This window comes from Phyllobates terribilis, unplaced genomic scaffold (genome assembly GCF_046119375.1).
Source record: "Phyllobates terribilis strain yellow unplaced genomic scaffold, ASM4611937v1 Scaffold_1__5_contigs__length_1240528914, whole genome shotgun sequence".
In the NCBI taxonomy this organism is placed as follows: Eukaryota; Metazoa; Chordata; class Amphibia; order Anura; family Dendrobatidae; genus Phyllobates; species Phyllobates terribilis.
The window spans coordinates 97,281,660-97,425,838 of NW_027362761.1; the positions used below are offsets into that span (position 1 = coordinate 97,281,660).

Below are 144,179 nucleotides of genomic sequence, written 5' to 3' on the forward strand. Positions count from 1 at the left end.
GTGCTGTTTGAGAAAATCCACATACATTATGGAGTTCATCTTTAGCGCCTTCAGGGATCCTAAAGGGGCCGACAATCTCTCTCCCCATGATTCCAGCCCAAAACATTACTCCACCTCCTCCTTGATGGCGCTGTAGCCGTGTTTGCATGGGGTGTCCATCAACCAGCCATCCTCCACTCCATCCATCTGGACCATCGAGCGCTGCACGGCACTCATCCGTGAACAAAACAGTTTTGAAATCAGTCTTCATGTAATGTTTGGCCCACTGGAGCCGTTTCTGCTTGTGTGAAGTGGATAGAGGAGGTCGACAGGATGGCGTATGCACAGCTGCAAACCTCTGAAGGACCCTGCATCTTGTTGTTCGGGGGACGTTGGAGGCACCAGCAGCTTCAAAAACTTGTCTGCTGCTATGACAAGGCTTTTTTGCCACTGCTCTTTCAACCTGACGTAATTGCCTGTAGGAAAGAGTCCTCAATTTGCCCTTATCAGCACGCACACGTGTGTACTGTGAATCAGCTACATACTTCTTGATTGCCAAGACACTTCATCCTGATCATCGCACAATGTTGATTGTAGTCATGCCTTGACCTAAACACTCCACAATTTGTTGCTTCTCAGCAGCCGACACATCCTTTTTCTTTCCCATTTTGGCAGAAAATGTAGGCTGCTTAATAATGTGAGACAGCCTTCTTAAGTAGTCTTGCCTTTCATTGGACACACCTGCCAAACTAATTAGCACAGGTGTCTGCAATTGCTTACAGTGATATAAAGAGCCCTGACACACATCACCATCAATGAGTTTAACTGACAAACAAACAAATTCTTCCCTTATCACTCCTAAACACTTTTTGCATAATAATTTGGAACACAGTGTACATGTGCTTTTCCACAAAACACCAGTGGTTCACGTAGTGAATCTTACAGTTCTAACTTGCCAACCGTGGTCTGTATGGAGTTGTTCAATAAAGGGCCCAAAATTAAGATAACATAGATGGGAGAGGTCTCTATGAATAGGAATTCCTAAGTATTTCATACCCTGTGAGGGCCAGGCAAAGGGAAAGTTGGACTGGATGGAATCCTATATGGATTTGGGGAGGGAGACATCGAGGGCCTCAGACTTCGCTGCATTGATTTTAAAATTTGACCATGTAACAAAGTGATCTATTTCAGCCATAACAGCATGGATGGATATATGTGATTGAGTGATATATACTAGGACATCATCAGCAAATAGAGAGCACTTGTACTCGGTGCCTCCCACCTCAATCCACCTAATATTGGGGTTATGGCGAATTGATGAGAGCAGGTGCTCCGTCACTAGGATGTATAAGAGAGGGGACAGAGAACATCCCTGCCTTGTCCCATTGGTGATTGAGAAAGGTGATGAAAATGTTCTGACGCGCCCCCTGGGCCTTGGGACACCCGGAGCCGGACCCTTTTTGGTGGATGCTGGTGGTTGTAGTCTCCGTGGCGGCAACCCGGTTCCGTGGCTCAGGGCGGTCAAACCAGTGGCGGAACTATTTATGTGGTTTTGATGTTTAAATGTCCGACTACGCCACCCGTGGATTGCGGTCAGAGTGAATCGCCGCTCCAGGGCAGACCGCTGAGGCTGGTGTTGTGGGTGCAGCAGAGCGTAGCATAACTCCCTACGGGAGGAGTATAGCCTCAGGGCAGTGTATGCGGAGGATGGGGGTGATGGTGCAGGGCAGAAGCAGTAACGACACGGAGTCAGTGATGCAGTCCAGGGCCTTTACTCACAGTTCTTATTATCCAGACCACGTCTGCAGGTAACGGCTGCCCACGTCGTACTGTGCTCACCAGGTGAGGGGCTCAGACAACTCCCAGATAACTTTGGAGCGCTTCACAGGACCCCCTTTGTGTGTCCTTTGTCTGGCCTTTCTTACCAACCCTTCTGTCCGGCTGCCTCAGGCCTCCTCTTGGTAAACTTGGCTCCAGTTTCCCTGACCCTATGTGGTGCCTTCCTAGCGGGTGTAGCGAGGGGCTGCGCCACATAAAATGTCACAGCCTCCTGTTTCTAGCTGAGGGTCGTTTCCTGCCTCCACTAGTTTCGGGGACCGGTCTCCCCCTTTGGCCTGACCCCTCCACGCAGGTGGATTCGGGCGTGCGGTGGCGACTCGCCCGTCCGCACCCCTGGGATCCCTTCGTTCCTCGTTCCTGGAGCCTTCTCCGCTCCTCTTCCTTCCTTCTCCCTCTTCCAGGCCTGGGCCTCTGTTACTAGGCCCGCCTCCGGAGCAGAGCTCATGCAGAGCCCCTGCTCCCTGCCACTTCTGCTCAGACTTCTCTGCACTGAACTAAGATGGTGCCCACCTTTTATACTCCCTTCTCAATGCACCCAGGAACTGCTTCCTCCCTGCTCCTGCACTACAGGGTTCCCCTTCCTCAGTGTTCCCTCCCCCCACTCCAGCCAGGGACAGGGACTGTCGTGCCCATCTCAGGGGCATATTGGTCGCCCTGCCCCACGGTAATGTGGTGTAATGCATGCAGGTGTCGGGTCCTGATCCACACTACATCCTTACCTGAGAGTGAGATATCACACCTCTGGGTGAGGTGCAATACCTCTGTAGCAACCGAGCCCTCAGGGTGTTACAGTTCCATTTATCTTCAGCCTAGGTGAAGTATTGCGATACAGGGCCGTGATTTTGGCTATAAAAGGGTCCCCTAGACCCCTACCCCAAGCTTTTTAAGAGAATCATATATGGCGTGCCAGGAGACTCTATGGAATGCTTTCTCAGCATCCAACGAGAGTATCTAATTACAAATTTTTAACTGCATCTAGCCCAGGAAATACTTTGTGCCTAGTAGCAGTGTCTGCTAGTCAGCGGATTATCCCGGCTGTTAAGCAAGCTACACCACCTGTAGTTTGGACACTTAATTTTTTCAAAGGAAATGCTTCGGGACCACGGGATACTCAGTGAAGAGCATCAGGAGGCACCCCAAGGCATAGGGGCTGGGACTGGCAGTAGGATGCCTTGCGGTGGACAGCCGAGCTCGATCCTTATAAAAGCTTTTTAACTGCAGCAGCTTTAGTGGACGCTACTGGAGCTGGAATTACGCGGCTGCTGGCATGAGACTTGCCCTCCAATAGATCCTTGTAAATGGATTTAAAGTGTATTCATTCAAATTAGAGAGACAATTTAAATTAAAAAGCTTAGAGCTGCCTCCACCACAGGGGGGCTCGCTCGACCCACCAGCGGACAGGCACCAGTATTGGGAGAGGGGGGCTGGCCGTCAGGGTTCACCGCGGCTCTGGCACAAACCCGGCGACGCGGAGGTGGCACGGGCAGGAGCGGACTGAACGTGTCGGCTTCTCACTTTTTGGATTTTAGAAGGGCATGACATGCCTATATCTGTGTCTCCCCTTCCTTTTACTCCTCCACCTCTTTTCTTTTCGCATGACTATATGTACTTGTCACTTTTCCATGTGTTAGTTGTGTCTTCTGAGCAGTTTGTCAGCTTTTGGACACCTTTGAAGGTGTTTTCTATGTGTTTCTATGTGTTTTTGTTTGCCTGCCATTGGTTTTAACGGTGTTCGAAGGTGTTCGACGAACAGTTCGACGAACAGTTCGGCGAACACACGGGTGTTCGACGAACCGAACCGAACTCGAACACTACGGGGGTGGCTCAACACTACCAGGCACCCCCTTTAATTTTTATTAAATGTTGAGTTGCTTTCTAAATACATTTCTTTATCTATTTTGTAGTCACAGTTTTTCAAGTCGCTATCATTAGAAGGAGCTGAGACGCCTGTTCATACTCTTAGCTTAGCTTAGAGAGTTATTTTTCCTACATCTGATATTTGCCTAAAAAAAGACAATACTTCCTAGAAACAAACCTATAAAAACGGGTTCTGACATTTAGTCAGTGAGAACTGCTGAGAGATTTCAGCTTTGGTATATACTGAAATACAGTGGACCGCCATTTTAAGTATAAAATGTTACCCATTGTAAGGAAGAGTGGGGTCTTGACAAGCTACCTTTGAGTTATACAGTAAAAGTGCATAAAAAGTCAGTACAGTAACAGTATGTACACTGAAAAGGATCTAACATTTATAAGAGAATTAAAAAAAAGTTTTATTGTCTTGGCCAGTTCTAAAATGAGTGAAAATGTCTAATATAGGGAATTCTATGTAATGGTTGACTGCTCAAGCAATGTTTACTTGCACATTAATGTGTGATAACATGCTGTCTAGCTTCTCTCTCAATACATGAACAAAATGGAATCCTAAAAGCATATATATTAAATAATGTTAGGATTCCCCATATTAGACACCATTGCTAATTTTATAGGTGGCCTGGAGAACCCCTTTATCAATAATTGTCTATCCTAACCCACGCAAATTAGTATCTGTGCCTGGAACTGCAGCATGTTCCAATCAATGAGCCAACAAGCAGATGACACCGAACTTTTAACCCCCAACCACTTTATTCAAAATGGTAGCCCATCCTAGTCACTTGTCAAGACAGGCTACTGTAACATACCTGGCGGCGTCCTTGCATAGTGGTCCATCTCCCACTGTGCAAGAGCGCGCACTTGATCTCCAGTCCAGTCTGCTAGCCTGGCTTCCCTCCATGCTGCCTGCTTGCCTCTGTGTCTGCTGCTTAAGGGCGGCGCCCGATCACTTCCTGTTTCTTGTACCTGCTGCGGGCACACCCCTCAGCCTATTGCTGTCTGTCACCTGGTATTTAACCCAGCTGCTCCAATGAATCCCTGCCTGAGCATTGTGTTTCATTCAGTGTGCTCTTTCACTCTGAATGTGCCAGGTCCCTTTCTGTGTTTGCTTGTCTGCCTTTCCTGGAGGCTGTATTTCCAGGCCTGTTTGAACACGCTCCTTGCCTGTTCGTTCCGCCTTCTAGGGGCCGCATACCTAGACCCGCTCCTGTTTCTTGTCTGTCCTGTCTGAACATGCTCCTAGCCTGTTCCTCCCGCCTTCTAGGGGCTGCATACCTAGACCCGGTCCTGTATCTTGCTACTGCGTCTGTTCTTGTCTGTATACTCTTCTAGCCTGTTTCCTGTGTTTCTCTATGTCCGTACCTTTCCCTTTTCTGCAGAGTCTGAACTCGTACCTAACTCCTGCTCGTTGTCACTGTACTTCCGTTTGTGAGTTTGTGGTCCACTCGCTACTTCACTGCAAGTACCCTGTGGGTATCTGGTTCTGCCTTTCCCTTCCTGCCTTTTCCGTGTGTACCAAGCCCTGTCCCCCCTGCTCTGCCTTGCTCACCACTCCGGCGGTTCTAGCCTGCTCTGCCTTGCTCACCGCTCCGGCGGTTCTAGCCTGCTCTGCCTTGCTCACCGCTCCGGCGGTTCTAGCCTGCTCTGCCTTGCTCACCGCTCCGGCGGTTCTAGCCTGCTCTGCCTTGCTCACCGCTCCGGCGGTTCTAGCCTGCTCTGCCTTGCTCACCGCTCCGGAGGTTCTAGCCTGCTCTGCTTTGCTCACCGCTCCGGCGGTTCTAGCCTGCTCTGCCTTGCTCACAGCTCCGGCGGTTCTAGCCTGCTCTGCCTTGCTCACCGCTCCGGCGGTTCTAGCCTGCTCTGTCTTGCTCACCGCTCCGGCAGTTCTAGCCTGCTCTGCCTTGCTCACCGCTCCGGCGGTTCTAGCCTGCTCTGCCTTTGCTCACCGCTCTGGCGGTTCTGGCCTGTTCTGACCCTTTGCTCACTGCTCCGGCAGTCTTGCTCCACTCTGACCCTTTGCTCACTGCACCGGCAGTCTCGCTCCGCTCTGACCCTTTGCTCACTGCTCCGGCAGTCTCGCTCCGCTCTGACCCTTTGCTCACTGCTCCGGCAGTCTCACTCCGCTCTGAACCTTTGCTCATTGCTCCGGCAGTCTCGCTCCGCTCTGACCCTTTGCTTACTGCTCCGGCAGTCTCGCTCTGCTCTGACCCTTTGCTCACTGCTCCGGCAGTCTCCCTCCGCTCTGACCCTTTGCTCACTGCTCCGGCAGTCTCGCTCCGCTCTGACCCTTTGCTCACTGCTCCGGCAGTCTCGCTCCGCTCTGACCCTTTGCTCACTGCTCCGGCAGTCCCGCTCCGCTCTTACTCCTTTGCTCACTGCTCCGGCAGTCCCGCTCTGCTCTTACTCCTTTGCTCACTACCCCGGCAGTCTCGCTCTGCTCTGACTCCTTGCTCACCGCTCCAGGCGGCCTCGTCCTGCTCTATTCTTGCTCACCGCTCCAGGCGGCCTCGTCCTGCTCTACTCTCGCTCACCGCTCTAGGTGGTCTCGTCTTGCCCTGCTCTCGCTCACCTCTCTGGGCAGTCTCACTCGGCTGTGTTTGTCCGCCACTTCTGTGGTTCTGTTCCTGAGTCCCAGTGTGTACTGGGTCCTATCCCGCCTGTGTTCCAACCTGCTAGTGCCTCCCTGTCTGCACTCTAGCCGTGCTTGCCTATACCCCCCTGCCTGCATACCCGCCTGCCTGCATACCAGTCGTGCCTGCCTATACCCACCAGTCTGTGTGCCAGCCTAACCAGTCTGTTCCTGTATTCCCCTGTGTGGGTCAACAGCCGTGTCTGGGGTCTGTTCTGGAGTAGCACCTGGTCCCTCTGCTCGGTTCCTCCTTAGTGCACTGGCGTCGTATGCCGTCGTTCGACCCTGGTCGGATCGGGTGAATACCTAGTTACGCCCCTCCAGGCATTCACTCCCCGGCACGGTCCAGTGGAATCACACGCACACGCCGCTCTGCTCGGGCGTGTGCATTACAGCTACATTCTGAAGAAACACAGCTCCCGAGACCTGTGTCTCAATTGATAGGTGTAGCTGTATTGTAAGAACACATACCGGAGCTGCTGTGAAAGCATATGACAGGAGAAGAAATACATCTTCTCCTTGGCTGACTGAGCTTTGAGGACTGAGGCTGGAGAAAAAATCCTATATGCTCACTCAGCTGAAGAGAAGACTCATAGATGTAAGTGTGTTTCTGATTCAAGTTTTCTGTCAGACACATGTCACAAGATCTATATTTATTCAGACTGCAGCCCGTCCTAGGCCTGGGTACAATTTTAAATGTACGACGTGAACCATTTGATTACATTCTTGGAGAACCCCTATAAAGTCTGAGGGGAGCACTGCTATTTAATAGATTAATGAACTGCCACAGTTGTTGGTGTTAATGTTATTTATACTGATTTTAAATTCATTAGGACGGTATTATTTAGCCATCATGAAGTTGTAGTATAATTATTTATTTATTATGGTATTTTTACTCTTTTGAGTGGGACACATGCCCTGAGGTTTGCACCCTTGATTTTTTAACACTCTAGCAATGCCCGTTCTATCAAACAAATATGTGCATTTTTCTGTGTTTGCACTTAATGTACAATAATGTTTATGTTTATGAACCCCTTCACTGACTATTTCAGAATAACGAGTGTGTGATGTCTGTATTACTTTTTTTATTGCCCCCGCTAGTTTTCATTTAATGGGATTAATAGGTTAAACCTCAAACATGGAGGAGTGAGATTAACTGTAATGTGATTACTTAAAAAAAAAATACAAATATGCCTAGAATTGTATGTTTCTGTGCTTTATTCGTGAAATGAAAATTTCTGAAATGAATATCCTTTATTATAGACAAAGAATAAAAACAATAAAGTATGTAAAACACTTAATGGAATTGTCCACTACTCGGACAACCACTTCTCAATCCCGATGTTTCCCCCTTGTAAAATAATAACACTTATACTCACCTCCGGCGCTGGCACTGTTTCAGTGGTGTTGGTATTGCCTGTCCTCGGGCTCGCAAGACATAACTTACTCTGGATGTATGTGATTTGTTCGAGGGCAGGGAGAGTAAAGCTAGTGCTGATTGGCTGCAGGGATTGCTTGATATAACAATGTCACGCGATCCCAGGGAGAGCTAGTGCCAACACCGCTGGAACGATGCCAGCACCAGTGTTAAGTATAGGTGTTATTATTTTACAAGGGATTCAGAACGGGTTGTTTGACAAGTGGACAACACCTTTAAAGGACAAAAAGTTAAAAACAACAAGATCATTTTTGATTTTTTTTTAGTGTAATAGAAAAGGGACAACTGTAATCTAACAGGCTTGCTAGGAACATCTGCTTTACTTTTTGTCTAAGCTATTTTTCAAATGCTCAGAATATTAGTAAAACATCATAATTACAGTTGAGCCCTTTTATTTTGACATTCAGTAGAAATCAAGGCATCTTAAATTATTTGGCAGTTATGATGGCTTTTCCAGTGTTGTCCCCTTTAAGCATTCCAATAAAAGCAGAGGGCATGTTGTCAAATCCTCTGGTAATGTGCTCATGGTACTTTAATTTCCCCTGTGGAAAAATGTATAAATTATTGAATATTATTATTGAACAATAGCAATAAGGTTAATAGCAAAAGGAACATATTTATTATATAATGCAAAGCATTAATATATTTAAAAAAAATAGGAAGCAACATATTACAGGTGCTTCTCACAAAATTAGAATATCATCAAAAAGTTTATTTATTTCAGTTCTTCAATACAAAAAGTGAAACTCATATATTATATAGAGTCATTACAAACAGAGTGATCTATTTCAAGTGTTTATTTCTGTTTATGTTGATGATTATAGCTTACAGCCAATGAAAACACAAAAGTCATTATCTCAGTAAATTAGAATAATTAACAAAAACACCTGCAAATAAAGGTCCCACAGTCTGTTTTAGTAGGCTCCACAATCATAGGGAAGACTGCTGACTTGACAGATGTCCAGAAGTCAGTCATTGACACACTCCACAAGGAGGATAAGCCACAAAAGGTCATTGCTAAAGAAGATGGCAGTTCACAGAGTGCTGTATCCAAACATATTAATGGAAAGTTGAGTGGAAGGAAAAAGTGTGGTAGAAAAAGGTGCACAAGCAACCGGGATAACCGCAGTCTTGAAATAATAGTTAAGTAAAGGCCATTCAAAAATTTTGGGGAGATTCACATGTAGTGTACTGCTGCTGGAGTCATTGCTTCAAGAGCCACCACACACAGACATATCAGGACATGGGCTACAAGTGTCGCATTCCTTGTGTTAAGCCACTCATGATCAATAGACAACGCCAGAAGCGTCTTACCTGGGCCAAGGAGAAATAGACCTGGATTGTTGCTCAGTGGTCCAAGGTGTTTTCAGATGAAAGTAAATTTTGCATTTCAATTGGAAATCAAGGTCCCAGAGTCTGGAGGAAGAGTGGAGAGGCACAAAATCCAAGCTGCTTGAGGTCTAGTGTGAAGTTTCCACAATCAGTGATGGTTTGGGGAGCCATGTCATCTGCTGGTGTAGGTCCACTGTGTTTTATCAAGACCAAAGTCAGCGCAGCTGTCTACCGGGAAATTTTAGAGCACTTCATGCTTCCCTCTGCTGACAAGCTTTTTGGAGATGGAAATTTCATACTCCAGCAGGACTTGGCACCTGTCCACACTGCCAAAAGTACCAATACCTGGTTTAAAAACAACAGTGTTACTGTACTTGATTGGCCAGCAAACTCGCCTGACCTTAACCCCACAGAGAATCTATGGTGTATTGTCAAGAAGAAGATGAGAGACACCAGACCCAACAATGTAGATGAGCTGAAGGCTGCTATCAAAGCAACCTGGGCTTCCATAGCACCTCAGCAGTGCCACAGGCTGATCGTCTCCATGCCACGCCGCATTGATGCAGTAATTGATGCAAAAGGAGCCCCGACCAAGTATTGAGTGCATTTACTGAACATACATTTCAGTAGGATTTCAGATTTTAAAATTATTTTTCAAGCTGTTGTTATAAAGTATTCTAATTTATGAGATAATGACTTTTGTGTTTTCACTGGCTGTAAGCCATAATCAACAAACATTAACAGAAATATACACTTGAAATCGATCACTCTGTTTGTGATGATTATATATAATATATCAGTTTCACTTTTTGTATTGAAGAGCTGAAATAAATTAACTTTTTGATGATTTTCTAATTTTGTGAGAAGCACCTGTATATATGGCACATCAACTAGCATTACTGTGTCATTTACATTCTCATATTTTCCCTAGGTTCTTGAGGTCTTGAGATCTGGCACCTAGGGCGGCTGGTTGCAGGAGCCATAGTCTGGATCAAGTTTAAAATAATTATATATATATATATATATATATATATATATATATATTTTAAATCTCCCTCTCTCCTCCAGGCTCTGTAACAAAACTAAAGTCTTTTTGGAGGAGGGGGGAGCTCCACATTCGTTTGTCTTTAAGACATGCATACAAATGAACCTCTTTGCATGCCTGCACTTCTGGGGTCAGTGGAGCTCCAATCAGCTCCCTGACCAAGTGTGCGGTGGCTTGCTCACACTGCTGATGTCAAGGCAGTGCAATGAGGTCACCTCATCACGCTGCCAACATCATTGCAGAGCACCGCAGAGGAGAAGAAGCCACATCCTGGAGCAGGTAAGCACTCATAGACCCAATGATACAGAGGAGCAGCCTGGGGGGGGGGGGGGCCTCAGTGTGGAAAATGTATGGACTTCAGTATGAAGAATGGGAGGGGGTGCTTGGTATGGAAAGGGGTGGCATCTGGGGCTCAGTATGGGGAGCGAGGAAGCGTGGGAGGCTTGCTGTGAAGAAGGGACAGTATGGGGGCCCATTATGGAGAGGGTCAGTTTGGAGGGCTTTGTATGGAGTAGGGGCAGCATTGGGGACAGTGTGAAGAATTCATAATTGAAGAAGGTATGTTGGGTATAATTCATAAGTGAGCACAGTGTAGCGTTTAAGTTTTTAAGGGGACAGAGTGACAGTCATAGTACACAAGGTCGGACAGTGTAGTGGTCATAGTACCTAAAGGGGGGTGGTGTGATTGGAATATTTTATAGAAGAGAATAGTGTAGAGGCCTTGTACCATAAGAAGGACAGTATGGGGGCATTTTTTGTGCAAGGAGCACAGTAAGGAGCAATTATTTATTCTGGGGCACGGCATGGGTGGCCTTTTTTTACTTAGGAACATTATAATGACAATGTTATTTTTAAGTGCACCGTGTCGGGATTTGCTGCAGAAGAGCAGACCCTGCAGAGACGAACTGTGGCCGTAAATAGTCATCATGGAAACAGGTACTTTGATCTTAGGCGCATTTACATTGGTCAGTTGCAGCCTTTAAAGGGAACCTGTCAGGTCCCCCATTCCCCCAGAACCAGAAGCAGTTGTGGCTGCATATGTAAATACCCTGCCTAACAGTTCCTGTATTACATTACACACTTAAATAGATCTTTAGAAAAAGTATTTCTAAAGTCCATTTATGATATGTAATGAGTAGTGTTGATGTTGAGCGAGCACTAAAATGCTCGGTTGCTCGAAGCTCGGGCCGAGCTCACTGTGATACTCGGGTGCTCGACTCGAGCAACGAGCCCAATGTTAGTCTATGGGAGACCCGAGCATTTTTGCGGCGGCACCCCCGGCAGTCTGTAGAAAGCCTAAGAAGTGCCCAAAACGATAGTAACAGTGTTCAAATGACATGGGGACAGCATGGGGATCGCCCCAGGAAGTATTTCTGACCCCCAGGTCACTGCTGTCAACAACGTGGTCAGAGGTATTAAGCCACTTTTACGGGCTAACAATAAAACGTTCAAAAACGAAACTGAAACGGTTTTCCTGTGAAATATGTTAAGGAACTTCCTTTCCAGGGTAAAGACTTGTGTATAAGGTAAAATAAATAAAGAAAAACAAAAATACTCCTCCACACCTTGGGCTATGTTCACAAGTAGCATTTTTTATGCGTTTTTTTGCACTTTTGTATTGCTTTCAACTGTGACAAATGCATTCACCGGGAAATGTCATTTTAACATTTTACAACCTTATCTGGCCATGTGCTGTGTGACACATGCATACAGTGCTGAAAAGACATGGGAACAGCATGGGGAAGACCCCTGGAAGCATTTCTGACACCCAGGTCACTGCCTAAAAGTGTGCCCATCAGAAGTGATCCTTGCCGCATCAGTAGATGCAGACTTGCAACTATCCCCATGCAAGTCCTTGTCCCAGGGCAGTGTTCAATTGTACCTCCCCCATTCCTTGCAATGCAAGCGCAAGTATGCAGCCTGCCACCCACCCACCCCCAGGCTGCAATACCATACTGCTTGCTTGCTTGCACTTGAAATTAGGCCTCTTAGGCATGTGGAGGCGGAATCTGGCCACCACGTCATGGCTGCGTCGGCGGCCTGGTATTCATACTCAGTTCCCAGCCGCCCGGTGGCCGGGTGTCCACGCTTGGTCCCCAGCCACCAGGGGGCGGCCGGGTGTCCATACTCGGTCCCCAGCCGCCCCGCGGCCGGGTGCCCACACACGGTGCCCAGCCGCCTGGGGGAGGCTGGGTGTCCATAAACGGTCCCCAGCCGCCCCTATTTGAAGGACAGCCTAACCACAAACACGTGGACAAGTGAATGTGGCCAGGGATGGTCCATCTGACTGACGCCTTCACACTGGGTTAATATTGTGGAAGCCGGGACACAGTTGGACACTGGGATGCAACACGTCCTCCAGACATAGAGGATTGAGGGTCCTGGGTCAATCAGGCTTCAACACAAAGTTCAGAAGGTAGACAGCAGCAGTGGTCGGCCTCCTACACAACGAGTAAATTATTCATGATCATGAGGCCATCCATCTCCTTAGCTTTCTGTTCCTTGGAATGCAAGAGCATGTATGTAGTAGCAGCTAGGCCTGAGGTGGTCAGCGTTTTGGCGCATATCCTACCTCCTCCGTGGATTGCTGGATGTTTTCCTGCTACTATCCCAGTTCTATGACTCCTGTTAAAACAAAGCTTCAGGTGATAAATGATGGATGAGGTGGTGGCAAAGGAGAAAGAGCAGGAGGAACAGGGACCATTCACATCAATATCAGGCCAGTCAGCAACACATGTCTTGCAGGATATGTTTCTGCACCAAAAGGAGCTGTTTGGCTACACAGTTATAGGGCATACAGTGAGTGCAATGCCTACCAAAAATTTCGAGGCACTCCAATGCCCCTTGAAAGTGACATGGAGGTCAGAGGGCCTTAACTAAACCGTTTTTTCCATTTATAGCAACTGGGTCTCCTGTACACTGTTGGCCTAAACAGTGAATGGAAGGCTTTCCAAAAATTATGAGGAACTGCAACGCCCCTTGAAACAGACGTGGATTACAGCGTACTAAAAACCTTCTACCCATTATTGGGGAGTGGGTCTCCCTTAGTTTTCACCTATGCATTGAAAAGCAAAAGCTGACTAAAATTAGGAGGAAATGCAATGCCCGTTGGAAGAGTCGTGGAGGTTAGAGGTAATTAAAAACAACATTTCAATGCCCCTTGGAAGCGCTGTGGAGTTCAGAGTGGTTTAACAACACGGTTTTAATGCCCCTTGGAAGAGACGTGGAGGTCACAAGTAGCTTAACAAGACGGTTTTAATGCCCCTTGGAAGAGACATGGAGGTCACAGTTGCTTAAGAAGACGGTTTTAATGCCCCTTGGAAGAGCTGTGGAGTTCAGAGTGGTTTAACAAGACTGTTTTAATGCCCCTTGGAAGAGACGTGGAGGTCACAGTAGCTTATTAAGACCGTTTTAATGCCCCTTGGAAGAGTGGTGGAGGTCGCAGTGGAATAAAAAGACAATATCAATGCCCCTTGGAAGAGTGGTGGAGGACACAGTAGCTTAACAAAACAGTTTTAATTCCCCGTGGAAGAGCTGTGGAGTTCAGAGTGGTTTAACAAGACGGTTTTAATGCCCCTTGGAAGAGACGTGGAGGTCACAGTAGCTTAACAAGACGGTTTTAATGCCCCTTTGAAGAGCTGTGGAGTTCAGAGTGGTTTAACAAGACTGTTTTAATGCCCCTTGGAAGAGACGTGGAGGTCACAGTAGCTTAATTAGACAGTTTTAATGCCCCTTGGAAGAGTGGTGGAGGTCGCAGTGGAATAAAAAGACAATATCAATGCCCCTTGGAAGAGTGGTGGAGGACACAGTAGCTTAACAAAACAGTTTTAATTCCCCGTGGAAGAGCTGTGGAGTTCAGAGTGGTTTAACAAGACAGTTTTAATGCCCCTTGGAAGAGACGTGGAGGTCACAGTAGCTTAACAAGACGGTTTTAATGCCCCTTGGAAGAGCTGTGGAGTTCAGAGTGGTTTAACAAGACGGTTTTAATGCCCCTTGGAAGAGACGTGGAGGTCACAGTAGCTTAACAAGATGGTTTTAATGCCCCTTGGAAGAGCTGTGGAGTTCAGAGTGGTTTAACAAGATGGTTTTAATGCTCCTTGCAGGAGTATTGGAGGTCGCAGTTGAATAAAAAGACAATATCAATGCCCCTTGGAAGAGACGTGGAGGTCACAGTAGGTTAACAAGACGGTTTTAATGCCCCTTGAAACATACGTGGATTACAGCGTACTAAAAACCTTCTACCCATTATCGTGGAGTGGGTCTCCCTTAGTTTTCGCCTATGCATTGAAAAGCAAAAGCTGACTAAAATTAGGAGGAAATGCAATGCCCGTTGGAAGAGTCGTGGAGGTTAGAGGTAATTAAAAACAACATTTCAATGCCCCTTGGAAGCGCTGTGGAGTTCAGAGTGGTTTAACAAGACGGTTTTAATGCCCCTTGGAAGAGACGTGGAGGTCACAAGTAGCTTAAGAAGACGATTTTAATGCCCCTTGGAAGAGACATGGAGGTCACAGTAGCTTAACAAGACGGTTTTAATGCCCCTTGGAAGAGCTGTGGAGTTCAGAGTGGTTTAACAAGACTGTTTTAATGCCCCTTGGAAGAGACGTGGAGGTCACAGTAGCTTAATAAGACAGTTTTAATGCCTTTTGGAAGAGTGGTGGAGGTCGCAGTGGAATAAAAAGACAATATCAATGCCCCTTGGAAGAGTGGTGGAGATCACAGTAGCTTAACAAAACAGCTTTAATTCCCCGTGGGAGAGCTGTGGAGTGCAGAGTGGTTTAACAAGACGGTTTTAATGCCCCTTGGAAGAGACGTGGAGGTCACAGTAGCTTAACAAGACGGTTTTAATGCCCCTTGGAAGAGCTGTGGAGTTCAGAGTGGTTTAACAAGATGGTTTTAATGCCCCTTGGAAGAGACGTGGAGGTCACAGTAGCTTAACAAGACGGTTTTAATGCCCCTTGGAAGAGCTGTGGAGTTCAGAGTGGTTTAACAAGATGGTTTTAATGCTCCTTGCAGGAGTATTGGAGGTCGCAGTTGAATAAAAAGACAATATCAATGCCCCTTGGAAGAGACGTGGAGGTCACAGTAGGTTAACAAGACGGTTTTAATGCCCCTTGAAACATACGTGGATTACAGCGTAGTAAAAACCTTCTACCCATTATCGTGGAGTGGGTCTCCCTTAGTTTTCGCCTATGCATTGAAAAGCAAAAGCTGACTAAAATTAGGAGGAAATGCAATGCCCGTTGGAAGAGTCGTGGAGGTTAGAGGTAATTAAAAACAACATTTCAATGCCCCTTGGAAGCGCTGTGGAGTTCAGAGTAGTTTAACAAGACGGTTTTAATGCCCCTTGGAAGAGACGTGGAGGTCACAAGTAGCTTAAGAAGACGATTTTAATGCCCCTTGGAAGAGACATGGAGGTCACAGTAGCTTAACAAGACGGTTTTAATGCCCCTTGGAAGAGCTGTGGAGTTCAGAGTGTTTTAACAAGACTGTTTTAATGCCCCTTGGAAGAGACGTGGAGGTCACAATAGCTTAATAAGACAGTTTTAATGCCCTTTGGAAGAGTGGTGGAGGTCGCAGTGGAATAAAAAGACAATATCAATGCCCCTTGGAAGAGTGGTGGAGATCACAGTAGCTTAACAAAACAGCTTTAATTCCCCGTGGGAGAGCTGTGGAGTTCAGAGTAGTTTAACAAGACGGTTTTAATGCCCCTTGGAAGAGACGTGGAGGTCACAGTAGCTTAACAAGACGGTTTTAATGCCCCTTGGAAGAGCTGTGGAGTTCAGAGTGGTTTAACAAGACACTTTTAATGCCCCTTGGTGGAGTGGAGCAGGTCGCAGTGGAATAAAAAGACAATATCAATGCCCCTTGGAAGAGTGGTGGAGGTCACAGTAGCTTAATAAGACGGTTTTAATGCCCCTTGGAAGAGCTGTGGAGTTCAGAGTGGTTTAACAAGACGGTTTTAATGCTCCTTGCAGGAGTATTGGAGGTAGCAGTGGAATAAATAGACAATATCAATGCCCCTTGGAAGAGACGTGGAGGTCACAGTAGGTTAACAAGACGGTTTTAATGCCCCTTGGAAGAGACGTGGAGGTCACAATAGCTTAACAAGACAGTTTTAATGCCCCTTGGAAGAGTGGTGGAGGTCGCAGTGGAATAAAAAGACAATATCAATGCCCCTTGGAAGAGTGGTGGAGGTCACAGTAGCTTAACAAGACGGTTTTAATGCCCCTTGGAAGAGCTGTTGAGTTCAGAGTGGTTTAACAAGACGGTTTTAATGCCCCTTGGAAGAGACGTGGAGGTCACAGTAGCTTAACAAGAAGGTTTTAATGCCCCTTGGAAGAGTGGTGGAGGTCGCAGTGGAATAAAAATACAATATCAATGCCCCTTGGAAGAGTGGTGGAGGTCACAGTAGCTTAACAAGATGTTTTTAATGCCCCTTGGAAGAGACGTGGAGGTCACAGTAGCTTAACAAGACGGTTTTAATGCCCCTTGGAAGAGCTGTGGAGTTCAGAGTGGTTTAACAAGACAGTTTTAATGCCCCTTGGTAGAGTGGTGGAGGTCGCAGTGGAATAAAAAGACAATATCAATGCCCCTTGGAAGAGACGTGGAGGTCACTGTAGCTTAACAAGACGGTTTTAATGCCCCTTGGAAGAGCTGTGGAGTTCAGAGTGTTTTAACAAGAAGGTTTTAATGCCCCTTGGAAGAGTGGTGGAGGTCGCAGTGGAATAAAAAGTCAATATCAATGCCCCTTGGAAGAGTGGTGGAGGTCACAGTAGCTTAACAAGATGTTTTTAATGCCCCTTGGAAGAGACGTGGAGGTCACAGTAGCTTATCAAGACGGTTTTAATGCCCCTTGGAAGAGACGTTGAGGTCACAGTAGCTTAACAAGACAGTTTAAATGCCCCTTGGAAGAGACGTGGAGGTCACAGTAGCTTAACAAGATGGTTTTAATGCCCCTTGGAAGAGCTGTGGAGTTCAGAGTGGTTTAACAAGACGGTTTTCATGCCCCTTACAAGAGCCATGCACTACAGCATATTAAAAACATTATTCCCATTATTGAGGAGTGGGTCTCCCATAGTCTTTGCCTATGCCTTCCAAGCAAAAGCTGCCAAAAATTAGGATGGAGGAACTTGTAATGCCCCTTACAAGAGCCATGCAGTACAGCATATTAAAAACATCATTCTCATTATCGGGGAGTGGGTCTCCCATAGTCTTTGCCTATGCCTTCCAAGCAAAAGCTGCCAAAAATTAGGACGGAGGAACTTGCAATGCTGGCAAACAAGAGCCATGCAGCACAGCATAGTAAAAACATTATTCCCATTATTTGGGAGTGGGTCTCCCATAGTCTTTGCCTATGCCTTCCAAGCAAAAGCTGCCAAAAATTAGGACGGAGGAACTTGCAATGCTGGCAACACGGACCACGGTGTTAAGGGGACGGTTGCAAACAACTTTATTAAATAATGGAAAGCAACCGAACCCGGGGTCCGCGATGCAGCCTGGTGGACTGCGGCCGAACACCTTCCGGGTGAGAAGATAAAACAACCAACTTAAATAAGAATCCCCTCCGTGTTACAGCACACCGGAGCGGGAATAGGGATTCGCACTATCTCCGTTAACTGCACGAGAGATGTGCGATAAATAATATATCTGTAGTCCTGTTGCAGCACAGGGACTACACAGTTGGTGCTAGGATGCGTGTGTGACTCACGCCGGCGAATACGTGCCCCCAGACTGCGTGCTACTGGACTGAGGAGAATCTCTCCACGTGGCTTACAGGTGGTACCGGGAAGAGGGTGTCTGCAGACTGCTCGGGGTGTAAGGCGACCCCTTTGTCGGAGCCAGACTGTCAGATGAAGCTACCTGCCTATTTCATCTAAGCCTGCCGATTTCCACTAAACCTGCCTGCCAGAAACTAAAGCACACGTGGAGCCCAAGAGACCAAGCGTCCACACAACACCATCACAGCTCAATGATCAGAGCGCGCCGCCATGTTTGTGGGTGGGCTTTTTAAAGACTAAGCCCTGCCCACCGTCGCACCATTGGTGACGTCACCCGCGACCAACCAGGCGGTGCCAGGTAATTGGATCAGCTGACTCCCAAACCACCAATCACGGTCCGCCATGTCACGGGCATGCTCAGTACAGAGAATCCTGGACTTAGGTTTTAACAGCCCTGTCTCCCTCCGCAACCTATCCTTCATGTTGCTAGGAACAAAGACCCAAAAGACAACCTGTATGTCTCGTGGACCAGCTAGGTGTTGGGAATGATGATAATACTGAGTAGCATCAGCCCTGGCTGGACTAGAATGGGAGACCACAGAAGGCTCTGGACACATTTCAAATCCAGGAAGCACCTAACATATGGTCACCCTGGTGGTACAGTGGTGGTGGAGGCTGAGGGTAAGGAGAAGAGCAAAATACAGCCGAAATAAGGAAGCGTATACCCATGTGTGGGTGTGAAGCAGTGCATGGGAATACACCTCCTGAAATAACACAGTGGATTTGACTTTATGTTACTCTGCTGTCATTTGGTGGTGATGAGAAGTCTGGCCCAGTCCAGCCCTTATTCATTTTGATAAGGGTCAGCTTGTCAGCATTGTCAGTTGACAGGCAAGTGCACTTATCAGTTATAATTCCCCCAGCGGCACTAAAAACACGCTCCGATAACACGCTAGCGGCAGGGCAGGCCAGGACCTCCAAGGCGTACAGAGCGAGTTCATTCCAAGTGTTCAGCTTGGATACCCAATAATTAGCATAGAGGAATCACGGAGGACGCTGGTATGGTCGGCAAGGTACTCCCTCGCCATCTTTTACACTCCTTGTGAGAGTACCCCGTGCCTCAGGGCCTGTAAGCTGGGCGGGTCTCAGAAAACTGTCCCAGAACGTTGACAGTATTCCCCTGCCTCTGCTGGATTGGAGTTGCGTCTCTCTCGCCTGTACGCCTTGGTTGAGCAACGAACTGTGACCTCTGCCGCTAGAGTGTTCAGATGGGAATTTTTTTTAACAGTTCCGCAGCAAGGGCCTTCTGGTACTGCCCCATTTTTGTAGCCCTCTCCACCTCAGGAATAAGAGAGTGAAATTTCTCCTTGTAGCGGGGGTCTAAAAGTGTCACCAACCAGTAATGACTGTCACCCAACATTTTGACAACGAGAGGGTCACGGTAAAGGCAGCGTAACATAAAGTCAGCCATGCGTGCCAGACTGGTAATGGGCAAGACTTCCGTGTCCTCACCAAGATGACGACTGACCATGCTCTCTTCCTCCTCCTCCTCCTCATCCCCCCTGTCCTCAGGCCACCCACGCTGAACAGACGGTATGACAGTTGTACAGGTACTACCGTCTACAGCGCATGATAGCAGCTCTTGTTCTTCCTCCTCCTCCTCCTCTCCCTCATTGTCCCCCAATGCATGTTGGGATGAGATGAGGCTGGGCTGTGTATAATCGCCCATTTCGGGTTCTTGATCCATCTCATCATACTCTGGCAGCAATACCTCCTCTTTAATTCTCGGCAGAGAGCGTTGCAAAAGACAGACAAGTGGGATGGTGATGCTAATGATGGCGTCATCACTAGTGTTGAACGAGCATGCTCGACACTGCTTGTTACTCGCCCGAGCATCACACTACTCGGGATGTTCGGCGAGCACTGAGCATTTCCGGGTTACTCGGGCGGGAGCTCGGGTCTCCGCCCTGCACGTTTTCCGCTCTTTACACAGCCAATGAACATGCAGGGATTGCCAGACAGTCACTGTAATGCCGCAGCCATGTTGTTTGTGGGCATTACAGTGATTGGCTGGCCGCACAGCGTCACCTCGAGTATATAAAACCGGGCGCCACCATCTTGGACACAGTCTCTCCGGATCAGCCAGTGTAGGGTCAGTGCTGCTGAGTTAGGGAGAGATATATAGTGCGAAATAGGTAGTGTAGGGTCTCTAAAGCCTGCCAAATCAAACAAACAGTCCTTCTCAGGACTAATATCCATCCCAGATATCAGGCAGGCAGGCTGTATAGGAGACAAAGTGCTTATACCAGCAAACGCTGCATTACAGTCCTGTGAGCTCCTGTTGGTCAAATTGCTAGACTTATCACCCCGGTCTCAGGGGGCCAGGAAAATTTTATTTTTTTTTCATCTAAATACTGTATTTTTTTTTTCCTCAGTCAGACTGTCCAAATACGCGTCTTATTAACCTTTTGGTATCACCCCCCCCCAAAAAAAAAAAATTGAGTGTGTCTGTGACTGTTCAGATACCAATAAATCTGTTTAAAAGAGTCTGGTGTAGGCCAGAAAAATAGAACTGTGGTTTTGCAGTTCCATGGGTCAAATCTCTGTATTATCCTGTTTTTGGCATTTTTTTGCCGTAAAAAAAACTGTAATAGTGTCTCCCTGACTAGTCAGACACCAACATCTCTGTTTAAAAGAGTCTGGTGTACGCCACATAACTATAACTGTGGTTTTGCAGTTCCACGGGTCAAATCTCTGCATTATCCTGCTTCTTGCATTTGTTGCCGTAAAAAAAAACAGTAATAGTGTCTCCATGACTGTTCAGACACCAATATATCTGTTTAAAAAAGTCTGGTGTATGCCAGAAAAATAGAACTGTGGTTTTGCAGTTCCACGGGTCAAATCTCTGTATTATCCTGTTTTTGGCATTTTTTGCCGTAAAAAAAAAGTGTAATAGTGTCTCCCTGACTGGTCAGACACCAATATATCTGTTTAAAAGAGTCTGGTGTAGGCCACATAACTATAACTGTGGTTTTGCAGTTCCACGGGTCAAATCTCTGTATTATCCTGCTTTTTGCATTTTTTGCCATAAAAAAAAACTGTAATAGTGTCTCCCTGACTGGTCAGACACCAATATATCTGTTTAAAAGAGTCTGGTGTACGCCACATAACTATAACTGTGGTTTTGCAGTTCCACGGGTCAAATCTCTGTATTATCCTGCTTTTGGCATTTTTTGTCGTAAATAAAACCTGTGATAGTGTCTCCCTGACTATTCAGACACCAATATATCTGTTTAAAAGAGTCTGGTGTAGGCCAGAAAAATAGAACTGTGGTTTTGCAGTTCCACGGGTCAAATCTCTGCATTATCCTGTTTTTGGCATTTTTTGCCGTAATAAAAAACTGTAATAGTGTCTCCCAGACTGTTCAGAGACCAATATATCTGTTTAAAAGAGTCTGGTGTATGCCACATAACTATAACTGTGGTTTTGCAGTTCCACGGGTCAAATCTCTGTATTATCCTGCTTTTGGCATTTTTTGCCGTAATAAAAAACTGTAATAGTGTCTCCCTGACTGTTCAGACACCAATATATCTGTTTAAAAGAGTCTGGTGTAGGCTAGAAAAATAGAACTGTGGTTTTGCAGTTCCACGGGTCAAATCTCTGTATTATCCACTTTTGGGTATTTTTTACATAAAAAAAACAGTTTGAGCGTGTCGCTGACTGTTCAGCCCCAAATATATCTATTTAAAAAAGTCTGGTATACGCCAGTAAATTAGAACTGTGGTTTTGCAGTTCCAGTACAACCGGTAGGTCTTCCAGAGTCTGGAATTTTTTTAAAGACTCTGTACCACCTGCCATGCCAGCATCAGCAGGGGTGACAAAACTACCAGCCTGACCACCACCAGCATGATCAGGCACATGGCAGCAAAGTACCCGACTTTGTGGGGCGAACCCCAGGGTCCAAGACCAGTGTCAGCGGGTGTCACCACTGCTTCTTCCGCTGTTGTGCGTGTAATAGAACCCCCTGTTGTGCGTGCAAGGCAATCCCCTGTCCATACTGCATGCAAAGATGCCCCCTCCTCTCAGTCTTCACTTGTTATGGCAGTTTCTCAAAAAACAGCATCAACGTCCACGTCCACGTCCCACCGCAGCGTTCAATTGTCCATATCCCAGAGCTTTGAACGAAAGCGCAAATTCGCAGCCAACGCCCCACAGGCCACAGTCCTAAATTCGCACATTTCACGACTGCTTGCGTTGGAAATGCTGCCTTTTAGGCTGGTGGAGACTAAATCCTTCCGCAAACTTATGGCGGTGGCCGTCCCTCAGTACTCGGTCCCCAGCCGACATTATTTTGCCCGGTGTGCCATCCTCGCACTACACAAGCACGTGTCCCAAAACATCTGCCGTGCCCTCAACAACGCAGTTACTGGGAGAGTCCACCTGACAACGGACACGTGGACAAGTGCTTGTGGCCAGGGACGGTACATCTCCCTGACGGCACACTGGGTAAACATAGTGGAAGCCGGAACCCAGTCGGACCTTGGGACGGAACACATCCTCCCCACACCGAGGATTGCGGGCCTATGTCACTCAGAGTTGCCCCCACAGTGTACAGCTCCTGCGCATCATCCTCCTCCTCCTCCTCATGTTCAGCCTCCATCTCAGATATCACCACATCAGTTACAAGCTGGAAGCACTGCAGTACTGCCTCAGCCAAGTGGCAACAGGCTGTGCTGAAACTCATAAGCTTAGGTGATAAACCTCACACTGCTTGTGAGTTGTGGACAGCTGTGAAAGAGCAGGCAGATCTGTGGCTGAGACCACTGAACCTACATCCAGGCATGGTCGTGTGTGACAATGGCCGTAACCTGGTGGCGGCTCTGAGGCGAGATCACACACGTACCATGCCTGGCTCATGTGCTTAACCTCGTGGTTCAGCAGTTTCTTAAATCGTACCCCGAGTTGCCAGATCTACTCATCAAAGTACGCCGCCTGTCAGCTCATTTTCGCAAGTCGGCTACAGCTTCCGCCACCCTTGCTGTGTTGCAGCAGTGTTTGCAGCTTCCGTCACACCGACTGGTGTGTGATGTCCCCACACGTTGGAACTCTACCCTCCACATGTTGCAAAGGATTTGTGAGCAGAAGAGAGCAGTTGTGGAGTACCAGCTACAACAAGGCTGTCGATATTCAGGTCAGACTCCACACATAAGACCTCAGGAGTGGACCTGGATGTCTGACATATGTACCATCCTGACAAACTTTGAGGAGTCCACCAAGATGGTGAGTGACGATGACGCCATCATTAGCATCAGCATCCCACTTGTCTGTCTTTTGCAACGCTCTCTGCAGAGAATTAAAGAGGAGGCAATGCAGCCAGAGTATGATGAGATGGATCAAGAAGCCGTAATAGGCGATTACACACAGCCCAGCCTCAACTCATCCCAACATGCATTGGGGGACAATGAGGGAGAGGAGGAGGAGGAGGAATAACAGGAGCTGGTATCATGCGCTGTAGACGGTAGTACCTGTACAACTGTCATACAGTCGGTTCAGCGTTGGTGGCCTGAGGACAGGGGGGAGGAAGAGGAGGAGGAGAGCATGGTCAGTCGTCATCTTGGTGAGGACACGGAAGTCTTGCCCGTTACCAGTCTGGCACGCATGGCTGACTTTATGCTACGCTGCCTTAACCGTGACCCTCGCGTTGTCAAAATGTTGGGTGACAGTCATTACTGGTTGGTGACACTTTTAGACCCCCGCTACAAGGAGAAATTTCACTCTCTTATTCCTGAGGTGGAGAGGTCTACAAAAATGGGGCAGTACCAGAAGGCCCTAGCTGCAGAACTGTTAAAAAAATTCCCATCTGAACACGCTAGCAGCAGAGGTCACAGTTCGTTGCTCGACCAAGGCGTACAGGCGAGAGAGACGCAACTCCAATCCAGCAGAGGCAGGGGAACACTGTCAACATTCTGGGACAGTTTTCTGAGACCCCCCCCACCTTACAGGCCCTGAGGCGTGGGGTACTCTCACAAGGAGTGGAAAGTTTCAAAAGATGGTGAGGGAGTACCTTGCCGACTGTACCAGCATCCTCTGTGATTCCTCTGTGCCTTTTAATTATTGGGTATCCAAGCTGGACACTTGGAATGAACTCGCTCTGTACGCCTTGGAGGTCCTGGCCTGCCCTGCCGCTAGCGTGTTATCGGAGCGTGTTTTTAGTGCCGCTGGGGGAATTATAACAGATAAGCGCACTCGCCTGTCAACTGACAAAGCTGACAAGCTGACCCTTATCAAAATGAACAAGGGCTGGATTGGGCCAAACTTCTCATCACCACCAAATGACAGCAGAGTAACATAAAATCAAATCCACTGTGTTATTTCGGGAGGTGTATTCCCATGCACCGCTTTACACCCACACATGGGTATACGCTTCCTAATTTCGGCTGTATTTTGCTCTTCTCCTTATCCTCAGCCTCCACCACCACTATACCACCAGGGTGACCTTGGTCCGTGTTGCCAGCATTGCAAGTTCCTCCATCCTAATTTTTGGCAGCTTTTGCTTGGAAGGCATAGGCAAAGACTATGGGAGACCCACTCCCCAATAATGGGAATAATGTTTTTAAGATGCTATACTGCATGGCTCTTCCAAGGGGCATTTAAAACGTCTTGTTAAGCTACTGCAACCTCCACGTCTCTTCCAAGGGGCATTAAAACCGTTTTTTTAAGCTACTGCGACCTCCACCACTTTTCACAGGGGCATTGATACTGTCTTTTTATTCCACTGCGACCTCCACAATTCTTCCAAGGGGCATTAAAACCGTCTTGTTAAGCTACTGCAACCTCCACGTCTCTTCCAAGGGGCATTAAAACCATCTTGCTAAGCTACTGCGACCTCCACCATTCTTCCAAGGGGCATTAAAACCGTCTTGCTAAGCCACTGCGACCTCCACCACTTTTCCAAGGGGCATTGATATTGTCTTTTTATTCAACTGCGACCTCCACCATTCTTCCAATGGGCATTGCATTTCCTCCTAATTTTAGTCAGCTTTTGCTTTTCAATGCATAGGTGAACACTAAGGGAGACCCACTCCCCAATAATGGGTAGAAGGTTTTTATTATGCTGTAATCCACGTCTGTTTCAAGGGGCATTGCAGTTCCTCATAATTTTTGGAAAGCCTTCCATTCACTGCTTAGGCCAACAGTGCACAGGAGACCCAGTTGCTATAAATGGAAAAAACGCTTTCGTTAAGGCCCTCTGACCTCCATGTCACTTTCAAGGGGCATTGGAGTGCCTCGAAATTTTTGTTAGGCATTGCACTCACTGCATGCCCTTTAACTGTGTAGCCGAACCGCTCCTTTTGGTACAGAAACATATCCTACAAGACATGTGTGGTTGACGGGCCTGATATTGATGTGAATGGTCCCTGTTCCTCCTGCTCTTTCTCCTTTACCACCACCTCATCCATCATTCATCACCTGAAGCTTTGTTTTAACGGGAGTCATAGAACTGGGATAGTAGCAGGAAAACATGCGCCAAAACGCTGACCACCTCAGGCCTAGCCGCTACTACATACATGCTCCTCACCTTGGCACTCTCAACTCCCCTGATGGAGAAGCCAGGGCCCACCGAAGGAGTCTGGTTCTCTGGTGAGCTCGTCCAATGCTGCCCTAAAGCAGGCCAGGCTAAGAAAAGTGTGGGGGAAGTTTCAAGGAGATTTAGGGGCGGCTGGGGACCGTTTATGGACACCCGGATGCCCCCAGGTGGCTGGGGACCGTGTGTGGACTCCCGGCTGCGGGGCGGCTGGGGACTGAGCATGGACACCCGGCCGCCCCCTGGCAGCTGGGGACCGTGTATGGTCACCCGGCCGCGGGGCGGCTGGGGACCGAGTATGGACACCCGGCCGCCCCCTGGCAGCTGGGGACCGTGTGTGGACACCCGGCCGCGGGGCGGCTGAGGACCGAGTATGGACACCCGGCCGCCCCCTGGCAGCTGGGGACCGAGCGTGGACACCCGGCCGCCGGGCGGCTGGGGACTGAGTATGGATACCTCGCTGCCGAAGCAGCCATGAGGTAGTGGCCAGCTTCGGCCTCCACCAAACTAAAAGGCCCCATTTCAAGTGAAAGCAAGCTAGCAGTATGGTATTGCAGCCTAGGGGTGGGTGGGTGGCAGGCTGCATACTTGCGCTTGCATTGCAAGGAATGGGGGAAGTACAATTGAACACTGCCCTGGGACAAGGACTTGCACGGGGATAGTTGCAAGTCTGCATCTTCTGATGCGGAAAGGATCACTTCTGATGGGCACACTTTTAGGCAGTGACCTGGGTGTCAGAGATGCTTCCAGGGTTCTTCCCCATGCTGTTCTCATGTCTTTTCAGCACTGTATGCATGTGTCACACAGCACATGGCCAGATAAGATAGTAAAATGTTAAAATGACTTTTCCCGGTGAATGCATTTTTCACAGTTGAAAGCAATACAAAAGTGCAAAAAACGCATAAAAAATGCTACTTGTGAACATAGCCCAAGGTGTGGAGGAGTATTTTTGTTTTTGATTATTTATTTTACCTTATACACAAGTCTTTACCCTGGAAAGGAAGTTCCTTAACATATTTCACAGGAATACCGTTTCAGTTTCATTTTTGATCGTTTTATTGTGAGCCCGTAAAAGTGGCTTAATACCTCTGACCACTTTGTTGACAGCAGTGACCTGGGGGTCAGAAATGCTTCCTGGGGCGATCCCCATGCTGTCCCCATGTCTTTTGAGCACTGTCACTATCGTTTTGGGCACTTTTTAGGCTTTCTACAGACTGCCGGGGGTGCCGCCACAAAAATGCTCGGGTCTCCCATAGACTAACATTGGGCTCGTTGCTCGGGTCGAGCACCCGAGTATCACGGCGAGCTCGGCCCGAGCTTCGAGCACCCGAGCATTTTAGTGCTCGCTCAACACTAACTATTGCTGTTTTTTTTGTACGGAAAAAAGGCCAAACGCTGGATAATACAGAGATTTGAACCGTGGAACTGCAAAACCACAGTTATAGTTATGTGACCTACACCAGAATCTTTTAAACAGATATATTGGTGTCTGAACAGACACAGACATACTCAATTTTTTTTTGGGGGGGGAGGAAATACCAAAAGGTTAATAAGACGCGTATTTGTACAGTCTGACTGAGGGAAAAAAAAAATACAGGATTTAGTTGAAAAAAAAAGGATTTTTCCTGGCCTCTGAGACGGGGTATTTTGATTTTGACCACCGCAACATTGCAATAAAATGCAGTAAGAGGTGATCAAAACATTGTATCTACCGCAAAATAGTATCAGAAAAAATATCAGCTAATTGCGCAAAAAATAAGCACTCACCCAGCCCCAGATCACAAAAATGAAAACTTCATGGGTATTGGAAAATGACGACAAAAGCAAATTTTCATGCCAATTTCTGAATTTTTTTTCACCACTTAAATACAAAAAAAACTATACATCTATCTACGTAGTACATATTGCAAAATCATATTGCAAGGTCAGTTTTACCATATAGTGAACATGGTAAATAGAAAAAAAAAAAAACAATTGTGGAATTGCACTATTTTTAGGCTGTGAGCCCACGATGAGGATTTAATGCGTTTCTGCGGCGGCATTTCCACCGCGAAAACGCATTAAAAATGCTTGTTAAGTTGTCTGCCATGTTTCCCAATGATAATCCGCATGTGCTGTGCACAAGCTGCGGAAATTTCCGCTGTGGATTATCATTGCAGAAAAATCCGCAACACAACCATTTATTGTGCGTAATCGCGGCAAAATCGCCGCCATTGACTTGCATTGAACCGCATAACATCCGCATGTATACATGTATGCATGCAGATGTTATTCGGTTCAATGCACGGATGGTACCCGGGTCTGGAGAAGAGGAGACTCTCATCCGACTCGGGTACCATTAGCAAAAAAATAATTAAAACGTAAAAAATAAAAAATAAATTATACTTACCTCTCCAGTGGCCCCCGGTCTCCTCTCCGGTGGCGTGCTCTGTCCTCGGCGTCCCGCAGTGTTCTCAAAGAACCTGCGGTGACGTCATTTAGTCATGTGATGGTCACCCGACGTCAGCGCAGGTTCTTTCAGAACATTTTTACTATTCATGCTGCATTTAAAACAGCATAAGTTGGTCACACAATATAAATCCATGCTGGTTGCATGGATTTATATTGTGTGACCAACTTGTCAAGCACTTTTCCAAGTGATGCTCAAAATCGTTTGGAAAAGCGCTGAAAAAACGCATGCGGAAATGCATGCAATTCCTTTCAGTATTTAATGGATTTTTTGCTGGATTGTGGTAGATTAAACTTCTGTTTCTAACAACGTGAACGAAATGACTACAAGGGGGTGTCGTAATTCACCCGACAACTTTTGCTACATTTGCGGTGGTTTTGTAGTGAAGAAACAGCAAAGGAAAATTACGGACTTCGTTAGAAAAGTGTATTATGCATACTTTGGTGTAAAACTAGGTGATCAGGAATTCCTTCCATACTTTTATCAAGACGGTGCTCTAGTGTATTGCAGTGATGTTTATGGGCTGATGGAAAAATGTAATATTGAGTACAATGTGGAGACTCTTTATCGATTCATCCAAAAAAAGTCTGAAAGCTGTCCTACTGCACAATGAAAACAAGTATGCTATAGTGCCTGTAGGGCATTCTGTGCACTTGAAGGAAAGCTATGAGAATTTAGACTTTATTCTCAGGAAACTTAACTATGAGGATCAAGGATGGTCAATATCTGGTGATCTGAAAGTTCTCTTTATGCTCCTTGGGCAGCAAGGAGGATACACAAAGTATCCATGTTTTTTGTTGATCCCACTAAAGGTCTCCTGTCACCACTCCATATTGGACTGATGAAGCAGTTTGTGAAAGCTCTAATGAAAGAAGGAGAGACTTTTAAGTACCTGCGTACCAAGTTTCAGAGACTGTCCAAAGCAACACTTAAGGAAGGCATTTTTGTGGGTCCAGATATTCAGAAACTCATGAAGGACAATGTGTTTGAAACAAAAGTGAAAGCTGTTGAGAAAAGGGTTTGAGATTCTTTTAAAGAAGTCGTGAAGAAATTTCTAGGTAACAACGATCTAAAATTTGAGTCCATCGTGGAGAACATGCTGAGAAGTTTGAAAACTTGGGTTGTCTAATAAATTTGAAATTATATTTTTTACATTCCCATTTGGACTACTTTCCTGAAAACCCTGTTGCTGTTAGCGAAGATCAATGAGAAAGATTTCATCAAGATATCAAGGAGATGGAGAGACAATATCAAGGTAGATGGAACGTGAACATGATGGGGGACTATTGCTGGATACTTCAAAGAGAAGATCCACAGGCTCTCCATAAGAGAAAAGGTATCAAGAGAAGCTTTGAAGAGAAAAGGAAAAGACGCAAGAATTAATTTCCAATAAAGTTGCAGAATGAATGTTCAATACATTTTTATTTAAAATATTGTGTACATTTTGGGTTACAGTAAATATTTTTCTTGTTAATCTCGCTTGTACATAATTTCACGTGCATATTGTACAAAATCCATATGTGATGGTTAAAAATAGAAGTGTTTTCTTTTAATCAGGGCATAAGAAAATATAGAAATCACTCATAGGGTTTGAAACAATTTTAATAAACCCAAATTTTGCATACCTGTGTTATCGGCTGCCATAATTTTTTTATGTTTTAAGTTCAATAATTCTGAGTAGATTGGTGGAAAACTTGGTCCTAACACCCCACCAATAGCCCACGAGACCTCCTATAAGAACACAACACAGTAGACAGGAAAGCCCACAGCACACAGCAGATGCAGTAGAAAGTCATAGGCCTGTCTCCTACTCTGTGCACTTCTAATAGGTCTTTTGTGCAATCAGTGGGGGTCTCAGGACAAAGACCATTCCCAATGTGCTCAGAATTAATGGACCTAAAACATACAAGATATCTCCCAAAAATTAAGTTACTCATTAAATATTTAATAGTGCTACTGCCTGCATCTAATTAGTACTGTAGTTCCTGTATGATCCGCAGTTTAATATCTCATAATGCTGTTGTTAAGGACATACTGGGAGTTGCTGTTTAATGCAATACAATTTTATGTGCCGGGGGCCAACCCGACATTGAAATTGATTGCATGTACTAAGGTTGGTGATGTAGTCATGTACTGATGGTGGTTCTAGTGATGTAGTTGTGTACTGACGGCAGTTCTCGTGACGTGGTCATGTACTGACGGTGGTTCTGGTGATGTGGTCGTGTATTGACAGTGGTTCTGGCGATGTGGTCATGTGCTGACGGTGGTTCTGATAATGTGGTCGTATGCCGAAGGTGGTTCTGATAATGTGGTTGTGTGCTGATGTTCTGGTGATGTGGTCATGTGCTGACGGTGGTTCGGGTGATGTGGTTGTGTGCTGTTGGTAGTTCTGGTAATGTGTGCATGTTCTAATGGTGATTCTAGTGATGTGGTCATGTGCTGAAGGTGGTTCTGGTGATGTGGTCATGTGCTAATGGTGGTTCTGGTCATGTGTTTGTATGCTGACGGTGGTTCTGGTGATGTGGTCGCATGCTGACTGTGATCCTGGTGATGTGGGCATATACTGACTGTGGCTCTGGTGATGTTGGCGTGTGCTGACGGTGGTTCTGGTGATGTGGGCATGTGTTGATGGTGGTTCTGGTGATTTATTACTGTAAATGTAGTAATCTTTAATCTATTAGACATGATACAAGATTATAATACGTTTAATGTGCTGGACTAAAAATATAGCCATCTGAGCTGTATAGCTAGACATCTCTAACAGTGGCTAGTCCCTTAAAGGGACTCTGTCAGCACAGAATGACTGTTCAAATCAAGTACAGGTGCTGAGTGCATCATAGAGGGGCCAATCGTTTAAATACACCTTTCCACCAAAAGACTGAACATATGAACAGCCAGTGCAGATGTTCATTCTTTTTAGCTTTTAGCTTCTAATGTTTTTTCAGTTGAGTTACAGAGCAGAGCTGCGTGAAATAGATGTTGCGTGCACATGACCATATTTTCGGTCCGAGTGCAATCTGACAAAACATCAGATTGCACTTGGACCAATGTTATTCTATGGGGCGGGGCACATGTCTGATTTTTTTTTTCCTTGGACAGAGACTGCTCGAGGGAAAAAAAAAATCGCTGCATACCTTGGATTGCACTTGTATGACATCTGAGTGCAGTCCAGTTCTCCATGGCCTGACCGAATGGACAACATTAAGATTTTTTTTCTCCATTTTCTTCTCATCCAAGAAAATCGGATCAAACTATGATCACACTCTGATCAGAGTTTAATTCCAGTGTCATTTGCATAATCAGTCCGATTCTCTCGGATGAGGAGAATATATGGTTACGTGCACCTGCCCTTTGTCTGACTTATCGACAGTGTGGCCACTTAAAGTGCCTAGGACAGCATGAATGCCAAATACGGCCATTGTCAGACTGAAAAACATTGGGCCCACCAGAGGATTTGATCCTGAGGGCCCACCTTTCTCCCCCACTCAAGAGCCCCATAACAGCTGCAAGCTTTGCGCTTTCAACTCTTCTGAAGGATAAGTCAGGGCCCATTGGAGGATTCTCCTGTTCTCTGGTGGGCTAGTCCAACCCTGAATACGGCCCTGGTCATTTACATACTTAGGGCTCGTGCACTCTGTTATAGTACAGCTCTACTTTTTACAAAGCCGTGTTAGGACTTCCATAGAGGTGGATGAGCCCTCTACTAAACTTTTTGTATATTTCAGGTTTCACATTGACGCATAGACAGATTTTATCTATCAGATTCTAAATAAATCCAACAAAAAACAAATATTGTTATGCTTCATTAGACTTGGCTTGTCATATTTTTTATACAAACTGTAGTATGTAATCTGTTTGTATGAACCAGATAGCACATGGACCATGCACGGCTCTGTAAAGCTGCAGAGATGTGTCTCCATACACACAGCATTAGATTTCCACAAAAGTAAAAAACTTACCTCAACAACCCATTGCATCAGTTTCTCCAATCCCTCATTATATCTGTTCAGCCAACGTTGCACTGTGAATCCTTCCATTCGCAATTCATGAAAGATTAAGGGAAGATGGACATATTCTCCTGCAGCAAATCAATGCTATTAGTTCATATCATTCCTAAATTTACATTTTAGGGGTCATTCAGACATCAGTTTTATTGCAAGAGCTCTTCCCAGAGTGGACTTGTACCTATTATATAGTCTATGGAACAAAAGCAGAGTCCTCCAGCGAGGAGTTCAACCATGAGTAAGGCTCTGTAGCCGAAACGCGTAGGTTTTCCATGTGAATGGAGGAACTGCCATATATTTTTTAATGTACTAATAAATTTGAAGTTTTATATGCACCTACCTGTTTCATCGCTGGAGGACTCTCCTTTTTTTCCGTTGATCTTTGCACCTGGAGCTGACTCTCACTCTCCCCTTCCCCCCACGTTGGATTTCTATTATAGTTTATGGGGCTGTTCACATGTCGTGTAATTTTGATGATTGAGTGGTCCGCACAAAATCATGCAGACATATGCAATTTCAATCTTGGATAAAACTCGCCATTGCAAGTCTATGAGTCAGTAAAAAAATCGTACCGCACTAGGATGCCATCCGTGTGCTGTCTGTTTTTCACAGACTATTTGATAGGAGAAGCTTAAGATACCACTTTCTTTTTTTTTAACCCAGGAAAATGTGAGGAAAACTCTGACCAAACAGATGGTAAAAACTGACACACTAACCAAACTCTGATCAAAAATATAAATAAATATATAAATATTTCATTTATTTTTTTGATCAGAGTTTGGTTAGTGTATACAGTATATATATATATATATATATATATATATATAGTATATATATATATTTTTTTTATATATATATATGTTACTGTAAAAGTCAGAAGGCGGGTAAAACCTAGGATTTACCGGTCAATCTGGACATTTACCGAGGCCGTCGGTAAAAGCTCAAAATGAAAAGTAAAATTGGACTTTTACCTGTGAAGTCTTGGTAAATGTTAACATTTACCGTCGAGCGTGGTAAAAGTCAGAAATATCAGGTGTGAAGATGGAACATCTGACTTTAACCAAGCGCAGTTGGTAAATGTGCACATTTACAACGGCTTCTTGGTAAATGTAGCTGAGAAGGCTGTAAGCGCAGTTGGTAAATGTGCACATTAAAATGAGAAGTATTTTCCTACATAAATGTTTTCTATTTGCATTTTCCTATTTGCATTCAGAATTACATAGTTTTGAAGTTGCGTTATTCTTGTATTTGCGGTAATTTGTCATTTTTGAGAAGTATTTTCCTACATAAATGTTTTCTATTTGCATTTTCCTATTTGTATTTGTTCATTTGCATTTTGAAGAATAAAAATATTTCTAACGATTAAGGCCTTCATCAGAGTCGGAAATTGCGTTTAGTTAACTTTTACCACCATCATCTGCTGGTAAGAGTCAGAATTCTGTGACTCAAAGTTACTTTTACCAACACATGCTGGTAAATGTAAAGATTTACCAATTCGCCCAGGTAAAAGCCCAAAATCGTTCGTTTATATGGAATACATCTGACTTTTACCAACGCTGTTGAGAAATGTTAAGATTTACCAAGACTTCACCGGTAAAAGTCCAATTTTACTTTTCATTTTGAGCTTTTACCGATGGTCTCGGTAAATGTCCAGATTGACCGGTAAATCCTAGGTTTTACCAGCCTTCTGACTTTTACAGTAACATATATATATTTTTTTTATATATATATGTATATATATATATATATATATATATTTATATATATTGTGGTAAAGCGACTTGCTCGGCTCTCCGGAGGCAGACACAGGATACACGGTTCAAGTAAAACTTCCTGCGGGTTTATTATGCGGCATAAACTCCAGCAGTGTCCCATAAAAATAAACAGGCCCTCTCGGGGGTTAACGGGAAAACCAAAGAGAAAGTACAACAGAGTCTATTAGCAAGAAAGGCTCAGCCTGCTCCAGGTAGCGCAGCGAAGTCTTCAGCAACACCCGTCCTCCGGTGCTGCTCTCTGGCTTCAGCCCAACGCAACCTGGAGACTTCCCTCTCCAGCCACACACTACTCAGAGAAAAAAACCTGACTGAACATTTAAACCTTGCTCAGCCACACCCTGAGGGGAGGTAGGGGAATGGCCTCCCACCCTCTGCCATTCCCATAAAACCACACCCTTTAAATGAGGTAACCCCCAGCATACAGCATGCTGGCAGAACGTTTATTGGTTTCAGTTCACACAGGCTAGCAACCTGTGTGAGATTTATTTTTTTGCAGGACAATTTGATATTTTCAGTGATTTGTGGATTTTATAACATTTTGTTTTACTTGCTATGGGACTTGAAAATACACACTTCTAGTCTCAGGTTTAAAAGATTGCATTTTAGTCTTATTGCAGTGTCTTATAACAGTCGGTTTTAGGCCACGGCCCCACTAAGATGCCATGGTCAATGGCGACTGCACTCCACCCGCGACTCCACCAGCGACTGTTAACCTGTTAAATCCCGCTGTCAAAAACAAGCCCTTATACAACTTTACTGATGGAAAAATAAAAATTTTATGGCTCTTGGAAAAACGGAAGGAAAAAATGGAAAATGTCCATGGCGTGAAGGGGATAATCATGGACGTTTCTTTATCAGGGAGCTGAAACAGCCCATTTTTCCTTTACTATTTCACACGTCTGGTCAGGACATGAGTCCGTGCACACTGGAATGGTATAATGGCTTCCTTTGTGTTTCCTTGTTGTATTTCCATGTAATCCATAGGTAGCAGCAGGGGGGCTGAGACGGATTACAGGAAACAGGAGCGGCTCTTTGTCTCTCTGCTCCTTCTCTCATGTCTGCCAAACTGCCTACAGGTACAACAGAGAGGGGGGCTCAGTTTGGGGTAGGAAAGTCATTGGACAATAATTGGCACATTGCATACTGGATAATGAGGGAAAGGAACTGAGAATATTGATCAAGAGTAAGCGTCCATTCAAATTAGAGTGGATGGCAAAATGGTGACAGTTCATGGATATTAGAGGATTGCTACGGACACCAGAAGCAGCTATGACATGTGGGGGATGATGGTAGAAAGACCATGCTTTTACTTTAGTATTTGGGTGGAATAACGGACTCTTTAGAGGCGATATGTATATTATCTCTACATTGCTGTATAAAGATATTCCTACTTCCCAGCCTATAGACTGTTAATGTCCCCTAGGCAAAATTTGTTAAAGTAATGAGGTCAGAGGACAAACTTTTGCTTACAAATGTTATAATTACCTTTTTTAGGTGTTGTATCATTGTACAAGGCAATAGCTCCACAAACAGCGATTCTTCCATATTTTCTCATCTGAAGTAAGGCCACATCTGCAAAATGTCCTCCAACCTAAAGCAGATAGAAGGCACACACACACAAGTTCTTCAGTAACATGGCATACGTCAGGAAGGCTCATCTCTTCACACTATATTTCTGAAAATGTTTAATTAGCATGTTATGTAACAGGGTATTGTCAATTATTCTTTAATGTGTAGAAAATATGCTGAAATTTGCCTACACTGATGTAAAGTAAATACAAAGGTACAGTATATTTAATTATACTGCAATACATTCCACAAGAACTAGCTTAACCCCTTCACCCCATTTTCAGTTTTTGTTTTTTCCTCCCCTTCTTCCAAGAGCGATAACTTTTTTACTTTATTACTTATAGCCACATGAGTGCTTGTTTTTTGAGGGATGAGATGCACTTTTGAATAGTACCATTTATTTTACCACATAGTGTACTGGAAAACGAAAAAAAAAATTCCAAGTGCGGGGAAATTGCAAAAATAAGTAACAATTTCATAACAAATAAAATAACAATTTCACAATTTTTTTTTTTTAAATTTATCTTGCTCACTATATGGTAAAACTGACCTGGCATTATGATTTCCCAGGTCAGTATGAGTACGCAGATACCAAACATGTATCGTTTATTTTATATTTAAGTGGTGAAAAAAAATTCAGAAATTTGTATGAAAAAAGGTTATTTGGGTTGTCGCCATTTTCCGGGACCCATTGCATTTTCATTTTTCAGGATCTGGGGTTGGGTGATGGCTTATGTTTTGCACCCTAATCAAACATTTTTAATTATACCATTTTTGGGTAGATACAATATTTTGATCGCCTCTTATTGCAATGTTGCAGAGGCCAAAAAAACGTAATTCTGGCTTTTCAATTTTTTTCTCATTGCCCTGTTTGCCGGTTGGATTAATTTATTTTTTATTTTGATAGATTGGATATTTCGAATAGCAGAAAAATCAAATATGTGTATTTTTTTACTGTTTATTTTTTCCATATTTTTAAAAAATTTTCTTTTTCACTTTTTACTGTCTTCAATAGTCCCCTTAGGAGACTTTAAGCTGCGATCATAAGATCGCCTGTGCTGCACATAGCAGTACTTCCGCCCTGCCATGTATAGCAGAAATCATAATCACCTATGAACGTCGGCCGTTCACAGAAGCATCATAATGACAGGTACGGGGGTCTTCTGGCATGACAATCTCTGACAGTGGGATATAACACATGCCGGCAGGAAGAGCGTCATTAATCCCGCCCATTAGCACCCCTGTCACGCAATCGGGGGTGCCAATAGGCGGGATTAATGATGTGCTTCCTGCCGACGTGTGTTAAATCCCGCTGTCACAGGTTGACAGCGGGATTTAACTGATTATCAGCCGCGAGTGGAGCACCTGTTTAAAGCACATGATAGCTGGGTAAATCAGCTATCATATGAGGTGAAAATGCTGGCCCGCATCAAAGACAGGGACACGACATATGCATGTACGTCATATGTCGTGAAGGGGTTAAAGGGATTGTTCCCTTTCATATATAATTCATTTCTCGCTGAATTTTGGTTTAAATAAAGATATTGTGCTATTGTCCCCTTCCCCAAGCCCACTGGCGAGTCTCTAGCGTTGCTCCCGATGTCTGGCATTAACTGAGCAGCTAACATCACGTTGAAACCACAGCAGCTAATTAGTGAGTTTAGCGGCTTGGAGCTGGGCGTTCACGCTACACTGGAATGCCCCTCTAAGATGCACTGAACTCACTGATTGGCTGCCATGATGTCAAGGTGACGTTAGCGCCAAAGCCAATGCCACATACCAGGAGCAGAGACGGAGACTCACCAGTGAGCCCGGGGAAGGAGAGTACAGCGTGATTAGTTTTTAAAAACAAAACGTAGCGAGGGATGAATTATATTTGAAAGAGAGCAACCTTTTTATAGGAAATATGGTATCAAAAATTATTATTTAAAGGAAGTTTTTAAGTTAAAGAGTACCTACCACCAGTCTATTGATTTTATTAGATATGTTAGTGTCAAAACCACTCATAACTGCTCCTGAGGGCCCCCGAAATAGCTCAGCTTTCTACCAATGTCCTGAACTTACGGATTGTGTTATCTCGGCATGCAGAGCAGCACATGAGGAGCTAGGACCATCCCTACCTCCTGTGGTAACACTGACTTTCCTCTTGTCTATATTCTCCTATATGAGCTAACAGATTGTCAGTATACAGTCAGGATGCTGGACAGTGATCTCCTACATCAGGGGTGGGGAATCTTTTTCTGCCAAGGGCCATTTGGATATTTATACGATCCTTCGGGGGCTGTACAAATTGCACATTATCGCTGCCCACAAAGTACATCCTGACACTGGCGCTGGCGTCAGGACATAATATTTCATTGCATGCGCCTCAGAGTTCACAAGTGAACACTGCTTGTGTGTGCTCACAGAGATAAGAAGAAAGTAATGGGTCGGCGGCTGTCAAAACCCAGCTGCCGGTCTAAGCACTCCGGTCTCTGGGAATCTACCCAGGGGCCAGATAAAATGTCATTGAGGGCCGTAAACTGCCCACGGGCCTGAGGTTCCCTGCTCGTGTCCTACATTATAGCTGTGTGACATTACCTGTGTAATCATCTCCATCAACAGTGATATTTGTATTGATCCCTCCTGGTGGAGAATGTGTGTGATGCAATTCATCATGTAGGAACTATACCTGACTGAGATAGTGACCCCATGAGAACATAAAGCCATGTAATTCTCATGGGGACGACATGTGGTCACATGACCTAATTGAAGAGAAGTACACCATAACTTTTCAGATATTAAGGAATAACTACATAAGGTGATACTAGCAGAATTATATACCGTACAGTATACACTTGGAAAGCAGTAACAGCATGGAGTAAAAAAGAAAACCCTGAGTGCTACCGTAATTGTTTTTTTTACAATAACAGGAGAATGATGGACAGGTCCGGTCACAGGCCTCTCCATCAGCAGCCACTTTGAGAACAGTAGCGCTGTGACATCTGTGAGGGAGACTGCACTAATAATAACCTGTCATTCATTTATTATGAGTGCCATGCAATCATGTCGCCAACACATTTGTTAAAATAAAGATTTGGTAAAGGTTTTACAGGACAGTCTTTGCTCAGTATAGTGATTTTTTCATTCTTACAAATGTTACATGCCAACATGGATGACACTTCATGTAAAGTTTTGCACACAATGGAAGATTTATCAAGACAAATGTACCAGAATTTAAGGTGCCAAAAAAGTGTATGTCATGGCTTTCACCATATTTATTATGTGCTTTCTGAGCTTTGTTCGAAAAAGTGGGACATGATTTCACTTGAAAGGGGCATGGCCTGGCATGCCACATTGTACGCAAGGAAATATGTCAATAAAGGGTGATGAAATGTAGACTAGAAAATCTAAAGATGTATAGAGTCTGGGCGGTATGGATGTGGCGCCCTCCTGCGCATTGGTGCCACAGATCCCAGAGGGGTGCATGGACGGACTTCTCCACAAGAGGCCCTCATAGCATTCATACACCTCCACCTTCCACCTCAGACCAGTAGAGGGAGCCTGTTAGGGATATATAAAGGGAAGGTGGAGCCAGGCAGCTCAGTCTAGCAGTGAAGTGAAGTCTGAGTCTTAGTTTCAGTCAGTCTGTTGAGAGGAGCTCCTGCAGAAGCTAGCCGGCAGTGGAGCTCAGTCAGTTCAGTCCAGACTCAGAGAGCTTGAGTTAGTGAGCTGACGCCAAAAGAGCGGTGAAGAGTAGCGAGGCAGAGGAGCTTAACCAGCTCACCCCAAAACCATTTACCGGACACCGGGTCCGCGTCTGCAGGGATTCCTTACATCCAGCAGAAACAATCGGAACCCCTGGCAAACTATATGTCCCAGGAACACCAAAAGCTGATTACGTACCAGGGTCAGGAGTCACGGAGGCCCAAGAGACAAGGGAGTGTGATCTCCAACAGAAGGCTCTACCACCAGGTCAGCAGATGCAAGACAGAGACCAAGTTAGGCCTAGCTCCAGGCAGGTCAGAAACTTATCAAGGAAAGGCAAGGAACAGGAAGCCGCACTCCTGCTCACTGGGGAGAGTCCTGATATGCACCCTTCACCCTGAAGTACCCTGGACCGTGCCGGAAACACCACCCGTAAAGGTACTGAAGTGAACTGTTGTGTGTGTGCATATTCTTCCTCTGACCCGGCTGGGTCTCCTCTGTCCTGCATCCCTACACTTATGCTGCCCTGAGGCCCCGCTCCACCTGTGGGAAGCCACACCAACTAAGCTGCCTGGACACCGGCCTCAGAGGACTGTCGCAGCGCTGGTGATCCTCACCAGACACAACAGGTGGCGTCACGAACATTCCCTATCCCATATAACTTCCCCCTTCTTTTAAGAGTGACCCCAGGGTACGGGCCCGGGAGCCGGCCACCGCGACATCCCCCAAGATCAGGCAACAACAAGGCCCGGGCGCCGAGTCGTCCCCATCACCTGGGCACGTCATGGACGAGGTACTCATCTCTTATGCCACGGCACGTTACATGAAAGTGGGGGTCCTGGCTGGGTGTGTGGACTTGTGCTGGGAAGGGGCTACACCCGTGCAGGCCGCATGTAACCAATGTTGCGGGTTTGCCAGGACCAGATGTTCCACAGTTCAATGCGGGAGACCACCATCCAAAAATGAACTTTTCACTGAACTTGGTAGAGGATATATACAAGCGATAGTGGTGTACACAGTCTTATGAACATTTCCTTTACAACTCGAAACATTTTCACATAGTCCCTTCCCTTCTTAGTCTCTAGTGTTCCTAGAGTTCCAGGTTACCTGACACTGATTAGGGTTCCGTTCAGACTCAGTAGATACAATCCAGGAGCACTGACATGGAGACTTAGATAGGGGAATGTTCAGATACTGGCCACAACAGGACCAGAAGACTTCGGGAGCAGGACTGGCTGCACCAGGACCATGGGACAGGAACTTCAGGGACAGTGCTGGTCACACCAGGACTAGGGGACAATGTACAGGTACTGGCTGCTCCATGACCAGGGAATGAGGGTTCAGGATCTGACGCTCCAGGCCTAGGGGACGAGGATGCAGGCACTGGCCACTCCAGGACCAGGTGCCTTCAGACACAGGACTGGTAACTCCAGGACCAGGGATTCGGGTACAGGACCAGGGGACTATGGACTCAGGACTCTGGCCACCTCAGGACCAGGAGACTATGGATTCAGGACTCTGACCACTCCAGGACCAGTGATTTGGGTACAGGATTTGGGTACAGGATTCTGGCCACACCGGGACCAGGGGACCAGTGTTTAAGGTTCAGGCACTGGCTGCTCCAGGACCAGGTGACGAGGGTTCAGGCACTGGCCACTCCAGGACCAGGTGCCTTCAGACACAGGACTGGCAACTCCAGGACCAGGGATTCGGGTACAGGACACTGGCCACACCGGGACCAGGGGACTACGGACTCAGGACTCTGGCCACTGCAGGACCAGGGGACTATGAACTCAGGACTCTGACCACCACAAGACCAGGAGACTATGGACTCAGGACTCTGACCACTCCAGGACAAGGGATTCAGGTACAGGATTTGGGTACAGGATTCTGGCCACACCGGGACCAGGGGACCCCACAACTCACCAGCAGTACACCTTACTAACTAATGATTCAAGTCGTTGCTTGGCCTCCCTAGGGGAGAGAGATGCTTTTATACAAGATGCCTCACAGCTATTGGCTGAGAGCCATCTTGCATGCCTACTACTTATGCTAAATGCCTCTCAGCAAATAGTTGAGGGCATTTAGCATAATGAGCGTGCTACCCCTTTAAGAATGAGTAAGCTCACGCACGCGCACATTAGACGCTCTGTCGGGACTGCGGCGCACACACAGGAACAAGGGAGCAGGAGCATGCCGGGGACCCCGCTGAGGGTCAGGACGGTGAGTAAGCCGGCGTCCCTGCATGGGGGAGAAGGGGACAGAAAGCAGGGACGCTGGCAGCAGCGCTACAATAATTATAGAAAGTTCTTCTTTTTGCTATTTTTCCTAATAAGTCAGAAATTTCTTTAACAATATTTTCATGGTGTACACAACACAAAGTGGTAAAAGGTTCATGAAATGGGAAAGGCAAGGTCAGAGAATTGTGCATATCACCATGCAAATATATGACATATTTTGTAATTCCTATCTAAAAATGACTCCTTATTAACATGTTAACCAAATATAAGTGAAGATAAAACTTACAATATGCAATAATAATACATTCCTCCATTATACTATCTGTTTTAAAGGAAATGTGTCACCACATTTATGCTATTTAACCCCTTAAGCCCCGCGGGTGGTTTGCACGTTAATGACAGGGCCAATTTTTACAATTCTGACCACTGTCACTTTATGAGGTAATTACTCTGGAACGCTTCAACGGATCCCCCTGATTCTGAGAATGTTTTTTCGTGACATATTGTACTTCATGATTGTGGAAAAATTTCTTCGATATCACTTGCGTTTATTTGTAAAAAAAATGGAAATTTGGCGAAAATTTTGAAAATTTTGCAATTTTCAAAATTTGAATTTTTAAGCCCTGAAATCAGAGCGATATGTCACACAAAAGAGTTAATAAATAACATTTCCCGCATGTCTACTTTACATCAGCACAATTTTGGAACCAAAATTTTTTTTTGTTAGGGAGCTATAAGGGTTAAACGTTGACCAGCTATTTCTCATTTTTCCAACAAAATTTATAAAACCATTTTTTAGGGACCACATCACATTTGAAGTCACTTGGAGAGGTCTTTATGACAGAAAATACACAAAAGTGACACCATTCTAAAAACTGCACCCCTCAAGGTGCTCAAAACCACATTCAAGAACTTTATTAACCCTTCAGGTGCTTCACAGGAATTTTTTGAATGTAGAAGAAAAAAATGAACATTTAACTTTTTTCACAAAAATGTTACTTTAGACCCAATTTTTTTTATTTTCACTGGGGTAACAAGAAAAAATGGTCCCCAAAATTTTTTGTGCAATTTCCCCTGGGCACGCAGATACCCAATATTTGGGGAAGAAACACTGTTTGGGCGCACGGCAGGGCTCGGAAGGGAAGGAGCGCCATTTGACTTTTTGATTGTAAAATTTGCTTGAATAATTAGCGGACGCCATGCTGTGTTTGGAGAGCCCCTGTGTGCCCAAACTTTGGAGCTCCCCCACAAGTGACCCCATTTTGGAAACTAGACCCCCCAAGGCACCTTTATAGATGCATAGTGAGCACTTGGAACCCCCAGGTGCTTCACAAATTGATTCGTAAAAATGAAAAAGTGAAAAAAAAAACACTTTTTCATTTTTACGAATCAATTTGTGAAGCACCTAGGGGTTCCAAGTGCTCACTATGCATCTAGATAGGTGCCTTGGGGGGTCTAGTTTCCAAAATGGGGTCACTTCTGAGGGAGCTCCAATGTTTGGGCACACAGGGACTCTCTAAATACAACATGGTATCCGCTAACAAATTGAATGGAAAATCGGCTCAAATTGTTAGCGGACACCACATTGCGTTTGGAGAGCCCCTCTGTGCCCAAACTTTGGAGCTCCCCCACAAGTGACCCCATTTTGGAAACTAGACCCCCCAAGGCACCTTTCTAGATGCATAGTGAGCACTTGGAACCCCCAGGTGCTTCACAAATTGATTCGTAAAAATGAAAAAGTGAAAAAAAAACACTTTTTCATTTTTACGAATCAATTTGTGAAGCACCTAGGGGTTACAAGTGCTCACTATGCATATAGATAGGTGCCTTGGGGGGTCTAGTTTCCAAAATGGGGTCACTTCTGGGGGAGCTCCAATGTTTGGGCACACAGGGACTCTCTAAATGCAACATGGTATCCGCTAACAAATTGAATGGAAAATCGGCTCAAATTGTTAGCGGACACCACATTGCGTTTGGAGAGCCCCTCTGTGCCCAAACTTTGGAGCTCCCCCACAAGTGACCCCATTTTGGAAACTAGACCACCCAAGGCACCTTTCTAGATGCATAGTGAGCACTTGGAACCTCCAGGTGCTTCACAAATTGATTCGTAATAATGAAAAAGTGAAAAAAAAAACACTTTTTCATTTTTATGAATCAATTTGTGAAGGACCTGGGGTTCCAAGTGCTCACTATGCATCTAGATAGGTGCCTTGGGGGGTCTAGTTTCCAAAATGGGGTCACTTGTGGGGGAGCTCCAATGTTTGGGCACACAGGGACTCTCCAAATGCAACATGATATCCGCTAACAATTTGAGCCGACAATTTGTTAGCGGATATCATGTTGCATTTGGAGAGTCCCTGTGTGCCCAAACATTGGAGCTCCCCCACAAGTGACCCCATTTTGGAAACTAGACCCCCCAAGGCACCTATCTAGATGCATAGTGAGCACTTGGAACCCCAGGTGCTTCACAAATTGATTCATAAAAATGAAAAAGTGTTTTTTTTTTCACTTTTTCATTATTACGAATCAATTTGTGAAGCACCTGGGGGTTCCAAGTGCTCACTATGCATCTAGAAAGGTGCCTTGGGGGGTCTAGTTTCCAAAATGGGGTCACTTGTGGGGGAGCTCCAAAGTTTGGGCACAGAGGGGCTCTCCAAACTCAATGTGGTGTCCGCTAACAATTTGAGACGATTTTCCATTCAATTTGTTAGCGGATACCATGTCGCGTTTGGAGAGCCCGTGATGTGCCTAAACAGTGGAGCTCCTCCACAAGTGTCCCCATTTTGGAAACTATACCCCTCAAGGATTTTATTAAGGTGTATAGTGAACATTTTGAACCCAGAGGTACGGCACAGAATTTGTTTACATTAGGTCATCATATTGAATAAGTTGTCATTATTCTTGAGGGCAAGTGCTCGCTACTTGAGTTTGCATCGGGTACTCAGGTATGCACCATGTACAGCGTGTGCTCGAGTGACATGCTCGAGTCCCTGCTCCGCATGTTTCACGGTTATTAGACACCCAAAAAAAAACATGCGGGGATCGCTCATGCATGGCAGGCAATCCCCGTAAAGTTTTTTGGCCGCGAAGCATATGGGGCAGAGACTCGAGCATGTCACTCAAATACCCACGATACTCAATGCATACCAGAGCACCCGATGCAAACTCAAGTAGCGAGCACTTGCTCTCAACACTAGTCGCCATATCGTCATCTTTTTTTCTTACTTTTGAAAAAAATCCCAACCCCAGCCCTAACCCTAGCACAACCCTAGCCCCAGCACAACCCTAGCCCCAGCACAACCCTAGCCCCAGCACAACCCTAGCCCCAAACCCAGCCCTAACCCTAGCCCAATCCTAACCCAAGAGTTTATTTTTGACGCCGTTCCTTGTGCGGTATAAGTGATTAGACGACTTTATTCTTCGGGTTGGTGTGATTACAGCAATGCCAGAATCATATGGGGTTTTTATGACTGACAGCTGTCACACACTAAAAGACGCATTTTTTGTAAAATCTAGTTTTTGCATCGCCATATTTTGAGAGCTATAATTTTTCCAGATTTTGGCAGACAGTCATGTGATGGCTCGTTTTTTGCGGGATGACTTGACGTTGTTATTGGTGCCATTTTCAGGCACGTGACATATTTTGATCGCTGTCTATTCCGATTTTTGGGAGGCAGAATAAACAAAAACCAACAATTCAGGAATTGTTTTTTTTTTTTTTTTTTATTCTGTTCCGCGTGTGGTAAAATTGATGAGGTAGCTTTATTCTTCGGGTCAGTAGGTTTACAGCAGTACCACATTTGTATCATTTTTCTATGTTTTGGCGCTTATACACAATAAAAGCTATTTTATAGAAAAAAAATATTTTTTAGTATCGCTTTATTCTGAGAGCTATAACTTTTTTATTTTTCGGCTGATGGAGCTGTATGGCAGCTTGTTTTTTGCGGGACGAGATGACGTTTTCAGCGGTATCATTTTTATTTATATGCGTCTTTTTGATCGCGTGTTATTCCACTTTTTGTTTGGCGGTATGGTGATAAAGCATTGTTTTTTGCTTCGTTTTTTTTTTTTTTTTTTTGGAGCACCATCCCTATGCCATGAAGGCTGTCAGAAGTGCACAGTGTTAAGATTGCTTGGAGATGCACTGCGCATGTCCAAGCAATCTTCCTGCTCTCTGGTGACCCGGATGTTGTCATGACGACATCGGGTCGTCATGGCAACACCCGGGAAGCCTTTGCAGACTGCGCTGGAAGCCGGAAGAGGAGGTGAGTATCGCCGATCACCTCCCCTTGCCCCCGCAATGCCGTGATCGACTTCGATCGCAGCATCGCGGGGGTTAATGTGCTGGGAGCGGTGCAGGACCGCTCCCTGCACATAGTACCGGGTGTCAGCTGTGACAATCAGCTGACACTCGGCGGCGATCGCGCCCGCACAGCCTGTGTGCGCGCGCGATCGCGATGACGTACTAATACGGGTCTGGCTCTTAAGTCCCAGGGCACAGACGCGTATTAGTACGTCAGATGTTATTAAGGGGTTAATCTGAGAGCAGTATAATGTAGGGGCAGTCAGTGTTTTATCAGCAGGAGATTATCACTGCATGACTGTAACGGGTCTGGGAGGCGGAACCTCTGAGCTACTATACAAGGGGGCGGTCCTTGTAAGGGAGCGGGTGGCGACCAGGGTAGACGGGCAGGCAGTCACAGCAGGTGACCGGGACAGTCTCAGAATGAACGGACAGGAGGTCACAGCAAGTGACCGGGGCAGTCTCTGGATGAACGGGCAGGAGGTCACGGCAAGTGACCGGGGCAGTCTCTGGGTAAAGGATTGGTACGACCTGTGGCGGCAGATGATAGACGTGGGCTCCCAGGTGAGCAGGCGAGAGTCTCTGGATAAACGGGTGGTCACAGCATGTGACGGCGGAGCCTCCAGGAAGACCAACAGACAGGTAGCAGATGAGCGCTCCCAGGTGAGCGGGCAGGAGTCTCTGGACAGGCGGGTGGTCACAGCACATGACGGCAGAGCCTCCTGGTAGGCTAGCAGACAGGCAGCAGATGAGCGCTCCCAGGTGAGCAGGCAAGCTGGTCCTTAGACAGACTGACAGGAGTTGGAAGGCAGACCGTCGGACCTCAGACAAGCAGGCAGGTAGAAGATGTGCGCTCCCAGGTGAGCGGGCAAGCTGGTCCTTAGACAGACTGACAGGAGTTGGAAGACAGACCGTCGGACCTCAGGCTAGCAGGCAGGTAGCAGGATATCAGGCAGGAATTAGACAGCAGACTGGCAGGAATCTGGCAGGTATCTGGCAGGTAACTGGCAACGGGACCTGAGGGCTGAAGCAGAGTAGTGAACAGTGCTACAACATTGCTCGGGCACCTCCATTTTGGAGGAGGTGCCTTTTATATGGAAGGTCCTCCGGCAATTGGCCGGGGACTCCTTAGGACGGCGCGCGCGGTCCCTTTAAGAGAGGGGGAGCGCGCGCGCGCCCTAAGCACACTGCCGGGGAAGGAGCGCGTGCCGGAAGCAGCGGGGAGAGAAGCGCTGGAGGATGCCGCGCCAGGAGCGGGGAGGTGAGAGGGACGGCGTCTCTGCCTAGAACGGGGCAGAGACGCCGATGCTACAATGACTAGGTTGCGTGCAAGCCATTCAGACTGATCTATATAACCCCATCCACACCACTGACTGTCAGCTTGCTGACAATGTACAATGTACAGAGGAAGCTGCCAATCAGTGGTGTGGGCGGAGTTATACACAGCTCAGCATTCAGAGAACTGCTACATCTACAGCAGAGAAAACAGGGATTCTATCAAAACTACACCAAGCAGCCCAGTAAGTGATACATCACTGGAATCAGGGTCTCTGCCCCTGTATCATGTGGCTCTCTGATTACATAGAAAAAACCTGCTGACAGATTACCTCTATAACATTTTATTGTTACTTGAATTTTATTAGAAAGTGCATCAGGATGTTATGAAGGCTTTAGTTGGGCTGTCCTACATTGGAAAAATTATGGCAATTAACTAATAATAATAACAAAATTCTTACATTCTCAAAGAAGCAGTCATAGCCCTCAGGGGATGCCTTCTTTAATGCCTCCTCCAGCGGGCCCACTGTCTTGTAGTTGAAGGCTTCATCAAACCCGATATCTTTCAGATATTGAACTTTGTCATCTGAGCCAGCTGAACCGACCACCTTACAACCCTGAGATAAATAGCACATTTCAGCTAGTAACAGTATTAACCAGTTACAGTATTTGATAAAGTGAATGTAGTCATTTACTGAAGAGCCACTGAGAGGGTAGGAACAGAACTCAAATTGCTCTATCCTACCCAAGCCCAGAAGCGTGGTAGAAAATGGCTCACAGTTGTGTTATTTCAATCAATGGGAAAATCCAGAACAAATCTAAAATAAGGAATTAAAACGCAACAACATATTCTCAAGTCTTTCCAGATGATTTACAATACGTAAATGTAGTTTATTAAAGTGTTTTGTAGTTTATTACTTTTGGTGTGAAATTTCCACAAACGTACTCAGTTTTTTATTGATATCTTAAAAATATACACCAAAATCACTATAAATTGCATAAAAAAAACCTTAATTTTTAAATCTATATATAGTACATTATCAAAGATTAGGATATTACGTGATTACCTAATCGTTAGGCTCCTTTCACATAGCATTAGCTGTGAGGAGATCCCTGTTAACTCAGAATAATAGGGTATACAAAAAAGGAGTTTCTAAACGAAATAATAAACAGGACATAAATTATTAAGAAGTGTGATTTGAGGAAATGTACTACCACAAAGACTAAAGATAAATGTGGTACTGGGAGGTGGGGCAAAATAATTAGTCTTTTTAGGGGTTGAAGGAGTGTAAAGGGAGGAGGGTCAGGCCTGAACTGGCACTCTGCCTTGCTGGGCAAATTTCCAGTGGGCTGTACTGCACAATGGGCTGCATTTGGTAAATTTCATAATTATTTGTTTTACATTTCCCTGAAGTTAGTGGGGAGATAATTGCTCAGCACATTCACTGTAAGCCCACCAGTGTACTCAGGTGCTGATGCATATGCAGCAAGCAGCATACAGAGTAAGCATCCTGGGAACATAGGGGCCCTAAGGTGTGGGGGAGCTCACAGTGAATCAGGATGTAAGGGTGTAAATGACCTAAATCATGGCGGAAGTGGACAAAGTCTACTGGGAAAAAGGTGTACTGTGTACTCCTTTAATTCACTGCTTGAATGGAGTGTCAGGCACAAATTGTCCATGGCCTGCCTAAATGATTGATATGTGTGTATCATATATCTAATGTATTAGTGATATCAGTGCTTGGTATATATACAGTGTGTGAGTGCCGTATGTTATATATAATGGGGAAAATAAGTATTTGATACACTGCCGATTTTGCAGGTTTTCCCACGTACAAAGAATGGAGAGGTCTCTAATTTTTACATGCAAAATATATCCAGTGTGTGAGTGTCGTATCCCAAAGGTCAGCAACCTTCAGCACTTAAGTTGTTGTGAAACTATAACTCCCTACATGCCATAACACCAGCCTGATAGCCACTGATTATGGGAGTTGTAGTTTCACAATGGCTGGAGTGCTGTAGATTGCTGACCCCTGCGTCTACCTATATGGCTGTGTGCGCACTATGCGTTTTTAAGCGTTTCCGCAGTGGCAATTCTGCTGCAGAAACGCTTAAAAAACGCTTGGTAGAAGGTCTGCCATGTTCCCCAATGATAATCTGCTTGTGCTGTGTACATACTGAGGATATTTCCGCTGCGGATTATCATTGCGGAAAAAAACGCAGCACTACCAATTATTTTGCGTAATTGCGGCGTTTTCGATGCCATTGACTTGCATTGAATCGCATGATATCCACATCACTACATGTGCACATGCGGATATCATGCGGTTCAATGTGCGGATGGTACCCGGGTCTGGAGAAGTGGAGACTCTCCTCCAGACCCGGGTACCATAGAACCTGTAAAAAAAAGAATAAAATAAGAAGTATACATTATACTTACCTTCTGATGGCCCGCGGTCTTCATAGCGATCCGTCCAGTGTCTCGCGATGGTCTAAAAGGACCTGCCATGACGTCATTTAGTCATGTGACGGGTCACACGACCGCCGACGTCGCGGTCGTGTGACCCATCACATGACTAAATGACATCATGGAAGGTCCTTTTAGACCACCGCGAGACACTGGACGGATCGGATAAGGACACTGGGGGCCATCAGAAGGGAAGTATATTTTTATTTTTTACCATTCTTTCGGTCACACTATATAAATCCATGCTGTTTGCAAGGATTTATATAGTGTGACCAAGTTGTCAAGCACTTTCCAAGTGATGCTAAAATCGATTGGAAAGCGCTTATCAACCTGCATGCGGAAATGCAAGTGATGAACGCTTCACATCCGCATGTCCCTGGCAGGAAAAACGCATGTACAATCCGCGTGTACAATCCACATGTACAATCCGCATGCATTTTTTCTGCCAGTGAGAAGCAGAAACGGTCAGGAAAAATCCGCAGCATTTCTGCATCGTAGGCACATAGCCTACATATTAAGTGTGTGAGTAGTCTGAGCTAGGTATGAGTGGCATGCTATGCACATGTCCAGAGTGTGAGTGGTATATGCAATATAATTCCTGGCTGTGAGAGGCATCTGTGATTTATGTTTAGTATGTGTGTTATGATTCCAGTGTGGGTGATGGCAATGTAAGTGCTGTCATTTTTGCTGTAATGAAAAGTGCAGCATGCTGCAGTCGATCGCTGAGCTCAGCGATTGGCTGCAGCATTGATGTGCGTAGTGGTTGTGACATCACTGCCGCTAAAACACAGAGACCAGGGCAATTGCTTAGATCCTTTGTTGGAGAAGATGAGTACTATCTGTGCTTGTTATTTTACATGCATAAAAGTGTTTGGGGACTTGGTTGTTATCTACTAGATTTATCCATTAGATATCACTGAATAATACCCTTCTTGTGTCTGGTCTCTTCTTCAGTTGTAATAGACAGCTACACTGGGACCTAATGGCTTTTAGCATCAGAAGACAGTGTGTGGTGATTTTTTATAGAATGATTGTTTGTAGGCAACAATTGCCTACAAATAGAGAATTTCTTTGTGTCAGTTTAACACCATTTTTTTCATATTCACTATGATCTATTGTAAATATATACATATTTTGGTTAATGATGGAATGATGGGCTTTACAAAGTAAAATAAAACTTGATAAAGCTGAAGTTGAACACAGCTATAGTTGGGGGAGTAGATATTTTTCATGGGCTGGCCTGGTCTAGTTTGTGTGCCAGAGTGACTTTTTTGTCCCAGTCTGGCCCTTAAGAGTACATAGAGGTTAAATAAATATGTAGCAAAATAGAGAGGATTTCAAGGCCTACAACACTTCTAGTAAGAAACACTAGTCTTTACCTCAAGTGGCTAAAAATAATATAAAATACATAAAATGGAATAATAATAAAAATATGAAGGCAACGATTTTTATCCTCATGGAGATTGTACTCACCATAATTTTTGCGATCTGCCCAACTATTGATCCAACAGCCCCAGCGGCTCCATTAACCAAAACAATTTCACCTTTTTTTGCAAAGCAGATCTCTTTTAAGCCAAAATATGCAGTTAAACTGTAAAGCAGAATAATTCTTCAATTATTTTGTGCCAATATAAGGAGATAGACAAATGAGAAGAGGCACACAGTTAATGCCTAATAGAGTGACTGCAAGTGAACTCGGCCATCTGCTGGTCAAAGACGATAGAGAAAGCGAAAGCCGAAAGAATTGCATTAGTAGGAACTCAAGAGTGAAGTGCATGTTCCCTCAAGGAAAAGATTGGAGGAGACAGCAGGTGAGGTAATGGCTGTGGCGCAATTAGTAACTATAAAAGGCCCAGGAAGGCAGTGAAAGGGAGGAGTTTGCGCCCGAACCTGTAGCAGGATGGACATGCAGTACAGCGAACTGGCTTATATCCAACATTACGAGAGACCAGATTCGAGTAAAGATTTGAGAGAGACCAAAGCCGGAAGAGCTGAGCCAAGCAAGCAAAACCAGGAAAGAGAGAGAGACAACTAGGCCGCAGCGTAGGGACTTTCGTGTGAGCTGTTGCATCCAGTGTAGAGGTATGGTTCAAAGTGGAGACGGGGGCCGTGTTTCAGGGAATGAAGGTGGCCAGTGTGACTAGTGTATGGAGTAATTCACCAATCCGGGACTTGCAGCCTAGTGGGCAGCATCGTCGACTCCAGTTTGGGCTTGTGTTATGTTTCGTGCTGACTCATGAGTGACAACGGTGACGGACCCAGTAGTCACAGTGATGCCCTTTAGGTTGAGGTATTAGAACTAAGACATCATTGGCAATAACAGTTATTTAAAGGTAATAATAGAACGATAGTGTGTAAAAAGCATTGTGTCAATATCCTTTTCATCTGAATTACTGTATTCTTCTTGTAACATAACTTGTTTCATTTTCACTGTTTGTGCTATCCCCTGATATTATGATACAATATGATACAATATAGTTTATTGATCCCAAGGGAAACTACAGTATCACAGCAGCAGAACATAGACATGAATTACAACATAACAGTAGAATTTTCATGAATAATCTCATACATTCCTATTCATGACCGGTCAGTATAATATATAATTAGGACGCCAATAATACACCAGTCACTTGGAGAATTTTACACTTAGGTAGTTGTTGTACATTCCCATAGCAGTTGGCACGAACAGTTTCCTGTATCTTTCCTTCTTACACCTTAGTAGGATTAGACGGTTACTGAAGGTACTCCTCTGCCTCATAAACTGCTCATATAATGGGTGTGCGTTATTGCCCATTATTGCCTAACACTTCTTTTGAATTCTTTCCTCCAGTACCTCCTCAAAAGTGCCAAGATGCGGCGAACAGCGAAGTTTGCCTTGTTGATAAGCTTATTTAGCTTATTAGCATCAGACACCCGCACACTACTTCCCAAGCATATGATTCTGAGAAAGATGGCACTTGCCACTACGGACTGGTAGAACATTTCTAACATTTTGCTGCACACATTGGACGACCATAGCTTCCATAGGAAGTACAATTTACTCATCCCATTCTTGTAAATCTTCACTGTATGGCACCTCCAGTCCAGTTTGCTGTCCAAGTGGACCCCCAAATATTTATAAATCTCGACCTGCTCCACTTCCTGACCAGCAATAGTGACAGGTGAACAGTCCATCTTTCTCCTGCTATAGTTCACCACCAGCTCCTTAGTATTCTTTATGTTTAGTTGTAAATAGTTAGCCTGGCACCAATCCACAAAATCCAACACCACTCTCCTATATTCCTTCTCACCCCGGCCCACTAATGCATCCGACTACCACAGAGTCATCCGAGAATTTTTGGAGGTGGCAAAAATCAGATTTATACTGAAAATCTGCTGCTTGAAAAGAAAGGACGAAAGCACCATTCCCTCAGGGGCACCTACACTGCTCTATAATCTGCCAGACACAACCGATCCCATCTGTACAATCTGTGACCTGTCTGACAGGTAGTCCGTTATCCAATTTCTCATCACCTCCCCCACCTTCATATCAGTCATCTTTTTGCATAGTAAGAGTGGCTGTAAGGTACTGAACGCACTGGAGAAGTCAAAGAACATTGCATGTACAGTGGTTCAATCATTATCTATAAATGAATGTACTGTATGTAACAGTATGTATTGTAATGCAGCAGCTTGCTAGCATTACTGTAAATGGTCCAGGATGTGTTTTACCTGACCATGTACCTTCCCCTTTAACTGACTGGTCACATGACCGGGGCAGCGAGTATCCCCCATTATGATGACTAGCGCTGCCGTACATATGGTTCGAGGATGCGGGCAACGACAGCCCGGTTGCTAGCGTCAATGGCACAGGACGACGAGTGTGGATAAAGCATCTTGCGGGGTTGCGAAGATTGGCGTCGCACTCAAACCTGGTTTGCTGTGGCTCAGCGGGTCTCACGAAGTTTAAAGCATCTTGCGGCAACTCGGCGGGGTTGCGAAGATTATCGTCGCACTCAAACCTGGTTTGCGGTGACTTGGCGGGGCCACGAATATTTTTCCGGGAGAGCGGTGAAGTTCTAGTGTGAACAGCGTACCGCGATGGCTGTGAGAAAAGCAGCAGATCTGTCTGGAGCTATTGAGCGGTTGAAGGGCCGGTTGGGACCGGAGCAGGTATTTGGGAAACTTTTACTGGAAATGGTGCAGGAACTGCAGGAGCTGTGGGCACCATATGTAATGGCGGCAGTGGACCATTCTATGGACTCTCCGGGGGCGCCAGTGTTGTCCCAGAGTGCCCGGGGAGGTGGTAAGAGATGTTGTGAACTGAGTCCTAAGACTACTGCTGATTTTTTGTGTAAAAATTACCCTGCCGGTGTGGTTGTTAAAAAGGGGGCGGAGACAAAAAAAGGGGCGAATTTTCACAAGAGTGTGGACTGCAGAAAACTGGAAATTGTTACTGGTTGTGGGTTGGTACCTCCTAAAAATGACAATGTGACCGTTGATAACGGGGTAACTCCAGTAGAAGGGGGTGACGTCAAAGTGGGAGGTGACCTGTTAGTCCACAACACCATGAGGAGTGACACAGACCCAGTAGCTGACTGTGACGCTATGAAAATAAAAAGTGAGTTCAGTCAGGAGGGGCTAGACGAGGGGAGAGAGTCCCCCTCTCGTCGTCGACGGCGCAAGGGCCACAAAAAGGTTGCTCCGGTAGTACTCCCTGAAAATGAAAATAAAGAGAATATAGTACTGTGTGCCTATGCTTCAAGTGTGGATCCTCCTTTAGAGGTAGAAGAGGAGATGATGTTGCCAGTAGCAACCTCCGGTACGGTACTGAGACTGACGAGTCAGCATCCGACAGCCCTGAAAGGGGAGGCGGCCAGTCATGACCAAGAGCTGGAGCCTATCAGGCCGCAGTGTCAGATTGACGTGCAGCAGTTATGTGAAAACCTGGGGAACGTGTCCTCAGACCAGCTGAACCTGGAGTCTGAGCAGCAGAAAATATACCAGGTTATGAGGAACTGGCAGCGAGACATGGAGGGAAGCAACGCGGAAATTAACCATTGGAAGGAAATGTTCTACGGAATTAAGGAGGACCGCCGCAAAATCAAGGAGGAGGTTTTTCAATTACAGATTGACAAAGCGGTATGTGAAGATGAGTTATGCGAGGTGAAAGATCGCTTCTCCCTGGTACAGTTAGAGCTGTCTGCCCTCAAAGAGGCGCTGCAGCATGAAGTTGCTGGGCGTGAACAAAACCTAGAACGATTGCGTGAACAGTTCAACCAGGAGCTGTGTGACTCCAAGAAGGAGTGTGATGAAAAGTTCGGTATGGAACTGCAACAACTTAAGAGAGATTAAGAGGATCTCCTCAAGGTAAAAGAAAAACTAGAGGAGGATAAGGCGGGTGCAGAGCAAGTGCACCAAGTGGGTGAGACCACTCTGCAAGAGACCCGTGAGGAGAATGATTATCTCCGTGGAAAGACCCTAGGTCTGGAAGCTCAGGTGAAGGAGCTACAGATGTCCTGTGAAACTCTCCAGAGGGCGGAGACGTGCCTTAAAGAAACAGTCAGCAAGATGGAAGCTGAGCGGAAAAAGATGGAGGAGTCCATCGGAGAAGCCACAGACCAGGGCCAGGAGTTGGCCGCTGGTGAGGAGAGGTATGAAGCAGATACCTCCTCGAGTGATGCGAGCTTGGATGATTCAGTGGAAGTAAGAGCCGAGATCAGAGAGCTCAAGGAATTGCTTCAGGCCCATTTGAAGCAAGAGAGGTCTGAGAGAACTCTACTGTTAAAAGAGCAGTTGAAGCAGGAAGAGCTTCAGAGACGGGCCGCTGAGAGGCGAGTGACGGAACTAGAGGAAGAGGTTTCCGGGCTCAAAAGTCGCCTGACAAAGTATCACTCTGTGAGTGAGGCCTCCTTGGAGAAGGAAAAGGGCAAACACGTTGTACTCACTCCCTTATACCATGAGAAGGTGGACCTGAGGAGAGCTAAGAGCAGGGTAACAGAAGATAAATATGAAGTGGAAGTGGTCAAGACGAAAATTCGTGAATTTGTAGCTGTGAGTCAGCTCAGGGTAAGCATACAGGGGGAAGAAGCTGAAAGTCAGTTGTCCCTGAACCCTGAGCTGGTTGATCGTCTGGAAACTACTGGTGAGTCCGAAACGTCTTGGTACAAATGCCTCATAGATGTACCCAAGGATTTGAGGGAAGAATGCACCCGTGAGTCCATGCATGAAGAGTTTAAGAAGGCTGTGGGAGCCTGTAAGGTGTACTTGACCTCCGAAGCTAAACAGCTGGTGGTTCTGTCCATGACCGAAGTCACAATGAAGAGGGTGGCGATCCTAAGTGATATGCATTGGCAAAGCTCACAGTATGCGTGAAGAGGTCATCCGGGTGCCTCATGTTCTGGTGAGGAAGCTCATTGGGAGAAGCGGTCGAGCCATGCAGATGATGGTCAAGAAGTCTGGTGTGGTGAAAGTAAGCAGTCCACGTGTTCATCAGGACTGGATACCAGACGAAGACGCCATGGTGTCCTTCGCTGTAGGAACAGAAGAAAGCCTAGAATATATACGCATGCTGATTGAGTACCGAGTGACCTACTGCAGGAGGTAGAACAATTGAATCTCGCTAGACTGCGAGTAGATAGACAGCATCATCTGAGCAGCAGAAGATGGAAGCCGTCTAGAAATAGTAAGACCCGACAGAGAAAGGGCCCCCTAAAAAACAGAACAGCTACAGCTGGAGTTAGGGACCTTTCAAGATGTCCTGAGAGTAGTGGGCGTGGGATTAGAGGTAGTGAGACCTCCAGTAACTCAGGTTTGAGCAGCCCATACAAACGACCCCATAGAGGACGGGACAGTACGGAGTCGAACCGGACCTTAGATACCAGGGCATGTGAGTCACACCGCTGTATGACTGACCGCTGGGAGCGGGGGAGGTCTGACAAGATTATGACTGACCGCTGGGAGCGGGGGAGACCTGACAAGGTTACGACCCGGAAAGGTGACCTGACGAAGTCAGTGACAGTGATAAATGGTAGGTCCCTAAGGAATGGGCTAATGTCATTGACTAATATTCCAGGGGCTGAACAGCGCAATTGACAAGTACATGGTCTCTGTATGAGCTGTGGGATATGAGGTGATTGTGTATATTATGTGTTCAACCCCACAAGTTTGAACAGAGGGGAGGGATATGTAATGCAGCAGCTTGCTAGCATTACTGTAAATGGTCCAGGATGTGTTTTACCTGACCATGTACCTTCCCCTTTAACTGACTGGTCACATGACCGTGACATCACACAGGTCCTTATGCACACAGTTAAGGTCCTGTCAGTATGTATGTGTGTGTGCACAGGATATATAAACCCTGGTAATTTGAGAAAGGTGTGTTCGGTGTGAGAGACATGAGGCCTGTTCCCCATGTGTGTGGGACACCGTTCTGCCTAGTGAGGCTGAGTGAAGCCTGGCAGCCTGAAAGGCTGAGACTGGATCCTGTGAGTGGATGCTAGTGGCCTTGGAAGGCAGAGGCTTGGTGAAGAGTCCGGAAAGGCGCAGACTGGATGTGTGTGAGTGAAACATTCCAGTAGCCTTAGACGGGACGATGGCTAGAGACCCCTACCTGGGAAGCCACAAAGCCACAGTGGTGGCGGATTAAAGGGACTGCAGCAACTAAACCCGGCAAAGGTAATGCACTTTGCTACATGGACTGTGTTATGGACATTGCTATAGTATTACCTTGCTGAAGGCTGTGACCTGGGCCAATTGGGCCTGTCTGCTATTTGACAGACTCCCGGATGTTAAGTGTGTAAACATGCCGATTACAAACTAAGATGGACATCATGTGTGTGAACAGCGGTTTATGATAACATAATAAACTGCTGTATTGAGAAAATACCAGAAGGACATTGCACGTGTGCTTAATTTACCCGGGGCAGCGAGTATCCCCCATTATGATGACTAGCGCTGCCATACAGTATGTATGTAACAGTGTAACAGAGACATAACAACACCCCCAATCTATGCTAGTAAGCAAACTGTACTGGGTCAGAAACCCTCGGACTCAAGTAAGCAAGCATTAATCTTTCAAAGGACTTCATAGCATGTGATTTTAAGGCTAAAGGGCGATAGTCGTTTAGGGATGTTGGGAAAGTAGTCTTGGGAACCGGAACCAGGCAGGAAGTCTTCCATAAGACTGGTACCCTCTGTGATTGTAGACTCAAGTTAAACAGGTACTGAAAGACAGTACTCAGCACACAATCAAAGGCACCCCTTTGATTGTGTTAATCGTATAAATAGTTGTTGTTTTAAGTACCACTGTCTCCTCATTGTCTGAGCAGTTGCATCCGTGTACTTGTTAAAACCATACCATTTATCCTGTCTTATATTTCTTTTATGTGTTATTATTTAAAGTGCAAAAGGAGATCAAGCTTAGCAAGTCAACAGAGCATTAGATCTTTACCTTTTAGTAACTGAATGCAATTTATGAATTGAAATGAAAATCAGATACAGGTGATTCATTAACAGTTGTATATTCAATACCAAATACAGTGCAAAACAACTAGAACACAAATTTCAGCCTGGTTAATCAACAACTCCAAACTACAAGTGAATCATTACAGGTCACCTTCCCACCTGATTGTTTTCCCTCTACTGTATCTCCACCCTTCTCTGCCTCTATGATGCCAGAGCTGCCAATCAAAGAAGAGGAGGTGGGGTGAGATTAAGGGAAAACATGCAGGTGGGAAGATGTAGTTATGTTTGGCCACGCCGTGATGCATCAAGTGCCTATACTTGGTTTGAACAGTCATTCTGTCATTCAGACATTCTGACAGTGCCCATTTAATGGATACTCACCCTGGCATTCCAATTGTTCCAAGAGCCAGAGACTTGGGAATGTGGTCAGGCCAATTTGATAATAATGGAGTCAAATCTTTGCCTTGAGAGATTGAATGAGTTGTCCAACCAGCATTTGATAGAACATAGCTGCCGACTGGGAAAGCAGCATTATTACTTTCCAAAACTCTATGGAGAAAGATTTATAATTAGAAATATATTTCTTGTCTATCCCATTTATTTTAATAAATGCATCTATAATCATGTTTTTATGTACAACCAGTATGTAAAATGGTTAACCAAGACTAAAAAAAGAGTTTGCTAGTTTTTTAGAAAGAACAGCAGACCAACAACTATTTTCTTATTGTAGCTCTTATGCCAGTGTATGGGGCTAATATGCGATTCCAGACTCCCTTAACAGTTTACCTATAAAGATATTAATGAGTAAGTTTGCTAATTCTATGGTTTAAATCCAACTGGGCTTGGAGCTACTGCTCATAGCAAGTGAACACAGCCATGCCTGATTCAGAGTCAGTGCAGAACATATTGAGGCAAATTTACGAGTAATCTATGCTGTTTAATTCTTAGACAGTGTAAACTTAGACTACAAAGTTCTTCTACTCGGACAACCCCTTATCAATCACTAAGTTTCCCTCAGTAAAATAAATGCCGCTATACATTGTTGTGTCACGCAATCCCTGAAGCCAATCAGGGGCGGCTACACTCTCCCTTCCCTCAGATGTAACGGACATCCGAAGGAACTGAGAGTGAAGCAGTTATTATTTTACATAAGGGAAACATAGTGATCGAGAAGGTGTTGTCCGAGTAGTGGACAACCCCTTTACAGTGTGTCAGTTTGGCAGACCTGGTGTATTTTCAATTATCTAGTCTATGTTTACACCACCTATTAATTGGCTTACTTTGTGCCAGAAATTTGCTCTAAAACTTTGAAGCACAGTGTTTTATTTTAAGTTACACTTCTTTTCCAATAAACAATACCTTTTTTCAGCAAGGTCACATTTGCTTGTTGAAAAAAGTTCAGAAAGTGTCTAAAACACATAATAAATATGGTGCAGGTTGTGGAAGATAGCTTTTTGATGCAAATTACAACAGAATTTTAACTCATTTAGTTTAACAAAAATGCCTCATTATGTTAAGCATTATTTTGGGGAATTATAGCTCTGATTCGTCCAAGATTTTTTGTCAGAAAACTGGTGTAAAAAGCTTTTAAAAGCCAGACAATTTTTGCGTGACACGAAGCTGTGAAAAAATTTGTGATTTTTGGAATTCTCACGCTATTTTGGCCTAACTGCAACAAAGTGGGCAAAGCTGGGGCTTTATGGAGTGTATTGACCCCTGCTCATATGGAGTCCACTGGAAATAATTTATTCTATAAAAAATACACTATTGTACTATACATATGAAAAATACAGATCGTTACCTTGTAATATTATTATGCAAAAGCCAAACAATATCGCCACATCATGACCTAGAATTACCACCATATAGTGTCTCAATAATACAATATTATTGAAACAGCAACATATAAACACAGTGATCATATAATAATGATAATAATAATTTTTATTATTATAGTGCCAACATATTCCGCAGCACTTTACAATTAAGATCATATAGAGGTACAGTAGATACCATTTCAACACTGCAGATCATATAGGTTAATACTGTAAAGTTTAATCCAATTACTCTCCGGTTTTCTCTGATTGTTCTCATTCTCATTCCTTTTTTTTTCTCTCATCAGATTAGATTGCCATGATGATTTTTCTTGAAAACCTCAGTTTGCTGCATAGACATATTTATCCATCTCTTTTTCAGCCCATCATTACCCTCTGTAGCACGGCTGTCCAACCTTTTCGAGTCTCAGGGCCACATCGAAAGAACTGTTGTCTTGGGCCGCACATTTAATATACAAACATTAATGAAAGCTGATAATCAAAAAAATGGTCCATGTATAATTTTTGTGATTTCTGCCACCAAAGATAAGCAAAAAGTCATCATATAGTAAACCTAATTATGCAGCAGTCAGTTTTGGAGAGTGTTTTACAGTCGTCGAGCAAGTCCCAAGATTATAATTACTAATATGCAAAATGTAGAATAAAATACTACACTTAGGCTGATGTATACATCACATTTGATACACTGGGATTGTGCTGTATACATCATATAGGATACACTGAGACTCTGCTGTATATATAGTTAGGTCCAGAAATATTTGGAGAGTGACCGCATCTTCAAGATTTGGGCTCTGCATGCCACTATTTTTTACTTTAAACGAAACAGCTGAGATGCAATTGAATCATAGACTTTCATGTATAATTAAAGCGCACCTGTCAGCAGGATTGTGCTCAGTAAATTACATACACTGTCAGGTGAGCGACATTACACTGATTAATATGATACCTTGGTTAATGAAATCCGTCGTGTGGTTTTTCTGTAATCTTTACTTTCAGTTTGGAGATAATGATATGCTCGTGCTCCGGGGCGGCCTGTGGGGTGGGCTCTATCTGGTGCTCTGCTTACATATTCATCTGTATACTCTTATGGCAGCTCATTGTGCCTTCACTGACCTGCCTCCTATTTTACCTAGGCCAACACTACTAGATGCATTATGTAAAATAGGAGGCAGGTCAGTGAAGGTACAGTGAGCTGTCATAAGAGCATACAGATGACTATGTAAGCAGAGCACCAGATAGAGCCCAACCCAGAGGCCACCCCGCAGCACGAGCATATCATTACCTCCAAACTGAAAGTAAAGATTACACAAGAACCACAGGACGGATTTCATCAACCAAGGTATCATTTTATTCAGTGTAATGTCGCCCACCTAACAGTGTATGTAGCTTACTGAGCACAATCCTGCTGACAGGTGCGCTTTAAAGAGGTTGAACAAAATATCATGTCAAATGTTTAGGAATTGCAACCATTTTTCTACAAAGCCTCCTTATTTAAAAGTCTCAAGTCAAAAGTAATTGTTCATTTCTAATACTTAGTAAAGAATCCTTTTCAGGCAATGACTGCCTGAAGCCTGGAAGCCATGGATATCACCAAACGCTGATGCTTTGCCAGGCCTTATAGCAACTGACTGCAGTTGTTGCTTGTTTGTGATTCTGTCTACCTTAAGCATTGTGTTAAGAATGTGAAATGCATGCTCGAAGGGATTGAGATCTGGTGATTGACTCAGCCATTGTAGAATATTCCACTTCTTTGCCTTAAAAAACTCCTTTCGCAGCAGGTTTAAGGTCATTGACATCTGCACTGTGAAGCGCTGTCCAAATAACCTTCCTGCATTTAGTTGAGTATGAGCAGAAAGTATAGCCCTATACACTTCAGAATTCATCATCCTGTTTCTATCTTCAGCCACATCATCAATAAACACTAGTGACCAAGGGCCATTGGAAGTCATGCACATGCCATCACACTGCCTCCACCATGTTTTACAGAGGACATGGTGTTCTTTGGATCATGAGCCATTATAAGCCATCTCTATTCTGGTACAGGTTGATCTTAGTTTCATTTCTCCAAAGAATGCTTTTCCAGAACTGGGCTGTCTTCTTTATTTGTTTTTTTTTTTGGCAAAGTCTAAACAGGCCTTTCTATTTTTAAGGCTAATTAATCATTTGCACCTTGTGGGAACCCTCTGTATTTCTCTCATGAATTCTCCTCTTTAAGGTAGATTTAAGGTAGACTCTACTGTTCCTCTTAACTGCCATTTCTTAATTACATTTCGAACCTAGGAAAGGACAACTTGAAAATGCTTTGCTATTTTCCAATAGCCTTCTACTGCATTGTGGGTCTCCATCATTTTCATTTTCAGAGTGCTGGACAGCTGTTTAGAAGAACCCATGGCAGCTGTTTTTGGCACAAGGTTAGAGGATGCTGGATTTTCATAAAGCTGGGAAATTTGCATCACCTGGCCTTTCCAAACGAAGATAGTGAACAAGCCATAACCGTAACAGGTTAATTAAGGTCTGAAACCTTGGTCAAAGTTATCTGAGCACACAATTCTCCAAGAGTTCCCAGACTTTTGAATTGGCCCATTTTTCTTTTTGTAATTTTTAAAATGTAAAAAGTGACAATTTTGGTTTTGCCTAAAATACAAAGGAAATGTGTCATCTTTAACTTTAGTCCTTTTAGAGATCATTTCATCTTCAACTTGCTTAACTGTTCACAATAACAGTAATTTTAACTAGGGGTGCCCAAACTTTTACATGTCACTGTATGTTTTGGTAAGCAGCTAACATGCCAAAAACTTTGTCACTGTCTAAATATTTCTGAATTTAACTGTGCATACTGTATATAGAATTCAATGAGACTACTGTACATCCATCTCAAAGGATACACTGAGACTCTGCTGTATATATCACATAGGATGCATCAAAATTTCTGTATATCCATCACATAGGAGGCACTTAAACTGCTGTTTACATCACTTGGACACTGAGACCTTTCTGTATATACATCATACAGGATATACTGAGGCTGCTAAATATCCATCACATTGGAGACACCGAAACTGCTGTATACATCACATAAGAGACACTGAGACCCTGCAGTATGTAGATTACATAGAATACACAGACTGCTGTATACATCACCTAGTAGACACTGATACTGCTGTATATCCATCACAAAGGAGAAGCTGATACTACTATTTACATCACATAAGAGACACTGAGACCCTGCTGTTTATACATCACATAGAATACACTGATACTGCTGTATACATCCATAGTAACAACTAATACTGCTGTATACATCATAGGATATACTGAGACTGCTTTATATACATTACATATCAGACATGAGACTGCTATATGCATAACGCATAGGAAACACTGAGACTGCTGTATATATTACATAGGAGACATGAGACTGCTGTATACATCACATACTGTAGGAGATATTTAAACTGTTGGTTTGTATATCACATAGGAGGCACCAAGCACTATGCATGCATTATGCATTTAATCAGTGCTGTGCTCTGGAAATCCATCTTGGGACGCATTAACAGCCATCCTGGGTCGCATGCAGGTCATGGGACAAACCCCCCTTCTCTATAGAACAACACAACTCGCCATCCTACCATTCTGCTGCTACCAATAATACCGCAGCATTTCAGAGACAAACATACATGGCTGTGATCATACAGACAGTGCCTGATACATGCTGCCCAAAGTTTGGGCAGCATATAACACCTGACAGGTTCCCTTTAAATTAAGGGCTCATTCATATGTCAGTTTTTCTCATAATCAAAAAACAGTCCTAGTTTCACCAGTGTTTTTGATTAGAGTGTCATCAGAGTTTGGTCAGTGTCAATTTTTACCATCAGAGTTTGGTTAGAGTTTCATCAGTTTTTCTATGATGTAAAAATAAAACTGACAGACGTTTCTCAAGTTTCTACTATCAAACAGATCATGACAGTACAGGCATGGCATCCGAGTGCTGTCCAATTTTTTTCTGGATCCATAAAATTGCTTGGCGAGTTTGATACAATACTCAGATCAATATTGGACAAGTCTCTGTACTTTTGTGCGTACCACTTAGTCTCAGGAAAGAATCAGACATGTGACTTAGCCCATAGACTATCATAGGTACAAGTGCTATCCATAGAAAACAGGGATAACACTCATACGAGAAAAACTGACGTCTGAATGAGCCCTTATTCAAACTCTAGAACAGACTTCCAGATACGACCATAAAATCAATGAGACTAAACCCAGATTGAACCTCAAAATGAATCAGATTCTTACATTTATAGAATAAAAAACACGCTTACCCCACGGTATGACGCGCTATGTTCCCGGCGCATGCGCAGTGAAGCTGGTAATCACACAATCACTGCCCATGCACGGGGAATAGTGCGTCATAGCGTATGCGCAGTGCAGCTGTGAACTACACAGCTTTACTGCTCATGCACTATGATGCGCTATGTTCTCGGCGCATGCGCAGTGAAGCTGGTAATCACACAGCCTCACTGCGCAAGCGGCCGGACATATACAAGTGCGCATGTGCCCCACAATATTAGCGCTTGTCAGGAGCAGGATTCAAATACATGGGCGGCGTCAGCAGTGAGTGAATTCTGCACCAGCCCATGACTGAATATGACAAGCACACCCCTATGACTGAAAACGCAGGTAGGATCTAAGTATATTAAACATTATAAAATCATTATAGCTGCACCAATTTTCATGAAAACAGCTTGTTAGTGATGCACATTGCATCACTAACAACGCAATGGGGGCAGTGTAGAGGGCAGCTACGACGTGACAGGTTCCTTTAAAAAGCAATTTGCCAGTTAAAGGAAAAGTGCCAGGGCGTGCCATTACACTTGCATAGTTATAGGCAGGTAGAATTCAATATACAGTGGTGGCCAAAAGTATTGGCACCCCTGCAATTCTGTCAGATAATACTCAGTTTCCTCCTGAAAATGATAGCAATCACAAATTCTTTGGTCTTATTATCTTCATTTAATTTGCTTGCAAGGAAAAAACACAAAAGAGAATGAAGCAAAAATCAAATCATTGATCATTTCACACAAAAATCCAAAAATGGGCCAGACAAAAGTATTGGCACCCTCAGCCTAATACTTGGTTGCACAACCTTTAGCCAAAATAACTGCGAACAACCGCTTCCGGTAACCATCAATGAGTTTCTTACAATGCTCTTCTGGAATTGTAGACCATTCTTCTTTGGCAAACTGCTCCAGGTCCCTGATATTTGAAGGGTGCCTTCTCCAAACTGCCATTTTGAGATCTCTCCACAGGTGTTCTATGGGATTCAGGTCTGGACTCATTGCTGGCCACATTAGAAGTCTCCAGTGCTTTCTCTCAAACCATTTTATAGTGCTTTTGGAAGTGTGTCTTGGGTCATTGTCCTGCTGGAAGACTCATGACCGCTGAGGGAGACCCAGCTTTCTCACACTGGGCCCTACATTATGCTGCAAAATTTGTTGGTAGTCTTCAGACTTCATAATGCCATGCACATGGTCAAGCAGTCCAGTGCCAGAGGCAGCAAAGCAACCCCAAAACATCAGGGAACCTCCACCATGTTTGAATGTAGGGACCGTGTTCTTTTCTTTGAATGCCTCTTTTTTTTTCCTGTACACTCTATGTTGATGCTTTTTCCCAAAAAGCTCTACTTTTGTCTCATCTGACCAGAGAACATTCTTCCAAAACATTTTAGGCTTTCTCAGGTAAGTTTTGGCAAACTCCAGCCTGGCTTTTTTATGTCTCGGGGTAAGAAGTGGGGTCTTCCTGGGTATTCTACCATACAGTCCCTTTTCATTCATACGCCGACGGATAGTACGGGTTGACACTGTTGTACCCTCGGACTTCAGGGCAGCTTGAACTTGTTTGGATGTTAGTCGAGGTTCTTTATCCACAATCCGCACAATCTTGCGTTGAAATCTCTTGTCAATTTTTCTTTTCCGTCCACATCTAGGGAGGTTAGCCACAGTGCCATGGGCTTTAAACTTCTTGATGACACTGCGCACGGAAAACACAGGAACATTCAGGTCTTTGGAGATGGACTTGTAGCCTTCCTCACAATTTGGTTTCTCAAGTCCTTAGACAGTTCTTCGGTCTTCTTTTTTTTCTCCATGCTCAATGTGGTACACACAAGGACACAGGACAGAGGTTGAGTCAACTTTAATCCATGTTAACTGGCTGCAAGTGTGATTTAGTTATTGCCAACACCTGTTAAGTGCCACAGGTAAGCTACAGGTGCTGTTAATTACATGAATTAGAGAAGCATCACATGATTTTTCAAACAGTGCCAATACTTTTGTCCACCCCCTTTTTTAGGTTTGGTGTGGAATTGTATCCAATTTGGCTTTAGGACAATTATTTTTGTGTTTTTTCATTGAAGACAAATTAAATGAAGATAATAATACCAAAGAATTTGTGATTGCAATCATTTTCAGGAAGAAACTGAGTATTATCTGACAGAATTGCAGGGGTGCCAATACTTTTGGCCACCACTGAAGGTCATTTGAAGAGTTGATCTGGACCAGAGTTCCTTGGCAGGAGACAATTTTCCTGCAAAATCTTAAGATTTATTTAGAGATCTCTATAGTTCATACACGTTTTCTGAGAAATCTCTGCACTAAAGAAATAAAAAAAAAAAACAATCTCTTTCTTACCTTGCAACCTGAGTCCCGATCATAACATCTCCCTCCTTCATCATTCTCTTACTGTAAGGCCTTTTGAAACAAAAAAAAAATAGGATTCATTTCAATAAACCTCAGAATCTATTTTAACCAGTTCAAGACCGGGCCATTTCCTGACCAGGCACCTTTTTTTCCCATTCATGCAGTTTAAAGAGCTATAAAAAAAATTTCTTGCTTGGTTATTCAAGCACTTTTTGCATCGATACATGGGGTTTAATTTTTATGTCATACTCATATGTTATTATTCTCTTTTTTTTGGCTGGTGATATCAGTGGAAAAATAGGGTAAATACATTTCTGATTTTCCCATTGTTTTAATGACCACCAAGGACCATTAAAATATATTTAAAAATTTGTTCCCCATTCTGTAAAAAAATAGTTTTAGATATCTGGCATTTTTTTACGGGCTGGGGTGAGTAACAGTGATTTTCATTAACAGTGATTTCTTTTTTATTATTTATTTATTTTTGCCTGTTATTTTATATTTATTTATCATTTATTTTATATTTTTCCCCACCCCATAAGGTCATAATATATCTTTTGGGGGCATTTAAGTACTGAAATATTATTTTTTCCATCTTATTTCCCCAATTACAAGGTAAATGCAACCTGCTAGTGCATTGCAGAGCTGTCTGGGTCTACTGCACCGTCCCTATACACAGCGATCAAATAACCTCTGTATATAGAGGAGGAACTGCCGCCAGAACTTCCTATTAGGCCACAAATACTGATGTAAAATACTGACCAAATTCTTTACGTGTGACTAGGCTTAAAGGGAATCTGTCAGCAGGTTTTTTCTATGTAATCTGAGGCAGCAGGAGATAGAGGCTGAAACACAGAATTCAGGGATGTGTCACTTGTCAAAGTGTGTGCTGTTGTTTACTAACTGTGAAGGATTTATCACTAAGAGAGTAACATTGTGGGACTAGTCCAGCAACTAAGCAGCTCACTGTCTATGGACTTTGTACACACAGAGCCTGGTGTGGGCGGGCCTAGCTTTCTCAGCTCTGCTTTATGCTAAATCTAAAAGCTCCGATTGTGTCAGAGCAGCTGCACCCAGTAATCTAATTGATACATCATTGGATTCAGCTTCTCTATGCATACATCAGGCTGCTCTCAGATGAGATAGCAAAAACCTGCTGACAAATTCCCTTTAAGTGTAAATACAATGATTTGATCACACATTTTATACCTTTTTAGGTATTGTATTTTATGTCAATGGCCAATATTTGCATTGGATTAAACAAGGATTTTTAATCGTTTTGTTCACAAGATGCAGCTGAAAATCACAATGGGCAAATATATCAATGTGTTTATGGTACCCATTAAAAAACTGAGCCAAAAGCTCATAGTTATGAAACCAGTGTGCCACTTTAGCTATTGTGTCAAAAAAAAGTGTGTGTGGCTCCAAAGCTGCATGGAGTGCAACTCATTTTCTGACATTTTCTTCCACACTTATCTGACTGATATAATTTTTAGCTTGCACCATATTCATCAACATAGCGTCTGCATTGAGCTGTATTAATAAATGCTCCAAAACATTGAAATTGCAACACTGAGAAGTAAAAGTTGTGGAATTATGAAAACCACAGGTTCAATAAACAATGATATGATAATGATATGCAAATTATGAAAAAATGGAAACAAAATGAAAAAAATCTCAACATATTCAGTATTGAATATGAGCACCACTTGCAGAAATATCTGCATGAAAAATTAGATGAATCCTTATTATAATTGTGCGATTTTGGTTCTCCGTTATGTACTTTTGTGCCTATATACTGTATTTAACAAGGTTAGTTCATTGATGAATGCATGAACTTCACAACACTTTATTAGTAATAGTGAATAAATGGATATATTTATACCTCATATATGGATCCACACTGAAACATTCAGCTTCCACTAAAACCTCTGTAGAGCAGAAATTCACAATATTAATTTGCATGTGGCATTCAAACATTATTCAAATTACTTATTTTCTAGGTTGTAAGTGAAAGTGAAAGTGACACTCAGGGCTCGTTCACACGACTGTATTTTCAGTCATCTGCGCTGCTCCATTGTGCACCATTATCCTGGAAAAACAAGAGTTATGTTACACAGTGTATTGTATTACAGATCCTAATGTTTATTTTAACTGATCTTATTGATCCATAATGGTTTTTTTTGAGGTGATGCATTGTGTGGCCAGAAGATATTATGAAGCAAAGGAATTGTAAAGATGTTTGTATTTCATGGCAATTGATACCATTGAAATGGAAAGAATGAGGTTTACATATGTTATTGGTTACCTTTTGTTAAAGTGGTTGTCTAGGTTTGGCACAAAAGTCTGCAGTCTCTCTATTAGTGATGAGCGAGCATGCTCGCTACTGCTCGGTGCTCGGCGCTCGCCGAGTATTTCCGGGGTTGCTCGGCGGGAGCTCGGGTCCCCTCCCTGAATGTTTGGCGCCAATCAACATGCAGGGATTGCCTGCCACTCACTGCAATGCCACAGCCATGGTGGTTGTGGCATTACAGTGATTGGACGGCCGCACAGCGTCATCAGGTCTATATCAGACCTGGCGCCGCCATACTCGTCACAGTCACTCCAGAATCAGGCAGAGTAGGGAGAGGTGCTGCTGAGTCAGGGAGAGATTTGCTTGTGTATTAGGTAGTGTAGGGAGAAAAAACGTACATTACACATATCCATCTTAACAAACAGTCTATCTGAGGACTAATCCATCTGCAGAGCTATCAGGCAGGCAGGGTGTATAGGCAGGCAGTGTATATAGCAGACTGCAGTGCATATAGCACAAGAGGCTCCATTCCAATTCTGCCTTCTGCTGCTGTTAGATATTTCTATTCAAAGGCCCAGGTCTCAGGGGCCAGGAATACTTTTTTTTGGATCTTAATCCTCATTATTTGCTTAAAAAGCAATCCAGAGAACACCGTTTTTCTGCGCCATTTGCTTGTTGGCACTGGAGAATACAGCCAGGTCCTTTCCATATTACAGAGCTAGAAATCTAGCTATTTAAAACTGTGCTTTCTCCGTTTGCTGTTCAAACTAGTTACCTACAGGCCAGGTATTTAAAACTGTTTTCTCCGTTACACGGATCACATATACGTTGTCAGAAAATACTGCCATTTCTGGCCTCCATTAAAAATTTCCTTCAGTGTGTAAGTGAAGCAATTAACACCACTTTGCTGTTCAAACTAGTTACCTACAGGCCAGGTATTTAAAGCTGTGTTCTCTCCGTCACACGGATCACATATACGTTGTCAGAAAATACTGCCATTTCTGGCCTCCATTAAAAATTTCCTTCAGTGTGTAAGTGAAGCAATTCACAGCAGTTTGCTATTCAAACTAGTTACCTACAGGCCAGGTATTTAAAACTCTGTTTTCTCCGTCACACGGATCACATATAAGTTCGCTTCAAACTCAGTCATTTGTAGTGAGCGTGGAAGATACTGTCCTCCATTTAAAATGGGCAAGGCACGCGGCAAGGGATGGGGAACTGGACGTGATGGCGATTGTGCATGCAGAGGCCGAGGACAAGGCCGTGGGAAAGCTGAAATTGTGCCACAACAAACACCCACATCTTCTCGCCCGACCTTCCTGTCCCAATTCCTAGGGGACCACAGCACACCACTATTGAACCCAGAGCAGTGTCAAAAGGTTGTTGGTTGGATAGCGGATAATGCTTCCAGTCACTTAGCCACTACCACCACCACCCTGTCTTCCACGCGGTCAAGTCTCAGTAGCCATGAGTCTGGACTGCATATTCCTCACCCTGATCCTCCTTCCTCCCACCATGCCGAGTGCCCGGAGACAACTGATCCCACACGTGGACACTCTGAAGAGCTGTTCACTTTTCCATTTATAGATTCGGGCCTCTCACCCGGTCCACTTGAAGCGGGGCAAGAGGAGATCGCATTTAGCGATGCCCAAATATTTGAGCAGCCACGGTCACACGAAGGCGACGGTGGGAAAGTGTCACAAGAGGTGGACGATGATGAGTCACAATTGCCAGAAAGTCAGGAGGAGGACCAGGGTGCGGAAGTGTAAGACAAGGTGGTGGATGATATAGTAACTGACCCAACCTGGCAGGAGGACATGCAGAGTGAGGACAGCAGCACACAGGGGGAGGGAGGCAGAGCACCCCAACAGGCAGGAAGAAGCAGTGTGGTTGCCGCAGACAGAAGGCAGGCAACCATTCCCCATAACACCAACACTAAGGAAGTTGCCAGTACAACTGTTAGGTCTTCCCGAGTCTGGTTGTTTTTTAAAGACTCTGCCGATAACCCCAAAAAGCCCATTTGCAAAACCTGCCAGGTCAGCATCAGCAGGGGTGGCAAAGCGACAAGCCTGCCCACCAGCATGATTAGACACATGGCAGCAAAGCACCCGACTTTGTGGTCCGAACCCCAGGGTCCAGGAACAGTGTCTGCAGGTGGCACCATTGCTTCTTCCGCTGCTGTGCATGCAAACCAATCCCCTGTCCATGGTGCATGCGAAGATGCCTCCTGCCCAGCACCTGTCGTTGCGCACTCTCAAGTAGCAGCATCAGGAAGCACGTCCATGTCCTTGTCCCAGCGCAGCGTTCAGTTGTCCATTCCCCAGTCCTTGGAACGCAAGCACAAATATGCAGCCAACGCCCCACAGGCCACACTACTAAATTCTCACATTTCATGACTCCTTGCGCTTGAAATGTTGCCTTTTAGGCTCGTGCTGACGGAAGCATTCCGCCAACCTGATGGCATTGGCTGTCCCTCGGTGCTCGGTCCCCAGCCGCCACTATTTTTCCCGGTGTGCCGTCCCCGCATTACACAAGCACGTGTCCCAAAACATTAGCCGTGCCCTCAACAACGCAGTTACCGGGAAAGTCCACCTAACCACGGACACGTGGACAAGTGCTTGTGGGCAGGGATGGTACATCTTGCTGACGGCACACTGTGTTAACATAGTGGAAGCCAGGACCCAGTCGGACCTTGGGACGGAACACGTCCTCCCGACGCCAAGGATTGCGGGCCCTAGGTAAATCATGGTTGCCCCCACGGTCTACAGCTCCTGCACCTCATCCTCCTCAGCCTCCTCCTCCTCTTCAGCCTCCATCTCCAAAATGACCACATCAGTCACAAGCTGGAAGCACTGCAGCACTGCCTCGGCCAAGCGGCAACAGGCTGTGCTGAAGCTGATATGCTTAGGTGACAAACCGCATAATGCTGAAGACTTGTGGACAGCTCTGAAAGAGTAGGCAGATCTGTGGCTCACACCACTGAACTTACAGCCAGGCATGATCGTGTGTGACAATGGTCGGAACCTGGTGGCGGCTCTGAGGCGAGGCGAGCTCACACACGTACCATGCCTGGCCCATGTGCTTAACCTCATGGTTCAGTGGTTTCTCAAATCCTACCGGAGCTGCCGGGGCTGCTTGTTAAAGTACGCCGCCTGTGTGCCCATTTTAGAAAGAAGACTGGAAAACATGTATTTGGAAGTCGCCTTGCTACACTCATCAGGAGAGCTTTAAACTAGAACAATGTGGGAAGGGAAGCAAAAGGCCAGAAAAAGCCATACAGCTGACAAATACTATTGAGATCTCTGCTACTGGAAGTGGAAAGGAAGAACAAAGACAAAACAATTTAAATAATAAAAATATGGGAGGAAGAGAAACCAATCACAAACTAAAATGTTTTTATACAAATGCACAAAGCATGGGCAACAAACAAGGAGAATTGGAACTACTAATGCAGGAAAAGAAATATGATGTCATTGGAATCACTGAAACTTGGTGGGACGATACACATGATTGGAATAAAAGGCTAAAAGGATACAACTTATTTGCAAGAAACAGACTTGATAAACGAGGAGGAGGTGTTGCATTGTATGTTAGAAAAGCGTATATCTGCACAGAGATTGAAGCTTCAGAGACTGGGAGTTCTGTGGAAACTGTTTGGGTAAGAATACAAGGAGAGAACAACGGAAAGGACACCATTGTAGGCATTTACTACAGGCCACCTGGGCAAGCTGAAGATATGGATGAACTCTTTATGTATCAAATGACCAAGTTCTCCAAAAAATATGACGTAGTGGTCATGGGAGATTTCAACTATCCAGACATTTGTTGGGAATCTCTCTCAAGTAAAACTAACAGGTCAAGCAAATTCTTATCCTCTCTTGCTGACAACTTTATCTTCCAAAAGGTAGGGGAGAAAACAAGGGGATCTGCTACTTTGGATCTAATCCTTATAAACAGGGAGGAAATGGTTGAGGAGGTAAAGGTGGCTGGGACCCTAGGAGGCAGCGATCATGCTATTATAGAATTTTGGATAACTAGAGGAGGAAGACATGTGAAGACTCAAACTTCAAGGTTAGATTTTAGAAAGGCAGATTTTAAGAGACTCAGAAAGAGAATAGGAGGGATCCAATGGCTGGATGTCCTTAAGGACAAAAATGTCCAGGAAGGATGGGAAATTTTTAAAAATGAGATTCTCAAAGCACAATCGTTAACAATCCCGAAAAGTAGGAAGAATGGGAAGCATTTAAGGAAACCAGGATGGATGAACACAGAACTTAAACACATGCTAAAAAGAAAAAAAGAAATGTTTATTAAATGGAAAGAGGGAGGCATATCTAAAGAAGATTATAATGCAGTCTGCAGATCCTGCAGGGCACGTATCAGGTTAGCTAAAGCTGACAATGAATTAAGGCTTGCAAGAGATGTCAAAAGCAATAAAAAAGGATTTTGGGGGTATGTCAAAAGTAAAAGAAAAGTCAAAGATGCTATAGGATTTTTACAGGATGAAAATGGAGAAATGGTAAGAGAGGATGTTGAGAAGGCCGAACTTTTTAATTCCTATTTTGCATCTGTTTTCTCTCAGAAAGAAAATGTAACATCAACTGATCTTCACTGTCCTTTTAAAGGAATAGAGGAATCCAAGTTATCTGTAAACAGAAAGATTGTGAGGGAATATTTAGCTAACATAGATGAGTTCAAGTCTCCAGGTCCAGATGAATTACACCCCAGAGTACTGAAGGAGATCGTAGAAGAAATTTTAGAACCACTCTCCATAATCTTTGAAAATTCTTGGAGAACAGGAGAAGTCCCAGAAGACTGGAGAAGAGCAAATGTTGTTCCTATCTTCAAAAAGGGGAAGAAGGTGGACCCAGGGAACTATAGGCCGGTGAGTCTGACTTCTATACCAGGAAAGATCTTTGAACAAATTATTAAACAACATGTATGTAAGTACATGGATAAGAATGAAGTGATTAACCAGAGTCAACATGGGTTTGTAACTAACAAGTCATGTCAGACTAACTTAATTTCCTTCTATGACAGAATCACTGACTGGGTGGATCAGGGAAATGCTGTAGATATAGTATATCTTGACTTCAGCAAAGCATTTGACAAAGTATCTCACACCATCCTTATTGAAAAAATGACCAAGTATGCAATGGACCAGGCAACTGTTAGGTGGATTCATAACTGGCTTAGTGATCGGACTCAAAGGGTGGTTGTAAATGGCTTCACATCCAGCTGGATGAATGTCTCAAGTGGGGTACCACAGGGCTCCGTCCTGGGACCTGTATTGTTCAACATCTTTATCAATAATTTAGATGAAGGAATTGAGGGTAAACTGATTAAATTTGCTGATGACACAAAGCTAGGAGGGATAGCTAATACTAGAGAAGAGAGAGAGAGGATTCAAAAAGACCTAAATAAACTGGAGCAGTGGGCAGCAACCAACAGAATGGTTTTTAACAGGGAAAAATGCAAAGTGCTACATCTGGGCAATAAAAATGAAAAAAGCATATACAGAATGGGAGGAATAGAGCTAAGCAACAGTACATGTGAAAAAGACTTAGGTATACTAATAGATCATAGACTGAACATGAGTCAACAGTGTGATGCAGCAGCAAAAAAGGCAAATACAATTCTGGGATGTATTAACAGAAGCATACAGTCTAGATCACGTGAAGTCATTATCGGTCTTTACTCCTATTTGGTCAGACCTCATCTGGAATACTGTGTACAGTTTTGGGCACCACATTTTAAAAAAGACATAGACAAACTGGAGCAAGTTCAGAGAAGAGCGACCAGAATGGTGACTGGTCTGCAAACCATGTCCTATGAGGAACGGTTGCAGGATTTGGGAATGTTTAGCTTGCAAAAAAGAAGACTGAGAGGAGACTTAATAGCTGTCTACAAATATGTCAAGGGCTGTCACATTGTAGAAGGATCATCTTTATTCTCATTTGCACAAGGAAAGACTAGAAGGAATGGGATGAAACTAAATGGGAGGAGACACAGATTAGATATTAGAAAAAACTTTTTGACAGTTAGGGTGATTAATGAGTGGAACAGGCTGCCACGAGAGGTGGTGAGTTCCCCTTCAATGGACGTCTTCAAACAGAGGCTGGACAGACATCTGTCTGAGATGATCTAGTGAATCCTGCTTTGAGCAGGGGGTTGGACCAGATGACCCAGGAGGTCCCTTCCAACTCTACCATTCTATGATTCTATGATTCTATTCTATGATTCTATGAAAGTCAGCTACAGCTTCCGCCGCCCTTGCCGTGTTTCAGCAGCGTTTGCAGCTTCCGGCTCAAAAACTGGTGTGTGATGTCCCCACGCATTAGAAATCTACACTGCAGATGTTGGAAAGGATTTGTGAGCAGAAGAGGGCAGTTGTTGAGTTCCAGCATCAACAAGGCCGTCGGTATTCAGTTCAGACTCCACACATGAGACCTCAGGAGTGGACATGGATGTCAGACATATGTACCATCCTCCAAAACTTTGAGGACTCCACCAAGATGGTGAGCGGCGATGACACCATAATTAGCGTCACCATCCCGCTTCTCTGTCTTCTGAAACACTCTCTGCTCACAATCAAAGAGGATGCATTACAGGAGGAGCTTGATGACATAGAGCAAGGAACCATACAGGGTGATTCCACACAGCCCAGCCTCATCTCATCCCAACGTGGATTGGGTGACAATGAGGAAGAGGAGGAGGAGGAGGAAGGACAGGAGCTAGTTTCATGCGCTATAGATGGTACTACCTGCACAGCTGTCATACCGTCTGTTCAGCGTGGATGGCCAGAGGACAGAGAGGAAGAGGAGGAGAGCATGGTCAGTCATCCTCTTTGTGAGGACACAGAAGTCTTGCCTGTTAGTAGTATGGCACGCATGGCTGAGTTTATGTTACTCTGCCTTTCCCATGACCCTCGCGTTCTCATAATTTTGGGTGACAGTCATTACTGGTTGGTGACACTTCTAGACCCACACTACAAGGAGAACTTTATATCTCTTATTCCTGAGTCGGACAGGTCTACAAAAATGAGGCTGTACCAGAAGGCCCTTGTTGCGGAACTATTAAAAAAATTCCCATCTGAAAACGCTGGCGGCAGAGGGCACACTTCGTTGGACAACCAAGGAGTACAGGCAAGAAAGACATAACTTCAATCCAGCAGAGGCAGGGGAACACTGTCAAAGATCTGGGAGAGTTTTCTCAGACCCTCCCATCGCACAGGCCCTGAGGCACGGGGTACTATCACAAGGAGTGCAAAGTTTGGGAAGATGCTGAGGGAGTACCTTGCTGACCGTACCAACGTCATCCGTGATTCCTCTGTGCCCTATAATTATTGGGTATCCAAGCTGGATACGTGGAATGAACTGGCTCTCTATGCCTTGGAGGTCCTGACCTGCCCTGCCGCCAGCGTTTTATCAGAGCGAGTTTTTAGTGCCGCTGGTGGAATTATAACTGATAAGCGCATCCACCTGTCAACTGAAAATGCTGACAGGCTGACTCTTATAAAAATGAACAAGGGCTGGATTGGGCCAGACTTCTCAACACCACCGAATGATAACATAAACTCAAATCCAGTGTCTTTTCTTGGGAGGTGTATTCCCATGCACCTTTTCACACCCAGACATGGGTATACGCTTCCTGATTTTGGCTATTTGCTCTTGTCCTCCTCCTTCTCCTCATCCTCCACCACCATATCACCAGGGTGATCGTGGTCCGTGATGCAACACCCACATAATTTTTTTTAAATTATGATGCCCGTAAAAAAAAAAATTCATACAGTATGTTCATGTATACCCCCCCAGGGGCGAATGTTTGTCAGCCCATACACTTAGTGCATGGGCATTACAAGTATAGGAGGCCCACTCCTTTCTAATGGGAATATTTTTTTATGAGGCCCTCCTCCATGTCTCTTCCAAGGGGCATTGGAGTGCCTCCAAATTTTGGGCAACCCTTGCATTCACTGCATAGGCCAACACTATGGGAGACTCTCTCATTTCTAATGGGAATTTGTTGTTACTGTGGCCCTGCTCTATGTCTCTTTAAATTGTTAGTGGGGGTTTTCCTAAATTTGGTCAGCCGTTGGACTCACTGCATACCCTATAACTGTATAGCAGACTCTCTCCTTTCTAATAGGAACATGTCGTACTCGTTACTGTGGCCCTGCTCTATGTGTCTTTCAGAGTCCCTCCATCATCAATGAAACAGGATGTGTCTGATGATGTGCCACACACCACATTGCCAGATAAGATTGTAAAATGTTAAAATGACATTTCCCGGTGAATGCATTTGCCTTAAAGAATAATGTAAAAAAAAAAAACAGTAGGATCTTTCTTTAGTATAAAAACAGAGTCGCCAATGTAACCTCAATGTAATCACATTGTTCAGCTCCTGCACCTCCTCCTCCATCTCCGAAATGACCACATCAGTCACAAGCTGAAAGCATTGCAGCACTGCCTTGGCCAAGCAGCAACAGGCTGTGCTGAAGATAACATGCTTAAAGCTTAGGTGACAAACTGCCCAGCGCTGCAGAGTTGTTGAAAGCTGTAACACAGCAGCTTGATCTGTGGCTCTCACCGCTGAACATACAGCCAGGCATGGTCGTGTGTGACAATGGGTGGAACCTGGTGACGGAGAAATGACAGCCGGAGTAGATACGGTTTCACTCTATGCCAGTCTTTTCACCGAGCTAAAGAATATGGCTATGGTGAAATACAACTCCCACTGAGAAGCTGTTTCAGATTGAAAAACATTGTGCCCACCAGAGGATTTGATTCTGAGGGCTCACCTTCCTCCCCCGCTCAAGAGCCCCATAGCAGCTGCATGAACTCTCCTGATTTAGAAGCCAGGGCACACCAGAGGATTCTCTGGTGGGACCGTCCAACCCTGCCGAGAAGCAGTCCTGGCTAAGAAAAGTGTGTGGGAAGGTTCCTGGACACTCTATAGCTGCTTTTTACTGAGGTGGAAACCCACGCAAACAAGGGGAGAACATACAAAGTCCTTGTAGATGTTGTCCTTGCTGGGATTTGAACCCAGGATCCCAGCGCTGCAAGGCTTCAGTGCTAACCACTGATCCAATGTGCTGCCATTCACCCTCTAATATCTAACATGCTGGAGAAACTTGCACCTACTGCCACTCTATCTTCAGCTTATTTGTGAGAAACTAATGTATTTGGGCAGACATTCAGTCTACCAAATAAAATTCCTGAGAAGGAAATTGGGGATGGCGTCGCTACTGTTACTGGTTGCAGTGCTAATACCATGGCGTCGTACCATAGTTTATTGGAAATATTCCAGGCTGGTAGGAGGCAAGTAAATTCCCACAGAAAAGTACCAGCAGTAATGTTCAGGGACCCGCGCTTGTAGAAGGCAGAGACAACACCGGGAGAAATAGTGACGGCTGGGGACCGAGTATGGACACGAGGCTTGAGGCATGAGGTTGTGAAAAGCTTCCGTCTCCACGAGCCTAAAAGGCCACATTTCAAGTGCAAGCAGCAGCCCAGAAATCTGGCAGTTTAGTATTGCAGCCTGTGGGTGGGTGTCTGGCTGCATACTTGCGCTTGCATTCCAAGTAACAGAAAACTAAGCAGATGGTGGCCTCTATCATCATTATGGCCTCACCTCGGCACTATGAACTCTCCTTAAGGAGAAGCCAGGGCCCACCGGAGGAGTCTCCGGTTTTCTGGTGGGTCCCACCAACCCTGCCGAGAAGCAGCCCTGGCTAAGAAAAGTGTGGGGGAAGGTTCCCGGACACTCTATGGCTGTTTTTTAAATGTGGATCGGACGTGCTTATGCATGTTATTTCTCAAACCGGATTGCAGATCAGTCCATTGCCCAACTCTGTAGTCATTAAATACGCAAAGAAAGATGTTTGTGTGTCAAAGCACCACCAAGAAGTGCGAGTTGATGTTGGATGGGCTGCCATTGCTTCTGCAACAAGTTGCTTTAGAGGACATCCTGGGAGAAATGACACCCAGAGTAGATACGTTTTCCCTCTATGCCAGTCCTTTCACCGAGCTAAAGAATATGGCTGTGGTGAAATACAACTCTCAGCAAAAAAAGCTGTGGACTGGCTCTGTACCGTCCCTGGCCACATGCACCTGTCCGCGTGTTTGTGGATAGGCGGTCCTTCCCAGTAAGTGCACTGGGGAGGGCACGGGTAATGTTGTGGGACCCGTGCTTGTGGAAGGCGGAGATGACACCGGGACAAATAGTGGCAGCTGGGGACCGAGTATGGATACCCGGTCACCGCCGCCATAAATTTGTGGACAACTTCCGCCTCCACGAGCCTAAAAGGCCACATTTCAAGTGCAAGCAGCTGTCAAAAATTTAGCAGTATAGTATTGCAGCCTGTGGGTGGGTGGGCGGCTGGCTGCATACTTGCGCTTGCATTCCAAGGAATGGGGTAGGGACAACTGAACGCTGAACTGGGACAAGGACGTGGAAGGTGACTGTTGCAAGTCTGCAATGACAGGTGCATGGCAGGAGGCATCTTTGCATGCGCCAAGGATCACTTATGATGGACACACTATTAGGCAGTGACCTGGGAGTCAGAGATGCTTCCAGAGGTCTTCCCCATGCTGTTCCCATGTCTTTTCAGCACTGTATGCATGTGTCTGATGATGTGTCACACACCACATGGCCAGGTAAGGTTGTAAAATGTTAAAATGACATTCCTGGTGAATGCATTTGTCTTGGTTGAAAGCAATGCAAAAGTGCAAAAACGCATCAAAAACGTTACGTGCGAACATGGTGTGGAGGAGTATTTTTGTTTTTGGTTATTTATTTTGCCTTATATACAAGTCATTACCCTGGAAAGGATGTTCCTTAACATATTTCCCAGGAAAATCCATTTTGGTTTCGTTTTTGTATGTTTTATTGTGAGTCCGTAAAAGTGGCGTAATACTCTGACAACATTCTTGACAGCAGTGATCTGGGAGTCAGACATGCTTTCAGTGATCTTCTCCATGCTGTTCCCATGTCATTTGAGCACTATTCCCATCGATTTGGGCAATTTTTAGGCCCTCTGCAGACCGCCGGGGGGAGCCGCCTGAAAAATGCCCGAGTTTCCCATAGACTTACATTGGGTTCGTTTCTCGGGTCGAGCACCCAAGTATTCCAATGTGCTCGACCTAAGCAACGAGTACCCGAGCATTTTAGTGCTCGCTCATCACTACTCTCTATGTGACTGTAGACTTATGAATCTTCACATTGTGCTTACCGCGCGTTGTCAGAATTCTCTGGGGCCGTTGGCGAGAGTCGGTGGTCATGTAAATGCAAGTATGCGATTTGCATACTTCCGGCCACATTCTGAATAGATGTGCGCAGCCTTGCTCAATTCACTTGTATTGAATGAGGCCCCCCACACATCTAGTCAGAATGGGGCTGGGATTATACATATTGCATACGTGTCGTCCCAGCACAATTGAATGCGCTATGCGATGTGAGGATTCTCAAGTCAGCGATCACATAGAGTGACTGCAGTCTTTCGGGCCAAACCTGGACAACCCTTTTAATGATCTTGCAGTTTGTAATTTTCATTGCTCTGCATTGAAATTGCAACACCAATAAGGAAAAGTCATGTACATGATAAAAAAAATGGAAACACATTTTTCAAAATATCTGATTTATTAAGTATTGATTATAAGCACCACACGCAGAAATATACTCACTTACACACCTTAGCATGCTATTAATTATGTTATTAATGGCTGTCTCAGGAATGCTCTGCCACGCAGAAAGCACTTGGGCTCGAAAATCATCAAGATCCGCTGCTGTCAGCTCCCTTTGCAATTGCTGACAATTGATGTCTCATATGTGCTTGATAGGAGACAAGTCCAGAGACGCTGCAGGCCATGGTAGCACATTTAAGCCATGCAGGCTGCTCATTGTTGCACAAGCAATATGCAGCTTGTGATTATTCTGATTAAAAATGTCTCCTGAGAGGGCATGAGCTGGATCCCAGCTGAGGCAGACGTGTTTCTGCGAGCTACCACTTCCCTAGCCACCCAGCTAAATTTTTAATGACAAAAGAGGACTTTTTTTTTCTTACACTTTTTCATTAGATAGTAATTATATCTAACAAATAATGTACAAACCAACAATATCTGAAGAAGTTCTGAAGCATTTAAAAGGGTTGTATACTACTTTATATTACCCCCCAATGTATCCCCCCGGGGCCTCTAAGACTTTTTGTAAATACCTTATGTTGCAGGTAATGCCTGTGAGCGGCCGCTATCACTGGCCACTCACAGGCATCACGTGACCCCGGTCTTTGTCTTCCACGTTCCAAGTGGATGCCAGGCTGTGGGCGGGGTTACCCCCCCGCGTCACACCCGGCATTCACCATGCGCTCTGCCTCTCCCCATTCATTAGGAAAGCGCACGGTGGATGCTGGGTATGGCGCGGGGTCACATGATGCCTGTGAGCGGCCACCGATAGCACCGTTCACAGGGATTATCAGCAACATAAGGTATTTACAAAAAGTCTTAGGGGCCCTGGGGCATTGGGGAGGTAATATAAAGTAGTGTGCAACTTCTTTAAGTGCGTTTTATTTTTTTCAAAAGTGAAGTCCTGTAAGCATGCTAAAGCCACGGAGACTTCTGAGACTGCGAGACCCAAACAAGGATGATCCAGTAGCCTGAAATCCACAAACCCAAAGAAGATAGTCCCTAGAAAATCAAGCCAGGTTTAGCCTCCAGGGAGGATCCAGCTATGGAGGAGCAGGGACTCTTAAAATAATAGGTACCAAATCATCTGCGGTAAGATCTCTCCTGGCTCCCTGGAAGAGGATGTTAGGAGCCCTCCAGATGGAAGTGACTTCCTACTCCCTCTTCCAGCCCAGACAAAACAACGTCCCATGCTGTAACCTGAAACCAAACAACCAGAAAGTATGGGATGAACTCTAAGGACACTGACCAGCTGGATTTACTAACTACAACTGGTCAACCCTTCTCAGAACAATTTATTAGTAGTTCTATTTGAGGTTTAAAATGGTTGATGTACTGGTGTCACGCCAGGTGTGGGAAAGACTTAGTGCAACACAGAGTCAAGAGGGAAAGGGAGTCCAGACACTAGGGAAAGGGGGAAGTGGAGACTACTCTTGTCTAGTGTCACCCTGTATCAACTACCGTCCCTATATTGACTCTTCAGCAATTGCCGCATGCGTGCCTCGCCCTGTGTTTCCCTGGCATGTGGCTAAGGCTAGGGATGGGAGGAGATGAGCACTAGTCAATCTCCACTAAACTCTATAGACAACAAGTGTAGACAAACAAGGGGAGAATGTTTAACTTTAGATGACTCCAGACAAATGCGAACTCGGCCTCAAGCTCCAGAGATGATGAAGTATTGCTCTTGTTAAGTCTTCACAAGTAGAAATGAATATAGCCGACACCTCTCTCTCAGACACACCAGGTAAATATACACCCAGGCCAGGGAGCTAATTATCAGAGGGAGGTAGCCGCTAGGTCCTAAAGACAGCCTCTCATTTAAGAAGATGTCTGTAATGCTAAATGTAGAGATCTCCTGCAACCAACTGCAGGGCAACTGTCTGTCACCTCTGATACACCCATGACAACTGGTTCACATCGAAATAAATAGCCCAATCTTTGGGCAGCATGTATCAGGCACTAGCTGTATTATCTCAGCTAGGCATGTTTGACTCTGAAGCGCTGTGGTGTTTCAGGGAAAAACATACTTTAATAGCCACCGGGGATCAAGCTGCGCTGTAGACTAGTCAGATAGGTTGACTCTCCCCACCCGCTGCCCTGGATTGACAGGTCTCTGCCTACATGCATCAGGCAGCTTTTAAATTATGTTTTTCTCTGAAATGCTACAGTGTTTCAGAGTCAAACGTACCTGGCTGAGATAATACAGCCAGTGCCTGATATATGATGCCCACAGATTGGATCGCATGTATCAGCTGACAGGTTCACTTTAACTAAAAGAATAGACACTAACTAAGAAAGGGATTTAAAGTTTCTACTCACTCAGTTGCGTTTGAGGTAGGCACGGGAAGCAGTTTAGGTAAAATATTCAGGCTGGTTTATTAAAAGTCCATAAACCATGCCTCATACAAAGGAAATAAATGGCCTTTTCGGTGCAGATAAACAAAAAACAAAGTAAACAGTAAATAATGCACTTTGGGTGATACAGTCATCTGGTACACTCATGCTGGATAGTATCCAGTACACAAACTCAGTCTGGAGATATCACACAGGAGGCCTTCTTACCGCCACACATTCTGCCATAATGATACAGGTCAACATTCTTATATGTGCCGTATCACGCCCTGGGGTGGGGATATGTGAACAGCCAGTCCCACTCATCTCTCTGACTGCTTATAAACCCCGCTCTGGACATGCCCTATTAACACTCTCAGCACTATATGTGCTGGTCGCTTTAATTTTAGTGATCACACATTTTGGGTACATTTTTTGGATTATTGGGTTTTATATTCATTCATGCTATTTTTTTTTTGTTTCCAGAGACTTGACTTAATATCATTATAGTATTTACTTAATCATTTGGATAGTCTTGTGGCAGTCAGTTTTATAGGTAATTTTGTGTTTTTTAATTAATTTTAATTGTGCACATATGTCTCAATAAAATTGTTTTTTTTTTATTAATACAAATTGTTCTTATCACTTTTGTAATGATCTTGCACCTTATTTTTCATAGCCCACTATGTGACACATCGCTGGAATCAGGATCTCACACCCAACATCATTATGCTCTAAGATCACATAGCAAAAACCTGCTGACTGATTCCCTTTAATTAAATTATCAACTAAATAAAAAAAATGCTAAAAATAGCTGATTTATCATCAAAAATTTTCAAAACCTGAACACCAATATAGATAAAGGGTGCGAAAAAGTGTTTGCCCTTTTCCTGATTTATATTTCATTTGCATGTTTTTCACACTTAAATGTTTCAGATTGCAAAACAAATTTAAGTATTAGACAAGGATAACACAAACAAACACAAAATGCAGTTTTTAAATGAAGGTCTTTATTATTAAGGGAAAAAGAAATCCAAAGCTACAGGGCCCTGTATGAAAAAATGATTGACCCCTAAACCTAATAACTGGTTAGGCCACCCTTAGCAGCAACAACTGCAACCAAGCATTTGAGATAACTGGCATGGAGTCTCTTACAATGCCCTGGAGGAACTTTGACCTACTCATCTTTGCAAAATTGTTGTTGTTCAGCCACATTGGAGGGTTTCCAAGCATGAACTGCCATTTAAAGGTCACGCCACAGGATCTCAGTCGGATTAAGGTCAGGACTTTGACTAGGCCACTCCAAAGGCTTAATTTTGCTTTTCTTAAGCCATTCAGAGGTGGACTTACTGGCATGTTTTGGATCATTGTCCTGCTGCATAACCCATGTGTACTTCAGCTTGAGGTCACGAAGTTTGCTGGACATTCTCCTTCATGATTTTTTGGTAGACAGCATAATTCATAGATCCATTTACGACAGCAAGTCTTCCAGGTCCTGAAGCAGCAAAACAGCCCCAGACCATCATACTATCACCACCATATTTTACTGTTAGTATGATGTTGCTTTTCTGAAATGCTGTGTTACTTCTAAGCCAGATGTAATGGAACATACACCTTCCAAAAAGTTCAACTCTTGTCTCGTCAGTCCACAGAGTATTCTCTCAAAAGTCTTGGCAATCATCAAGATGTTTTCTTGCAAAACTCAGATGAGTCTTTATGTTCTTTTTGCTCAGCAGTGGTTTTTATCTTGGATCTCTGCCATGCATGCCATTTTTGCCTAGTCTCTTTCTTATGGTGGAGTCATAAACGCTGACCTTAACTGAGACAAGTTCTTTAGATGTTGTTGTGGGGTCTTTTGTGACCTCTTGGATGAGTCATCACTGCACTCTTGGGGTAATTTTGATCGGCCAACCACTCCTGGGAAGGTTCACCACTGTTCCATGTTTTTGCCCTTTGTGAATAATGGCTCTTACTGTGGTTTGCTGGTGTCCCGAAGCTTTAGAAATGGTTTTATAACCTTTTCCAGGCTGATAGATCTCAAATAGAGATGAGCGTTGTTCGACTCGAACTGTTCGCCAATCTCAAATTCGAGCTGTTTTGGGCGGTGTTCGAGCCGTTCGGCGAACACGAACGATTTGAGAAAAATTCGGCTGTTCGAGGTTATGTTCGATAACTGTTCGTGCACCAAAATCATAACTGGATTTTTTCTCAGTAATGATGAAAATTAATGTTAATACGCAGTTTGAGTGTACAGCGGGGCGGGGGGAGGGGCAGGGGATGGATCTCTGCAGGAATAATGAAGATCTCCATTTTTTTTTCTCTTTCCCGCATTTACAGTGGGGAGGTGCAATCTGTCAGCCTATCAGCAGCGCACACACGGAGCGAAGTGCTTTTTTTCACACAAGCAAGGGCATGTGTCATTGGCAGTGTATGTCACATGTCTCTGCCCTATAAGACCCAGCCATTTTCCCCGTCGCCACCATTTTCTCACTGCTGCAGCTGCATGTTAGACGGCACCGCTGTTGCTGTGTGCGCTATACCTTGTTAATTTCAAGCCAATTTTCGCACAAATCTACAGATAGCTTGGGAGTAGGGAATAGTTGTGATTGCAGTCCTTTTAAGGACTAGGTTACAGCATTTCCTACAACTTTTATCAGGCTGGTCTGTGCTTTTAAATAGATAGGTTGTGGGAGTAAAGACTAATTGTAATTGCAGTCCTTTTCAGGACTAAGTTACATCAGATCCTATCAGTTTTTGCCAGGCAGGTCTGTGCCAGTGCTGTGCAAGTTTTTTTCACAGCATTTGGCTGAATCTAGCAAAGCTAATCCTTTTTGGCCTATTGCAGAGTGTGTTAGTCAGTGGAGTAGCCTATCTGTGTTGCAAGCTACACCACCTGTGTATAGAATACCAATTTTTTTACTGCACCTAGTGAAGTAAAACCTTTTGGGCATAGCATCATTCTATTAGTCCATCTATACTGACCTCCATAAGGTTGCAAATTGAATATAATTTTTTTCTGCATCTAGCTCTGAAAAAATATTTGTCCTTCTAGCAGTGTGTGGGACTTGTTCTACTAGTCCATCTATACTGACCTCCATCAGGTTGCAAATTCAAAATAATTTTTTGTCTGCATCTAGCTCTGAAAAAATATTTGGCCTTCTAGCAGTGTGTGGGACTTGTTCTATTAGTCCATCTATACTGACCTCCATCAGGTTGCAAATTAAAAATAAGTTTTATCTGCACCTAGCTCTGAAAAAATATTTGGCCTTCTAGCAGTGTGTGGGACTTGTTCTATTAGTCCATCTATACTGACCTCCATCAGGTTGCAAATTCAAAATAATTTTTATCTGCATCTAGCTCTGAAAAAATATTTGGCCTTCTAGCAGTGTGTGGGATTTGTTCTATTAGTCCATCTTTACTGACCTCCATCAGGTTGCAAATTCAAAATAATTTTTATCTGCATCTAGCTCTGAAAAAATATTTGGGTTTCTAGCAGTGTGTGGGACTTGTTCTATTAGTCCATCTATACTGACCTCCATCAGGTTGCAAATTAAAAATAATTTTTATCTGCATCTAGCTCTGAAAAAATATTTGTCCTTCTAGCAGTGTGTGGGACTTGTTCTACTAGTCCATCTATACTGACCTCCATCAGGTTGCAAACTGAATATAATTTTTTTCTGCATCTACCTCTGAAAAAATATTTGGGCTTCTAGCAGTGTGTGGGACTTGTTTAATTAGTCCATCTATACTGACCTCCATCAGGTTGCAAATTAAAAATAATTTTTATCGGCATCTAGCTCTGAAAAAATATTTGGCCTTCTAGCAGTGTGTGGGACTTGTTCTATTAGTCCATCTATACTGACCTCCATCAGGTTGCAAATTAAAAATATTTTTTTGTCTGCATCTAGCTCTGAAAAAATATTTGGCCTTCTAGCAGTGTGTGGGACTTGTTCTATTAGTCCATCTAAACTGACCTCCATCAGGTTGCAAATTGAATATAATTTTTTTCTGCATCTAACCCAGCCAATAGTTTTGGCCTAATACCACAGTTTGGCCACTCAGCTCTGCTCGGTTCCCATCCATTGTTTTTTTGTGCAAACAACTCCAGAGTTGTGAATTAGTTAACCACCAAAATGAGTGGAAAAAGGCCTGCTGCTGGTGGAAAGGGGAATAGGCGTGTTGGGAAGGGGAAAAAAGGTTGTGTCCGTGGGGAAGGTGTTAAAGCAACAGTAACATCTGCAGAAGAAAGACCATCTTCCAGCCAAACTAAAATGTCTACTTCTTTTAGCGGACAATGTGATAAGATCCCTTTCTTACGGCCACGCCAATCGCTACAAATTTCAGATGAGGCACAAAAACAGCAGGCGCTTCAACGGATATCAAGTGTTCCTTTAAGTGGGCTCTCCTCCACATCAACTTCAACATCACAAATACTCCAGTCCTCAAAGGTGTCACCCCAATCGCACTTGCTTCCTCACAGCTCCCAAATCTCCAGCTGCCCGTCTGAGTATGAGGTAGAACAGATGGTTGAGTCTGCAGAGCTGTTTACTCATACTATAGCCTGGGAATCAGAGGTCGACTCCAGCGCTTCTGTGAATCCAGACGAGGAAATGATCTGCACTGATGCCCAGAATCTTTATGAGTCGGATCCAGGACCAGACGCAGAAGGTTCTGACCATAATGTAGACCCTCATTCCCAAACTGTAACTCCTGTTGGTGGAGACAATGAGGAAGACGATGATGAGACTCAAATACCTGATTGGAGCGACAACTTTAGTTTTTTGTCAGGGCAGGAAGAGGTTGGCTCTGAGGACGACTGGTGTGATAACACACAGGGTGATGATGACGAGGTTGGAGATCCCACTTACTGTCAACCCACAGTCACCCAGTCGATGAGGTCAGCAGAGGAGGTGGAGGAGGATGCTAGTGACGACGAGGTCAGGTTGCGCCTTCCTGGACAGAGACGTAGTACTGGAAGCACGTCAACAACTGCATCCTCAAACACAACTCTGCCTCTGACCACAAGTCGTGGTGGCTCTTCAGGTCGCATGGGTGCTAAGCCTTGCATAGCCTGGGCATTTTTTCAGATCGATAAAGATGACCCAACTCGTGTTATCTGTAACATTTGTCAGCAAAAGCTAAGTAGAGGCCAAAAAATACATAGTTTGAGTACTTCATGCATGAACCGGCACATGGACATGAAGCATAAGTTGCAGTGGGAAGCTCACTGTGCTACAATGCGGCCTAGCCGGCCGGGCCAACCACCGTCTGCCATATCTTGTGCATCCGCGGCCTCTTCATCCTCTGTGACTGGGGGGACAGCAGTCACACCTGTTTTGGGGCGCAGACCTGCCACCTCTTTACCCGCAACAGCCAGCGTGATTGGCAGGTCATCAATTTCTTTGGAGGTGGTAACACCAGCTGGTGTTGAGCGCTGTCTGACATCGATAGCACCACCTTTGGATCAAGGCAACCTAACATGTCCGCCTGCATCTTCCTCACAGACCGGCAGTTTGCCGGGGACACCCTTATCAACCCCGTCTAAGTACAATAGCCAGCCCTCGGTCCCTCAGATGTGGACAAGTAAAAGACCATTTCCTCCTAGCCATGAGAAAGCTAAGAGGTTGAATTTCACCATCTGCAAGCTCTTGGCTACAGAAATGCTGCCTTTCCACCTGGTTGACACAGAGGATTTTCGGGACCTTATGTCCGTCGCAGTGCCCCAGTACCAGATGCCCAGTCGGCACTACTTCTCAAAGAAAGGTGTGCCTGCGCTCCACCAGCATGTCGCACACAACATCACCGCTTCTTTAAGAAACTCTGTGTGTGACAGGGTGCATTTCACCACAGACACTTGGACGAGTTGGCATGGACAGGGGCGTTACATGTCGCTGACTGGGCACTGGGTAACTATGGTGACAGCAGGACAAGGGGCAGCTGTCCAAGTCTTGCCGTCCCCACGAGTTGTGCGTCAATCCTCTTTATCTCAAAGTTCCTCCACTGCTTCTGCCTCCTCAACCTCCTCTCGGTCCTCCACCTGCACCCAAAGCCTGTCTGGTCATGCCACAAGCTTTCTAACTGCGCAGAAGGGATCCCGCACACCTCCTTACTATGCTGGCAGTAGGGCTCAACGTCATCAGGCGGTTTTTATGTTGAAATGTCTGTGAAATGTGAGTTACACAGCTGAGGAGTTGTGGTCAGCTCTGGAGAACCAATTTCATGAATGGTTTTCTCCACTGGACCTGAAACCAGGGAAGGCCGTGTGCGACAATGCTGCGGCCCTTCGCCGGGGCAATGTGGCTCACGTGTTGAACCTGGTTGTCCAGCAATTTTTAGCCCACTATCTCGGACTAGATGGCCTTCTGCAGAGGGCACAGTCGCTGTGTGCTCACTTCCGCCGTTCGCATCCCGCAGCTCAGCGACTTACATCTCTACAGAAGTCGTTGGGCCTGCCACTTCACCGGCTAAAATGCGATGTGCCTACCCAGTGGAATTCAACTCTGCACATGTTGCAGCGACTGTGGCAGCACCGACAAGCCCTGGTGCAATACGTTCTGACGTATAGCCTGGGCCAACGAGATCCAGAGGTGGGGCAAATCACGCTGGAGGAGTGGTCTCAGATCAGGGACCTATGCACCCTTCTGCACAGTTTTGAAATGGCGACGAAGATGTTTAGTGCTGACGATGCCATTATCAGCATGACTATTCCGGTGATTTACATGCTGGAGCACATGTTAAACAGAATTCAGAGTCAGGTGGTGGCACAAGAGGAGGTGGAGGAAGTAGAGGAGGAGGAGTTGCATGCGGAAGGGCTAACATCTGCAATGTCCAGACGGTCGGCAGCACCAAGGCGGCAGGCATGTGAGGGTGGGGGAGATGGTTTTACCAGGGCGCATGGTAGAAGCCAAACTAGTGAGGAAGGTGCAGGAGCCCAGGAAGAAGTGGAGGACGAACTGATGGAAGACTCATCAGATGAGGGAGACCTTGATCACATTTCTGTTGTGCGAGGTTGGGGGAAGAGGGCAGAGGAAGGAAGCATGATTGTTACCTCGCACCAACACAACAGGGACTTGGTTCTCCTGGATGCGCAACACACATGAGTGCCTTCTTGCTGCACTACCTGCAACATGACCCTCGAATTGTGAGAATTAGAAATAATCCTGACTACTGGGTTGCCACACTGTTAGATCCCCGGTACAAAAGTAAATTTGCAGAAATTATTCCTGCCATAGAAAGGGATGCACGCATGCAGGAGTATCAGCAGAGACTGTTGCAGAATCTTACATGTGCTTTTCCACAAAATACCAGTGGTGCACGTACTGAATCTCACAGTTCCAACTTGCCAACCGTGGGACCGTCGAGTGTTCAGCACTCAAACAGTAACAGAAATACAGTATCTGCTGGTAACATCAATTTTGCGGAATCATTTCACCACTTTTTTAGCCCATCCTTTGCAAGGCCACAGGAGACAAGAAGTCTGACACATAGTCAACGCCTAGAGATGATGGTACAGGAGTATCTCCAAGTAAACATTGAAGCCATGACTGTGTCACTGGACCCTTGCTCTTTTTGGGCTTCCAATCTGGATAAATGGCCGGAGCTAGCCACTTACGCCTTGGAGATCTTGTCATGCCCCGCAGCCAGCGTTCTGTCTGAACGTGTGTTCAGCGCTGCTGGTGGTGTGCTGACAGATAAGCGCACGCGGCTCTCCACTGATAATGTAGACAGACTCACGTTTATAAAGATGAACAAATCATGGATCCGAAATGACTTTTCTACCCCTGTGCCATCCTGGGGAGAGTAAAAGCTTGATGATTGGTTAAAATCACCTCACCAACCATTTTAAGCTTTCAAATTACTAATCATGTTTATCTGTATCTTGGCTGGAAAATAATTTGGGCTTTGTAGCAGTGTGCAGTACTGATTCTATTAGGCCATCTATACTAAGCTCCACCAGATTTAAAATTAATAATAATTTTTAGCTGCATCTAGCCCGGAAAATAATTTTGGGGCTCCGAGATGCGCAAGACACATAAGTGCCTTCTTGCTGCACTACCTGCAACATGACCCTCAGATTGTCAGAATTCGAAGTAATCCTGACTACTGGGTTGCCACACTCTTAGATCCCCCACACTCTTCGATTAACCTTTTCATTTTAATAAAGACGAAAAAAATGGTCATTTTTGAAATTATAAGCATTAGCAGGTTATTAGAAACTGAAATCAAACAGTTTTCAACTCAAAACTTTATTCTAGGTGATGTTACATTTGCACATAGGACCCCTTGTTCGAAAGGAGCTTCTGAACTCTCTCGTCCATTGAATTTGTCAGGTTTTGGATGGTTTCTGCTTCAATTGTTTTGCATGAGGACAGAATACCCTCCCAGAGCTGTTGCTTAGATGTGAACTGCCTCCCGCCATCATAGACACTCCTTTTGATGATGATCCAGAGGTTCTGAATGGGGTAGAGGTCAGGGGAGCATGGGGGTCACACCATAAGTTTGTCCCCTTTTATGCCCATATCAGCCAGAGATGCAGATGTGTTATGTGCAGCATGAGACGGTGCATTATCATGCATAAAAATGATCTTGCTGTGGAATACACGGTTCTTCTTCTTGAACCATGGCAGGAAGTGCTGTTTGAGAAACTCCACATACAATGTGGAGTTCATCTTTACCCCTTCAGGGATCCTAAAGGGGCCGACAATCTCTCTCCCCATGATTCCAGCCCAAAACATTACTCCACCTCCTCCTTGTTGGCGCTGTAGCCGTGTTTGCGTGGGGTGTCCATCAACCAGCCATCCTCCACTCCATCCATCTGGACCATCGAGCGTTGCACAGCACTCATCCGTGAACAAAACAGTTTTGAAATCAGTCTTCATGTAATGTTTGGCCCACTGGAGCCATTTCTGCTTGTGTGAAGTGGATAGAGGAGGTCGACAGCATGGCGTATGCACAGCTGCAAACCTCTGAAGGACCCTGCATCTTGTTGTTCGGGGGACGCTGGAGGCACCAGCAGCTTCAAAAACTTGTCTGCTGCTATGACAAGGCTTTTTTGCCGCTGCTCTTTTAACCTGACGTAATTGCCTGTAGGAAAGAGTCCTCAATTTGCCCTTATCAGCACGCACACGTGTGTACTGTGAATCAGCTACATACTTCTTGATTGCCAAGACACTTCATCCTGATCATCGCACAATGTTGATTGTAGTCATGCCTTGACCTAAACACTCCACAATTTGTTGCTTCTCAGCAGCCGACACATCCTTTTTCTTTCCCATTTTGGCAGAAAATGTAGGCTGCTTAATAATGTGGGACAGCCTTCTTAAGTAGTCTTGCCTTTCATTGGACACACCTGTCAAACTAATTAGCACAGGTGTCTGCAATTGCTTACAGTGATATAAAGAGCCCTGACACACATCACCATCAATGAGCTTAACTGACAAACAAACAAATTCTTCCCTTATCACTCCTAAACACTTTTTGCATAATAATTTGGAACACAGTGTACATGTGCTTTTCCACAAAACACCAGTGGTTCACGTAGTGAATCTTACAGTTCTAACTTGCCAACCGTGGTCTGTATGGAGTTGTTCAATAAAGGGTCCAAAATTAAGATAACATAGATGGGAGAGGTCTCTATGAATAGGAATTCCTAAGTATTTGATACCCTGTGAGGGCCAGGCAAAGGGAGAGCTGGACTGGATGGAATCATGTATGGATTTGGGGAGGGAGACATCGAGGGCCTCAGACTTCGCTGCATTGATTTTAAAATTTGACCATGTAACAAAGTGATCTATTTCAGCCATAACAGCAGGGATGGATATATGTGATTGAGTGATATATACTAGGACATCATCAGCAAATAGAGAGCACTTGTACTCGGTGCCTCCCACCTCAATCCACATAATATTGGGGTTATGGCGAATTGATGAGAGCAGGTGCTCCGTCACTAGGATGTATAAGAGAGGGGACAGAGGACATCCCTGCCTTGTCCCATTGGTTATTATGAAAGGTGATGAAAATGTTCTGACGCGCCCCCTGGGCCTTGGGACACCCGGAGCCGGACCCTTTTTGGTGGATGCTGGTGGTTGTAGTCTCCGTGGCGGCGACCCGGTTCCGTGGCTCAGGGGGGTCAAACCAGTGGCGGAACTATTTATGTGGTTTTGATGCTTAAATATCCGACTACGCCACCCGTGGATTGCGGTCAGAGTGAACCGCCGCTGCAGGGCAGACCGCTGAGGCTGGTGTTGTGGGTGCAGCAGAGCGTAGCATAACTCCCCATGGGAGGAGTATAGCCTCAGGGCAGTGTATGCGGAGGATGGGGTTGATGGTGCAGGGCAGCAGCAGTAACGACACGGAGTCAGTGATGCAGTCCAGGGCCTTTACTCACAGTTCTTATTATCCAGGCCACGTCTGCAGGTAACGGCTGCCGACGTCGTACTGTGCTCACCAGGTGAGGGGCTCAGACAACTCCCAGATAACTTTGGAGCGCTTCACAGGACCCCCTTTGTGTGTCCTTTGTCTGGCCTTTCTTACCAACCCTTCTGTCCGGCTGCCTCGGGCCTCCTCTTGGTAAACTTGGCGCCAGTTTCCCTGACCCTATGTGGTGCCTTCCTAGCGGGTGTAGCGAGGCGCTGTGCCACATAAAATGTCACAGCCTCCGGTTTCTAGCTGAGGGTCGTTTCCTGCCTCCACTAGTTTCGGGGACCGGTCTCCCCCTTTGGCCTGACCCCTCCACGCAGGTGGATTCGGGCATGCGGTGGCGACTCGCCCGTCCGCACCCCTGGGATCCCTTCGTTCCTCGTTCCTGGAGCCTTCTCCGCTCCTCTTCCTTCCTTCGCCCTCTTCCAGGCCTGGGCACCTGTTACTAGGCCCGCCTCCGGAGCAGAGCTCATGCAGAGCCCCTGCTCCCTGTCACTTCTGCTCAGACTTCTCTGCACTGAACTAAGATGGTGCCCACCTTTTATACTCCCTTCTCAATGCACCCAGGAACTGCTTCCTCCCTGCTCCTGCACTACAGAGTTCCCCTTCCTCAGTGTTCCCTCCCCCCACTCCAGCCAGGGACAGGGACTGTCGTGCCCATCTCAGGGGCATATTGGTCGCCCTGCCCCACGGCAATGTGGTGTAATGCATGCAGGTGTCGGGTCCTGATCCACACTCCATCCTTACCTGAGAGTGAGATATCACACCTCTGGGTGAGGTGCAATACCTCTGTAGCAACCGAGCCCTCAGGGTGCTACAGTTCCATTTATCTTCAGCCTAGGTGACGTATTGCGATACAGCGCCGTGATTTTGGCTATAAAAGGGTCCCCTAGACCCCTACCCCAAGCTTTTTAAGAGAATCATATATGGCGTGCCAGGAGACTCTATGGAATGCTTTCTCAGCATCCAACGAGAGTATCTAATTACAAATTTTTAACTGCATCTAGCCCAGGAAATACTTTGTGCCTAGTAGCAGTGTCTGCTAGTCAGCGAATTATCCCGGCTGTTAAGCAAGCTACACCACCTGTAGTTTGGACACTTAATTTTTTCAAAGGAAATGCTTCGGGACCACGGGATACTCAGTGAAGAGCATCAGGAGGCACCCCAAGGCATAGGGGCTGGGACTGGCAGTAGGATGCCTTGCGGTGGACAGCCGAGCTCGATCCTTATAAAAGCTTTTTAACTGCAGCAGCTTTAGTGGACGCTACTGGAGCTGGAATTACGCGGCTGCTGGCATGAGACTTGCCCTCCAATAGATCCTTGTAAATGGATTTAAAGTGTATTCATTCAAATTAGAGAGACAATTTAAATTAAAAAGCTTAGAGCTGCCTCCACCACAGGGGGCCTCGCTCGACCCACCAGCGGACAGGCACCAGTATTGGGAGAGGGGGGCTGGCCGTCAGGGTCCACCGTGGCTCTGGCACAAACCCGGCGACACGGAGGTGGCACGGGCAGGAGCGGACTGGCCGTGTCGGCTTCTCACTTTTTGGATTTTAGAAGGGCATGACATGCCTATATCTTTGTCTCCCGCTCCTTTTACTCCTCCACCTCTTTTCTTTTCGCATGACTATATGTACTTGTCACTTTTCCATGTGTTAGTTATGTCTTCTGAGCAGTTTGTCAGCTTTTGGACACCTTTGAAGGTGTTTTCTATGTGTTTTTGTTTGCCTGCCATTGGTTTTAATGGTGTTCGAAGGTGTTCGACGAACAGTTCGACGAACAGTTCGGCGAACACACGGGTGTTCGACGAACCGAACCGAACTCGAACACTACGGGGGTGGCTCAACACTAATCTCAATTACTTTGTTTCTCATTTGTTCCTGAATCTCTTTGAATCGCAGCATGATGTCTAGCTTTTGAGAATCTTTTGGTCTGCTTCACTTTGTCAGGAAGGTCCTATTTCAGTGATTTCTTGCTTGAGAACAGGTGTGGCAATAATAAAGCCTGTGTGTGGCTAGGGATATTGAAGTCAGCTTCCCAAAGATGTGATAAACCACAGTTAATTTATGTTTTAAGGATAGGGGGTGGCAACTGTTTCACACAGGGCCCTGTAGGTTTGGATTTCTTTTTCCCTTAATAGTAAAGACCTTAATTTAAAAACTGTATTTTATGCTTGCTCGTGTTATGCTTGTTAAATTTGTTTTGTGCTCTGAAACATTTAAGTGTGCCAAACATGCAAAATAATAAGAAATCAGGAAGGGGGAAAACACTTTTTCACACCACTGTATCTTTAGCCCACAATCATTCTGCTTTATTAGCCCTGAGGATGTCTCTCTGAGCTATTTTGTTAGATGAATATGATGAATCCACACAAGCACTTTAGCAGAACTACTATGTATATTTCAATAATATCAATAGCTCATAAATTAAGGCATAAAGCACAAAAAAATAGAATAACAATACAAATGAAAACTAGGTCAAACATATATTCTAAAATCATAGCAGATGTTTTGCAAATTATTCTTCCTCTCTATTAGTGTTGAGCCACCCCCGTAGTGTTCGAGTTCGGTTCGGTTCGTCGAACACCCGTGTGTTCGCCGAACTGTTCGTCGAACTGTTCGTCGAACACCTTCGAACACCGTTAAAACCAATGGCAGGCAAACAAAAACACATAGAAACACATAGAAAACACCTTCAAAGGTGTCCAAAAGCTGACAAACTGCTCAGAAGACATAACTAACACATGGAAAAGTGACAAGTACATATAGTCATGCGAAAATAAAAGAGGTGGAGGAGTAAAAGGAGGGGGAGACACAGATATAGGCATGTCATGCCCTTCTAAAATCCAAAAAGTGAGAAGCCGACACGGCCAGTCCGTTCCTGCCCGTGCCACCTCCGTGTCGCCGGGTTTGTGCCAGAGCCGCGGTGGACCCTGACGGCCAGCCCCCCTCTCCTAATACTGGTGCCTGTCCGCTGGTGGGTCGGGGAGTAACATCTGCAGAAGAAAGACCATCTTCCAGCCAAACTAACATGTCGACTTCTTTTCGTGGACAATGTGATACGATCCCTTTGTTACGGACACGCCCATCGCTACAAATTCCAGATGAGGCACAAAAACAGCAGGTGCTTCAACGGATATCAAGTGCTCCTTCAAGTGGGCTCTCCTCCACCTCAACTTCAACATCACAAATACTCCAGTCCTCAGAGGTGTCACCCCAATCGCACTTGCTTCCTCACAGCTCCCAAGTCTCCAGCTGCCCGTCTGAGTATGGGGTAACACAGATGGTTGAGTCTGCACAGCTGTTTACTCATACTATAGCCTGGGAAACGGAGGTCTGCTCCAGAGCTTCTGTTAATCCAGACGAGGAAATGATCTGCACTGATGCCCAGAATCTTTATAAGTCGGATCCAGGACCAGATGAAGAAGGTTCTGAGCATAATGTAGACCCTCGTTCCCAAACTGTAACTCCTGTTGGTGGAGACAATGATGAAGACGATGATGAGACTCAAATACCTGATTGGAGCGACAACTTGACTTTTCGGTCAGGGCAGGAAGAGGTTGGCTTTGAGGACGACGGGTGTGATAACACACAGGGTGATGATGACAAGGTTGGAGATCCCACTTACTGTCAACCCACAGTCAGCCAGTCGATGAGGTCACCCGGGCCTTTGCCTGGCCTTTGGGATGTCGCGGTGGTCGGCTCCCTGGCCCGTACCCTGGGGTCACTCTTTAAAAGGGTGGATAATTGTTAATTTTATAAGAGTTTGTGACACCACCTGTGGTATCTGGTGAGAAGCACCAGCGCTGCAGCAGTCCACTGAGGCCCGTGATAAGGCAGCTCGATGGTATAGCTCCCCACAGGTGGAGCTAGGTCTCAGGGCAGCGTATGCAGGGGGAATGCAGGACAGGCGAGACCCAGCTGGGTCAGAGCAAGAACGGAAACGGACACGGTAGTCACTTCAGTACCTTTTACTGGAGGAAATTCAGGCACTTCCTGGAGCACTGTAGGGTGAAGGGTGCATATCAGGATCCTCCCCAATGAGCGGGTGTAGGGCCTCCTGTTTCTTGCCTCTGCGCAGTAAGTTTCTGACCTGCCTGGAGCTAGGCCTAACTTTGTCTCTGTCCTGCGCTGGCTGACCTTGTGGTAGGGCCTTCTCTTGAAGTTCACGCTCCCAGTATGCGGGGCCTAAGCGTCTCCTGGCTCTGTTACGTATCAGCACCTTAGCGATCCTGGGACTTGTAGTTCTCCAGGGATTCCGGTTATGCCTTACTGGGTCATAGAGATCCCGGTAAGCTCGGATCCGGTGTCCGGTAAATGCTTCGGGGTGAGCTGGTTAAGCTCCTCTGCCCCTTATGTACTAACTCGCCACTCGCCTTCGGCCTACTCGGGCCCTCAATAGGCTATACACACTAACGGCAGCTTGCCGCGCTTCACCGATCTTATGACGCTGGCACACCTTAAGCTCTATCTGGGCTCCCTGAATCTAGCTAGCAGGAGCCTCGTGCTCCACTGCTGAACTATTAACTGAGTTCTCTAGACTAGACTGAGCTCCACTGCAGACTGACCTCTCTTAGGCTTCTCTACTGCAGGAACTCTTCAGAGGAACTGAACTGCCTAGCTCCACCTTCCCTATTTATATCCCTAACGGGCTCCCTCTGCTGGTCTGAGGTGGAAGGTGGAGATGTGTGAATGTTTATGGGGGCCTCTTGTGGAGGATTCCATCAATACACTCTTCTAGGATCTGTGATACCAAGCGCAGCGGGGCGTCACAGATGCTATTGACGACGAGGTTAGGTTGCGCCTTCCTGGACAGAGACGGAGTACTGGAAGCACGTCAACAACTGCATCCTCAACCACAACTCCGCCTCTGACCACAAGTCGTAGTGGCTCTTCAGGTCGCATGGGCTCTAAGCCTTGCATAGCCTGGGCATTTATTCAGATCGATAAGGATGACCCAACTCGTGTTATCTGTAATATTTGTCACCAAAAGCTAAGTAGAGGCCAAAAAATCCATAGTTTGAGTACTTCATGCATGTACCGTCACATGGATATGAAGCATAAGTTGCAGTGGGAAGCTCACTGTGCTACAATGCGGCCTAGCAGGCTGGGCCAACCACCGTCTGCCCCATCTTGTGCATCCGCGGCCTCTTCATCCTCTGTGACTGGGGGGACAGCAGTCACACATGTTTTTGGACGCAGACCTGCCACCTCTTTACCTGCAACAGCCAGTGTGATTGGCAGGTCGTCAGTTCATTGGGAAGTGGAAACACCAGCTGGTGTTGAGAGCTCTCTGACATCGAGAGCACCACCTTTGGATCAAGGCAACCTAACATGTCCGCCTGCATCTTCCTCACAGACCGGCAGTTTGCCAGGGACACCCTACTCAACCCCGTCAAAGCACAACAGCCAGCCCTCGGTCCCTCAGATGTGGACAAGTAAAAGACCATTTCCTCCTAGCCATGAGAAAGCTAAGAGGTTGAATTTCACCATCTGCAATCTGTTGGCTACTAGTGTTGAGCCACCCCCATAGTGTTCGGGTTCGGTTCGGTTCGTCGAACACCGGGATGTTCGAGGAACTGTTCGTCGAACTGTTCGTCGAACACCTTAGAACACCGTCGAACACCGTTAAAACCAATGGCAGGCAAACAAAAACACATAGGAACACATAGAAAACACCTTCAAAGGTGTCCAAAAGCCGACAAACTGCTCAGAAGACACTTTCTTTAAAAAAGCTGGCCGGCAATTCAGCAGCGGCATACACCGGTACCCGACAATTTAGACATGAAGGAATAGAGCATCACACATAGATTAGATAGATAGAAACATGTCAGTCACATATATATGAAGTACAGTGACAGTGTTGCTTACTGTACTTGTCATTTAGTGTAAAGGATTTATTAAAAAATATAATAGTGTTTTCGTGCACCGTCTCTTTAAAAAAGCCGGCCGGCAATTCAGCAGCGGTACCCGACAATTTATAACAGACAGAATAGAGCTTCACACATAGATTAGATAGATAGAAACATGTCAGTCACATATATAATAAGTACAGTGACAGTGTTGGTTACTGTACTTGTCATTTAGTATTAAAATAAAGGATTTATTATTAAAAAAAATTGGCGTGGGGTTCCCCGTAATTTTAGTCTCTAGCGGAGGTTAAGCAGACAGCTGGGGCAGATGTTTGAAGCCTGGGAAGGGGGTAATACCCACGGAGCTTCCCAGGCTACTAATATCAGCCCCCAGCTGAATACCTAGCCTTTACTAGCTATTAAAATGGAGGACCCCCCCCAAAAAAATGACGTGGGGTCCCCCCTAATTTAATAGCTAGCAAAGGCTAGGCAGACAGCTGGGGGCTGATATTAATAGCCCAGGAAGGGTGCCATGAATATTGGCCCCCTCCCAGGCTAGAAACACCAGCCGTCAGCCGCCCCAGAAATGGCGCATCCATAGGATGCGCCAATTCTGGCACTTAGCCTCACTCTTCCACGCTGCCCTGGTGCGGTGGCAGGGGGTAATAGGGTTGGGTTGATGTCAGCTTATAATGCCAGCTGACATCAAGCCCAGGTTAGTAATGGAGAGGCGTCTATAAGACACCCCCATTACTAACCCCATAGTCAAAGTTAAAAAAAAAACACAAACACCCAGAATAAAGTCCTTTAATTGAAATAAACACACAATTCTTTATTGTTCTAAATTAAACCATACTTACCATCACGCCCATTCCAGCTGAAGCCAACGATCTCCTGCAATAAAAGAAAAATAATAAAGCAACCTCATCCTTACCTTTCCATGGTTCCCAGGACAGCTTCAGCTCTGCTACATCGAGATGACAGGCTGGACCGCAGCAGAACGCTGCCATCCAGCCTGTCATCCCGCAGACACTGAGAAGCGCAGGCATGCTTGCGCTCCTCAGTGTCTGACTGTGACGGCATCCAGATGAGCCGACAATGAACTCGGCTCACCTCATGTACGTCACTGACAGCGTGGGAAAATTCTCCTGCACTCAGCGCTTCAGCGTGAGAATTTTCCCACGCTGTCAGTGACGTGCATGAGGTGAGCCGAGTTCATTGGACATGACCTCGGCTCATCTGGATGCCGTCACAGCCAGACACTGAGTAGCGCAAGCAAGCCTGCACTTCTCAGTGTCTGCGGGATGACAGGCTGGATGGCAGCGTTCTGCTGCGGTCCAGCCTGTCATCTCGATGTAGCAGAGCTGAAGCTGTCGTGGGAGCCATGGAAAGGTAAGGATGATGTTGCTTTATTATTTTACTTTTATTGCAGGAGATCATTGGCTTCAGCTGGAATGGGCGTGGCGGTAAGTATGGTTTAATTTAGAACAATAAAGAATTGTGTGTTTATTTCAATTAAAGGACTTTTTTCTGGGTGTTTGTGTTTTTTCTAAATACTTTACTAGAAATTCATGGTGGTCATATCTAATATTGGCGTGACCCCATGAATTTCGGGCTTAGGGCCAGCTGATAATGCCAAGCTGGCCTTAACTCCTTTATTACCCAGTGAGCCACCGCACCAGGGCCCTGGATGAGTTGGGTACAGCGCCAGAAGATGGCGCTTCTATGAACGCGCCATTTTCCGGGGCGGCTGCGGACTGCAATTTGCAGCGGGTGGGGCCCAGAAAGCTTGGGCCTCCCTGCGCTGCAGATTCCAGCCCCCAGCTGCCTAGTTGTACCTGGCTGGACAAAAAATAGGGCGAAGCTCCACGTATTTTTTTTTTAAATTCATGAAATTCATGGAATAATTAAGAAAAAAAGGGCTTCCCTATATTGTTGTGTCCGGCTAGGTACAAATAGGCAGCTGGTGGTTGGGAGCAGCCCGTTCCTGCTTGCTGTACCTGACCGGACACAAATATAGGGCGAAGCCCTACATCAATTTTTTTTTCATTATTTAATGAATTTCCTGAAATAATTTAAAAAAAATTGACGTGGGGCTTCGCCCTATATTTGTGTCCAGTCAGGTACAGCAGGCAGGAACGGGCTGCCCCCAACCACCAGCTGCCTATTTGTACCTGGCCAGACACAACAATATAGGGAAGCCCTTTTTTAAAAAAATTATTTCATGAAATAATTTAAAAAAAATTGACGTGGGGCTTCGCACTATATTTGTGTCCAGCCAGGTACAGCAGGCAGGGACGGGCTGCCCCCAACTACCAGCTGCCTATTTGTACCTGGTTGGACACAACAATATAGGGAAGCCCTTTTTTTCTTAATTATTCCATGAATTTCATGAAATAATTTAAAAAAAAAATGCGTGGGGCTTCGCCCTATTTTTGTGCCCAGCCAGGTACAACTAGGCAGCTGGGAGCTGGAATCCGCAGCGCAGGGAGGACCAAGCTTTCTGGGCCCCACCCGCTGCAAATTGCAGTCCGCAGCCGCCCCAGAAAATGGCGCGTTCATAGAAGCGCCATCTTCTGGCGCTGTACCCAACTCATCCAGGGCCCTGGTGCGGTGGCTCACTGGGTAATAAAGGGGTTAAGGCCAGCTTGGCATTATCAGCTGGCCCTAAGCCCGAAATTCATGGGGTCACGACAATATTAGACATGACCACCATGAATTTCTAGTAAAGTATTTAAAAAAAACACAAGCACCCAGAAAAAAGTCCTTTAATTGAAATAAACACACAATTCTTTATTGTTCTAAATTAAACCATACTTACCGCCACGCCCATTCCAGCTGAAGCCAATGATCTCCTGCAATAAAAGTAAAATAATAAAGCAACATCATCCTTACCTTTCCATGGCTCCCACGACAGCTTCAGCTCTGCTACATCGAGATGACAGGCTGGACCGCAGCAGAACGCTGCCATCCAGCCTGTCATCCCGCAGACACTGAGAAGCGCAGGCATGCTTGCGCTACTCAGTGTCTGGCTGTGACGGCATCCAGATAAGCCGAGGTCATGTCCAATGAACTCGGCTCACCTCATGCACGTCACTGACAGCGTGGGAAAATTCTCACGCTGAAGCGCTGAGTGCAGGAGAATTTTCCCACGCTGTCAGTGACGTGCATGAGGTGAGCTCATTCATGTCCAATGATCTCAGCTCACCTCATGCACGTCACTGACAGCGTGGGAAAATTCTCCTGCACTCAGCGCTACAGCGTGAGAATTCTCCCACGCTGTCAGTGACGTGCATGAGGTGAGCTCATTCATGTCCAATGAACTCAGCTGACCTCATGCACGTCACTGACAGCGTGGGAGAATTCTCACGCTGAAGTGCTGAGTGCAGGAGAATTCTCCCACGCTGTCAGTGACGTGCATGAGGTGCGCCGAGTTCATTGGACATGAACTCGTCTCATCTTTATGCCGTCACAGCCAGACACTGCAGAGCGCAAGCATGCCTGCGCTTCTCAGTGTCTGCGGGATGACAGGCTGGATGGCAGCGTTCTGCTGCGGTCCAGCCTGTTATCTCGATGTAGCAGAGCTGAAGCTGTCGTGGGAACCATGGAAAGGTAAGGATGAGGTTGCTTTATTATTTTTCTTTTATTGCAGGAGATCGTTGGCTTCAGCTGGAATGGGCGTGACGGTAAGTATGGTTTAATTTAGAACAATAAAGGATTGTGTCTTTATTTCAATTAAAGGACTTTATTCTGGGTGTTTGTGTTTTCTTTTAACTTTGACTATGGGGTTAGTAATGGGGGTGTCTTATAGACGCCTCTCCATTACTAACCTGGGCTTAATGTCAGCTGGCATTATAAGCTGACATCAACCCCAACCCTATTACCCCCTGCCACCGCACCAGGGCAGCGTGGAAGAGCGAGGCTAAGTGCCAGAATTGGCGCATCCTATGGATGCGCCATTTCTGGGGCGGCTGACGGCTGGTGTTTCTAGCCTAGGAGGGGGCCAATATTCATGGCTCCCTTCCTGGGCTATTAATATCAGCCCCCAGCTGTCTGCCTAGCCTTTGCTAGCTATTAAATTAGGGGGGACCCCACGTCATTTTTTGTGGGGGGGTCCTCCATTTTAATAGCTAGTAAAGGCTAGGTATTCAGCTGGGGGCTGATATTAGTAGCCTGGGAAGCTCCGTGGGTATTACCCCCTTCCCAGGCTTCAAACATCTGCCCCAGCTGTCTGCTTAACCTCCGCTAGAGACTAAAATTACGGGGAACCCCACGCCAATTTTTTTTAATAATAAATCCTTTATTTTAATACTAAATGACAAGTACAGTAACCAACACTGTCACTGTACTTCATATATATGTGACTGACATGTTTCTATCTATCTAATCTATGTGTGAAGCTCTATTCTGTCTGTTCTAAGTTGTCGGGTACAGATGCTGAATTGCCGGCCGGCTTTTTTAAAGAGACGGTGCATGAAAACACTATTATTTTTTTTAATAAATCCTTTGCAGTAAATGACAAGTACAGTAAGCAACACTGTCACAGTACTTCATATATATGTGACTGACATGTTTCTATCTATCTAATCTATGCGTGAAGCTCTATTCTGTCTGTTATAAATTGTCGGGTACAGATGCTGAATTGCCGGCCGGCTTTCTTAAAGAGACGGTGCACGAAAACACTATTATATTTTTTAATAAATCCTTTACACTAAATGACAAGTACAGTAAGCAACACTGTCACTGTACTTCGTATATATATGGCTGACATGTTTCTATCTATCTAATCTATGTGTGAAGCTCTATTCTGTCTGTTCTAAATTGTCGGGTACCGCTGCTGAATTGCCGGCCGGCTTTTTTAAAGAGACGGTGCATGAAAACACTATTATTTTTTTTGATAAATCCTTTACACTAAATGACAAGTACAGTAATCAACACTGTCACTGTGCTTCTTATATGTGTGACTGACATGTTTCTATCTATCTAATCTATGTGTGAAGCTCTATTCTTTCGGTTCTAAATTGTCGGGTACCGGTGTATGCCGCTGATGAATTGCCGGCTTTTCATGTTTCACTGTTGGCACTGTTCCCATCGATTTGGGCAATCACTGTAATGCCACAACCACCATGGCTGTGGCATTACAGTGAGTGGCAGACAATCCCTGCATGATTGGTGCTCTAAATAGCGCCAGACATGCAGGACACGCTTTTGGTGCACGAACAGTTATCGAACATAACCTCGAACAGCCGAATTTTTTGCAAATCGTTCGGGTTCGTCGAACAACTCGAACACCGCCCAAAACAGCTCGAATTTGAGATTGGCGAACAGTTCTAGTCGAACACCGCTCATCTCTATTGGCTACAGAAATGCTGCCTTTCCGACCTGGAGGACACAGTGGATTTTTGAGACCTTATGTCCGTCGCAGTGCCCCAGTACCAGATGCCCAGTCGGCACTACTTCTCAAAGAAAGGTGTGCCTGCGCTCCACCAGCATGTCGCACACAACATCACCGCTTCTTTGAGAAACTCTGTGTGTGACAGGGTGCATTTCACCACAGACACTTGGACGAGTAGGCATGGACAGGGGCGTTACATGTCGCTGACAGGGCACTGGGTAACTATGGTGACAGCAGGACAAGGGGCTGCTGTCCAAGTCTTGCCGTCCCCGCGAGTTGTACGTCAATCCTCTTTATCTAGAAGTTCCTCCACTGCTTCTGCCTCCTCAACCTCCTCTCGGTCCTCCACCTGCACCCAAAGCCTGTCTGGTAATGCCACCTGCTTTCTAACTGCGCACCTCCTTACTATGCTGACAGCAGGGCTCAACGGCATCAGTGTTTACTTTGAAATGTCTGGGAAATGTGAGTCACACAGCTGAGGACTTGTGGTCAGCTCTGGAGACCCAGTTTCATGAATGGTTGTCTCCACTGGACCTGCAACCAGGGAAGGCCGTGTGCGACAATGCTGCAAACCTGGGTGCGGCCCTTTGCCGGGGCAATGTTACACACGTGCCTTGTATGGCTCACATGTTGAACCTGGTTGTCCATAAATTTTTAGCCCACTATCCCGGACTAGATGGCCTTCTGCAGAGGGCACGGTCGCTGTGTGCTCACTTCCGCCGTTTGCATCCGGCAGCTCAACGACTTACATCTCTACAGAAGTCGTTGGGCCTGCCAGTTCACCGGCTGAAATGCGATGTGCCGACACGGTGGAATTCAACTCTGCACATGTTGCAGCGACTGTGGCAGCACCGACAAGCCCTGGTGCAATAGTTTCTGACGTATAGCCTGGGCCAACGAGATCCAGAGGTGGGGCAAATCACACAGCAGGAGTGGTCTCAGATCAGGGACCTATGAAGTTGACGCGCCCCCTGGGCCGTGGGGTACCCGGAGCCGGGCCGGTAGACGCTGGGGGTTGTAGTCACTGTGGCGGTGACCCGGTCCGTGACCCAGGGCGGTCAATCCAACGGTAATTTGTATATATGGATTTTATAATGTCCGACTACGCCACCTGTGGAGTGCGGCCAAAGGGGCCGCCGCTGCGGAACAGTCCTCTGAAGCTGGTGGTTTTGCTGCAATGGTATTATTACTCACCACAGGAAGAGTGTAGCTTCAGGGCAGTGTGGGTGGATGATGGTGGTTGTAGTGCAGGGAGTCAGTAATGAACACAGAGTCCGTGTGATGCAGTCCCAAGATCTTTACTCACAGTTGTTGCAGTCCAGATTACAGGTACCAGAGCTATCTCACCCGTCGTGCTGTGCGTACTCAGTGAGGGGCTCAGTCCACCCCCAGATAGCTCCAGAGTACTTAGCAGGACCCCCTTCTGTGTGTCCTTTCTCTGGCCTTCTCCCTGCACCTCACACCCAGTGACACTTCTATCCGGTATCCTCGGGCCTTGGCGGGCGAATTGTGTTCCGTCCCCTGGGTCCTATGTGGCTACCTTCTTAGTGAGACTGGTGTGGACTTTTGCCTGCAGTACATGAAATGCTGCAGCCTCCGGTTTCTAGTTGAGCCTTGCTGTTTCTCCTCTAGTTGAGGGACCGGTTCCCCTTATCTGGCCTGACCCCTCTACCTCCTGGTAGCAGCGAGAGTACAGGTGGCCTTCTGCACGGCCCGTAGCCCTAGGGTCCCTTGGGTTCCTGGAGCCTTCCTGCTCCCACTCCTCTCTTCTCTCCTTCAGTCCTGGGCCTCCCAGGCTAGGCCCGCCTCCGGAGCAGAGCTCATGCCGAGCCTCTGCTCCTGTCACTTTTCCTCCTCTGACTGGCTTGCTCTTTCTAAGATGGCTTCCTATTTATACTCTCCCTGTCATGTGCTCCCCTAAGTTGCTCCCCTAAGCACCCACTACATAGGATCCTCCCACCAGCTAGGGACCTGGGACTGTGCTCTCCCTTAGGAGCAATCTCGCCCTAACCCCACTGCGGGTATGTGTTGGATGCAGGTGTTAGGGTCCCGAGCCATACGCCTTCCTTACCTGAGGGTGAGATACCACACCTCTGGGTGAGATGCAGTAACTCTGTGGTGACTGCACCCTCAGGGGCGCCACACACCTTTCTGCACAGTTTTGAAATGGCGACGAAGATGTTTAGTGCTGACGACGATGCCATTATCAGCATAACTATTCCGGTGATTTACATGCTGGAGCACACATTAAACAGAATTCAGAGTCAGGTGGTCGGACAAGAGGAGGTGTAGGAAGTAGAGGAGGAGTCGTATGCGGAAAGGATAACATCTCCAAGGTCCAGACGGTTAGCAGCACCAAGGAGGCAGGCATGGGAGGGTGGGGGAGAGGGATTTAACAGAGCGCATGGTAGCAGCCAAACTGTTGAGGAAGGTGCAGGAGCCGAGGAAGAAGTGGAGGATGAACTGGCGATGGGCATGGAAGACTCATCAGATGAGGGAGACCTTGATCACATTTCTGTTGTGCGAGGTTGGGGGGAGAGGGCAGAGGAAAGAAGCATGATTCTTACCTCGCTACCAACACAACAAGGACTTGGTCCTCCTGGATGCGCAAGACACATGAGTGCCTTCTTGCTGCACTACCTGCAACATGACCCTCAGATTGCAGAATTCGAAGTAATCTCGACTACTGGGTTGCCACACTCTTAGATCCCCGGTACAAAAGAAAATTTGCCGAAATAATTCCTGCCATAAAAAGGGATTGACGCATGCAGGAGTATCTGCAGACGCTGTTGCAGAATCTTACATGTGCTTTTCCACAAAACACCAGTGGTGCACGAAGTGAATCTCACAGTTCTAACTTGCCAACCGCGGGACTGTCGAGTCTTCATTACTCAAACCGTAACAGTAACACAATATCTGCTGGTAACAGCAATTTTGTGAAATCGTTTCACCACTTTTTTAGACCATCCTTTGCAAGGCCACAGGAGACAAGAAGTCTGACACATAGTCAATGCCTAGAGAGGATGGTGCAGGAGTATCTCCAAGTGAACATCGAAGCCATGACTGTGTCACTGGACCCTTGCTCATTTTGGTATTCCAATCTGGAAAAATGGCCGGAGCTCGCCACTCACGCCTTGGAGATCTTGTCATGCCCTGCAGCCAGTGTTCTCTCTGAACGTGTGTTCAGCGCTGCTGATGGTGTGCTGACAGATAAGCGCACGCGGCTGTCCACTGAGAATGTAGACAGACTCACGTTCATAAAGATGAACAAATCATGGATTCGCAAGGACTTTTCTAATCCTGTGTTATCCTTGGGAGGCTAAAAGCTTGAGGATTTGGTAATATCACCTCACCAACCGTTTTAAGCAACTGTGGGGCAATTGATGCCACTTAACCCTAGAACGCATGACCATAAAAATCTACACTTTCATATACCTGGGGCCTTTTAGGCCCGTGTGCAAATAACATTGAATAACTCAAACTCAAATGACAAACAACTATATACATGAAGAATACCTAGAGTTTCAAAATTCTAACTAAAGTAATCTTGCAGAAAATAGAAAAAAATTAACAGGGCGGGACTGCGAGGCCCCAGGTATGCGTTCTAGGGTTAAGTGGTGTCTGTGCCACAATTTTGGGAAAAAATGGAAACTCTTTTTGGAGTCCCCTTGCTGTGTCTTACGTGACGTTGGCATCGTCAATTCCAGGTGGGTTGGGTCGCTCTCCCCCCCCTTTTAACTGTAAGAAACTACATACACTATGGCTTGGGGTAACACAGATGATTGAGTCTGAAGAGCTGTTTACTCAGAGGTCTGCTCCAAATCTTCAGTGTCTGCTAGTCAGCGTAGAATTTTTAACTGCATCTAGCCTAGGCAATACTTTGGGCGTAGTAGCCCAGCTGCGAAGCAAGCTGCACCGCCTGTGTATCTAATAAGAATTTTTAAATGCATCTAGCCTAGGCAGACTGTGGGGACCCCCAACCAAACCCAGACGCTCAGCCCCCCTACCGCCCCCCTTTCCTTGACAATACAATAATGTAACTCTTACAACTGGATGGGTGAGGATCGGTCACAGCTTTATTAACTCTTTATACTCATTCCATTAGAAAGACATTTTATTTTTAAAATAATTCAGCTTGTTGCAGCATGCCCTGGGTCTCCACTCCGGCAACTTGGCCAACAAGTGTAACTCTCCAACATGTCCTTTCTATTTCCAGGCCACGGAGGATCCTGCGTACTCGTATGCAGGACTCTGACCCCCACCCATCACTCTTAACGCTTGTTCCACTCCGTCCTGGAGTCCTGACAGGAATATGTCCAGTCCAATATCCATTAAGTGAACACCGTTGGGCCGTATGAGGCCTACTTTATCTCCTTCCAGTTGTCGGTGTCGTACCACTACACCGCCTCTGTCTCTTCTAAATTTTGCCATCCGAATATTTATTACCCGCCTTGTCCGTTCGATGGCCGTGATGTCTCGCGCACCTTGCCATACCGCTATCGGCACAATCTCTGACCATACTATAGCTAGTTTTGTGAAAAATTCTCTGAAGCGCTCAGTGTCTAGTTTCATTATTGCCATTAGTTATGCGCTCTTGTGATGACCTAGGTTGTTTCCCCCGGCCTGTATAACTAAGATGACCAGACATCTTGCCTCTCTCCCTACCTTGATTACCTCCATTAGTACCTGTGGCCATAGCAGGCCTCTAATACCTCTCCAGTTGAAATATGTGTTATGAAACTCTAATTTCCTCCCGCCTGGGCGGACTTTCGCCCTTTAATCTGCCCAATATATATACGAGTGGCCTATCACCTACACTGTTGGCTTAGCGTCACCTGTAAAAGAAACAAACCACGTTAGGATAACAAGTCCGGTCTTATGTATCTTGCCAAACACGTGGATCACCATCTCTCTATCCTCTGAACTTCCTTTTCTGACCGTCCTGCTCTTGCTGCTTCTGTGGCCGCGCCTATGCGGAATGAGTGTGTCCCGTAATCTTTGGGGTGGTTCCCTGCCGATGTTATGCATTTATTAAATATAGCTTGGAACTGGTATCTTGCTAATGGCGTCCCATCAATGTGTGATAGGAACAAATTACTTTGTGATCTGATGGTTAGATATGGTTTTACTATTGTTACCCGACTCAGTGTACCGTTTGTGGGTTGTAGAAGTACCCAACTGCCCCTGCCCGCTGGAACCATTTTCGATTTGTGTATGCGTAGACGTATTGCATTATTGGCTATGACTACGTCCTGGTGTAATAAGCCTCCACTGGTGCTAATTTTGGATTGAGGGACTAATTCGCTTATGCATAGCGCCCCGAAGAAGGCGATCACAAATGCAGTAGACAGTAGACAGTGTTGCTTCAAATTGTGAGTGTCATGTTAATGGTGTTAGGGATATGATGTGAGAAATCAGTTTTAGTGACACGGGACGGGACGTCTACACTCCTGACTTGGCTGACCCCTTTTCCACCCTTTTATGGATTGTCTGATGATGAATCTTTGTCACATCTCCCCAATTCAGTAGTTGGAAGTGAAATGCTACTCCGGTCAGACACCGCTGCGCTGACGCCCCTGATATGCCCCTCATCATTAGCTGGTGGAGAAATTCTATGGTGACTTGTGATCTGGCTTGTTCACATTGGTCAACCCGTCTGCCTGCTACTAGTCGTGTCCACTCTTCCCATGCCTTACCGTATGCTTGCCACGTCGACGGGGCAACTGACGCTCTGATTAATGGCATCAACTATTCGCCACTAGATCCCATAGGGAAGGTGGGCAACTGTTGTCCCGATGGGTGGGCATTGTGGAAGAGCTCTGTGAAAATCTGCCAATTGAATTGTTATAAAGCGTTAGCAGCAGCTTTAGACCCCTCAGCATAGTGGCTAGCGTGGACCCATACATTGTGTTTTAGGCACAGGAATGCTAGCCTGGGTAGTAGGCCTAGCACTGGGAGAGACGATGATGCCATCTTATTAATGCAGTGCGCTAAGCTGGTGTTTTTTGTTATGAAGCGTATATTTTTGTAAGCCAGGAGAGCGCCCCATATTTCTATTGCTACCACTATTGGGAAGAAAAATTATTTTCAGGGCTAGATGCAGCGAAAAATTATTATTAATTGAAAAGCTGGTGGAGCTTGGTATAGATGGCCTAATACAATGAGACCCACACACTGCTAGAAGGCCAAATATTTTTTCAGAGGTAGATGCAGAAAAAAATTATATTCAGTTTGCAACCTTATGGAGGTCAGTATAGATGGACTAATAGAACAAGTCCCACACACAGCTAGAAGGCCAAATATTTTTTCAGAGGTAGATGCAGAAAAAAATTATATTCAGTTTGCAACCTTATGGAGGTCAGTATAGATGGACTAATAGAACAAGTCCCACACACAGCTAGAAGGCCAAATATTTTTTCAGAGGTAGATGCAGACAAAAAATTATTTTGAATTTGCAACCTTATGGAGGTCAGTATAGATGGACTAATAGAACAAGTCCCACACACAGCTAGAAGCCCAAATATTTTTTCAGAGGTAGATGCAGAAAAAAATTATATTCAGTTTGCAACCTTATGGAGGTCAGTATAGATGGACTAATAGAACAAGTCCCACACACAGCTAGAAGGCCAAATATTTTTTCAGAGGTAGATGCAGACAAAAAATTATTTTGAATTTGCAACCTTATGGAGGTCAGTATAGATGAACTAATAGAACAAGTCCCACACACAGCTAGAAGCCCAAATATTTTTTCAGAGGTAGATGCAGAAAAAAATTATATTCAGTTTGCAACCTTATGGAGGTCAGTATAGATGGACTAATAGAACAAGTCCCACACACAGCTAGAAGGCCAAATATTTTTTCAGAGGTAGATGCAGACAAAAAATTATTTTGAATTTGCAACCTGATGGAGGTCAGTATAGATGACTAATAGAACAAGTCCCACACACAGCTAGAAGGCCAAATATTTTTTCAGAGGTAGATGCAGAAAAAAATTATATTCAGTTTGCAACCTTATGGAGGTCAGTATAGATGGACTAATAGAACAAGTCCCACACACAGCTAGAAGGCCAAATATTTTTTCAGAGGTAGATGCAGACAAAAAATTATTTTGAATTTGCAACCTGATGGAGGTCAGTATAGATGACTAATAGAACAAGTCCCACACACAGCTAGAAGGCCAAATATTTTTTCAGAGGTAGATGCAGAAAAAAATTATATTCAGTTTGCAACCTTATGGAGGTCAGTATAGATGGACTAATAGAACAAGTCCCACACACAGCTAGAAGCCCAAATATTTTTTCAGAGGTAGATGCAGAAAAAGATTATATTCAGTTTGCAACCTTATGGAGGTCAGTATAGATGGACTAATAGAACAAGTCCCACACACAGCTAGAAGGCCAAATATTTTTTCAGAGGTAGATGCAGACAAAAAATTATTTTGAATTTGCAACCTTATGGAGGTCAGTATAGATGGACTAATAGAACAAGTCCCACACACAGCTAGAAGCCCAAATATTTTTTCAGAGGTAGATGCAGAAAAAAATTATATTCAGTTTGCAACCTTATGGAGGTCAGTATAGATTGACTAATAGAACAAGTCCCACACACAGCTAGAAGGCCAAATATTTTTTCAGAGGTAGATGCAGACAAAAAATTATTTTGAATTTGCAACCTTATGGAGGTCAGTATAGATGGACTAATAGAACAAGTCCCACACACAGCTAGAAGCCCAAATATTTTTTCAGAGGTAGATGCAGAAAAAAATTATATTCAGTTTGCAACCTTATGGAGGTCAGTATAGATGGACTAATAGAACAAGTCCCACACACAGCTAGAAGCCCAATATTTTTTCAGAGGTAGATGCAGACAAAAAATTATTTTGAATTTGCAACCTTATGGAGGTCAGTATAGATGGACTAATAGAACAAGTCCCACACACAGCTAGAAGCCCAAATATTTTTTCAGAGGTAGATGCAGAAAAAAATTATATTCAGTTTGCAACCTTATGGAGGTCAGTATAGATGGACTAATAGAACAAGTCCCACACACAGCTAGAAGGCCAAATATTTTTTCAGAGGTAGATGCAGACAACAAATTATTTTGAATTTGCAACCTTATGGAGGTCAGTATAGATGAACTAATAGAACAAGTCCCACACACAGCTAGAAGGCCAAATATTTTTTCAGAGGTAGATGCAGAAAAAAATTATTTTGAATTTGCAACCTGATGGAGGTCAGTATAGATGACTAATAGAACAAGTCCCACACACAGCTAGAAGCCCAAATATTTTTTCAGAGGTAGATGCAGAAAAAGATTATATTCAGTTTGCAACCTTATGGAGGTCAGTATAGATGGACTAATAGAACAAGTCCCACACACAGCTAGAAGGCCAAATATTTTTTCAGAGGTAGATGCAGACAAAAAATTATTTTGAATTTGCAACCTTATGGAGGTCAGTATAGATGGACTAATAGAACAAGTCCCACACACAGCTAGAAGCCCAAATATTTTTTCAGAGGTAGATGCAGAAAAAAATTATATTCAGTTTGCAACCTTATGGAGGTCAGTATAGATGGACTAATAGAACAAGTCCCACACACAGCTAGAAGGCCAAATATTTTTTCAGAGGTAGATGCAGACAAAAAATTATTTTGAATTTGCAACCTTATGGAGGTCAGTATAGATGGATTAATAGAACAAGTCCCACACACAGCTAGAAGCCCAAATATTTTTTCAGAGGTAGATGCAGAAAAAAATTATATTCAGTTTGCAACCTTATGGAGGTCAGTATAGATGGACTAATAGAACAAGTCCCACACACAGCTAGAAGCCCAATATTTTTTCAGAGGTAGATGCAGAAAAAAATATATTCAGTTTGCAACCTGATGGAGGTCTGTATAGATGGACTAATACAACAAGTCCCACACACAGCTAGAAGCCCAATATTTTTTCAGAGGTAGATGCAGAAAAAAATATATTCAGTTTGCAACCTGATGGAGGTCAGTATAGATGGACTAATACAACAAGTCCCACACACAGCTAGAAGCCCAATATTTTTTCAGAGCTAGATGCAGAAAAAAATTATATTCAATTTGCAACCTGATGGAGGTCAGTATAGATGGACTAATAGAATGATGCTATGCCCAAAAGATTTTACTTCACTAGGTGCAGTAAAAATATTGGTATTCTATACACAGGTGGTATATCTTGCAACACAGATAGGCTACTCCACTGACTAACACACTCTGCAATAGGCCAAAAAGGATTAGCTTTGCTAGATTCAGCCAAATGCTGTGAAAAAAACTTGCACAGCACTGGCACAGACCTGCCTGGCAAAAACTGATAGGAACTGATGTAACCTAGTCCTGAAAAGGACTCCAATTACAATTAGTCTTTACTCCCACAATCTATCTATTTAAGAGCACAGACCTCCCTGATAAAAGTCGTAGGAAATGCTGTAACCTAGTCCTTAAAAGGACTGCAATCACAACTATTCCCTACTCCCAAGCTATCTGTAGATTTGTGCGAAAATTGGCTTGAAATTAACAAGGTATAGCGCACACAGCAACAGCGGTGCCGTCTAACACGCAGCTGCAGCAGTGAGAAAATGGTGGCGACGGGGAAAATGGCTTGGTCTTATAGGGCAAGGACATGTGACATACACTGCCAATGACACATGCCCTTGCTTGTGTGAAAAAAAGCTCTTCGCTCCGTGTGTGCGCTGCTGATAGGCTGACAGATTGCACCTCCCCACTGCAAATGCAGGAAAGAGAAAAAAAAATGGAGATCTTCATTGTTCCTGCAGAGATCCATCCCCTGCCCCTCCCCCCACCCCGCTGTACACTCAAACTGCGTATTAACATTAATTTTCATTATTACTGAGAAAAAATCCAGTTATGATTTTGGTGCACGAACAGTTATCGAACATAACCTCGAACAGCCGAATTTTTCTCAAATTGTTCGTGTTCGCCGAACGGCTCGAACACCGCCCAAAACAGCTCGAATTTGAGATTGGCGAACAGTTCGAGTAGAACAACGCTCATCTCTACTCTCTATACAATTTTAATAATGATTCTCCAACTCCTCAACCTTCTGATTCAGAGATCCAGAAATTTCTGAATAAATTAAAACTACCTAATTTATCAGAAATGCAATTAAATTCTGTTAATGTCGGGTTTAATGAAAAGGAAGTGTCCAAAGCTATTGTACAACTCAAATTAAATAAATCTCCGGTACCTGATTCTCGAATCATTATTACATTATATTCAAAACTGAATTATTGCAGTTCATTGCAAGGTTCTGTAATGCTTTTGTGGCTGAAAAATATCTTCCATCAGATATGTTACAAGCGGTAATTGTCACGATAGATCTTACTTCTCGAGGGGTCAATAGACCTATTTCACTGCTTAATGGTGACGTTAAGCTTTATGCTAAATTAATTGCAAATAGACCGATTTCAGTCCTTCCATCCATTGTTCATTCTGACCAGGTAGGATTTACCAAGGGTAGAAATGCTGTGAATGTAACTAGGGGAGTGCTAAATTTGATTTCTTTAGTGGAGAAAAATATAATCCTATTTATATTCATAACTTAAAGATGCTTTCCACTAATAATTTGACCCTCTTTCATATGTCCTAACTCTTCCTATCTATCAGTTTTTTAATGTACTCCTATTACCTGCCCTGCTGCTGTAACTCATCTATGTGTGTGTCATAGTCTTCTATTGTGCTTCTGGCTCTGCTACTTATGGTCTGGAAACTGGAATCGGACAAACTGAGTAGCGCACGTTATTGGTGGGGACGGGGATACCTCTGTGAGTGACAGCAGTCCTATTCCTGGCATTATGATGTGGGGATGCTTAATGTACAGTAGCCAGATCTCTTTAGTCCAACTACTCTGATTGGGTCATGGAACAAGTTGTTCAGCAATTTCTCTGAAGTGTCTCCTATCGAGCATACCTGGGTTGTCACTGGTCATCAATTGCAAAGAGAGCTGCTAGCAGTGGATCTTGATGATTCACATGCCCAAGTGCATTCATCGTTGGAAACATTCTTCAGACAATTCATAACCTCATTGACAGCAGCCAAGGTGTAAGTGCTTGTATTTCTATGTGTGACGCTCCTATCGATACTGAAAAAATCAAGATGTTTTGATATTGTTTTTCCATCTTTTCATCACATCATTAACATGCCTATTGATCTTGTGATTTCTAAAATCCCATGACTTTTTCTTCTTGGTGTTACATCTTCAGTGTTTAGGAATGTAGTTTGCAGCCTGAGACAAGTGTCGGATTTTTATCTTGTGGAAGCGTCTCTCCCAGTAATGTAGGCTAGATGTGAGCTCTGTGTGTATCCAGGGTGCTCCTGTCTTCATTAGCTTATCAATCAGCACAATTTCTATCCTTTTCTAACTTCCTCCTTATTTACAGCGTTGTCTCTGCCCTACCTGAAATTGCCAATATTTTTTTCCCTGTGTACAAACCCCTCCTTGTAACTAACTCTAATATACTTGCATTGAGTGTGCATTGCATGTGCTTTGAGGATTCAAAAGTCTGGAGTCTCATAGAGTGACTGCAGACTTCTTGTTCTTGACTGGACAACCCCTTTAAGGCGCACTGTCTTTGGTGCACACTGTACCAGCTGCCCATGTTCCGGGTGCCCATCAGACCCACCATGACTTAATTGTGGGAGTGCCGATAGGTTGTCATGGCAGCTGGGGGCTTGCAGAAGCCCCTAATGGCTACCATGTCAGTTCTCCTGTGAAGCTCAGTCATACATTGGGCTTCATACGAGACCATGAATTTACCTTTGTACTGTCATACATTTCCACTGTAATGCAGTATATAGAACAAGCAATCAGAGAATCGCAGGTTCAAAAATAATAATGTTTGCATCCATAAACTCCCAATCTATCAAAATATTAAATTATTTAACTCATATTTTAAACATTGTTAAGTAAAAAATTTGAAACACCAGAATTGCTTTTTTTCCAACAAAAAGTACAATAAAGAGCAAACAAAACTTTGCTTGTACTCCAAATTGGTTTCAATAAAAATGTCAGCTCGGAATGGAAAACATGCCTTAACACAGCTTAAGCCACAAAAAAATAAAAGTTTTTTTTCTTTAGAAATTTCAGAATTTTTCTTCACAACTAAAAAAAAAAAATATATACAAGCTTGGAATTGCCTTAACCGCACTGACCTAAATAATTATGTAGACAGGTCATTTTCACAATGAACGCCGTAAAAATTAAAGCCAACAATGTCTGAATTGCATTTTGTTTTTCTTTACAGTTTCACTGCACTTGGAACTACTCATCCTGAAAAAAAACAAATCCTCCTATGGCTATGCTGACAGAAAATAAAAAGTTCTGACTCGGCTAAGAATGGGAGGAAAAAACAAAATTGCAAAAACTAAATTTGGCCACTGCATGAAGTGGATAAACCATAGTTTTCACGTACTTAGCTTACAGCTAGATTTCTCAACCAGTATTCACACGCACCCTGAGCTTGTTTGAGCCCTGGCCAGAGGTCCCCCAAAACACCACAAGACATGTCACTTAACTTTTACAATGGTAAAAGGCAAACTGATTACAGCCTACTCAAAAATGTCTTGCAGTGCAGAAAACATAAGTTAATAGCATTGGAGAAGTAAAAGTTTAGAAAGTTTTACCCTCCCCTAAACTAAGCTTCCTAAAGGCAGGAATGGCACTTGAGGTTCCCCAGGAGTGGAAACATATTTCAGGGGTTCCTCTACAGTAAAAGATGAGAAAACAGTATAAAAGAGGGAAACCCAGGGTTTCATAACAAAACGCCACACATATTTGTAATATTTGCCGAGATGCCTCTGCATGCTGTATGTGTAATAAGGTACATCTACACTTTTGACAGTTATAACATAATAAAGCATTACATTCCATTATGGTCACACTTACCTCCATTTTTTATCTTTGGTAATTGTGCCTCCTTTAATTTGAAGTCTGATAATTTTGGGGCTCCCTCGAAGTGTTTCACGAGGGTCCAGGCACGAGACAGCACCATTCTGTGAAGGCTGAGAGTCAAAGAACCAATGAGTCTGGTAACAGTATTTACTGAGAAGTCTTAAATATTAGTGAATATAAAAGCGCACGATTAACAATGTGGCATTCATCCCACTAAATGACATTGCCAACAAGCCTATCCCTGATTACATTTCGACAAAGCTGATTGAACAATTTCTGCTATGTGCTAATATTTGTATTACAAGTGTGTGCCAGAGATATATCTTCTAGATAATAATCTGAGAAAGAGCAATGACTTAGCAAATATCATGTATAGAAATTCACACTGACTTTGCCTTTTTTGAATATAGAGAAAGAGAGTAGTATAAGAAAAGTAGTCACTGAGCGCATGGATTAAAATAGAACTTTACTTTTTCTCTTATTACAACAATCTTGATGACTACAAATCTTATACAGTACACAAGAACTTGTTTTTATTCTGTCTGCATTTGTTGTTTGCTTTTAAGCACTGGAGATTCAGTGCGCAGAGTGCCAGGTTACAGTAGCAAGGGGTACCTGGTATTTTTTTTTAATTTTTCTATTTTTTTGTTCCACCTTTTGCTAGACCAGTATCTCAGGAGCTAGGTAGGGAATTGGGTGAGCAGTTTTGCTGTAGACAGCAACTAGAGATCGCCGATTTTATTAGTCGAATATTCGTCGAACATTACCGAACGCCATAGGATTCAATGGGGGGCAAAAATAAACGCATAGACAACACCTTCAAATGGGCCCAAAAACTGCCGAAACACATCAGATTAGGGGTAGACACCAGGAAAGTGCCATCAATTGACCCAGAGTACAAGTACTATGATTATTATTATTACAGCAACATTTATTCCGTGGTGCTTTACATGTGAAATGGGGTCACCGACTGGTAATAGAGGAGAGAGGACCCTGCCTGCGAGGGCACACAAACAATCTACAAGGGATGGGTGAGGATACAGTAGGTCAGGGCACAGCTAGTCATGCAGCGGTATGCTGGAGCGAGGGTTATCGCAGATTGTAAGCTTGTCAGAAGAAGTGGGTATTCAGCTTCCTTTTCAAAGTTTTCACGGCAGGCGACAGTCTGATGTGTTGGGTTACAGAGTTACACAGTAGGGGAGATGCATGGGACAAATATTGCATGCGATTGTGGCAAGAAGTGATAAGAGGGAAGTAGAGAAGGAGATTTTGGAAGGAGGGGAGGTTGCGTGCAGGTAACTAGTTACAGGGAGACTAGGTCACACATGTATGGAGGAGACAGGTTTTCAATGGCTTAGTATGCCAAAGTTAGGCTTTTCAAGTGGAGTCTCTGGGCAACAGGGAGCCAGCGCAGGGATTGACAGAGGGGAGAAGCCTGGGAATAGCTGGGTGACAGCTGGATTAATCGGCAAGCACAGTTTAGGATAGATTGGAAAGGTGCGAGAATGGTAGAAGGGAGGCCAGAGCAGGAGCTTGTAGTAGTCGAGGTGGGAGATGATGAGGGTGTGTACTGGTGTTTTTGTAGATTCACGGTTGAGGAATGTGTGGATCCCCGAGATATTTTGGAGTTGGAGTCAGCAGCAAGTGGAAAGGGCTTGCATCTGACGTTTGAATGACAGATAACAGTCAAGCTTGCGGGACTGGGGAGAGTGGGCAGCCATTCACTTTGATAGATAGGTCAGTTGGGGGAGGTAAATGAGATGGTGGAAAGATGATGAATTTGGTTTTATCCATGCTAAGTTTTACAAATCTGTCAGATAAGAAAGATGAAATAGAGGACACACATTGTGGGATTCTGGTTAGTAAGGAGGTGATATCAGGTCCAGAGAGGTAGATCTGTGTGTCATCAGCATAGAGGTGATAGTGAAAGCCATGAGACTATGAGCTGTCCCAGGCCGAAGGTGTAGCTGGAGAAGAGCAGGGGTCCTAGGACTGAACCTTAGGGGACACCGACACATAGGGGGTGAGATGAGGAGGTGGTTTGTGAGTGGGAGACATTGAATGTCCTTTCAGTTAGGTATGAAAAGATCCAAGATAGGGCCAAGTCTGTGATGTCGAGAGATGAGAGTCTGTAGTAAGAAGGAATGGTCTACTGTGTTGAAGGCAGATGACCGGTCTAGAAGGAGGAGGACAGAGTAGTCTTGCTTGGATTTGGCAGTTAGTCGGTCACTGGTGACTTTAGTCAGGGCAGTTTTAGTGGAATGGTTGAGTCGGAAGCCAGATTGTAAGCGGCCAAAGAGGGAGCAGGAGGAGAGGTGGGAGGACAGCTAAAAATAGATGTGTTGATCCAGTAGTTTGGAGGCATAGGGGAGAAATGAGATAGGGCGATAGCTGGACATAAGATGGTTCAGGGGAGGGCTTTTTGAGGATGGGTGTGATTGAGGTATGTTTGAATCATGAGGGGAAGTCGCCAATTGTTATTGACAGGTTGAAGAGGAGGGTTAGGCTTGGGATGAAGACTGTGGTATGGTTTGGAATGGTGGGATGGTATTGGGTCAAGTTCACAGGTGGTGAGATGTGATTTGGAAAGTAAAGATGATATTCCGTGATGGCAGAGAAGCTGGTTTTGGAGGAGTAGAGTTGAGTAGTTATAAGGAGGGGCTGTTGGAACTTTAAGCGGGAGCTTTGAGAGGGAGCGGGAGCTGGTGGACAGAGGAGAGACTTGAAAAGTACTGAATAGCTGTTTAGAATTGTGAGACACATATGATTTGAGAGATGAGAAGTAGGTTTGTTTTGGTGCAGTGAGCAATTGTGCAGCATTTTGAAAACTTCTGTTACTGGACTCCACTCCCTTTCTTTGGCAGTCGCACAGTGGTAAGCCTTGTAAACGAGTGCCAGGAAGAACATGTGCTCTAGTAGATGACAAGCGCTGCATCAAGTGGCCTCTGCTCCTCTTCCTCCACCTTAACATGACATACAGTACAGTCCTCAGAGGTGGCACCCCAATTACCCTTGTTTTCACCCACGTCACAATTCTCCAACTGCCCAATTGATTGTGGGGAAGCACAGATGGGCGAGTCTGCAGAGCTGTTCACACATTCTATTCCAGAGGTCTGATCCAAAGCTTCACAGACTCAAGGGGGAAAAAGCATGTGTAGCGATCCCCAAAATTTTTTTCAGTTGATCTGGGCTCAGACGAAGTAGGGTCCGAGAAGAATCCAAACCCTCGTCACCAGACTTTAACCCCTGGGGATGGGCATGGATGGGTTGGAGAACAAAATAAATGCACACCAGAACATGGAGAACTAAATGAATATACAACAGGGGTAGGAAAACTAAACTAATAAACAGCTAGGGTTGGAGAACTAAACTAATATACCCAGGGGATGGAGAACTAAACCACTAGACACCAGAAGATGGAGAACCAAACTAATAGACAACAGGGGTTGGAAAACTAACCTACTAAACAGCTAGGATTGGAGAATGAAACAAATACACCCCGGGAGACCTACTAAACAGCTAGGGTTTTTAGAACAAAACTACTGCACACCAGGGGATGGAGAACTAAACCACTAGACACTAAACCTCTGTATCTTACACTTCCTCCAGTGCTTCTGCCTCCTACACCTCCTCTAGGGCCTCCACCTGCGCCCTCAACCTCTGCCTTAATGAGACACACATTCCAGCAGTGCAGAGAGAATCCCCCCCACCTCCATACTGCAAAGCCAGGACTCAACGCAATCAGGCAGTGTTAAAATTAATATGCCTTGGAGATCGCAGTCATACAGCTGAAGAGTTGTGGACAGCTCTCCAGGCCGAGTTTCAGCAATGGCTGTCTCCACTGAACCTGGAGCAAGGGAAGGCCGTGTGCGATAACGGTGCAAACCTGGTGGTGGCCCTACGCCGGGGCAACCTCACACACGTGCCTTGCATGGCTTGCATCCTCAACCTGATGGTACAGCAATTTCTCCGCCACTATCCTGGCCTGGATGTGCTGCTGCAGAATCCACGGTCTTTGTGTGCTCACTTAAAACTAGAGTTGAGACACCCCCGTAGTGTTCGGGTTCGGTTCGGTTGGTCGAACACCAGTATGTTCGCCGAACTGTTCGTCAAACACCATCGAACACCATTAAAACCAATGAAAGGCAAACAAAAACAAATAGAAACACATAGAAAACACCTTCAAATGTGTCCAAAAGCTGACAAACTGCTCAGAAGACACAACTAACACATGGAAAAGTGACAAGTGCATATAGTCATGCGAAAAGAAAAGAGGTGGAGGAGTAAAAGGAGGGGGAGACACAGATATAGGCATGTCATGCCCTTCTAAAACCAAGAAAGGCTGGAGTAAAAATCTAAAATCAGCCTACCAACACCCAGACGTGGTGACAAGAAAATTAAAAAAAGAAATATCTTTAGGTAGAATGGCGGTTCCATTCAGAACACTTTCCTTACAAGACGTAGTGGTATCCCCGTTGGGAGTCATGCCAAATACAGAACCCAATACATTCGGACTAATCCACCATTTGTCATATCCAAGGGGCAGGTCAGTAAACGACAACATCGAAGCTGAACCAAGTACAGTAGTATATACTGTACATCCTTTGACAAGGCAATCTGGCGGGTCAAGAAGTTGGGAAGGGGCACCCTAATGGCCAAAACAGACATTGAGGGGGCACCTATTGGGCTGCTTCTGGGAAGGAGCATACTATATAGATCGCTGTTTGCCCATGGGGTGCTCCAGATCCTGCTCACTATTTGAGGCGTTTAGTTGCTTCCTCGAATGGGTTGTCATGGACGTTTCTAAGGGGCCACAGGTTATCCATTACCTCGACAACTTCTTATGCCTGGGCCCAAAAGATTCGCCACAGTGTGAATACACGCGGTAGTCCACCTGTGAGAAGGAGAGAGTTGGAGGGAGAGCGGACACCACACAGCCAAGGGGTTAGATGGAGAACGGAAGAAGGAAAGAGGGCGACGGAGGGAAGGGAGTACGGTGAAAGGCTGACCTGAGCTGCCCCACGTTCCTGCTGGATGGGGAACAGCCCTTGGAAGAAAAGCCGCTTGCACATCTCTTTGAGATTACGGGCGCGAGCGGGCAGAGGGACTACGCTGGAGTGCGAAGCCGACACGACCAGTCCGTTCCTGCCCATGTGACCTCCGTGTCGCCGGGTTTGAGCCAGAGCCGTGGTGGACCCTGACGGCCAGCCCCCCTCTCCCAATACTGGTGCCTGTCCGCTGGTGGGTCGAGACCCCCCGCGGTGGAGGCAGGTCTAAGCTCTGTAATTTAAATTGGCTCTGTAATTTGAATGAGTACACTTTAAATCCTTTTACAAGGATCTATTGGAGGGCAAGTCTGATTCCAGCAGTCGCGGTAATTCCAGCTCCAGTAGCGTCCACTAAAGCTGCTGCAGTTAAAAAGCTTTTATAAGGATCGAGCTTGGCGGTCAACCGCAAGGCGTGCTACCGCCAGTCCCAGCCCCTTTGCCTTGGGGCGCCTCCCCGATGCTCTTCACTGAGTGTCCCAGGGGCCCAAAGCGTTTCCTTTGAAAAAATTAAGTGTCCAAACCACAGGTGGTGTAGCTTGCTTAACAACTGGGCTACTCCGCTGACTAGCAGACACTGCTACTAGGCCCAAAGTATTGCCTGGGCTAGATGCAGTTAAAAATTTGTAATTAGATCTACAGGCGGTGGCTACTCCGCTGACTAGCAGACACTGAAGCTTTGGAGCAGACCTCTGATTCCCAGGCTATAGTATGAGTAAACAGCTCTTCAGACTCAACCATCTGTGTTACCCCAAGCCATAGTGTATGTAGTTTCTTATGGTTAAAAGGGGGGGTAGAGACCCGAACCACCTGGAATTGACGATGCCAACGTCATGTAAAACACAGCAAGGGGACTCCAAAAAGAGTCTCCATTTTTTCCAAAAATTGTGGCACAGACACCACTTAAGTGGCAACAATTGTCCCAGAGTTGCTTAAAATGGTTGGTGAGGTGATTTTACCAAATCCTCAAGATTTTAGTCTCCCCAGGATGACACAGGTGGGGCAGATGGTGGTTGCCCCAGCCCGCTAGGCCGCATTGTAGCACAGTGAGCTTCGCACTGCAACTTATGCTTCATATCCATGTGACGGTTCAAGCAAAAAGTACTCAAACTATTGTTTTTTTGGCCTCTACTTAGCTTTTGGTGACAAATGTTACAGATAACATGAGTTGGGTCATCCTTAGCGATCTCAAAAAATGCCCAGGCCATGCAAGGTTTAGAGCCCATGCAACTCTGCTACTAGCAATACTAGCAAATGATTGCCTGGGATAGATGCAGTTAAAAATTCTTATTAGATACACAGGCGGTGTAGCTTGCATCACAGCTGGGCTACTATGCCCAAAGTAGTGGTAGACTCTATACTAAATAAGGAAGGAGTCACTGACTGTGGTGGCCCCTCCGCGGGCCGTGGCGATTGATCATCCCCTTTCGCTGCCCCTTACTCAACGAATTCACAAATATATCCCGTCGGTTTGGAGTCCCATTATGCCCAACAAAAACCATAGGCCCCACAACAAAGCTATCGATCTTAGGCATCAAAATCGACACCACAGCAAGGTTGCACCGCCTCCCATGGGAAAAAATACCAAAACATTACACCTGATCAAGGGTTTTTGCGCAGCATTGAAAGTAACACTACAGCAGATGCAAGTATTACTAGGTCTCCTCGTGTTTGCGAGCCGGGTGATGCCAGTCGGAAGGGGTTACAGATAACATTAGTTGGGTCATCCTTAGCGATCTCAAAAAATGCCCAGGCTATGCAAGGTTTAGAGCCCATGCAACTCTGCTACTAGCAATACTAGCAAATGATTGGCTGGGTTAGATGCAGTAAAAAATTGTTATTAGATACACAGACGGTGAAGCGTGATTCACAGCTGGGCTACTATGCCCAAAATATTGCCTGGGCTAAATGCAGTTAAAAATTCTTATTAGATACACAGGCGGTGCAGCTTGCTTGGCAGCTGGGCTACTACGCCCAAAGTATTGCCTGGGCTAGATGCAGTTAAAAATTCTTATTAGATACACAGGCGGTGCAGCTTGCTTGGCAGCTGGGCTACTACGCCCAAAGTATTGCCTGGGCGAGATGCAGTTAAAAATTCTTATTAGATACACAGGCGGTGCAGCTTGCTTCACAGCTGGGCTACTACGCTGACTAGCAGACACTGAAGCTTTGGAGCAGACCTCTGAGTAAACAGCTCTTCAGACTCAACCATCTGTGTTACCCCAAGCCATAGTGTATGTATTTTCTTATGGTTAAAAGGGGGGGGCGACCCAACCCACCTGGAATTGACGATGCCAATGTCACGTAAAACACAGCAAGCGGACTCCAAAAAGAGTCTCCATTTTTCCAAAAATTGTGGCACAGACACCACTTAAGTGGCATCAATTGCCCCAGAGTTGCTTAAAACGGTTGGTGAGGTGATTTTACCAAATCCTCAAGCTTTTAGTCTCCCCAGGATGACACAGGGGTCAAAAAGTCCTTGCGGAACCATGATTTGTTCATCTTTATGAACGTGAGTCTGTCTACATTCTCAGTGGACAGCCGCGTGCGCTTATCTGTCAGCACACCACAAGCAGCGCTGAACACACGTTCAGAGAGCACGCTGGCTGCGGGGCATGACAAGATCTCCAAGGCGTGAGTGGCGAGCTCAGGCCATTTTTCCAGATTGGAAGCCCAAAATGAGCAAGGGTCCAGTGATACAGTCATGGCTTTGATGTTCACTTGGAGATACTCCTGTACCATCCTCTCTATGCGTTGACTATGTGTCAGACTTCTTGTCTCCTGTGGCCTTGCAAAGGGTGGTCTAAAAAAGTGGTGAAATGATTCCAAAAAATTGCTGTTACCAGCAGATACTGTGTTACTGTTACGGTTTGAGTGAAGACTCTAGAGTCCCACGGTTGGCAAGTTAGAACTGTGAGATTCACTACGTGCACCACTGGTGTTTTGTGGAAAAGCACATGTAAGATTCTGCAACAGCCTCTGCTGATACTCCTGCATGCGTGAATCCCTTTCTATGGCAGGAATTATTTCAGCAAATTTACTTTTGTACCGGGGATCTAAGAGTGTGGCAACCCAGTAGTCCAGATTACTTCGAATTCTGACAATCCGAGGGTCATGTTGCAGGTAGTGCAGCAAGAAGGCACTCATGTGTCTTGTGCATCCATGAGCACCAAGTCCTTGTTGTGTTGGTGGCGAGGTAAGAATCATGCTTCCTTCCTCTGCCCTCTCCCCCCAACCTCGCACAACAGAAATGTGATCAAGGTCTCCCTCATCTGATCAGTCTTCCATGCCTATCGCCAGTTCGTCCTCCACTTCTTCCTTGGATCCTGCACCTTCCTCAACAGTTTGGCTGCTATAATGCGCCCTGGTTAATCCCTCTCCCTCACCCTCCCATGCCGGCCGCCTTGGTGCTGCCGACCGTCTGCACCTTGGAGATGTTATCCCTTCCGCATGCGACTCCTCCTCTACTTCCTCCACCTCCTCTTGTCCCACCACCTGACTCCGAATTCTGTTTAACGTGTGCTCCAGCATGTAAATCACCGGAATAGTCATGCTGATAATGGCATCGTCAGCAATAAACATCTTCGTCGCCATTTCAAAACTGTGCAGATGGGTGCATAGGTCCCTGATCTGAGAACACTCCTGCAGCGTGATTTGCCCCACCTCTGGATCTCGCTGGCCCAGGCTATACGTCAGAACGTATTGCACCAGGGCTTGTCGGTGCTGCCATAGTCGCTGCAACCTGTGCAGAGTTGAATTCCACCGTGTCGTCACATCGCATTTCAGCCGGTGAACTGGCAGGCCCAACGACTTCTGTAGAGATGTAAGTCGTTGAGTGACCGTGCCCTCTGCAGAAGGCCATCTAGTCCGGGATAGTGGGCTAAAAATTGCTGGACAATCAGGTTCAACACGTGAGCCATACAAGGCACGTGTGTGACATTGCCCCGGCGAAGGGCCGCACCCAGGTTTGCAGCATTGTCGCACACAGCCTTCCCTGGTTGCAGGTCCAGTGGAGACAACCATTCATGAAACTGGGTCTCCAGAACTGACCACAAATCCTCAGCTGTGTGACTCACATTTCCCAGACATTTCAAAGTAAAAACCGCCTGATGCCGTTGAGCCCTGCAGCCAGCATAAGTAAGGAGGTGTGCAAGATTCCTTCTGCGCAGTTAGAAAGCGGGTGGCATTACCAGACAGGTTTTGGGTGCAGGTGGAGGACCAAGAGGAGGTTGAGGAGGCAGAAGCAGTGGAGGAACTTCTAGATAAAGAGGATTGATGCACAACTCGTGGGGACGGCAAGATTTGGACAGCAGCCCCTTGTCCTGCTGTCACCATAGTTACCCAGTGCCCAGTCAGCGACATGTAACGCCCCTGTCCATGCCTACTCATCCAAGTGTCTGTGGTGAAATGCACCCTGTCAAACACAGAGTTTCTCAAAGAAGCGGTGATGCTGTGTTCGACATGCTGGTGTAACGCAGGCACACCTTTCTTTGACAAGTAGTGCCGACTGGGCATCTGGTACTGGGGCACTGCGACCGACATAAGGTCTCGAAAATCCTCTGTGTCCACTAGGTGGAAAGGCAGCATTTCTGTAGCCAACAGCTCGCAGATGGTGAAATTCAGCCTCTTAGCTTTGTCATGGCTAGCAGGAAATGGTCTTTTACTTGTCCACATCTGAGGGACCGAGGGCTGACTGTTGTGCTTAGACGGGGTTGAGTAGGGTGTCCCTGGCAAACTGATGGTCTGTGAGGAAGATGCAGGCGGATATGTTAGGTTGCCTTGATCCAAAGGTGATGCTCTCGATGTCGGAGAGCGCTCAACAGCAGCTGGTGTTTCCACTTCTAAATGAACTGATGACCTGCCAATCACACTGGCTGTCTGCGTCCAAAAACATGTGTGACTGCTGTCCCCCCAGTCACAGAGGATGAAGAGGCCGCGGATGCACAAGATGGGGCAGACGGTGGTTGGCCCAGCCCGCTAGGCCGCATTGTAGCTCAGTGAGCTTCCCACTGCAACTTATGCTTCATATCCATGTGACGGTTCATGCATGAAGTACTCAAACTATGGATTTTTTGGCCTCTACTTAGTTTTTGGTGACAAATATTACAGATAACATGAGTTGGGTCATCCTTATCGATCTGAAAAAATGCCCAGGCTATGCAAGGCTTTGAGCCCATGCGACCTGAAGAGCCACCACGACTTGTGGTCAGAGGCAGAGTTGTGGTTGAGGATGCAGTTGTTGACTTGCTTCCAGTACTCAGTCTCTGTCTAACCTCGTCGTCAATAGCATCCTCCTCCACCTCCGATGCTGACCTCATCGACTGGCTGACTGTGGGTTGACAGTAAGTGGGATCTCCAACATCGTCATCATCACCCTGTGGGTTCTCACACCCGTCATCCTCAGAGCCAACCTCTTCCTGCCCTGACCGAAAAGTCAAGTTGTCGCTCCAATCAGGTATTTGAGTCTCATCATCGCCTTCATCATTGTCTCCACCAACAGGAGTTACAGTTTGGGAATGAGGGTCTACATTATGCTCAGAACCTTCTTCATCTGGTCCTGGATCCGATTCATAAACATTCTGGGGATCAGTGCAGATCATTTCCTCGTCTGGATTCACAGAAGCTCTGGAGCAGACCTCCGATTCCCAGGCTATAGTATGAGTAAACAGCTCTGCAGACTCAACCATCTGTGTTACACCATACTCAGATGGGCAGCTGGAGACTTCGGAGCTGTGAGAAAGCAAGTGCGATTGGGGTGACACCTCTGAGGACTGGAGTATTTGTGATGTTGAAATTGAGGTAGAGGAGAGCCCACTTGAAGGAGCACTTGATATCCGTTGAAGCACCTGCTGTTTTTTTGCCTCATCTGGAATTTGTAGCCGTGGGCGTGTTCGTAAGAAAGGGATTGTATCACATTGTCCACGAAAAGAAGTAGACATCTTAGTTTGGCTGGAAGATGGTCTTTCCTCTGCAGATGTTACTGTTGCTTTAACACCTACCCCACGGACACAACCTTTTTTTCCCCTTCCAACATGTCTATTCCCCTTTCCACCAGCAGCAGGCCTTTTGCCACTCATTTTGGTGGTTAACTAATTGACAACTCTGTAGTTGTTTGCACCAAAAACGATGGATGGAAACCGAGCAGAGCTGAGTGGCCAAACTGTGCTACTAGCCCAAAAGGATTGGCTGGGTTAGATGCAGTAAACAATGTTATTACATACACAGGTGGTGTAGCTTGGTACAGATGGGCTACTACAATGAGTAACAGACACTGCTACAGGCCCAAAATTATTTACTGGGCTAGATGCAGTAAAAAATTGTTATTAAATTCAATGGTGGTGGAGCTTTGTACAGATGGGCCACTACAATGAGTAACAGACACTGCTACAGGCCCAAAATTATTTACTGGGCTAGATGCAGTAAAAATTGTTATTAAATTCAAAGGTGGTGGAGCTTGGTACAGATGGGCTACTACAATGAGTAACAGACACTGCTACAGGCCCAAAATTATTTACTGGGCTAGATGCAGTAAAAAATTGTTATTAAATTCAAAGGTGGTGGAGCTTGGTACAGATGGGCTACTACAATGAGTAACAGACACTGCTACAGGCCCAAAATTATTTACTGGGCTAGATGCAGTAAAAATTGTTATTAAATTCAAAGATGGTGGAGCTTGGTACAGATGGGCTACTACAATGAGTAACAGACACTGCTACAGGCCCAAAATTATTTACTGGGCTAGATGCAGTAAAAAATTGTTATTAAATTCAAAGGTGGTGGAGCTTGGTACAGATGGGCTACTACAATGAGTAACAGACACTGCTACAGGCCCAAAATTATTTACTGGGCTAGATGCAGTAAAATATTGTTATTAAATTCAAATGTGGTGGAGCTTGGTACTGATGGGCTACTACAATGAGTAACAGACACTGCTACAGGCCCAAAATTATTTACTGGGCTAGATGCAGTAAAAAATTGTTATTAAATTCAAAGGTGGTGGAGCTTGGTACAGATGGGCTACTACAATGAGTAACAGACACTGCTACAGGCCCAAATTTATTTAGTGGGCTAGATGCAGTAAAAAATTGTTATTAAATTCAAAGGTGGTGGAGCTTGGTAGAGATGCGCTACTACAATGAGTAACAGACACTGCTACAGGCCTAAAATTATTTACTGGGCTAGATGCAGTAAAAAATTGTTATTAAATTCAAAGGTGGTGGAGCTTGGTACAGATGGGCTACTACAATGAGTAACAGACACTGCTTCAGGCCCAAAATTATTTACTGGGCTAGATGCAGTAAAAAATTGTTATTAAATTCAAATGTGGTGGAGCTTGGTACTGATAGGCTACTACAATGAGTAACAGACACTGCTACAGGCCCAAAATTATTTACTGGGCTAGATGCAGTAAAAAATTGTTATTAAATTCAAAGGTGGTGGAGCTTGGTACATATGGGCTACTACAATGAGTAACAGACACTGCTACAGGCCCAAATTTATTTACTGGGCTAGATGCAGTAAAAAATTGTTATTAAATTCAAAGGTGGTGGAGCTTGGTAGAGATGCGCTACTACAATGAGTAACAGACACTGCTACAGGCCTAAAATTATTTACTGGGCTAGATGCAGTAAAAAATTGTTATTAAATTCAAAGGTGGTGGAGCTTGGTACAGATGGGCTACTACAATGACTAACAGACACTGCTTCAGGCCCAAAATTATTTACTGGGCTAGATGCAGTAAAAATTTGTTATTAAATTCAAAGGTGGTGGAGCTTGGTACAGATGGGCTACTACAATGAGTAACATACACTGCTACAGGCCCAAAATTATTTACTGGGCTAGTTGCAGTAAAAAATTGTTATTAAATTCAAAGGTGGTGGAGCTTGGTACAGATGGGCTACTACAATGAGTAACAGACACTGCTACTATGCCCAAAATTATTTACTGGGCTAGATGCAGTAAAAAATTGTTATTAAATTCAAAGGTGGTGGAGCTTGGTACAGATGGGCTACTACAATGAGTAACAGACACTGCTACTATGCCCAGGTTAGGTGCAGTAAAAAAATGGTATTAGATACACAGGTGGTGTAGCTTGCAACACAGATAGGCTACTCCACTAACACACACTGCTAGAGGCCCAAAAGTATTGGCTTAGTTAGATTTAGCCAAATGCTGTGAAAAACACTTGCACAGCACTGGCACAGACCTGCCTGGCGAAAAGTGCTAGGAACTGCTGTAACCTAGCCCTCAAAAGGGCTGAAATTACAACTAGTCTCTACTCCCTAAACCTATCTGTCTATTTAAGATCAAATTCGCTTGCAATTCACAGTTACAAAGTATAGCTCCCACAGCAGCGGTGCCGTCTAACACTCAGCTGCAGCAGTGAGAAAATGGTGGCGACGGGGAAAATGGCTGGGTCTTATAGGGCAAGGACATGTGACATACACAGCCAATGACACATGCCCTTGCTTGTATGAAAAAAAAGCACTTTGCTGCGTGTGTGCGCTGCTGATAGACTGACAGACTGCACCGCCCCACTGTAAAAGCGGGAAAGAAAAAATAAATGTAGATAGGCATTATTTCTGCAGAGATCCATCCCCTGCCCCTCCCCCCGCCCGCTGTACACTGAAAATGTGTATTAACATTGATTAACAGTATTACTGTGAAAAAATCCAGTTACGATTTTGGTACACGAACAGTTATCGAACATAACCTCGAACAGCCGGATTTTTTGCAAATCGTTCGTGTTCGTCGAACGGCTCAAACACCGCCCAAAACAGCTCGAATTTGAGATTGGAGAACAGTTCGAGTCGAACACCGCTCATCTCTACTTAAAACTATAAAAATGGGCAGGATCTTTAGTATAAAAAAAACAGACTACCAGACAATGAGCAAACTCCTTTATGATAATAGAGGCCACCTTCTCCTTAGCTTGCTGGTACTTTTCTGTGGGAATGAGCTTGTCTCCAACCAGCCTGAAATATCCAGTGAATGGCACGCCACGGTTTGGTATTTGCACCCAGTACCAGGAGCGAAACCATCCACAATTTCCGTACGTCAGGAATTTTATTTGACAGAATGGCTGCCCAAACATTAGTTTCTCACAAAGGAGCTGAAGACACTCAGTGGCAGTAGGTTCAAGTTTCTCCAGCATGACCTGTTTGTTATTGTTAGATATCAGAGGGAGAACATAACTGGACTTTGCCAAGGTGCCATATTGCATCTTAAGTCTTATAGATCCTGCACTTGCGGCCTTACTTTCTACAGGATGGTGGGAAAGGTTGTGGAGTTGCATTAGCTCCAGTGGTGTTGAGGTGGCAGTGAAGCTATGGCAGACGGTAGGCTGTCTTGAAGAGATAGGTTTTCAGGTTCTGTCTGAAGGATCGGAATGTCGTGACTAATCGGAAGTGTTGAGGTACAGAATTCTAGAGGATGGGGGATATTTGGTAGAAGTCTTGGAGGCGATTGGGTGAGGAACGATTGAGTGTGGAGGAGAGAAGGAGGTCTTGGGAGGACCAGAAATTACGTAAGGGAGTATAGACTTCCAATACAGCCCAGACTTCCCTGTCCTCACCAAGAGGATGACTGTCCATGTTCTCCTTCTCATCCTCACCCTCATTATCACCCAATCCGCATTGAGATGAGATGAGGCTGGGCTCTATAGTTCCATGCTCCGCCTGCAATGCCTCCTCTTTAACTGTGAGCAGTGAGCAATTATGTAGACAGAAAAGCGGGATGGTGACGCTAATTATAGCATCATCGCCGCTCACCATCTTGGTGGAGTCCTCAAAGTTTTGGAGGACTGCACAGATGTCAGACATCCATGCCCACCCAACAGCTCTTATGTGCGGAGGCTGACCTGAATTCCAACGGGGCGTGTTGAAGCTGGTACTCAACAACTGCCCTCTGCTGCTCACAAATCCTTCCCAACATCTGCAACATTGATTTCCAATTTGTGGTGACATCGCACAACAGTCGGTGAGTTGGAAGCTGCAAAAGCTGCTTAAGCACTGCCAGGGTGCTGAAAGCTGTAGCTGACTTTCTGAAATGGGCACACACACACGTTGTACTTTCACAAGCAGCTCTGGCAGATCTGGGTAGGTTTTGAGAAACTGCTGAACCACTAAGTTGAGCACATTTAGTGCTCTCTCATTACTAATGTGTACCCCTGTATGGAGAACACCAAAGAATTAAAAGATGAAATATAACTTGCTTTATATACCACGGTACTAAGAAAACCAATTTCGATTATATCATGTGTACCCCTGTGACAACAATACCTGCACCAAAGAATTAATTTCACTAGAGTAGAACTAGTATAATGGCGGCCAACAACTCGTCCACTACAGCCAACCCAGCAGATGGAGACCCAACCAGGAGTGTTCACATTTCAAAAAATTAGGGCCTGACACCACTATTTCCGTGGCCAACTAATTGGAAATGGTGGAGCTCAATCTCTTAGCTTTGTCACGTGTAGGAGGAAGCAATCTTTTACGTGACCACAACTACGGGACCAAGGGCTGGCTGCATTGCTGAGAGAGGGCGGAGTATGGTGAACCGGACAAACTGCTGGACCATGAGTGAGGTGCAGGCGGAGATGTTACTGTGGATTGAGAAACATGTGGTGTCCTCGGTGAATCAAACATAGCAGGCATGTCCGCTCCATTACAGCTGACGGGCTCTCACTCAGCCTGACTGGAGCCGGTTAAAAAAAACGGAGATTCTGCAGTCAGAGACCTGCATGACAATACTTGGCACGGTAACAGAGGAGGAGGAAGAAGCAGCAGATGTGATTGATTGGGTGGCTAATGGTTGTTGAGGTCCTCTGGTCCGCATTTTATCTCAACGAGATTGCCAGTGTAAAGCATGTTGATTGCGCATGTGAAAGTTCATGCATTTAGTAGTCAAATTATTGCACTTTTTCCTTCTACTGAGTTTTTTCTTGCAAAGTTTGCAGATAACATGAGTTGGCTCATCCTTTGCGGTCTCAAAAAAGGCCCAGGGTAGGCAACCCTTGCCGTCCCTGCGAGCTGCAGACCCGCGACCGCTACTGGCCACAGCCACAGTTGTGGCTAAGGATGCAGTGCTCGTAGCGATTGCATAAATCCATGTGTGCACCGTGGGATGCAACGTAGCCTCCTCTTCTCCTTCCTCTTCCACCTCCTCAGATGAGCTACTCAGCTGCGTGCCTCTGGGTTCATACCAAGTGGGATCCACAAACTCAAAATCATCCACTGTGTTATCCCATTCCTCGCCCTGACAGTCACCCTCCTCCTCTTATTCCCCTGACAGCACAGTACAGTCTGCGTGACCCTCAGGTATCTGAGTCTCTTCAGGATCGCCTCCCCCCATCCAGGGGTTAATGTCGGGGGACAAGGGTCAGGATGCTGCTCAGTCCCATCTCCCCCCCCCCGTATGGAGAACAATATTTGCCCCAAAGAATTTTAAGCTCAGATGTAGCCTGCTTTCTATACCAATTTAGAGTTTATCATGTCTGTGTACCCCTGTGTGGAGAACAAAATCTGCACCAAAGAATTAAAAGATGAAATATAACCTGTTTTATAACAGAAAGAAAGAAAACCAATTTCTATTTTATCATGTGTACCCCTGTAAGAACAATATCTACAACAAAGAATTAATTTCAATAGAGTATAACTATTATAATGGGGACGAACACCTATTCCACTACAGTCAACCCAGTAGATGGAGACTCAATCAGGAGTGTTCACATTTCCTTAAATTAGGGCCTAACACCACCGAAGTGGCATCAATTTTACTAGAGTATAAGTATTGTAAAGGAGACCAAAACCTCTTCCACTGCAGCTAACCCAATAGATGGAGACCCAATCAGGATTCTCCACATTTCCAAAAGTTAGTGGCAGACACCACCAAAGTGGCATCAATTTCAGTACAGCAGAAATTGTAGAATTAGGAACGACACCTCTTCCACTACAGCTAAACCAGTATATGGAGACTAGCGATGAGCGAGCATGCTCGACACTGCTCGGTACTCGCCCGAGCATCTCACTACTTGGGATGTTTGGCGAGCACCGAGCATTTCCGGGTTACTCGGGCGGGAGCTCGGGTCTCCGCCCTGTATGTTTGGCGCTCTTTACAGAGCCAATGAACATGCAGGGATTGCCAGCCAGTCACTGTAATGCTGCAGCCATGTTGGTTGTGGGTATTACAGTGATTGGCTGGCCGCACAGCGTCACCTCGAGTATTTAAAACCAGGCGCCGCCATCTTGGACACAGTCGCTCTGGAACAGACGGTGTAGGGACAGTGCTTCTGAGCTAGGGAGAGATTTATACTGCGAAATAGGTAGTGTAAGGTCTCTAAAGCCTGCAAAATCAAACAAACAGTCCTTCTCAGGACTAATATCCATCCCAGATATCAGGCAGGCAGGCTGTATAGGAGAAGCAGTGGTTTTACCAGCAAACACTGCATTACAGTCCTGTGTGCTGCTTTTCAAATTGCTAGACTTAGCCCCAGGTCTCAGGGGCCAGGAAAAATCCTTTTTTTTCATCTAAATCCTCTTTTTTTTTTTTCCTCAGTCAGACTGTACAAATACCCGTCTTATTAACCTTTTGGTATTTCCCCCCCCCAAAAAAAAAATTGAGTGTGTCTGTGAGTTTTCAGACACAAATATATCTGTTTTAAAGAGTCTGGTTTCAGCCAGATAACTAGAACTGTGGTTTTGCAGATCCACGGTTCAAATCTCTGTATTATCCACTTTTTTGCCTTTTTTCCATAAAAAAAAAACAGTTTGAGTGTCTCGCTGACTGTTCAGACACAAATATCTCTGTTTAAAAGATTCTGGTGTAGGCCAGAGAACTAGAACTGTGGTTTTCCTCTTCCAGAGATCAAATCTGGGTGGAATCCACCTTTTTGCATAAAAAAACAGTTTCAGTGTCTCGCTGAATGTTCAGACACAAATATAACTGTTCAAAAGATTCTGGTGTAGGCCAGAGAACTAGAACTGTGGTTTTCCTCTTCCACGGTTCAAATCTCCTTTTTATTACTCTTTTGCCATTGATAGTGCGAGTGTAAGCTATTTTACTTCATTTACAATGGGCAAGGCGCATGGCAAGGGACATGGAACTGTACGTTCTGGTGATGGTGCGTGCAGAGGACAGGGCCATGGCCAAGGTGAAAATGTGCCATAACCAACAGCCATATCTTCTCGCTCCCAGTTCTTGACCGAATTACTAGGGAAGCGCACAAAAACAAGACCACTGTTTCAAACTGATCAGTGTGAACAGGTTATTAATTGGATAGCAGATAATACTTCCACTCACCTGGGCACCACCACCTCCGGTCTGTCTTCCTCACGGTCAAGTGTTAGTAGCCGTGAGTCTCGACTGCATACTCCTCCTCACCCTTGTGCTCCTTCCTCCCACCATGCCGAGTGTCGTCAGACAGCAACTGATCCCACAGTTGGACACTCTGAAGAGCTGTTCACTGGTCCATTTCCATATTTGGGCCCCTCGCCTGCTCCGCTTGAAGTGGTGGAAGAGGAGATCCAATGTAACGATGGCCAAATATTTGAACAGCCACGGCCACAGGAAGGCGACGCTGGCAATTTGTCACAAGAGGTGGACAATAGTGTTGAGCGATACCTTCCGATATCGGGAAATATCGGATCGGATTGGATCGGACCGATACCGAAAAAGTATCGGATATCGCCGATTCCGATACCGGAAACCAATGCAAGTCAATGGGACATAAATATCGGAATTAAAATAAACCCTTTCTTTCCTTGTAGGTTATTTCTACATGAAGGAAAACAACTAAGAATAATGTAGAATGTATTGGGGGAGGTGGGGGAGACAATAAAGGCATAGAGGTTTAGCCCAGTCAAATGGAATAGCAGGAATTAATATTTTTTTATTATGTTCTGAGTTACGGAAATATTAACTATGTTAAGTATTTTTATATTTTGTCAGATATTTATGTTTCACTACTTCCATGCTCTTCACCTTCTTTTTTACTTCTCCCACACTTTCTCCTTCATCATCCTCAGCATCTTTTTCATCCACTTCTTCTTCACCTTCTTCTTCTTCACCTTCTTCGTATTATTCTTTTTTTTACATTCTTCATATTCTACTTCTTCATCTTCTTCATATTCTTCTTCTTCATCATATTCTTATTTGTGACAGGCATTCCTGTAGTTGTTATCTATAAAAGGTTGGACATTACACCTTTCGTTCTGCCCGTCACAAAAGATTTACAACAGGATTTGTCCGCGTTCAGTTTGGCCTGCAGCAGCAGGTCTTTTCCAGGGGCACCACGAGGAGGAACGGACTCACCCCCATACACTGCTTAGTCATCTTCTGCTTATAATTTAGATATTATCTTTTGCTCTGATTTTTAGTCTTATGCTTAATGTTCTTCCGCTTTTTGTTCTGCAGCTTCTTGTATTTCTGCTTCTTGGTTTTCTGTCTCTTGTTTTTCTGTATCTTGGTGCTTGTCTTCTCTTCTTTGTCTTCTTGGTCAACTTCTTCAGGGTCATCTTCTTGGTCTTCTTCGGGGTGGTCTTCAGGGTCGTCGTCTTCGGGGGTCCTCGTCTTCGGGGTCCTCGTCTTCTTCGGGTTGGTCTTCTGGGTCCTCGTCTTCGGGGTCCTCGTCTTCTTCGGGGTGGTCTTCAGGGTCCTCGTCTTCTTCGGGGTGGTCTTCAGGGTCCTCGTCTTCTTCGGGGTGGTCTTCAGGGTCCTCGTCTTCAGGGTCATTGTCTTCGGGGTCCTCGTCTTCTTAGGGTTGGTCTTCAGGGTCCTCGTCTTCAGGGTCCTCGTCAGGGAGATCCAGAGTGATTACCAAGAACCATTTCAAAAAGCTTGAACTTGGAAATGTAGCAGAAGGTACAAGAAAGCTGAGGAACTACCGAGGACCAGCTGACGGTACTGGAACCCGGATGGATAGCAGAAGGTACAAGAGCCAATGGAACTACCGAGGACCAGCTGATGTTACTGGAACTCGGTTACTAAGCAGGAGGTACCTGTGCCAGAAAGCACTACCAAGGACCAGCAGACGTTGGTGGAACTTGGATACCGAGAAGGAGGCACCTAATCCAAAGGCACTGCCGAGAACCAGCTGACGGTACTGGAACCCGGATGGGTAGCAGAAGGTACAAGAGCCAATGGAACTACCGAGGACCAGCTGATGTTACTGGAACCCGGATGGGTAGCAGAAGGTACAAGAGCCAATGGAACTACCGAGGACCAGCTGATGTTACTGGAACTCGGTTACTAAGCAGGAGGTACCTGTGCCAGAAAGCACTACCAAGGACCAGCAGACGTTGGTGGAACTTGGATACCGAGAAGGAGGCACCTAATCCAAAGGCACTGCCGAGAACCAGCTGACGGTACTGGAACCCGGATGGGTAGCAGAAGGTACCCATGTAAAAAAAAAGTTCAAGGCCGCGAGCCGGCCGCAGTTACCAAAACCCACAGTCCTACAGAGGGTGCTTGTCCTATTGGCACTATGGAACCAGCCTTCATTGCCAGATCCCGCAGCCCACATAGGAGTCACCTAAACTGCAGGCACCATAGAGTCGGCTAACCCGACCGCAACACGACAGGACAACGCATTGGAGGCAAAGTGACGTTGACACTACCCGGAAACAGCTGGCGTGCTGGAACCAGGCTGGGCAGGAGGGAGTACCCGTGCCAAAGACACTGCCGAGAACCAGCTGACGGTACTGGAACCCGGATGGGTAGCAGAAGATACAAGAGCAAATGGAACTACCGAGGACCAGCTGACGGTACTGGAACCCGGATGGGTAGCAGAAGGTACAAGAGCCAATGGAACTACCGAGGACCAGCTGATGTTACTGGAACTCGGTTACTAAGCAGGAGGTACCTGTGCCAGAAAGCACTACCAAGGACCAGCAGACGTTGGTGGAACTTGGATACCGAGAAGGAGGCACCTAATCCAAAGGCACTGCCGAGAACCAGCTGACGGTACTGGAACCCGGATGGGTAGCAGAAGGTACAAGAGCCAATGGAACTACCGAGGACCAGCTGATGTTACTGGAACCCGGATGGGTAGCAGAAGGTACAAGAGCCAATGGAACTACCGAGGACCAGCTGATGTTACTGGAACTCGGTTACTAAGCAGGAGGTACCTGTGCCAGAAAGCACTACCAAGGACCAGCAGACGTTGGTGGAACTTGGATACCGAGAAGGAGGCACCTAATCCAAAGGCACTGCCGAGAACCAGCTGACGGTACTGGAACCCGGATGGGTAGCAGAAGGTACCCATGTAAAAAAAAAGTTCAAGGCCGCGAGCCGGCCGCAGTTACCAAAACCCACAGTCCTACAGAGGGTGCTTGTCCTATTGGCACTATGGAACCAGCCTTCATTGCCAGATCCCGCAGCCCACATAGGAGTCACCTAAACTGCAGGCACCATAGAGTCGGCTAACCCGACCGCAACACGACAGGACAACGCATTGGAGGCAAAGTGACGTTGACACTACCCGGAAACAGCTGGCGTGCTGGAACCAGGCTGGGCAGGAGGGAGTACCCGTGCCAAAGACACTGCCGAGAACCAGCTGACGGTACTGGAACCCGGATGGGTAGCAGAAGATACAAGAGCAAATGGAACTACCGAGGACCAGCTGACGGTACTGGAACCCGGATGGGTAGCAGAAGGTACAAGAGCCAATGGAACTACCGAGGACCAGCTGATGTTACTGGAACTCGGTTACTAAGCAGGAGGTACCTGTGCCAGAAAGCACTACCAAGGACCAGCAGACGTTGGTGGAACTTGGATACCGAGAAGGAGGCACCTAATCCAAAGGCACTGCCGAGAACCAGCTGACGGTACTGGAACCCGGATGGGTAGCAGAAGATACAAGAGCAAATGGAACTACCGAGGACCAGCTGACGGTACTGGAACCCGGATGGGTAGCAGAAGGTACAAGAGCCAATGGAACTACCGAGGACCAGCTGATGTTACTGGAACTCGGTTACTAAGCAGGAGGTACCTGTGCCAGAAAGCACTACCAAGGACCAGCAGACGTTGGTGGAACTTGGATACCGAGAAGGAGGCACCTAATCCAAAGGCACTGCCGAGAACCAGCTGACGGTACTGGAACCCGGATGGGTAGCAGAAGATACAAGAGCAAATGGAACTACCGAGGACCAGCTGACAGTACTGGAACCCGGATGGGTAGCAGAAGATACAAGAGCAAATGGAACTACCGAGGACCAGCTGACGGTACTGGAACCCGGATGGGTAGCAGAAGGTACAAGAGCCAATGGAACTACCGAGGACCAGCTGATGTTACTGGAACTCGGTTACTAAGCAGGAGGTACCTGTGCCAGAAAGCACTACCAAGGACCAGCAGACGTTGGTGGAACTTGGATACCGAGAAGGAGGCACCTAATCCAAAGGCACTGCCGAGAACCAGCTGACGGTACTGGAACCCGGATGGGTAGCAGAAGGTACCCATGTAAAAAAAAAGTTCAAGGCCGCGAGCCGGCCGCAGTTACCAAAACCCACAGTCCTACAGAGGGTGCTTGTCCTATTGGCACTATGGAACCAGCCTTCATTGCCAGATCCCGCAGCCCACATAGGAGTCACCTAAACTGCAGGCACCATAGAGTCGGCTAACCCGACCGCAACACGACAGGACAACGCATTGGAGGCAAAGTGACGTTGACACTACCCGGAAACAGCTGGCGTGCTGGAACCAGGCTGGGCAGAAGGGAGTACCCGTGCCAAAGACACTGCCGAGAACCAGCTGACGGTACTGGAACCCGGATGGGTAGCAGAAGGTACAAGAGCCAATGGAACTGCCGAGAACCAGCTGGCGGTGCTGGAGCCCAGGGTAAATACTAAAAACAGAAGAGCCAGAGGTGTATTTGGAGGAGGTTTTAAATCCGTACTACAGTGGATGTGGACAAAGCAGGAGAATTTGCCGGACACACAGCTGGGGATCAGCTGACGTTACTGAATCCCAATAACACTGGAGCAAGCGTTGACTGTGCAGACGGCACTTCTGAGCAGCAACTAGCGGTATTGGAGCCCAGGGTAAATACTAAAAACGGAGGAGCCAGAGGTGTAATTGGAGCAAGTTTTAAATAAGTAGCACAGTGAATATGGACAGAGCAGGAGAAATTGCCGTGAACACAGCAGGGGAACAGCTGACGTTACTGAACCCCAATAACATGGTAGCAAGTGTTGACTGTGCAGACGGCACTTCCGAGCGCCAACTGGCGGTGCTGGAGCCCAGGGATAAGAATGAAAACAGAGGAGCCAGAGGTGTAATTCGAGCAACTTTAAAATGTGTAGTACAGTGGATGTGGACAAAGCAGGAGAAATTGCCGTCCGCACAGCAGGAGAACAGCTGACGTTACTGAACCCCAATAACACGGCAGCAAGTGTTGACTGTGCAGACGGCACTTCCGAGCGCCAACTGGCGGTGCTGGAGCCCAGGGATAAGAATGAAAACAGAGGAGCCAGAGGTGTAATTCGAGCAACTTTAAAATGTGTAGTACAGTGGATTTGGACAAAGCAGGAGAAATTGCCGTCCGCACAGCAGGAGAACAGCTGACGTTACTGAACCCCAATAACACGGCAGCAAGTGTTGACTGTGCAGACGGCACTTCCGTGCGCCAACTGGCGGTGTTGGAGCTCAGGGATAATACTGAAAACAGAGGAGCCAGAGGTGTAATTGGAGCAACTTTAAAATCTGTAGTAGTGAGAATGTGGACAGAGCAGGAGAAATTGCCGTCCGCACAGCAGGGGAACAGCTGACGTTACTGAACCCCAATAACATGGTAGCAAGTGTTGACTGTGCAGACAGCACTTCCGAGCGCCAACTGGCGGTGCCGGAGCCCAGGGATAAGAATGAAAACAGAGGAGCCAGAGGAGTAATTGGAGCAACTTTAAAATGTGTAGTACAGTGGATGTGGACAAATCAGGAGAAATTGCCGTCCGCACAGCAGGAGAACAGCTGACGTTACTGAACCCCAATAACACGGCAGCAAGTGTTGACTGTGCAGACGGCACTTCCGAGCGCCAACTGGCGGTGCTGGAGCCCAGGGATAAGAATGAAAACAGAGGAGCCAGAGGTGTAATTGGAGCAACTTTAAAATCTGTAGTAGTGAGAATGTGGACAGAGCAGGAGAAATTGCCGTCCGCACAGCAGGGGAACAGCTGACGTTACTGAACCCCAATAACATGGTAGCAAGTGTTGACTGTGCAGACAGCACTTCCGAGCGCCAACTGGCGGTGCTGGAGCCCAGGGATAAGAATGAAAACAGAGGAGCCAGAGGTGTAATTGGAGCAACTTTAAAATCTGTAGTAGTGAGAATGTGGACAGAGCAGGAGAAATTGCCGTCCGCACAGCAGGGGAACAGCTGACGTTACTGAACCCCAATAACACGGCAGCAAGTGTTGACTGTGCAGACAGCACTTCCGAGCGCCAACTGGCGGTGTTGGAGCCCAGGGTAAATACTAAAAACGGAGGAGCCAGAGGTGTAATTGGAGCAAGTTTTAAATAAGTAGCACAGTGAATATGGACAGAGCAGGAGAAATTGCCGTGAACACAGCAGGGGAACAGCTGACGTTACTGAACCCCAATAACATGGTAGCAAGTGTTGACTGTGCAGACGGCACTTCCGAGCGCCAACTGGCGGTGCTGGAGCCCAGGGATAAGAATGAAAACAGAGGAGCCAGAGGTGTAATTCGAGCAACTTTAAAATGTGTAGTACAGTGGATGTGGACAAAGCAGGAGAAATTGCCGTCCGCACAGCAGGAGAACAGCTGACGTTACTGAACCCCAATAACACGGCAGCAAGTGTTGACTGTGCAGACGGCACTTCCGAGCGCCAACTGGCGGTGCTGGAGCCCAGGGATAAGAATGAAAACAGAGGAGCCAGAGGTGTAATTCGAGCAACTTTAAAATGTGTAGTACAGTGGATTTGGACAAAGCAGGAGAAATTGCCGTCCGCACAGCAGGAGAACAGCTGACGTTACTGAACCCCAATAACACGGCAGCAAGTGTTGACTGTGCAGACGGCACTTCCGTGCGCCAACTGGCGGTGTTGGAGCTCAGGGATAATACTGAAAACAGAGGAGCCAGAGGTGTAATTGGAGCAACTTTAAAATCTGTAGTAGTGAGAATGTGGACAGAGCAGGAGAAATTGCCGTCCGCACAGCAGGGGAACAGCTGACGTTACTGAACCCCAATAACATGGTAGCAAGTGTTGACTGTGCAGACAGCACTTCCGAGCGCCAACTGGCGGTGCTGGAGCCCAGGGATAAGAATGAAAACAGAGGAGCCAGAGGAGTAATTGGAGCAACTTTAAAATGTGTAGTACAGTGGATGTGGACAAATCAGGAGAAATTGCCGTCCGCACAGCAGGAGAACAGCTGACGTTACTGAACCCCAATAACACGGCAGCAAGTGTTGACTGTGCAGACGGCACTTCCGAGCGCCAACTGGCGGTGTTGGAGCTCAGGGATTACAGTTCAGGTGGTAGAAACATGAACAGAACAGGAGACCTGGATACTGTTGCCAACCAATTATTTATTCTGGAAGAGGACTGGCAAATTCATGAGAGATCCAGGCCTTGTTCATTTTGAGAAAAGTAAGCCGGTCAACGTTATCGGAGGATAGTCGCATGCGACGGTCTGTTAGTACACCACCTGCGGCACTAAAGACGCGTTCCGATAATACACTAGCAGCAGGGCAAGCTAGCACCTCCAGTGCATACTGACTAAGCTCTGGCCATGTATCCAGCTTACAGACCCAAAACTTGAAGGGAGAAGAGCCGTCTGGGAGTACACTAAGAGGGCAAGACATGTAGTCTGTCACCATCTGACGGAAACGTTGCCTCCTGCTGACTGGAGCTGTCTGTGATGGTGTAGACATTTGTGGCGGCGGGGACACAAAACTTTGCCACATTTCGGCCATACTGGTCTTGCCTTGTGCTGAGGCGCTGCTTCTGCTCCCTCTTTGTGCAGAGCTTCCTCCACTGCCTCGACGCACTGAGCTGCTTTGTAAAGCACTAGCAGCACTGCTCTCGGTTGGAATGGAGAACATGATGGAATGCACCAGTGCGTCTTGGTACTCCCGCATTTTACGCTCCCGGTTCAATGGTGTTATGAGGCTTTGTAAGTTGTCCCGGTAGCGAGGATCTAGGAGGGTGGACACCCAATAATCAGCCGTGTTGAGAATGTGGGCGATGCGGCGGTCGTTTCTGAGGCACTGCAGCATGAAATCAACCATGTGCTGCAGACTGCCAACTGGCCAAGAAACGCTGTCCCCTGCTTGAGGCGTGATCTCTGCCTGCTCTGCATCACCCCACCCTCGCTCTAGATACTGACTACTAGAGCATTGTGTACCTCCTTCCTCTGGACAGATGTCTTCCTCATCCATTGACTCCTCCTCATCCTCCTCACAAAGTGTCCCCTGCCTAGGCCTTTGTGAGGAACCACGTTGCGCAGACTGTAGAGAAGCAGATGGCATTTGTGACTCCTCATCCTCCACCTCTTCCAAAACCTCGTCCCTTAGTGCTTGCAGTGTTTTTTCAAGCAGGCAGATAAGGGGGATAGTCATGCTGACTAGTGCATCATCTGCACTCGCCATCCGCGTGGAATAATCGAAGGCACGCAAAACGTGGCAAATGTCCTTCATAGAGGCCCACTCAGTGGTGGTGAAGTGTGAACGGCGCGCACTGCGACTTGTTTGCGCCTGCTGCAGCTGGTACTCCATTACTGCTGCCTGCTGCTCACACAACCTCTCCAACATATGTAACGTTGAATTCCACCTGGTGGGTAGGTCACATATGATGCGATGTTCCGGAAGACATAATCGGCGCTGCAGAGCTGCAATGCGTGATCTTGCATTGCTGGAACGCCGCAAGTGAGCGCACTCTATGCGGACCTTGTGAAGCAGTGCATCAAGATCCGGATAGTCCCTCAAAAAACTCTGCACGACCAAGTTGAGCACATGTGCCAGACATGGGATGTGAGTGAGGTTGCCTAGGCCCAGAGCTGCCACCAGATTTCGGCCATTGTCACACACTACCA

At 45.6% G+C, this 144,179-nt stretch overlaps 1 protein-coding gene across 1 annotated transcript; it reads right to left on the reverse strand.

Moving 5' to 3' along the window:
* Positions 1–7,519: 7,519 nt before the first annotated feature.
* LOC141211541 (prostaglandin reductase 1-like) lies at positions 7,520–117,294 on the reverse strand. Its single transcript, XM_073664835.1, has 9 exons — positions 117,085–117,294; positions 68,070–68,115; positions 66,176–66,235; positions 58,036–58,203; positions 50,680–50,797; positions 47,201–47,356; positions 35,151–35,256; positions 31,846–31,964; positions 7,520–8,299 (listed from the first exon to the last, which is right to left on the reverse strand). Exons 1-9 carry the CDS (start codon positions 117,188–117,190, stop codon positions 8,186–8,188), a joined length of 993 nt encoding a protein of 330 aa, XP_073520936.1. The 5' UTR covers positions 117,191–117,294; the 3' UTR covers positions 7,520–8,185.
* Positions 117,295–144,179: the final 26,885 nt, after the last annotated feature.

Coding starts and splice junctions, on each gene's coding strand:
- LOC141211541 (XM_073664835.1), bottom strand. CDS start 117,190: ATGGTGCTGTCTCGTGCCTGGACCCTCGTGAAACACTTCGAGGGAGCC. Junction 68,116..117,084: donor ACCAAAGATAAAAAATGGAG/GTAAGTGTGACC, acceptor TCTGCTCTACAG/AGGTTTTAGTGGAAGCTGAA. Junction 58,204..66,175: donor ATCGGGACTCAGGTTGCAAG/GTAAGAAAGAGA, acceptor CTTTCTCCATAG/AGTTTTGGAAAGTAATAATG.